The sequence below is a fragment of the Rattus norvegicus genome, chromosome 2 (assembly GCF_021556685.1).
Source record: "Rattus norvegicus strain SHRSP/BbbUtx chromosome 2, alternate assembly SHRSP_T2T, whole genome shotgun sequence".
Lineage (NCBI taxonomy): Eukaryota > Metazoa > Chordata > Mammalia > Rodentia > Muridae > Rattus > Rattus norvegicus.
This window is the reverse complement of record NC_141535.1, coordinates 196,478,115-196,622,293: the sequence shown is the minus strand read 5'-3', so window position 1 is coordinate 196,622,293 and position 144,179 is coordinate 196,478,115. Positions and strand designations below refer to the sequence as shown.

At 39.3% G+C, this 144,179-nt stretch overlaps 2 protein-coding genes across 3 annotated transcripts; both read left to right on the top strand.

The window, feature by feature from the left end:
* Window positions 1–49,109: 49,109 nt before the first annotated feature.
* Or11i1 (olfactory receptor family 11 subfamily I member 1) lies at window positions 49,110–50,060 on the top strand. Its single transcript, NM_001000914.1, has one exon. It carries the CDS (start codon window positions 49,110–49,112, stop codon window positions 50,058–50,060), a length of 951 nt encoding a protein of 316 aa, NP_001000914.1.
* Window positions 50,061–94,257: 44,197 nt separating this feature from the next.
* Window positions 94,258–141,710, top strand: Cd53 (Cd53 molecule). 2 transcript variants are annotated; one of them, NM_012523.2, is given in 8 exon segments: window positions 94,258–94,388; window positions 123,048–123,126; window positions 124,783–124,971; window positions 128,627–128,701; window positions 129,203–129,298; window positions 138,697–138,777; window positions 139,766–139,849; window positions 140,740–141,710. In NM_012523.2, coding segments are annotated over 7 exon segments (660 nt in total). In that variant the 5' UTR covers window positions 94,258–94,388; window positions 123,048–123,063; the 3' UTR covers window positions 140,812–141,710.
* The last annotated feature ends 2,469 nt before the right edge of the window (window positions 141,711–144,179 follow it).

Genomic DNA, 144,179 nt, shown 5'->3' with positions numbered 1-144,179 from the left:
GGACCCTGCATTCTGCTGCCTACAGGAAACACACCTCAGAGACAAAGACAGACACTACCTCAGAGTGAAAGGCTGGAAAACAACTTTCCAGGCAAATGGTCAGAAGAAGCAAGCTGGAGTAGCCATTCTAATATCAAATAAAATCAATTTTCAACTAAAAGTCATCAAAAAAGATAAGGAAGGACACTTCATATTCATCAAAGCAAAAATCCACCAAGATGAACTCTGAATCCTAAATATCTATGCCCCAAATACAAGGGCACCGACATACGTAAAAGAAACCTTACTAAAGCTCAAAACACACATTGCACCTCACACAATAATAGTAGGAGATTTCAACACCCCACTCTCATCCCTGGACAGGTCATGGAAACAGAAATTAAACAGAGACGTAGACAGACTAAGAGACTAAGAACCAAATGGACTTAACAGATATTTATAGAACATTCTATCCTAAAGCAAAAGGATATACCTTCTTCTCAGCTCCTCATGGTACTTTCTCCAAAATTGCTATATAATTGGTCAAGAAAAAGGCCTCAAGAGATACAGAAATATAGAAATAATCCCATGAATCCTATCAGACCACCATGGGCTAAAGCTGGTCTTCAATAACAATAAGGGAAGAACACCCACATATACATGGAAGTTGAACAATGCTCTACTCAATGATAACCTGGTCAAGGAAGAAATAAAGAGAGAAATTAAAAACTTTTTAGAATTTAATGAAAATGAAGGTACAACATACCCAAACTTATGGGACACAATGAAAGCTGTGCTAAGAGGAAAACTCATAGCTCTGAGTGCCTGCAGAAAGAAACAGGAAAGAGCATATGTCAGCAGCTTGACAGCACACCTAAAAGCTCTTGAACAAAAAGAAGCAAATACACCCAGGAGGAGTAGAAGGCAGGAAATAATCAAACTCAGAGCTGAAATCAACCAAGTAGAAACAAAAAGGACCATAGAAAGTCTCAACAGAACCAAAAGTTGGTTCTTTGAGAAAATCAACAAGATAGATAAACCTTAGCCAGACTAACGAGAGGACACTGAGGGTGTGTCCAAATTAACAAAATCAGAAATGAAAAGGGAGAGATAACTACAGATTCAGAAGAAATTCAAAAAATCATCAGATCTTACTATAAAAGCCTATATTCAACAAAACTTGACAATCTGCAGGAAATGGACAATTTCCTAGACAGATACCAGGTATCCAAGTTAAATCAGGAACAGATAAACCAGTTAAACAACCCCATAACTCCTAAGGAAATAGAAGCAGTCATTAAAGTTCTCCCAACCAAAAAGAGCCCAGGTCCAGACGGGTTTAGTGCAGAATTATATCAGACCTTCATAGAAGACCTCATACCAATATTATCCAAACTATTCCACAAAATTGAAACAGATGGATCACTACTGAATTCCTTCTATGAAGCCACAATTACTCTTATACCTAAACCACACAAAGACCCAACAAAGAAAGAGAACTTCAGACCAATTTCCCTTATGAATATCGACGCAAAAATACTCAATAAAATTCTGGCAAACCGAATCCAAGAGCACATCAAAACAATCATCCACCATGATCAAGTAGGCTTCATCCCAGGCATGCAGGGATGGTTTAATATACGGAAAACCATCAACGTGATCCATTATATAAACAAACTGAAAGCACAAAACCACATGATCATTTCCTTAGATGCTGAGAAAGCATTTGACAAAATTCAACACCTCTTCATGATAAAAGTCCTGGAAAGAATAGGAATTCAAGGCCCATACCTAAACATAGTAAAAGCCATATACAGCAAACCAGTTGCTAACATTAAACTAAATGGAGAGAAAATTGAAGCAATCCCACTAAAATCAGGGACTAGACAAGGCTGCCCACTCTCTCCCTACTTATTCAATATAGTTCTCAAAGTCCTAGCCAGAGCAATCAGACAACAAAAGGAGGTCAAGGGGATACAGATCGGAAAAGAAGAAGTCAAAATATCACTATTTGCAGATGATATGATAGTATATATAAGTGATCCCAAAAGTTCCACCAGAGAAGTAATAAAGCTGATAAACAACTTCAGCAAAGTGGCCGGGTATAAAATTAACTCAAATAAATCAGTAGCCTTCCTCTACACAAAAGAGAAACAAGCCGAGAAAGAAATTAGGGAAAAGACACCCTTCATAATAGACCCAAATAATATAAAGTACCTCGGTGTGACTTTAACCAAGCAAGTAAAAGATTTGTACAATAAGAACTTCAAGACTCTGAAGAAAGAAATTGAAGAAGTCCTCAGAAGATGGAAAGATCTCCCATGCTCATGGATTGGCAGGATTAATATAGTAAAAATGGCCATTTTACCAAAAGCGATCTACAGATTCAATGCAATCCCCATCAAAATACCAATCCCATTCCTCAAAGAGTTAGACAGAACAATTTGCAAATTCATCTGGAATAACAAAAAACCCAGGATAGCTAAAACTATCCCCAACAATAAAAGGACTTCAGCGGGAATCACTATCCCTGAACTCAAGCAGTATTACAGAGCAATAGTGATAAAAACTGCATGGTATTGGTACAGAGACAGACAGATAGACCAATGGAACAGAAATTGAAGACACAGAAATGAACCCACACACCTATGGTCACTTGATTTTTGACGAAGGAGCCAAAACCATCCAATGGAAAAAAGATAGCATTTTCAGCAAATGGTGCTGGTTCAACTGGAGGGCAACATGTAGAAGAATGCAGATCCATCCATGCTTATCACCCTGTACAAAGCTTAAGTCCAAGTGGATCAAGACCTCCACATCAAACCAGACACACTCAAACTAATAGAAGAAAAACTAGGGAAGCATCTGGAACACATGGGCACTGGAAAAAATTTCCTGAACAAAACACCAATGGCTTATGCTCTAAGACCAAGAATCGACAAATGGGATCTCATAAAACTGCAAAGCTTCTGTAAGGCAAAGGACACTGTGGCTAGGACAAAACGGCAACCAACAGATTGGGAAAAGATCTTTACCAATCCTACAACAGATAGAGGCCTTATATCCAAAATATACAAAGAACTCAAGAAGTTAGACCACAGGGAGACAAATAACCGTATTAAAAAATGGGGTTCAGAGCTAAACAAACAATTCACAGCTGATGAATGCCGAGTGGCTGAGAAACACCTAAAGAAATGTTCAACATCTTTAGTCATAAGGGAAATGCAAATCAAAACAACCCTGAGATTTCACCTCACACCAGTGAGAATGGCTAAGATCAAAAACTCAGGTGGAGCTCTCTGCTCCCAGACCCGGTGAGAGAGAGACCCAACCGCCTGGTCAGGTGGGCACTCCTGAGGCTGCAGAGCGGAAGAGACCACCAACACTGCTCACCCCTGCCCACATCCCTGGCCCAAGAGGAAACTGTATAAGGCCTCTGGGCTCCCGTGGGGGAGGGCCCAGGAGCGGCAGGACCCCTGCCGGAGACACCGCCGGACCCTGAAGGAAACAGACCGGATAAACAGTTCTCTGCACCCAAATCCCGTGGGAGGGAGAGCTAAACCTTCAGAGAGGCAGACAGGCCTGGGAAACCAGAAGAGACTGCTCCCTGCACACACATCTCGGACGCCAGAGGAAAAAGCCAAAGACCATCTGGAACCCTGGTGCACTGAAGCTCCCGGAAGGGGCGGCACAGGTCTTCCTGGTTGCTGCCGCTGCAGAGAGCCCCTGGACAGCACCCCACGAGCAAACCTGAGCCTCGGGACCACAGGTAAGACCAAATTTTCTGCTGCAAGAAAGCTGCCTGGTGAACTCAAGACACAGGCCCACAGGAACAGCTGAAGACCTGTAGAGAGGAAAAACTACACGCCCGAAAGCAGAACACTCTGTCCCCATAACTGACTGAAAGAGAGGAAAACAGGTCTACAGCACTCCTGACACACAGGCTTATAGGACAGTCTAGCCACTGTCAGAAATAGCAGAACAAAGTAACACTAGAGATAATCTGATGGCGAGAGGCAAGCGCAGGAACCCAAGCAACAGAAACCAAGACTACATGCCATCATCGGAGCCCAATTCTCCCACCAAAACAAACATGAAATATCCAAACACACCAGAAAAGCAAGATCTAGTTTCAAAATCATATTTGATCATGATGCTGGAGGACTTCAGGAAAGACCTGAACACACTTAGGGAAGCACAGGAAAACATTAATAAACAAGTAAAAGCCTACAGAGAGGAATCGCAAAAATCCCTGAAAGAATTCCAGGAAAACACAATCAAACAGTTGAAGGAATTAAAAATGGAAATAGAAGCAATCAAGAAAGAACACATGGAAACAACCCTGGATATAGAAAACCAAAAGAAGAGACAAGGAGCTGTAGATACAAGCTTCACCAACAGAATACAAGAGATGGAAGAGAGAATCTCAGGAGCAGAAGATTCCATAGAAATCATTGACTCAACTGTCAAAGATAATGTAAAGCGGAAAAAGCTACTGGTCCAAAACATACAGGAAATCCAGGACTCAATGAGAAGATCAAACCTAAGGATAATAGGTATAGAAGAGAGTGAAGACTCCCAGCTCAAAGGACCAGTAAATATCTTCAACAAAATCATAGAAGAAAACTTCCCTAACCTAAAAAAAGAGATACCCATAGACATACAGGAAGCCTACAGAACTCCAAATAGATTGGACCAGAAAAGAAACACGTCCCGTCACATAATAGTCAAAACACCAAACGCACAAAATAAAGAAAGAATATTAAAAGCAGTAAGGGAAAAAGGTCAAGTAACATATAAAGGGAGACCTATCAGAATCACACCAGACTTCTCGCCAGAAACTATGAAGGCCAGAAGATCCTGGACTGATGTTATACAGACCCTAAGAGAACACAAATGCCAGCCCAGATTACTGTATCCAGCAAAACTCTCAATTAACATTGATGGAGAAACCAAGATATTCCATGACAAAACCAAATTTACACAATATCTTTCTACAAATCCAGCACTACAAAGGATAATAAATGGTAAAGCCCAACATAAGGAGGCAAGCTATACCCTAGAAAAGCAAGAAACTAATCGTCTTGGCAACAAAACAAAGAGAATGAAAGCACACAAACATAACCTCACATCAAATATGAATATAACGGGAAGCAATAATCACTATTTTTTAATATCTCTCAATATCAATGGCCTCAACTCCCAATAAAAAGACATAGATTAACAAACTGGATACGCAACGAGGACCCTGCATTCTGCTGCCTACAGGAAACACACCTCAGAGACAAAGACAGACACTACCTCAGAGTGAAAGGCTGGAAAACAACTTTCCAAGCAAATGGTCAGAAGAAGCAAGCTGGAGTAGCCATTCTAATATCAAATAAAATCAATTTCCAACTAAAAGTCATCAAAAAAGATAAGGAAGGACACTTCATATTCATCAAAGGAAAAATCAACCAAGATGAACTCTCAATCCTAAATATCTATGCCCCAAATACAAGGGCACCTACTTATGTAAAAGAAACCTTACTAAAGCTCAAAACACACATTGCACCTCACACAATAATAGTGGGAGATTTCAACACCCCACTCTCATCAATGGACAGATCATGGAAACAGAAATTAAACAGTGATGTAGACAGACTAAGAGAAGTCATGAGCCAAATGGACTTAACGGATATTTATAGAACATTCTATCCTAAAGCAAAAGGATATACCTTCTTCTCAGCTCCTCATGGTACTTTCTCCAAAATTGACCATATAATTGGTCAAAAAACGGGCCTCAACAGGTACAGAAAGATAGAAATAATCCCATGCCTGCTATCGGACCACCACGGCCTAAAACTGGTCTTCAATAACAATAAGGGAAGAATGCCCACATATACGTGGAAATTGAACAATGCTCTACTCAATGATAACCTGGTCAAGGAAGAAATAAAGAAAGAAATTAAAAACTTTTTAGAATTTAATGAAAATGAAGATACAACATACTCAAACTTATGGGACACGATGAAAGCTGTGCTAAGAGGAAAACTCATAGCGCTGAGTGCCTGCAGAAAGAAACAGGAAAGAGCATATGTCAGCAGCTTGACAGCACACCTAAAAGGTCTAGAACAAAAAGAAGCAAATACACCCAGGAGGAGTAGAAGGCAGGAAATAATCAAACTCAGAGCTGAAATCAACCAAGTAGAAACAAAAAGGACCATAGAAAGAATCAACAGAACCAAAAGTTGGTTCTTTGAGAAAATCAACAAGATAGATAAACCCTTAGCCAGACTAACGAGAGGACACAGAGTGTGTCCAAATTAACAAAATCAGAAATGAAAAGGGAGACATAACTACAGATTCGGAGGAAATTCAAAAAATCATCAGATCTTACTATAAAAACCTATATTCAACAAAATTTGAAAATCTTCAGGAAATGGACAATTTCCTAGACAGATACCAGGTATCGAAGTTAAATCAGGAACAGATAAACCAGTTAAACAACCCCATAACTCCTAAGGAAATAGAAGCAGTCATTAAAGGTCTCCCAACCAAAAAGAGCCCAGGTCCAGACGGGTTTAGTGCAGAATTCTATCAAACCTTCATAGAAGACCTCATACCAATATTATCCAAACTATTCCACAAAATTGAAACAGATGGAGCCCTACCGAATTCCTTCTATGAAGCCACAATTACTCTTATACCTAAACCACACAAAGACACAACAAAGAAAGAGAACTTCAGACCAATTTCCCTTATGAATATCGACGCAAAAATACTCAATAAAATTCTGGCAAACCGAATTCAAGAGCACATCAAAACAATCATCCACCATGATCAAGTAGGCTTCATCCCAGGCATGCAGGGATGGTTTAATATACGGAAAACCATCAACGTGATCCATTATATAAACAAACTGAAAGAACAGAACCACATTATCATTTCATTAGATGCTGAGAAAGCATTTGACAAAATTCAACACCCCTTCATGATAAAAGTCCTGGAAAGAATAGGAATTCAAGGCCCATACCTAAACATAGTAAAAGCCATATACAGCAAACCAGTTGCTAACATTAAACTAAATGGAGAGAAACTTGAAGCAATCCCACTAAAATCAGGGACTAGACAAGGCTGCCCACTCTCTCCCTACTTATTCAATATAGTTCTTGAAGTTCTAGCCAGAGCAATCAGACAACAAAAGGAGATCAAAGGGATACAGATCGGAAAAGAAGAGGTCAAAATATCACTATTTGCAGATGACATGATAGTATATTTAAGTGATCCCAAAAGTTCCACCAGAGAACTACTAAAGCTGATAAACAACTTCAGCAAAGTGGCTGGGTATAAAATTAACTCAAATAAATCAGTTGCCTTCCTCTATACAAAAGAGAAACAAGCCGAGAAAGAAATTAGGGAAACGACACCCTTCATAATAGACCCAAATAATATAAAGTACCTCGGTGTGACTTTAACCAAGCAAGTAAAAGATCTGTACAATAAGAACTTCAAGACACTGAGGAAAGAAATTGAAGAAGACCTCAGAAGATGGAAAGATCTCCCATGCTCATGGATTGGCAGGATTAATATAGTAAAAATGGCCATTTTACCAAAAGCAATCTACAGATTCAATGCAATCCCCATCAAAATACCAATCCAATTCTTCAAAGAGTTAGACAGAACAATTTGCAAATTCATCTGGAATAACAAAAAACCCAGGATAGCTAAAGCTATCCTCAACAATAAAAGGACTTCAGGGGGAATCACTATCCCTGAACTCAAGCAGTATTACAGAGCAATAGTGATAAAAACTGCATGGTATTGGTACAGAGACAGACAGATAGACCAATGGAATAGAATTGAAGACCCAGAAATGAACCCACACACCTATGGTCACTTGATTTTTGACAAAGGAGCCAAAACCATCCATTGGAAAAAAGATAGCATTTTCAGCAAATGGTGCTGGTTCAACTGGAGGGCAACATGTAGAAGAATGCAGATCGATCCATCCTTATCACCCTGTACAAAGCTTAAGTCCAAGTGGATCAAGGACCTCCACATCAAACCAGACACACTCAAACTAATAGAAGAAAAACTAGGGAAGCATCTGGAACACATGGGCACTGGAAAAAATTTCCTGAACAAAACACCAATGGCTTATGCTCTAAGATCAAGAATCGACAAATGGGATCTCATAAAACTGCAAAGCTTCTGTAAGGCAAAGGACACTGTGGCTAGGACAAAACGGCAACCAACAGATTGGGAAAAGATCTTTACCAATCCTACAACAGATAGAGGCCTTATATCCAAAATATACAAAGAACTCAAGAAGTTAGACCGCAGGGAAACAAATAACCCTATTAAAAAATGGGGTTCAGAGCTAAACAAAGAATTCACAGCTGAGGAATGCCGAATGGCTGAGAAACACCTAAAGAAATGTTCAACATCTTTAGTCATAAGGGAAATGCAAATCAAAACAACCCTGAGATTTCACCTCACACCAGTGCGATTGGCTAAGATCAAAAACTCAGGTGACAGCAGATGCTGGCGAGGATGTGGAGAAAGAGGAACACTCCTCCATTGTTGGTGGGATTGCAGACTGGTAAAACCATTCTGGAAATCAGTCTGGAGGTTCCTCAGAAAATTGGACATTGAACTGCCTGATGATCCAGCTATACCTCTCTTGGGCATATACCCAAAAGATGCCTCAACATATAAAAGAGACACGTGCTCCACTATGTTCATCGCAGCCTTATTTATAATAGCCAGAAGCTGGAAAGAACCCAGATGCCCTTCAACAGAGGAATGGATACAGAAAATGTGGTACATCTACACAATGGAATATTACTCAGCTATCAAAAACAACGAGTTTATGAAATTCGTAGGCAAATGGTTGGAACTGGAAAATATCATCCTGAGTGAGCTAACCCAATCACAGAAAGACATACATGGTATGCACTCATTGATAAGTGGCTATTAGCCCAAATGCTTGAATTACCCTAGATCCCTAGAACAAACGAAACTCAAGACGGATGATCAAAATGTGAATGCTTCACTCCTTCTTTAAATGAGGAAAAAGAATACCCTTGGCAGGGAAGGGAGAGGCAAAGATTAAAACAGAGACTGAAGGAACACCCATTCAGAGCCTGCCCCACATGTGGCCCATACATATACAGCCACCCAATTAGACAAGATGGATGAAGCAAAGAAGTGCAGACCGACAGGAGCCGGATGTAGATCGCTCCTGAGAGACACAGCCAGAATACAGCAAATATAGAGGCGAATGCCAGCAGCAAACCACTGAACTGAGAATAGGTCCCCTATTGAAGGAATCAGAGAAAGAACTGGAAGAGCTTGAAGGGGCTCGAGACCCCAAAAGTACAACAATGCCAAGCAACCAGAGCTTCCAGGGACTAAGCCACTACCTAAAGACTATACATGGACTCACCCTGGACTCTGACCCCATAGGTAGCAATGAATATCCTAGTAAGAGCACCAGTGGAAGGGGAAGCCCTGGGTCCTGCTAAGACTGAACCCACAGTGAACTAGTCTATGGGGGGAGGGCGGCAATGGGGGGAGGGTTGGGAGGGGAACACCCATAAGGAAGGGGAGAGGGGAGGGGGATGTTTTCCCGGAAACCGGGAAAGGGAATAACACTCGAAATGTATATAAGAAATACTCAAGTTAATAAAAAACAAACAAACAAACAAAAAAAAAACAAAAAACAAACAAACAAAAAAAAAACAAAAACTCAGGTGACAGCAGATGCTGGCGAGGATGCAGAGAAAGAGGAACACTCCTCCATTGTTGGTGGGATTGCAGACTGGTACAACCATTCTGGAAATCAGTCTGGAGGTTCCTCAGAAAATTGGACATTGAACTGCCATGAGGATCCAGCTATACCTCTCTTGGGCATATACCCAAAAGATGACCCAACATATAAAAAAGACACGTGCTCCACTATGTTCATCGCAGCCTTATTTATAATAGTCAGAAGCTGGAAAGAACCCAGATGCCCTTCAACAGAGGAATGGATACAGAAAATGTGGTACATCTACATAATGGAATATTACTCAGCTATCAAAAACAATGACTTTATGAAATTCGTAGGCAAATGATCGGAACCGGAAAATATCATCCTGAGTGAGCTAACCCAATCACAGAAAAACACACATGGTATGCACTCATTGATAAGTGGCTATTAGCCCAAATGCTTGAATTACCCTAGATACCTAGAACAAATGAAACTCAAGACTGATGATCAAAATGTGAATGCTTCACTCTTTCTTTAAAAGGGGAACAAGAATACCCTTGGCAGGGAATAGAGAGGCAAAGATGATTAAAACAGACACAGAAGGAACACCCATTCAGAGCCTGCCCCACGTGGCCCATGCATATACAGCCATCCAATTAGACAAGATGGATGAAGCAAAGAAGTGCAGGCCGACAGGAGCCGGAGGTAGATCTCTCCTGAGAGAGACAGCCAGAGTACAGCAAACACAGAGGAGTATGCCAGCAGCAAACCACTGAACTGAGAATAGGACCCCCGTTGAAGGAATCAGAGAAAGAACTGGAAGAGCTTGAAGGGGCTCGAGACCCCATATGTACAACAATGCCAAGCAACCAGAGCTTCCAGGGACTAAGCCACTACCTAAAGACTATACATGGACTGACCCTGGACTCTGACCTCATAGGTAGCAATGTATATCCTAGTAAGAGCACCAGTGGAAGGGGAAGCCCTGGGTCCTGCTATGACTGAACCCCCAGTGAACTAGATTGTTGGGGGGAGGGCGGCAAGGGGGGGAGGATGGGGAGGGGAACACCCTTAAAAAAGGGGAGGGGAGAGGGGGTTGTTTGCCCAGAAACCGGGACAGGGAATAACACTCGAAATGTATATAAGAAATAGTCAAGATAATCATAAAAAAAAGAAAAGAAAATAACTGGAAAAAAATAAATAAAAATGGGATACAGAGCTAAGCAAATCATTCTCAGCTGAGGATTATTGAATGGCCAAAACCCTAAAGAAATATTCAACATTAGTCATCAGGGAAATGCAAATCAAAACAACCCTGAGATTCCACCTCATACCTGTCAGAATGGTTAAGATAAAAAACTCAGGTGACAGCAGATGCTGGCAAGGATGTGGAGAAAGAGGAACACTCCTCCATTGTTGGTGGGACTGCAAACTGGTACAACCACTCTGGAAATCAGTCTGGAAGTTCCTCAGAAAATTGGACATTCCACTACCTGAGGACCCAGCTATACCTCTCTTGGGCATATACCCAAAAGATGCTCCAATGTACAACAAAGACACGTGCTTCACTGTGTTCATAGCAGCCTTATTTATAATAGCCAGAAGCTGGAAGGAACCCAGATGTCCTTCAACAGAGGAATGGATACAGAAATTGTGGTACATCTACACAATGGAGTACTACTCAGGTATCAAAAACAATGACTTTATGAAATTCATAGGCAAACGGAATGAACTAGAAAATATCATCCTGAATGAGGTAACCAAATCACAGAAAAACACACTTAATATCCACTCATTGATAAGTGGATATTAGCCCTAAAGCTCAAATTACCCAAGATGCAATCCACAGACCACAGGAAGCTGAAGAAGAAGGATGACCAAAATGAGGATGCTTCCACTCCTTAAAAGGGGAAAAAGTATCCATAGGAGGGGATATGGAAGCAAAATTTAGAGCAGTGACTCAAGGAACAGCCATTCAGAATCTGCCCTACAAGTGACCCATGTGATATATATATATATATCCAGCCACCAAAACTAGATAAGATTGATGAAGCTAAAAAGTGCATGCTGAAAGGGACCGGGTATAGATCTCTCCTGAGAGACATATCCACAGCGTGTCCAATACAGAGAGGTCAATGCTAGCAGCAAACCACTGAACTGAGAACAGGACCCCCTTTGGGGGAATTATAGGAAGGATTGAAAGAGATGAAGGAGCTTGCAACCCCGTAAGAACAACAATATCAACCAACCAGAGCTTCCAGAGACTAAAACCACTACCGAAAGACTATACATGGACTGACCCAGGGCTCCAACTGCATATGTAGCAGAGAATAGCCTTGTTGGGGCACCAGTGGAAGGGGAAGCCAAGGTTGGACCCCCAGTGCAGGAGAATGTCAGGGGTTGGGGGTAAACGGGGTGAATGGGGGGAACAACCGTATGGGGTAGGAGTAGGGAGTGGAGGTTTATGGACAGGCAACCTGGAGGAATAACATTTGAAATGTAAGTAAAGAAATATGCCTAATTAAAAAAAAAGAAAGAAAAGAAAGGAAAAAGAAAAAGAGAAAAAACGAAAAAAAAAAAAAGAATTTGTTTCTAAAATTTTCTATTAAGCCACCAGATGGAGATAGAGAGTCAACGTTGTATTATTTGTAATATTTTTTTTAGTAGGTGAGGCTAATCATTTCAAAGAAAATGAACTATTTCTTATGTATCTTACCTAGATAACAGCTTATTTAGCTATATTATCAATTTATATTACTAAATCAATGAAGAAAAATATTATCACCATATTACGAAGACACCAAAACTAAGAAATCTTACACCTGAAATCTTTAAAGATTTCATAGGAATCTACTTGAAAAATTTCAGACATATTTTTCCTAAAATATTTTTTAACGTTTTTTACTATGTGATACATATATTGATTTATTAATATAACCCAGGAACCCCATTAGTAATTTGCTCATTAAAAAGGAAAATGTAAATCCACACCAAAATACAAATATTTGTAGAAACTTTATTCATAATATTCCAGACAACTCAAATGCCTATTAACTCAGAAATGTCTGGACCAGGCGATTATTTGAGTACCCAAGACATGGAGTGCTTGGCAGCAAATAGAAACACTGTTTTCACATATACAAAAGGAGTGTGACTTAAAAAGTTATGAGGAAAAGGCTGCTAATGAGAAAAAATAAGGTGGAATATTAAACAATAAACCCATTTAAGAAAATAAATGTTAAGATAAAGTTAGAGATCAAAAAACCTTAAAGTCATATTGAACCAGCTAGCTTGTCTAGTGCATGGACTTTTGTTAAACTACTAAATTGTAACTCTTCTGCTCTTATTTCTGCTGGAATGCTGCCTACCTAAGGACGTTAGCTTTCAACTACATCTACAACCAAGGAGGTCTTCGTGATGGAGGATTTAAGCAAGAATGCTCTTATCTGAGACATATACCTTAAAGTCCATTTAATGTAGTTCAGTAATTCGCAGCCCTTAGATAATAATTTTCAAATAGATATTTTTGGTTTCTCAAAATAAAACTTAGTTCCCAGTGTTTTCAACTAAAAATTTTAAACACAAAATTGAAATAATTTTACCTATATTCTATCAATAATGTTTTAAATTATCTTTATCAACTATCTGTCACCCTATCTATCTTTCCATTTTCTAAAAGACATTTTGATGTGTATTTGCTTGCTGTGTTGTGAATTGCACAGGGCTTCGCTCACATTCATCATTTGTTCTCCTATTAAGCTAAACCCCCAGGAACTCTTTCCTTTCTGTTTTTCCCCCAGTTGGTTATTTTATTTATTTACATTTCAAAAATTTCCCCCTTCCTAGTTTCCCCTCTACAAACCCCCTATCTCCTTCCCCCTCCTCTATGAGGGTGCTCCTCTACTACCCACCCACTCCTGCCTCAGCACCCTAGCATTCCCTTACCTTGGGTCATCAAGCCTCCACAGGACCAAGGGGCCCCCCTTCCCAGTGATGACCACTAAGGCAATTCTCTGCTACATATCCAACCTGAGCCATGTGTCCCCCCCATGTATACTCTTTGGTTGGTAATTTAGTCCCTGGGAACTTTGGAGTGTCTGGTTGGCTGATATTGTTGTTCTTCCTATAGTGTCACAAACCTCTACAGCTCCTGCAGTCCTTGGACTAATTTCTTCATTGGGGTCCCTGTGCTCAGTCTGATGTTTAGCTGAGTGCATTCATATCTGTATTGTTCAGGCTCTGGCAGAGCCTCTCAGGAGACAGTTATACCAGGCTCTTGTCAGCAAGAGCTTCTTGTCATCAGCTATAGTGTCTGGGTTTGGTGTCTGTAGATGGGATGGATCCCTAGGTGGGACAGTCTCTGGATGGCCTTTTCTTCAGTTTCTGCTCCACTCTTTGTTCCTGCATTTCCTTTTGGCAGGAGGAATTCTGGATTAATATTTTTGAGGTGGGTGGGTGACCCCATCCCTTAACCAGGGGACATGCCTATCCACTGGATATGGTGTCTATAGGTTCTCTCTCCCCTTTGTTGGGTATTTTAACCTAATATTCTCCCTGTTGGATCCTGGGAACCTCTTTTCTTTTTTATTAAAAAACTTTAATGCCTCCGAAGTCCCTTGATTGAAAGAAAGGAATTCCTGTAGATTATGTTATTAAGATGTGGGAATGATTATTGTCACTTTAATTTACAAAATATTTTGTGTGAAGTAGAAGAAAGCACTTCTTCCAGGAGGTAGGAGATGGCAGTAATGTCTAAAGACCAAGGAAAGAAGAAAAGTATCTGAGCAGCCAGTGATAACGTGAGAGAAGGCTGCCTCGTGATGCATAAGAACACTGACAAATGATACTATGTTGGGTTGACCTAGTTTTGAAATGGTACCAATGTAGAGTGCATGGTTGTGTTAGGTTCTACCCAAAGAAGAGTAGAAGAGCTAGGAGGTTGAGTCAATGCATATTAGTCTGATATTACAGGTGGGCTATGTGAACAAGAGTTGAGAATTCTGAAGACACAGACTTAATAATGACATACCTTTTCAGCTGGAAAATGATGAAATTAAAAAAATTAGTGGGAAACATTATGTTTTCAGAATAAGGGGGGCATTAATCAGAAAACTGCTGAATGTAATTATCAGACCCTAGGTACAAGGCAGTAAGATGTGAAAAAAAAAACCTTGAAGGACAGAGAGCTTTATTTGTCATCATTTTAAAGCTGGAAAATCATAAACTATAGAAACATAAGGTCAGGGTGAGAATTTTAGATCAAGAATATAGTACCTGTCAGAACAAAACAAAATTTGGAAGTGATTACAAAGTCCCACCCTCAGTTGAAGAGCTCTTTGCAAGTGATCATTTGTGAGAGATCTTGGTGCATCTTCAGGGATGCAGCCACTGAGCGCCTACCTATGCTCCAGTATATGGTTCTATACTGATGGGCATAGACATTAAGTAGACTCAGTGGGAGAATTTGTAGGGAATATCTGAGGGAGGTATGAGGAGTGAATTTCATCAAAATCTATGCTTAATGCATTAACACATCATGTATTAAATTCTCAACAACAACAGAAATATGATGGCTGAAAGAAAGAGAACATCAACAGCATGTTATGATGTTTTGTCATTGAAGGTTTTATAAAATGGCAATTGGAACCACATTAGTGAGTCAAATGCCAAAACCTTATAGATGAGATATGTGGGCCCAATCTTTCATTGTTTTCTAGAGGCATTCCAGCAGATTTTACTCCTTAATGCAGAATGTGAGGGAGCCCTCTCTCATCATTTATGTATTTGTGTTTATTTGCACCAGGGTTCTTATTAGAGATGCTTCAGCAATCTTAGAGTCATTGAAGAAATAAGAAACATCATGGAGAAGGACTCTCAAAACTGACATGCTGAACTGATAATGGACTCTTCCATGGATGAATCCTTTCAGCTCCTTACAGATTTGGATCAGGTATCTTCTGGAACCTTTTTCACTCATGATTGTAAATTAGAGGGTGAAGGTTGGTGGAGGATGCATGAATAGAGGTGTTGGTCTTTGTCAAATATCTCCATCCTCCAACATGGGACAGCCTGATGTGACAAAAGAATTAAGCTAAAAGCTCTTAACAATGAATATTCTTGGACAATGCTAGTGGTAGGGGTGACTATATAATTAAACATGATATCCGTCAACCACTATGTAAAAGTTTCGTAATCTCTTTGTTTAAATTGGCCTGAAATCCTAAGAGACATCATTAAAAGTGAAAAGTAGTAGATATCAGGGGAATATAGATTTGCTCAGACTTATCGGGTTTTAATGAGAAATGGCCCAACGACTAAGGATTCACTTCCTCCTATGCTTACCAGTAGAGAGAGAGAGAAAAAAACCCACCTAACTCTCTGTGGACAACTTCTTTAAGTTACAAGAATATGGGCCCCCAGGGAGTATGAGCGGTGAAATGGTTTTAGCTAAGAATGTTCCCCTCTCAGGGGTGAAAGTTGTTATTTGTATTTCAAATGAGCATCCCCAGGAGCATAAAACTTGCACACATAGTTGAAGGTCCTGTGATTCCTGATACTTATGCCTAAGAGTAATGAGGATGCCAGATTATGAATCTTAGAGCTGGCCTCAGAGGAGGTGAAAAAATGGGATATTCAGATCCCCAGAAATGTGTCAGTTGCTGTAGTAATAACTTCTAGGTGACTAGAATGTGGCCAAAAAGGATTTTTGTTTAGATATTCAATATTGACAGCCATTTCAGACAAAGATAACTTCAAACTGGCCTGTCCTGAGGTTGGTGATGTCATAGTACAGATCTTCTGTGCTGTCTTCTGACTCATTCCATCTGCTTGCCATCCTCTAGCACAGTGTCTGACTCACCTCCTTTTCCTCATGCATTTAGCCAGTATGTCTTTGAGTTTCTATTTTGATAATACCTCAGTTTTAAGCACGTAGTTCCTATCAGGGACTCTGTGAGGTGTTTTATGTATACCAAGTCAGTGTACATAAGGCTCTACAAGGTTGGTACAACTGTTCTCATTTTTCATATAAAGAATCTGAGGTTTAGTAGATCAAGTCATTGATTGAGTCTTGTGATTAACATGTGATAGACTCTGCATCCTTTTCACAGATCATAGGGTCCATGTTTCTAATCATGGTTTTATCAATTCTCTGTTATTATACCATCGATAAGAGCCAGCACCTGCCCTTTACGTAATACTCCCAAGCCTGAATTACTCTGCAATCTATAGAGGCAGAGCTAAGAGTTAGGGATGCCTTTTCTATCAGAGCCTCTTAAAAAAACAAAAAGATAGGTGTTAGAAATCTTGGAAGTCTTCATATCCACAAGGTTCCTTGTGCAGTAGCTAGAAAAAACACCCAACAAAATATTCAGTCCAGTTCATAGAATGTTTAGGAGAGAGTAGTGTTTCACAACAGTGACCACTCCCAAATTCTTAGGAATTTGTTTACTGATGACTTAGAGAAATTTCTAAATGTGCTAAAAATTCTGTGCTTATTTTTCTAGCATAATGTGGAGTTCAGAAGTAAATTCCGAAGCTACACCCTAGAGTAAATATTAAAGTCCTTTGCATTGTTCTAATCTTCCAAGCTTATTTAGCATAAACTTCTTGTTAAAAGATGGGTAGAAAGATGCAGAGCCCATTACAGAGTAGGTCTTTGATTTTATATTTCTTGACTATTTTATCCCTGTGAACTATGACTACCCAACCTACCTTAGGAGATGGACTTTCAGGTAGACCTTTTGTTTTCACAATATTTTAAATTATAGTACAAATTATATGTATTTTGCATTATGCTATGGCTAGCTATGGCCCTCATAGATCCTTTAGCAATTGTTTACTGTTTTTATAACTTTGAGAAGGGACCTTGCAAATCTTGTAAGTTTTGGAGGCATCCTGAGCCTTGTTTAATTCACTTTCAGAGTCTTGGGCTTTTCTTTTTCCTCAAAGAGGAAATGTTTTGATTTGGATCAAATGTTTATAAATTTCATAATGTTTTCCAGCCCTTGTATTATTTCTCCTCATTCTTTCATGATTTTCCTGAGCCTTGGAGAGGCTAATATAGATATCTGATTATGCCATTCCACATTATATGGTTGAGATTTGGGCCACTATGCTACAGCATAAGTCATTTGTTCTCAGGAGCTGGTCTGGTCCTTGTGTTTCCACCTGGCTGCAGAAAGGGGACAGAGTTAGCTTGGTGGTTTGAATATGCTTTACCCATGGGGAAGTGGTGTAGAGGTGTGGTCTTTTTGGAGGAAGTGTATCACTGTATGTGGGCTTTCAGGACTCCTACTGCTCTACCCTACCCAGTACAAAAGAGACAGTGTTTTGGCTGCTTTCAGACCAAAATGCAGAACTCTCAGCTCCTTCTTCAGCCTCCTGGCTTCTGTCCTGTTTGAGTTACTATCCTGAGTTCATTCAATGATGAACAGCAAACCGGAGTGTAAGCTGAATAAACTCTTTCCTGCCCAACTTACATTTTTGTCATCATATTTCATCACAAAAGTGGTAACCTAACAAAGGCAAAAGGGATATTGCTGTAACAGACCTGATCATGTTTTGGGGATGATCGGTAAAGGACTTTGGCACTTTGGATTAGAAAAGCCATCGAGTGTTAAGAGCTCTGTGGGGTTGTTGGCCTATTCCCACAGAATAGGAAAAGATCTTTATCAACCCTACATCCAACAGAGGGCTACTATCCAAAATATATAGAGAACTCAAGATACTACTCATCAACAAACCATATAACTCAACTAAAAATGAAATCTAAACGGAGAATTCTTGACAGAAGGATCTCTGATGGCTGAGAAATGTTTAAAGAAGTGTTCAGTGTTCTTGGTCATCAGGGAGATGTGAATTAAACTGACTGAGATTCTATGTTACAGTGGCTAAGACGTGGAGCCAGGGGAACCCCTCCATTGCTGGCAGAAGCACAACCTTATGCAACTACTTTGGAAATATTTGGTCATTTCTCAGAAAACTGAGAATAGATCTAACCTATGAGACAGCTATATTATTCCTGGGCATATATCCAAAAGATGTTTCATCATATTGAAAAGACACTAGCTATACTATGTTCATAGGAGCTTTATTCATAACAGCCAGAAACTGGAAACAACAAAGATGTCTCTCAACCTAAGAATTGATAAAGAAAATGTGGTACATTTACATAATGGAGTATTACTCAGTTAATTCAAAACAATGACGGGTTGCGGATTTAGCTCAGTGGTAGAGCGATTGCCTAGCAAGCGCAAGGCCCTGGATTCGGTCCTCAGCTTTGGGAAAAAAAATAGATCTTTAAAAACAATGGCAACATGAAATTCTTAGGCAAATGGATGGAACTAGAAAATATCATCCCGAGTGAGGTAACCCAATCACAAAAGAACACAAAATGTATGCACTCAATGATAAGTGGGTACTAGCCCAAAAGCTCGGAATACCAAAGATAAAATTTATAGACCACATGAAGCTCAATAAAAAGGAAGACCAAAGTGTGGATGCTTCAGTCCTTCTTAGAAGAGGAAGCAAAATACTCACAGGAGGAAATATGGGGACAAAGTGTGGAGCAGAGACTGAAGGAAAGCCCATCCAGAGACTGCAATACCTGGAGATCCATCCCACATATAGTCACCAAATCCAGACACTATCGTGCATGCTGACTGGAGCCTGATATAGCTCCTGATAGGCTCTACCACACCCTGACAAATAGAGGTGGATGCTCACAGTCAACCATTGGACTAAGAACGGGGTCCCCAGTGGAGGAATTAAAGAATGGACTAAAGTAGCTGAAGGGGTTTGCAACCCCAAAGGAAGAACAAGAATATCAACACCCTAGATCTCTCAGGGACTAAACCACCAACCAAAGAGTAACCATGGAGCAACTCATGACTCCAGCTGCATATGTAGTAGAGGATGGGCCTCTATTTCCATTTTTTCCCGTTTTTAAATTATTAACTTGAGTATTTTTTATTTACATTTCGAAAGTTATTCCCTTTCCCGGTTTCCGAGCCAACATCCCCTTAACTCCTTCCCCTCCCCTTCTATGTGGGTGTTCCCCTCCCCATCCTCCCCCCATTACCGCCCTCCCCCCAACAATCACATTCACTGGGGGTTCAGTCTTTGCAGGACGAAGGGCTTCCCTTTCCACTGGTGCTCTTACTAGGATAGTCATTGTTACCTATGAGGTTAGAGTCCAGGGTCAGTCCATGTATAGTCTTTGGGTAGTGGCTTAGTCCCTGGAAACTCTGGTTGGTTGGCATTGTTGTTCATATGGGGTCTCAAGCCCCTTCAAGCTCTTCCAATCCTTTCTCTGATTCCTTCAACACGGGTCCTGTTCTCAGTTCAGTGGTTTGCTTCTGGCATTCGCCTCTGTATGTGCTGTATTCTGGCTGTGTCTCTCAGGAGCGATCTACATCCGGCTCCTGTCGGTCTGCACTTCTTTGCTTCATCCATCTTGTCTAATTGTGTGGCTGTATATGTATGGGCCACACGTGGGGCAGGCTCTGAATGGGTGTTCCTTCTGTGTCTGTTTTAATCTTTGCATCTCTATTCCCTCCCAAGGGTATTCATGTTCCCCTTTTAAAGAAGGAGTGAAGCATCCGCATTTTGGTCATCCTTCTTGAGTTTCATGTGTTCTGTGCATCTTGGGTAATTCAAGCATTTGGGCTAATAGCCACTTATCAATGAGTGCATACCATGTGTGTTTTTTTGTGATTGGGTTACCTCACTCAGGATGATATTTTCCAGTTCCCTTCATTTGCCTACGAATTCCTGCTAAGACTGAACCCCCAGTGAACTAGACTGTTGGGGGGAGGGTGGCAATGGGGGGAGGGCTGGGAGGGGAATACCCTTAAGGAAGGGGAGGGGGGAGGGGGATGTTTGCCCGGAAACCAGGAAAGGGAATAACACTCGAAATGTATATAAGAAATACTCAAGTTAATAAAAAAAAAAGAAAGAAATCAGGAAGAGATCATGTAGCTCAGACTTAGCACTGTGAGAGACCAGGAAAAGCCAACGGTGAAAGATCAGCCTCAGTGTTAGTTGACTCAGGCATGAAGGGGTCATGAAAGAAGTTGAGGCTATGAGGGTTATTGTTGAAAGTACATCCCAGTTGCAATAGAAGACCCTAGGATTTTGGAGTTGTCAGACCATGGGATGACCACCAAGAACAGCAGTAGCAGGGAGTGATACGAGCCTGGAAGATAAACTGTGTGTGTTGAAGAGGGTGGAGCTGGAGAAGTTACCCACATCCTTTGTAGTAGTCCCAAAGCATGAGTGGGTCCCAGACATTGGACAATTGGAATTTTGTTTTGATTTGATTTGATTTTGACTATGCCCTGATTTTTTTCCTCTTGAAGTATGAAAGTATTTTACTGGGACCCACAGTTGAAAGACTTTGATCAGAGCAAGAGAAATCCTAATTAAAACACATGTCTCGTTGTCCATTGCAAGGAGCATACAATTACCACTATATCAAGAATGGACACTGTCCTATATCTGTTGGGAAAATGTAGCCATGCTGGAATTGCATATTGATATTGCTCCACATATGTGGCAGTCTCAGAAGGACTTGTCTCATTTGTACATTTCATTATCCATAACAGGGACCATGCAACTGTTTCTCTCCACCACTTCTTTGGTCTGCCAAACACCAATTGCATTTCCTGGTAGTACTTTGTCACAATTTGAATGAAATGAGGATGGCACCTGTAGGCTCATAGCCTTGAACACTTGTTCACTATGGAAGGGCACTGTTTGAAAGATTAGGAAGTGTGGTCTTGATGAAGGAAGTAAGACATTAGGGATGGCTTTGAGGTTTACAAAAGCCTATTATAAGCCCAGCATCTTTCTGCTAGTAGATTAGATGAAGCTCTCCAGCTACATTCTCTAGCACCATTTCTGCCTGGAGACTGCCATGCTTCCTGCCATCTGAAACTTTAGGGAAACCCTCAATTAAGTACTTTTTTTTTCTTTTTTTTTTTATTAACTTGAGTATTTCTTATATAAATTTCAAGTGTTATTCCCTTTCCCGGTTTCCGGGCAAACATCCCCCTCCCCCCTCCCCTTCCTTATGGGGGTTCCCCTCCCAACCCTCCCCCCCTTGCCGCCCTCCCCCCATAGTCTAGTTCACTGGGGGTTCAGACTTAGCAGGACCCAGGGCTTCCCCTTCCACTGGTGCTCTTACTAGGATATTCATTGCTACCTATGGGGTCCGAGTCCAGGGTCAGTCCATGTATAGTATTTAGGTAGTGGCTTAGTCCCTGGAAGCTCTGGTTGCTTGACATTGTTGTACTTTTGGGGTCTTGAGCCCCTTCAAGCTCTTCCAGTTCTTTCTCTGATTCCTTCAACAGGGGACCTATTCTCAGTTCAGTGGTTTGCTGCTGGCATTCGCCTCTGTATTTGCTGTATTCTGGCTGTGTCTCTCAGGAGAGATCTACATCCGGCTCCTGTCGGTCTGCACTTCTTTGCTTCATCCATCTTGTCTAATTGGGTGGCTGTATATGTATGGGCCACATGTGGGGCAGGCTCTGAATGGGTGTTCCTTCAGTCTCTGTTTTAATCTTTGCCTCTCCCTTCCCTGCCAAGGGTATTCTTTTTCCTCATTTAAAGAAGGAGTGAAGCATTCACATTTTGATCATCCGTCTTGAGTTTCGTTTGTTCTAGGGATCTAGGGTAATTCAAGCATTTGGGCTAAAAGCCACTTATCAATGAGTGCATACCATGTATGTCTTTCTGTGATTGGGTTAGCTCACTCAGGATGATATTTTCCAGTTCCAACCATTTGCCTACGAATTTCATAAACTCGTTGTTTTTGATAGCTGAGTAATATTCCATTGTGTAGATGTACCACATTTTCTGTATCCATTCCTCTGTTCAAGGGTATCTGGGTTCTTTCCAGTTTCTGGCTATTATAAATAAGGCTGCGATGAACATAGTGGAGCACGTGTCTCTTTTATATGTTGAGGCATCTTTTGGGTATATGCCCAAGAGAGGTATAGCTGGATCCTCAGGCAGTTCAATGTCCAATTTTCTGAGGAACCTCCAGACTGATTTCCAGAATGGTTTTACCAGTCTGCAATCCCACCAACAATGGAGGAGTGTTCCTCTTTCTCCACATCCTCGCCAGCATCTGCTGTCACCTGAGTCTTTGATCTTAGCCATTCTCACTGGTGTGAGGTGAAATCTCAGGGTTGTTTTGATTTGCATTTCCCTTATGACTAAAGATGTTGAACATTTCTTTAGGTGTTTCTCAGCCATTCGGCATTCCTCAGCTGTGAATTCTTTGTTTAGCTCTGAACCCCATTTTTTAATAGGGTTATTTGTTTCCCTGCGGTCTAACTTCTTGAGTTCTTTGTATATTTTGGATATAAGGCCTCTATCTGTTGTAGGATTGGTAAAGATCTTTTCCCAATCTGTTGGTTGCCGTTTTGTCCTAACCACAGTGTCCTTTGCCTTACAGAAGCTTTGCAGTTTTATGAGATCCCATTTGTCGATTCTTGATCTTAGAGCATAAGCCATTGGTGTTTTGTTCAGGAAATTTTTTCCAGTGCCCATGTGTTCCAGATGCTTCCCTAGTTTTTCTTCTATTAGTTTGAGTGTGTCTGGTTTGATGTGGAGGTCCTTGATCCACTTGGACTTAAGCTTTGTACAGGGTGATAAGGATGGATCGATCTGCATTTTTGTACATATTGACCTCCAGTTGAACCAGCACCATTTGCTGAAAATGCTATCTTTTTTCCATTGGATGGTTTTGGCTCCTTTGTCAAAAATCAAGTGCCCATAGGTGTGTGGGTTCATTTCTGGGTCTTCAAATCTATTCCATTGGTCTATCTGTCTGTCTCTGTACCAATACCATGCAGTTTTTATCACTATTGCTCTGTAATACTGCTTGAGTTCAGGGATAGTGATTCCCCCTGAAGTCCTTTTATTGTTGAGGATAGCTTTAGCTATCCTGGGTTTTTTGTTATTCCAGATGAATTTGCAAATTGTTCTGTCTAACTCTTTGAAGAATTGGATTGGTATTTTGATGGGGATTGCATTGAATCTGTAGATTGCTTTTGGTAAAATGGCCATTTTTACTATATTAATCCTGCCAATCCATGAGCATGGGAGATCTTTCCATCTTCTGAGGTCTTCTTCAATTTCTTTCTTCAGTGTCTTGAAGTTCTTATTGTACAGATCTTTTACTTGCTTGGTTAAAGTCACACCGAGGTACTTTATATTATTTGGGTCTATTATGAAGGGTGTCTTTTCCCTAATTTCTTTCTCGGCTTGATTCTCTTTTGTATAGAGGAAGGCTACTGATTTATTTGAGTTAATTTTATACCCAGCCACTTTGCTGAAGTTGTTTATCAGCTTTAGTAGTTCTCTGGTGGAACTTTTGGGATCACTTAAATATACTATCATATCATCTGCAAATAGTGATATTTTGACTTCTTCTTTTCCGATCTGTATCCCCTTGACCTCCTTTTGTTGTCTGATTGCTCTGGCTAGAACTTCAAGAACTATATTGAATAGGTAGGGAGAGAGTGGGCAGCCTTGTCTAGTCCCTGATTTTAGTGGGATTGCTTCAAGTTTCTCTCCATTTAGTTTAATGTTAGCAACTGGTTTGCTGTATATGGCTTTTACTATGTTTAGGTATGGGCCTTGAATTCCTATTCTTTCCAGGACTTTTATCATGAAGGGGTGTTGAATTTTGTCAAATGCTTTCTCAGCCTCTAATGAAATGATCATGTGGTTCTGTTCTTTCAGTTTGTTTATATGATGGATCACGTTGATGGTTTTCCGTATATTAAACCATCCCTGCATGCTTGGGATGAAGCCTACTTGATCATGGTGGATGATTGTTTTGATGTGCTCTTGAATTCGGTTTGCCAGAATTTTATTGAGTATTTTTCCATCGATATTCATAAGGGAAATTGGTCTGAAGTTCTCTTTCTTTGTTGTGTTTTTGTGTGGTTTAGGTATAAGAGTAATTGTGGCTTCGTAGAAGGAATTCGGTAGTGCTCCATCTGTTTCAATTTTGTGGAATAGTTTGGATCATATTGGTATGAGGTCTTCTATGAAGGTTTGATAGAATTCTGCACTAAACCCGTCTGGACCTGGGCTCTTTTTGGTTGGGAGACCTTTAATGACTGCTTCTATTTCCTTAGGAGTTATGGGGTTGTTTAACTGGTTTATCTGTTCCTGATTTAACTTCAGTACCTGGTATCTGTCTAGGAAATTGTCCATTTCCTGAAGATTTTCAAGTTTTGTTGAATATAGACTTTTGTAGTAGAATCTGATGATTTTTTGAATTTCCTCTGAATCTGTAGTTATGTCTCCCTTTTCATTTCTGATTTTGTTAATTTGGACACACTCTCTGTGTCCTCTCGTTAGTCTGGCTAAGGGTTTATCTATCTTGTTGATTTTCTCAAAGAACCAACTTTTGGTTCCGTTGATTCTTTCTATGGTCCTTTTTGTTTCTACTTGGTTGATTTCAGCTCTGAGTTTGACTATTTCCTACCTTCTACTCCTCCTGGGTGTATTTGCTTCCTTTTGTTCTAGAGCTTTTAGGTGTGCTGTCAAGCTGGTGACATATGCTCTTTCCTGTTTCTTTCTCCAGGCACTCAGCACTATGAGTTTTCCTCTTAGCACAGCTTTCATTGTGTCCCATAAGTTTGGGTATGTTGTATCTTCATTTTCATTAAATTCTAATAAGTTTTTAATTTCTTTCTTTATTTCTTCCTTGACCAGGTTATCATTGAGTAGAGCATTGTTCAATTTCCACGTATATGTGGGCATTCTTCCCTTATTGTTATTGAAGACCAGTTTTAGGCCGTGGTGGTCCGATAGCACGCATGGGATTATTTCTATCTTTCTGTACCTGTTGAGGCCTGTTTTTTGACCAATTATATTGTCAATTTTGGAGAAAGTACCATGAGATGCTGAGAAGAGTGTATATCCTTTTGCTTTAGGATAGAATGTTCTATAAATATCCGTTAAGTCCATTTGGTTCTTAGTCTCTTAGTCTGTCGACATCACTGTTTAATTTCTGTTTCCATGATCTGTCCATTGATGAGAGTGGTGTGTTGCAATCTCCCACTATTATTGTGTGAGGTGCAATGTGTGTTTTGAGCTTTAGTAAGGTTTCTTTTACGTATGTAGGTGCCCTTGTATTTGGGGCATAGATATTTAGGATTGAGAGTTCATCTTGGTGGATTTTTCCTTTGATGAATATGAAGTGTCCTTCCTTATCTTTTTTGATGACTTTTAGTTGGAAATTGATTTTATTTGATATTAGAATGGCTACTCCAGCTTGCTTCTTCTGACCATTTGCTTGGAAAGTTGTTTTCCAGCCTTTCACTCTGAGGTAGTGTCTGTCTTTGTCTCTGAGGTGTGTTTCCTGTAGGCAGCAGAATGCAGGGTCCTCGTTGCATATCCAGTTTGTTAACCTATGTCTTTTTATTGGGGAGTTGAGGCCATTGATATTGAGAGATATTAAGGAATAGTGATTATTGCTTCCCGTTATATTCATATTTGGATGTGAGGTTATGTTTGTGTGCTTTCATTCTCTTTGTTTAGTTGCCAAGACGATTAGTTTCTTGCTTCTTCTAGGGTATAGCTTGCCTCCTTATGTTGGGCTTTACCATTTATTATCCTTTGTAGTGCTGGATTTGTAGAAAGATATTGTGTAAATTTGGTTTTGTCATGGAATATCTTGGTTTCTCCATCAATGTTAATTGAGAGTTTTGCTGGATACAGTAACCTGGGCTGGCATTTGTGTTCTCTTAGGGTCTGCATGACATCAGTCCAGGATCTTCTGGCCTTCATAGTTTCTGGCGAGAAGTCTGGTGTGATTCTGATAGGTCTGCCTTTATATGTTACTTGACCTTTTTCCCTTACTGCTTTTAATATTCTTTATTTTGTGCGTTTGGTGTTTTGACAATTATGTGACGGGAGGTGTTTCTTTTCTGGTCCAATCTATTTGGAGTTCTGTAGGCTTCTTGTATGTCTATGGGTATCTCTTTTTTTAGGTTAGGGAAGTTTTCTTCTATGATTTTGTTGAAGATATTTACTGGTCCTTTGAGCTGGGAGTCTTCACTCTCTTCTATACCTATTATCCTTAGGTTTGATCTTCTCATTGAGTCCTGGATTTCCTGTATGTTTTGGACCAGTAGTTTTTTCCGCTTTACATTATCTTTGACAGTTGAGTCAATGATTTCTATGGAATCTTCTGCTCCTGAGATTCTCTCTTCCATCTCTTGTATTCTGTTGGTGAAGCTTGTATCTACAGCTCCTTGTCTCTTCTTTTGGTTTTCTATCCAGGGTTGTTTCCATGTGTTCTTTCTTGATTGCTTCTATTTCCATTTTTAATTCCTTCAACTGTTTGATTGTGTTTTCCTGGAATTCTTTCAGGGATTTTTGTGTCTCCTCTCTATGGGCTTCTACTTGTTTATTTATGTTTTCCTGGAATTCTTTCAGGGATTTTTGCGATTCTTTCAGGCATTTTTGCGATTCCTCTCTGTAGGCTTCTACTTGTTCTCTAAGGGAGTTCTTCACGTCTTTCTTGAAGTCCTCCAGCATCATGATCAAATATGATTTTGAAACTAGATCTTGCTTTTCTGGTGTGTTTGGATATTCCATGTTTGTGTTGATGGGAGAATTGGGCTCCGATGGTGCCATGTAGTCTTGGTTTCTGTTGCTTGGGTTCCTGCGCTTGCCTCTCGCCATCAGATTATCTCTAGTGTTACTTTGTTCTGCTATTTCTGACAGTGGCTAGACTGTCCTATAAGCCTGTGTGTCAGGAGTGCTGTAGACCTGTTTTCCTCTCTTTCAGTCAGTTATGGGGACAGAGTGTTCTGCTTTCTGGCATGTAGTTTTTCCTCTCTACAGGTCTTCAGCTGTTCCTGTGGGCCTGTGTCTTGAGTTCACCAGGCAGCATTCTTGCAGCAGAAAAGTTGGTCTTACCTGTGGTCCCGGGGCTCAAGTTCGCTCGTGGGGTGCTGCCCACGGGCTCTCTGCAGCGGCAGCAACCAGGAAGACCTGTGCTGCCCCTTCCGGGAGCTTCAGTGCACCAGGGTTCCAGATGGTCTTTGGCTTTTTCCTCTGGCGTCCGAGATGTGTGTGCAGAGAGCAGTCTCTTCTGGTTTCCCAGGCTTGTCTGCCTCTCTGAAGGTTCAGCTCTCCCTCCCACGGGATTTGGGTGCAGAGAACTGTTTATCCGTTTTGTTTCCTTCAGATTCTGGTGGTGTCTCAGGCAGGGGTCCTGCCGCTCCTGGGCCCTCCCCCACGGGAGCCCAGGGTCCTTATAGAGTTTCCTCTTGGGCCAGGGATGTGGGCAGGGGTGAGCAGTGTTGGTGGTCTCTTCCGCTCTGCAGCCTCAGGAGTGCCCACCTGACCAGGCGGTTGTGTCTCTCTCTCACAGGGTCTGGGGGCAGAGACTTAAGTACTTTTCTATTGGATTTTTATTTATTTACATTTCAAATGTTATCACTTTAATTGAATACTTTCTATATCACTATAGAACACGACTAAGACAAAAGTTGAGAGCAGCAGTGTAGTATTGCTGTAACAGGCCTGACTATGCTGCTTATTGGTAGAATGTGAACTTTGGATTAGAAAAGCAGTTGAATGTTTTAAGCAGAGTTTAATGAACTGTACTAGTCTGAATGTGAAAGACAGTTAATCTGAAAGCAATGTAGGTTATGAGGAGAAGAGTATTAGTAAGTGGCCTAGAGATCATTCTTGTGATTTTTTTTGGTGAAGAATGTGGCTTCTTTCTACCCTTGTCCTAAAACTCTGCCTGAGGCTAAATTTAAGAGTTCTGGATTACTGATAGTGGCAGAGGATATTTCAAGATAACCTGGTCATTGATTCTATGATGTGCTTATTAGTGGTTACTCTTATGCAGATCTATTACACAAAGGAGCAAACTGAGTAAGGATAAATGCAAAATATACAGTTTGGAGGAGAAATGGTTCAGCAGGAAGTGTGATAGAATCCAGTTCTCAAAAAGATAAAAAGTTTTGAGAAAAGCATCATACAAAATGTAATAAAGGGACTAGTAACCTCAGGGCAATACCCCACCCAGCTAAGCTTGCAAATTGTAAAAAGAAATTAAAGAACTAGAGAAAAGCTTAAGCAATGAAGGAAACCAATAACAAAAAGCTATGCAAATGTAATTCAACAGGAGGTCAAGTTCTAGCCCCATCAAGCAACAGAACTTGGCAGCTTCTGCCATTTGGTTCTGGATGCAGAATCAAAGATACAAGAAAGGGGTTGTGTAATTTCCACCTTGGCTAAGAAAAAATCACCAAGGTCATGCATGAGTCAGGGTGTCCCTGCATGGAGGTCCAGAGAGACCATTGTGTAACACTATAAAAGTGAAACCTGGTTTTTGTTAGAGACTCCAAGATGATGAAATTGCCAGATTCAGGCATCAGAGATCTGAAGAGTTCTGAAGAGAAGTTTGAAATTAGATGCAGAGATGCAGGGCTTGGGGTTTTTCTTGCTGGTTATTGGTTTTGCTTTGGTCCAACATTTCCTTACTTTCCTTGCATTTCTCCCTTTGGAATGATAATGTATTTTCCATGCTAATGTGTGTTGGAAATATGTGATCTGATTTTTCATTTCGATTTTACAGTTAAGAGATTGCCTGAGTCTCAGAAGGATTGGCATTGAAGCTATAATAGATTGTGGCGATTTTGATTATGGTGATTTTTGAAATTGGACTAAATTCATTTTGCTTTATATATGCTCTAAACCTATGGATGATAGGGAGTGGAATGTGGTGGTTAGAATGAGGAAGGTACCATAGGCACATAGATTTGAATATTTAGTAACTAGGGAGTGGCGTTATTTGGAAGGACTAGGAGGTACCATCTGGATGTTATTGGCGATGTGTCACAGGGATGAGCTTTGAGATGTCAAAAATTCCTTTTCAATTTCAGAGCCTCTCCTGGACAGCAGGTCAGGGTATAGTTCTCAGCTACTTCTCCAGCACCACATGCTTGCATGATGGCATGCTTCCCACCATAATAATGGACTAAACCCCTGGAACTGTAAACAAGCCCTTAAATGCTGTCTTTTATAAGAGTTACCATGGTCACAATGCCTGTTCACAGCAATAGCATACTGACTAATGCATGCATGAGAATACATGTCTATTCATTCAAGATAGGACACTTTCAACATAATAAATAATTCAATTAAAGACTAGCATAGCAAAATCATTGAGTTCCTTGGAGTTACTACAAAGAGCTTACTTTTGCTAGTAGTTCCTTATAGGCTCAGGAGTGACTCAAAGGTATCTGCATAATCACAAATCCTGCCATATTAATTCCATCCCAAGTTGCATACAGTTCAACCAACCAGAAGCTCTCTTCTCTACAGCAATTTTATTGCATATACAATACTGGGGAAGAGCTTTGTGACTTTTATTTGGGAACTTGTAAGCTATTACTTTGAGTTTCTCCTTCCTCTCCAAGATGAAATGTTTGAATTTATGGTAACAGGTACACCACAGTTTTATTTGAAACCCACAAAATTTTCAGCTAGATTTGCTTCATTATATGTTTCTGTCTTTTCATTAATTAATTAATTATTCCACATCCAAATATTAATCCCCTCTCCTCTCAGTCCCTTCCCCAACAGCTACTCCCCCTTTTACCCTGAGCACCACCCCACAATAGCACATCAAGTCACTGCAGAACCAGATGTGTCCTCCTCCACCAAGACAATGTGGCCCAGTCAGAGCATCCACAGGCAGGCAACCGGTACAGGAATGGTCTCTGCTTCAGTTGTTGGAGTACTTACATGAAGACCAAGCTGCACATCTACTACAGATGTGCAGGGAGCCCATGTTCAGCCCATGCTAGCTCTTTGGTTGGTGGTTCATTTTTTATAAGCTCCCAAGGGTCCAAGTTAGTCAACTCTGTTGGTCTTCTTAGGGAAACCCCATCATCTTTACATTTCTTCCCCCAACTCTTCCATAAGGCTCCCCAATCTCCACGTGCTTGGCTATGGATCTCTGCATCTGTTTCCACTGGCTGCTGGGTGGAGCCTCTCAGAGGATAGTCATGGCAGATTTCTTTCTGGAAGCATAACATAGTATCATTAATAGTGTCAGAGATTTGTTTCTTCCAATGGCATGGGTCCCAATCTGGGCCAGTCATTGGTCAGCCACTCCCTCTATCTCTGCTCCATTTTAATTCCTGAACGTCTTGTAGCCAGTATACATTTAGGGTTGAAGGTTTTGAGGGTAAGTTGCTGTTCTTATCCCTCCACTGGGAGTCCTGTCCTGCTACTCTGGCCTCCATGTCCCCCACTGCTAAAAGTTACTCCCATAGATGTCCTGGGGCCTGCACCCACCCCAGGTTTCTGTCACATCCTAGAGATGTGCCCTCCACCTACCAACAATTTCCATTCTATCTCCCCTGCTCTCCCTATACCTGTTCCACCACCTCATTCCCCTCTCCATCCCTTCTCCCACCCAGTTATCTCCCTCCAGCCACCTGTAATAGGGAACCTTTTTTTAGGTCCCCCTTGTTATTTGGTCTCTTTAGGTCTTTTTGGTCTGTTTGGGTCTGTGGATTATAGCATGGTTATCATGTGCTTTTTGGACAATAGCCACTTATAAGTAAGTACATACCATGTATGTCCTTTTGGGTCTGGGTTGACACATTCAGAATGGTATTTTCTAGTTCCATCCACTTGCCTGTAAAATTCATGATGTCTTTGTTTGTAATAGCTGAGTAGTAGTCCATTGTGCAAATGAACCACCTTTTCTTTATCCATTCTTCAATTGAGAACCATCAGGGCTGTTTCCAGTTTCTTACATTACAAATAAAGTGCACATGAACATAGATGAGCAAGTGTCTTTGTGGGATGGTGGAGCATCTTTGGATCATATGACCATGGTTCTTGGGGTAGAACTATTTCTAATTTTCTTCAAAATTGATTTCCAGAGTGGTTGTACAAAACCACTCATAGAGTAACTATGAATGAAAGGACAAAAGGAAAAAGGATTAGAGCTGAGATAGAATGTTCTTTGTTTCAGAGAAATGTACAAAAGCAGTTCTACAAGTAATTCTGGTAAAACAACATAAACCCTTTTCTATTACTATTATTCTCAGGTTTGGTCTTTTAACATTGTCTCAAATTCTCTGCATGTTTTGAGTTAGAAAATTTTTACTTTTTGGCATTTTCATTGACCAATGTATCATTTTTTATGGTATCATTTACACTTCATTGTTCTCTCTTCCATCTCTTGTATTCCATTGGTGATGCTTGCATCTGTAGTGTCTCTTCTCTTTTCTAGGTTTTCCATCTTCAGAGTTGCCTTCATTTGTGTTTCCTTTATTGTTTTTTATTTCCATTTTTAGGTCTCAGACTGTTGTATTCATTTCCTTCACCAGTTAGATTATATTTTCCTGTTTTTCTTTAAGAGCTTTTACATGTTTGATCGCATTTTTCCTGCATTTCTTTATGGGATTTATTTATATTCCCTTTAAAGGCTTCTATCATCTTCATGAAATGAGATTTAAGGTCACTGTCTTGCTCTTCAGGTATATTAGGATACTCAGGGCTTGCAGTAGTTGGAGAGCTGGGTTTTGATGGTGCCATATTGCACTAGTTTCAGTTGATTATATTCTTGTGCTTGTCTTTCACTATCTGTTTGCTTCTGGTGTTGGCTGACTTGGTAGTTCCTGGTTATCCCAGATTGAAGTATACTTCTTGGAGATGACACTTTAGGGTGAGGATCAGTGAGTTGGTTTGCAACTGTTGTGGAGATGTGGGCTGTAAGGAAGATGAAGCTCTCTGATAGGGCCATGGCTGTTGGGCTTGCTGGGGTACTCTTGGAGGGAGTTGAAGCATGGGTATCTCACCTGTGTGTCCCCAGTTAGAGCATGACTTCCAGGTGCTAGGCAGTCCAGTGGGGTGGGAAATATTATGCCAGTCCAAGATTACATATGAAGGTGTAGGCCTGAAGGAAGATGAAGATTTCATCTTATACTTATCAAAATGACTAAGATCAAAAACTCAAGTGACAGCACATGCTGGCAAGAATGTGGAGCAAGAAGGAACACTACTCCATTCTTGGTGGAAGTGCAAATCACTTTGGAAATAATTTTGTCTGTTTACTAGAAAATTGAGAATAGTTCTACCCCAAAATCCAGCTATCACACTCCTGGGGATATATCCAAGAGACCTCCAAATATCACAAAGGCAGTTACTCAACTATGTTCATAACTATGTTTATTTATAATAACCAGAAACTGGAAACAACTAGATGTTCCTCAACTGGATAATGGATAAACAAAATGTACATCTATACCATGGAATAAGTTATTGAAAACAAGAACATTATAAAATCTGTAGGTAAATGGATAGAACTAGAAAATGTCATACTGAGTGAGGAGATCTAGACCCAGAAACACAGGTATGGTATATACTTGCTTAAAAATGTACATTATCCATAATGTACAGACCAAGCGCACTACCATCCATAGACCAAGAAACTAAGTAATAAGGAGGACCCAATTAAAGATGCATGGATCTCACTCAGAAGGGGAAACAAAATAGTAATCAGAAGTAGATAGAGAAAAAAATTTGGTGGGAGAGGGGGTGAAGAAGGGAACAGGGATGGAGTTCTGGTGTGGGGAGATGGGGTAAGAGAGGTCTGGGAGTGAAAATGGATATTAGTGGGGGCACCTCTTGGACTAGCTGGAGGTTTAGAATGGGAGAGGTTCTGGGGAGTCAGTAGGAGTGACCCTAGCTGAGATTCATACCATCAGTGGGTATGGAGATTGAAGTAGCCACCTCCTGTAGCCAGGCAGGACTTCCACTGGAAGAATGGTAACATCAACCCACCCACAAAACCTTCAAGCCCAAATTTTTCCTGCCTACAAGATGTGCAGGAATAAAGATGGAACAGAGCCTGAGGAAACAGCCAACCAATGGCTGGCGCAAACTGATACCCATTCCATGTGAGAGACATATCTATTCCCTGACACTCTTAATAATAGTCTGATGCTTGCACAAAGGGATCTTGCATAACTCTCTCCTGAGAGGCTTGAGATCACAGCAGAAGGAAACAGAGGCAGAGAACTACAGCCAAACATCAGGCAGAGCTTCAGGAATCTTGTGGAGTTGGGGGATAGAATTAAGTAAGCTGGAGGGATTTAAGAACACCACAAGAAGGTCTACAGAATCAACTTACCTGGGCCCATGGAGGCCCACAGAAACTGATCCACCAATCAAAGAGCGTAAGGGCTGGATGTAGGCTCCATACATATTTGTATCAGATGTGTTGCTTGGCCTTCATGTGGGTCCCAAACAATTGGAGTGGGGCTGTCTTCTACTCTGTTGCCTGCCATTGGGCCTCTTCCCTTAACTGGACTGCCTGGTAGGCCTCAGTGAGACAGGTTGTGCTTAGTCCTGCTGGGACTAGATGTCTCAGGGTGGGGTGGTGTCCAAGGGAAGCTTTGCCTTCTCTGAGGGAAAGGGAAAGAGAAAGGGGTACTGGGAGTAAGTATTTTTAAGGGTGGGATTGAAAGACGAGGGGGCTGTGATAGGGTTGTAAAATGAATAAGTAAATAATAATAATAATAATAATAATAATAATAATAATAATAATAATAATAATAAACCATCTTACCTGCCCTTTAAAAAAAAGAAAGTAGCACAGCTATTTTAGTTTTTACTATAACTTTTATTTTTAAGTTTGCAGTTTTAAATTTTGGACATGATATATGTGAAAACAACTGTATAAGTTTGTCTGAGCTTATTTTTAGTGTTTCTTCTCTTTCTTTCTAGACCATAATTAAAAAAAAACTATATAGAAGGTCCATATTAAATTAAAAAACAAAATATATAAAAAGTAAAATTTACATAGAATTAACTATTTCTGTGTACTAATGAAAATAGAATAAATACAAACAAATTTGAAATTTTTATTAAAATACATCATATATGATTCAACTAAACTATGCTTTATATTTAGAATTTCAACTTGGGATTGATAATTTATTTTATGCTGAAATAAAACTAATAAAATTTTTGTCTATATAAAAAATTCAATGGTATTATAAGAGTCCATGATTCACTGAAGAATGGTACCCCAGATTCAAATAGTATGCAAAAGCAAAGAGCCTTTATTTTGTAGAAATCCAGCATGGGTGGATCCATGGAGTCGCAGTGGTGAGCTTGCAGGTCCAATTTAAAGCTAATTAATGGAATTCTAGGGAGAGTTAGATGACCTTTATCTTGAATATCTAGGAATATGGGTGTCTTAGGAATTGGTTAGTGCTCTGGGGACTTTCTAGGAGGAGCCTAGAAATTGTTGCTGACTCATCCGAACTGACTATTTTTTCCCCTCAGGCCAGAAGATGAGGCAGCTTCTGATCGGCTGCCCTTGGGCTGTGGTCTTTCCAGGAACTGACTTTTCCAGACTTTCTCAGTTCTGGGAAACAGAAACCGAGGCTTAGTTTCTTAAAATGTCTTTTTGGAGCTTGTCATGGAGTCAGCCTGCCTCTATCCTCTCACTTCCCCCTTGAGAAATGGGCCTTCAGGAATGGTTAAGATGAATTTTCTGTCCTGCAGCCTCTTTCTAGTTAAGGCCATGGACTTTTTGACCACCCATGAATGGTCAACATGGAAACAGCATCCTCACCTAAGGCTACACAGAGTCTTCCCTGCTGGAGGAACAACACATCTAGGGCCCTTCTGTTTTGTAAGACTACCTCTGCCAGGGATAATCCAGGATAAAAATTACAAGGCCCTACAGAGGCTTTGTGATTTTTATCCTGGAATGTCAGGGATGAGGCCCCTATGCCAGCAGCTCTGGCTAGCCCCAGGCCAAGGAGGGATCCCAGCAATACAGAAGAAATGGCTACTCTCTTTACCTAATTGGATGTGAGGCCAGTTGTTTGAAGACATCCTCCCCTAGGTAGTAATGAACTCTAGGAACAAGTTGTATCAGCACATGAAAATCCCTGGTCATGTTTATAACTAGACCATAAATCCATAGTGTAAACCCCAAGACACAAGCCTATCAAGAATTCTCTGGGGAGCAGCATATACCCTATAAGGGCCAGGGCTATGGTGCAGTTGCAGGGGTGAGAATAATCTGCAGAAACCCATTTTCCAACACAGAATCCCTGTTGTGTTATTGACTGTAGGGTTCACTTTCTTTAGTCTGATTGTAGCCATCTACATTGGGTGCTATTGGTGGTCTATCAATAATCCCCAAGGGCTGCCACTCCTTCATATTAAGATGGTTAAGCATTCAAGTATAACTAAGATATATTCAAGTATAACTTAGATCATGACTACTACCACTACCCCCGCATACCTGGTTACATTTTGGCTGAAGTTGCTCTCATCCACAAAGTAGATGTGTTCCACAACTGGCCAGGATATGTCAACCAAGTCTGGTCTGATGTTCTGAATGTGCTTCCAAACTGTAGAGTAATCATGCTGTATGTGTAAGGATAGGTAAGGTTGAAAGGTAGTAAGGTTTAGGGCAGATGATGGATTATATCTTATGTGAGGGGGATTCAAAAGCAGAGCCTGAAAGTGCACCAGTCTGGCATTAGATAGTCAGTCACTGGCTAGGTGGGTTCTTGAGGGTCCCATCAATATCATGGGTGGTAGTAATAAGCTCTTGCCCCAAGGTTATTTTGTCAGTGTTCTTAACCACCAGGGCTGTGGCAGCTATAATCTGGACACAGGCTGGCCAACCTTGGGCCACCAGGATCAGCTTCTTAGATAAATAGGCCACAGGTTTTTTCCATGGGCCCAAAGTTTGGGTGAGCACTTTGCTATCCCCCTTTTCTCATCCATATAGAAGTGAAAAGTTTTGTAAATATTTGAGAGGTCCAGGGCCAGTGCCTCCTATTAAGGCTTTTCTCAAAGTCTTAAAAGCCATGTCCATCTCAGGGGTCCACTTTATTTTATCTTCTGGGCCCTGACACCCTCATATAATGGTTTTGGTATCTCTCTGAACCCTGATGCCCAGAGTCTACAAAACCTGGCAGATACCAGAAATCTCTAAACTTGCCTTCAGATTGATGGAACTGGGATGTTGAGGATGATTTGCATCTTTTGGGTCTTGAGTATATACCCCAGATAGATGACCTCAAGTTGACAAAAGTGGGCCTTTTTGGCAGATGAAGCTCAGTTGATTCAGCTCCTACAGCAGGTCTTGAGTCGCCTCCTGGCACATCTCCAAGTTTGGGGGCCACAATTAGGAGATCATCTACATATTGGAGTAAGGATGTCTGCAGCTAGGCCTTGGTACACCCCCCAAGTCTTCATGCAGCACCTCATCAAAGATAGTGGGTGAATTCTTGAATCCTTGAGGCACATCCAAGTTAGTCGTCTGTTGAAGCCTCTCTTCAGATCTTGCCATTCAAAGATGAACAGAAGCTAGCTTTTGTATACCAGAGGCAAACTAAAGAAGGCATCCCTCAGGTCAGAAAGGGAGGCTTCTTAGTAGGGTGTATGGATTTGGAACAATGGGATAAATATCTTGTTTGCCTCCCTCAAGTACTGCACAGGATGATAGTTGTTGGCATGAAGCTTCTTGACATGAAGGAGAGGAGTGTTCCATATTGATTGGCAAGGAATCATAATCCCTGACTCCCAGAGCCTGTTGATGTGTAGGTGATCCTGATTTTGGCCTCTCTGAGCCTGATTTTGCCTGATTCAGGCTAGGGTGACTGAAACTTCCAATTGTATTAGAATTGGGGCCCAATGATGGACAAATTCTATTGAATTCTTTTCTGACCAGATTGTAGCAACCTCTGCCAGAAACTCCAGAAGTAATGGGCTCAGAGATTGAGCTGGTTGAGGGACCAACTTGTATTCTTCTAGGAATAAGGTCAGAACATGGGTGGGGACATTCTTATCCAGCACTTCTGGGCCAAAATGGATTTGGGGTCTCATTTTGGTGAGGTGGTCTCTTCCCAGCAAGGGCATGGACATCCAGGGATAACCATAAATGAATGGGTTATTAGTCCCACTCCCAAGTCTACCTTTCTTCAGGTAGTCCATGGATAGGGCTTGGTGCCTGGTGTCCCTCTACCCATGTTTTTCAACTGGACAATGGCCCCAGTAGATGTTTTAAAACAGAGTATTGTCCCCCCCCCATGCCAACCAAAATGTTTATGGGCTTCTTCTTCATCCTTCGGGTTACCCATGGCTCATTTGAGCTGCAAACCCCTCAGTCATCTAGGTCTTCCAATTCCAGAAGCTTTGGGCCCTCTCTTTAATTTTTCTTAGGTACTCATGCTTCCAATGGTCTTTCTCTTTGCAATAGGCACATTGGTCCCTCGCTAATTGAGGGACATGCTTTTCCTTCAGTGGGGGCTAGTTTCCTTTGCTCCTTTTATGAGAAAAGCTTTTTAGGCACCTCTCATTGGGACAGCTACTTCTGGTAACAGTGGACAGCACCTTCTCCAGTCCTCTGGTCTGCCTGCCCTTTGGGATCTTCCAGTTGTTGCAAATCTCCTCAGCTATAGCAACTAATTCAGTCAGTTGATTTCCCATAAAACCATCTAAGAACTGAAGCTTGCAATGAATGTCTGGGGCAGCTTGGTTAACAAAATCCATGTTTACAGCTGATTGGTTTTCTCTGGCTTCTGAGTCAAAGGCACTGTAGGCCCTATAGGCTTCAAAGAGTCTCTCTAGATAGTTTCTGGGTCTTTCATTTTTCTCTGAATCACCTGGCTAATATTGAATAAATTTGTGGGCTGCTTAGTGGCCTCATGGAATCCACCCTATCAGAACCTGGCAAAAGATCTGGAGCCTCTCTTTACCTTCAGCAGAGTTATAATTCCAGTTGGGTTGAGCCAAGGTGAAGGCTGCATCAATATCAGCCTGCATCTGGGTGGTTAGCTCATTTGTCCCCAGAACCAATTTTTGGGCAGCTCCTGTAATTCTCTCTTTTCTCTGCCATGAAGAGGACCCAGAGTAGTTGCTGACAGTCATCCTAGATGGACTGATGAGTCAACATAATTGAGTCTAAAAGGCATGTGAGAGCTGATGGTCTTTATGAAAATGGGGGGGGGGGTTCCTGCAATTTCTAATTGTAAAGGTTATTTCTGGCAAATGGTACATACGTCATGAACTATCTCCCCATGACATCTGGGGGTACTGTGGTAGTTTGAAAGTACTTGTCCCTGGGAGTGGCATTATTTGGAGGTTTGAGCTTGTTGGAGTAGATGTGGACCTGTTGGAGTAGGTGTGTCACTATGGGCACGTGCTATCATTGCTGCCTGGAAGGCAGAAATCTGCTATCAACCTTCAAATGAACATGTTGAACTCTCAGATCCTCCTGCATCATGCTTTCTTGGATGCCATCATATTCCTGCCTTGGAGATAACGGGCTGAACCTTTGAATCTGTAAGCCAGTCCTAAGTAAATGTTGTCGTTATATGAGTTGCCTTGGTCATGGTGTCTGTTCACAGTAGTAAAACCCTAAGACAGAAATTGGTACTGGGAGTGGAGTACTGCCGTGATAGGCCTGAGCATGCTTTTGTTTGTAAGAATGTGGATTTTGGGACTTTGGATTTGGAAAGCACTGGAATGCTTTAAATGGGACTTAATGGGCTATCCTACTAGTAATAAGGAAGATTTTGTTACTGATAGTGATTTGAATTGTAAGGACTTGGCCCAAGAGGTGTCAGTGGAGAACTTCAATATGTGTCCTAATGAATGTTTTGTGGTATTTTGGTGAAGAATGTGGCCACTTTTTGCCCTTGTCTGAAGAGTCTGTCTGAGGCTAAGGTGCAGAGACTCAAATTAATTGCATTGACAAAGGAAGTCTCAGAAATGTTCATCATAGACTTTGCTCTCTAGTCAACTCTCATGAAGATCATTTTAAACAAGTGTAGCAAGATGCAAAAGGAAAAATATAAAATATATGGTTCAATTAAAGAGGTACCAGGAAGTTAAATGGAGCTGAATCCTGTTTTCAAGGATATTAAATTGAATTAAAAGAGTAGTGATCGTGGGGCAAGATTCCACTTAGCTAAATTTATATCCAGGCATGGTAGTATAAGCTTTTAACTCCAGGTGGCAAAGACAAGCAGATATCTGAGTTCAATGCCAGCCGAGAACAGAGCAATTTCTAGTTGAAGAAAAACTTAAATTCAGGTTTGGTGGACTACACCTTTAATCACAGTGCTTAGGAGACAAGCATGCAGATTTCTGAGTTCAGTCAATCTACAGAGCAAGTTCCAGAACAGCCAAACTTTGGCAATGAAGGAGTTAGAAAACAGAAAGCTAGTGATAATGATGTAGTAGAAAAAAGGGGGCCATATTCCAGCCCCAGCAAGCAGTAGAACTCAGCAGCTTTGGCCATGTGGCTCTGACTTTAGTGTCTAGAATAGAAAGGACTATTGGGACAACTGATGCTGGTTAGCTGGAGCTAAGAAATTAGAGGTGATTAAAAAGAGACCATGATCACCTTGGTGAAGTCTTCTGGGAAGTGTTCTCTGAGAGCACAAAGAAGCTGTGTTCCAGAGATAGCCAAGATTTTAACTTGTGCTGTAGCCGTCCTTGGTAATATGTAAGAATCACCCGGATAGTACTGGTTTTGAAGGCATAAAGTGGTCATGAAGAACAGCTGAGGTTTGGCCCTGTGAGAGGCCATTGAAAGTCATGGTGAAGGTGCAGTTTCAGTTGCAGTTGATGGCCCAGGACTGAGGGGGTCATGCAAAGGACTTGAGGCTTGGCACCATGAAGAGAGCCTATGAAAAGGCTGTTTGTGAAGCCTAGTGGCAGTGGAAGACCCCAGTGTATTAGAGATGCCAATACCATGGAATGATCACCAAGAACATCAGTAGCATTGCAGTGGATCAACCTGAGCTTAGAGTGCTATAGACGGCAGAGCTGAAGAAGTGATGACAGCCCTTGAGAGGAGCTCAGAAGATCATGTGTGGGTCCTAGACATTGAAACAAGAAGCTGTAACATTGAAGTTGCCTTAGAGACCCCAAGATGTTCAAGACGCCAGAGTTGTAGTCTATCTGCCGAGGAAGGCTGATAATGGAGTGGAACCAGCCCAGGAGAAAGAAGTTTGTTGCAGTCAACAAAGATGAAAAAGGAGTTGGAGATCTGAGGACACCTTGTACATCAGACGTGGAGATGCAGAGTTTGGAGTTTGCCCAGCTGGTTTTCTGACTTGCTTTGGGGATTACAGTTAAGTGATTGGATGAATCTCAGAAGAGACTTTGAACTTTGGACTTTTAACTTTATTAAACTGCTATAGACTATAAGGACTTTTGAAGTTGTACCAAAGATATTTTGCATTATGTATGTTTAGGTCTGACTGGAATACAAATATACCCTTAGCACACATTTTAATCCCTCTAACTGAAATCCTTTAGTACCCACCTTAATTCCAAACAGTGATGTCTAATTGAGGGACAGCCAATGCAATAAATCAGAGAAAGATTTGACAGAATGAGTCAGAGATAGGATATATCCAACTCTCAGAAGAAAAGTTATTTAAGAGCAGTGCAAATAGAGTAAAGTCAGTTCAGAAAGTTCAATTCTGCTTAGTCTTTTAGGTGTCAGTGCGGAGAGTACAGTGCAGTAGAGTTGAGTTTGTTTAAGTATTCACGAAGTTCCATGCAGGCTAGCAGAGACAGTTGAAGCCAGAGAATAAGAAGGAGCAGAAGATTAGAACAAATTTCAATTTTTAGCTTGAGGTCAAGCAGAGCAATTCAGTGAGAAACTGAGAGAAGCCAGATTGAATCAGTCAGCTTGGAGAAGAGTTCGAGCTAGAACAGCTGAATTAAATCAGCCAGCCTGAGTTCAGAAAGTACTACAAAGGGTGAATTTACTCAGCAGTAAGCCTGCAAGATGACAATTACACCTACTGAATAAAAGTGCCTTTTACACCAAATAAAAGGTACAAATCCTTTGTCTACAAGGGTATAACACCTGTGAGATATGCTAGGGCAATGGTGGTACAAAGCTTGTGGGGGGTCATCAACCAATAATTGATTTAACTTAAGGTCCATACTTGACATTGCTTGTTTGACCAAAAAGATAAGGCTAGATAACCAAGAGATCCAATACCAAATAATATTGCTCTGAAAGAAGAAAGTGCAGTGAAAAAGTAACTCCTAATTATATTTTGCTATACTCATATGTCAGTAGTAACTTGTTCAGCTATCATCAGAGAAACTTCCTCCTGTGACAGATGGAAAAAATATAGAGACACACAGCCAGATATTATACAGAAAGTGAAAGACCTTGGAAGACTCAGTCTTAGATGGAATGTCTCTATCAAATCTCTCCCCTTAGGGGTCAGGGAATCCCATGGAAGAGGAAGAAGGAAGAATATAAGAGACAAGGAGATGGAGGACTCTGTAAAAACAAGGACCTCTAAGTCAACATGAGCAAAGCTCATATGAATTCAGAGACTGAAGCAGCATGGACAGATCCTGCTCAGGTCTACACCAGATCCTCTACATTTGTTTATATTGTGGCTTTCAGTTTAGTGTTTTATGGAATTTCTGAATATTCAAACAAGTGAATCTCTGACATTTGTGCCTTTTATTGGGCTATTTTCTTTTTGTTGGTTTGTCTTGTCTAGTATCAATGTGATAGTTTTGGTTTTATCTTATTTTATTTTGTTATATTTTTAAAATAATGAATGAATCTAAACCTAACCACTAAGGTGAAGGTTAAAAACGGAACTGTCATTTATACCTTATGGGAGAAGGAAAATCAGTTTTCTACAGTGGAGCAACACTGGGTCTATCAATCATGCTAGGATAAGTCTCATGTTCAGTATTAGCTGACTATCAAATAATGGACTTCACAAAAAAGAGGAAATTTGATTTTTTTCTCAAATAATATATCCTGATTATGGCTTCCCTTCTCTCTCATCCCAGTTCCTCCCCATTGCTCTTCCCATCCAGATCCATCTCCTTTCTGTTTCTCATTAGAAAACAAACAAATTTCTATGGGAATATAATATAATAAATGTAATATAATATACCAATAAATACACACCAGAATTATACAAAATATAGAAATACAAGGTAAAGGGCCCAAGTGAAGGCACAAGATTTGAGACCTACTTATATCCACACAGAGGAATCTCATAACCACAGTTAGCTAGAAGTCATATGTGTAATGGACCTGTTGAGTAAAGCTAGAGAAGAAAAATAAAATAAAAGTAAAAATAAAAATAAAAACCAGTTAGATAAAAACAAAGGAAGAGCCTTGACATGACATTATGAGACAAGGGAGCTCCAAAAGAGCTCTCATGCTAATTTTCTGTTTGCCGTATATTGCAGGGTATGCAGCCTAACCTTAAGAGTACTTTGTTTCTCCAGTGAGACTCTTTTGAAGGGAACTAAATTTTCATTTCCAGTGCTCATCCATTGGAGGTAGCTTTTAGGTTAGGTATGGGAGTATGAGTTTACTAGAATCTCAACTGGTATAGACCTTTCAGGCCATGTCCATGCTGCCCCAGAATCTGTGAGTTTACAGATGTATATATCTTGTTGATTTAACACTTTGTATTCTTAATGTCCATAGGTGTGTAGATTTATGTATGGGTTTTCAATTTGAATTATCTGATCAATAGATCTCTTTTTGTGCCAATACCATGCTGTTTTTATTACCACAGTTCTTTAGTACAACTAGAAATCAATACAGCTGACTTTTGTAAGTTGGTTTTATATCGAGTTACTTTGCTAAGTTTTCTAATACAGTATTTAGAGTTACTTATGTATGCTATCCTATTATCTGCAAATAAAATACCTTGACTTCTTCCTTTCCAATTTGTATCCCTTTGATTTTCTCTAATTTTCTTATTGCTCTACCTAAGATTTCAAATACTATAAATATTTATGAGAGAGAGTGATCAACCTTTGCTTGTTTCTAATTTTAGTGGAGTTGTTTTGAGATTCTCCCCATCTATACTGATGTTGGCTATGGGCTTGCTGTAAGCTGCCTTTATTATTTTGAGGCACATCTTATGTATCCCTAATCTCTCCAGTGCTTTTATTATAAATGGACGTTAAAAATTTCAAAGACATTTTCTGCAACTAATAAGAATATCATATTTTTTTGTCTTTGTCTGTTTGCATGTTGGATTAGATTTATGGATTTATGAATGTTGACCAATCTATATATCTCTGGATAAAGCCTACTTGATCATGGTAGATGATCTTTTTGGTGTGTTCTTGGTTTATGTTTTTAAGTATTTTATTGAGAAGTTTCTACATCTATATTCATAAGAGAAAGTGGTATGTCATTCTCTTTCCTTGTTGATTCTTTATATGGTTTGGATATCAGGGTAACTGTGGGCTTATAAAACAAATTAGACAAATTTCTTTCTGTTTCAACTTTGTGGAATAATTTGAGGAGCAATGCCATTAATTCTTCTTTGAAGTTCTGGTAGAATTCAGTGCTAAAACCATCTAGTCTTGGGTTTGTTTTTGTTGGAAGAATTTTAATTACTGCTCAGAATATGAGAAATATTCCTCAATATGAAGCATGTATTCATATTCTCTTTGAATTCTTAGATTATGTTTATTATTGCTACTTTGAAATCATTGTCTTATATGTCATCTAAATTGCTTTTCTTGGATGACATTACTATGGGAGTACTAATACTTGGTTGAGATTTGTTTTCATTATTCATATTTGTGTATTTGTACCTAATTATCTGGAGTTAGATTGTTTTGTTTCTCGGTTTAAAAATCTTGCTTCTCTGATTACTGTTACTCTGTGTTGTTGAGTGGTTACCAGATGTATTAGGCTTTGTCCTAGCAGGACAAGATTGATGACTACTTTTCTCCTCTGGTAGCATGTAGAGAATCTACCAGTACCATGGACACTAGTAAATAATGGTTAAACCAGATCAACAGTGTTTAATGATTTAAGTGGTATTTTTAGTAATAGGACATTACTGTCAAATTGTGGAGTGTATCCATTAGTATAGTCAATAGTTTGTAATATTTTGGGATCATTTTGGCCAATGACAGAATAGTATGTAAGCCATTCTTGGCATTAGGGTTTTACTTGGTAGCATGTCTAGTTGGTGCATTGTCTCCCCACTGTATGTTGATTTCATTTAAATTCATCTCATATATGTATAATCTGAGAAGACCCTAAGTTCTCTACAGTTTCAACTAGTAGTTTTTATAATACATGCTTACTAGTTTAGACACTTCAGTTCCTTGACAAGCCTACCACAGTAAGGAGATCCAAGGCCATCTTTCATTTGAAGGATACAAATAAATCAAATATTTCTTTCAGTGGCAACTTAACCCATTCTGATAAAGCATAATGTAAGCACACATTTTCAAACAGAGCTCTTTACCAAGGTCTTGTAGTCTTTCTCTAAGTACAAGCTTAACATATAGCAAAGAATGAAGAGATTTCCTGTGTGGTGAAGGTACCTTGGTTTCAGATACTTTGCAAAATAAACAGACATTTCCCATGTGAGTCATTTAGGAAATTTCCGTGTTTGACATCATTGGGGAGGTTACAGCTTTACTCACAAAGGGACTAAACTTTACACAATGGAATAGATTGAGAAACAGGGTCAATATTCGACTGGCCTCCTGAATTTATAGGAAAATAGCCCCTAGTTTTGTTGAATGCACTGGGAAGTGTATTTCTGGATAAAAGCAATATTCCATACATCTAATATCATTAAATCCAGGGTAAGTGGACATGTTTTAATCTATGTAGCTTGGTTCTGCAAAGTAGAAATGGACTTTTCCAAGGCACTGGTAGGCAAAGCTGTTCTGTTCTGATAATATACTTCCTTTCCCAGGTCTTGGTCTATGTTTTACTACATTGAACTGGGATAAAATCCACTAGTGTCCTAATCAACTATTATCTTAGTGGCAAAATCAAATTCTTATCTGTTTGACAAATTGCTCACGTGAGTTGACCAACATCCACTGTCTTAATTTTAATTGTCAGGTCCATTTTTAAATGAATTCATTGAGTGGCCATTGATGATCTGTATCCCTTGCTTTTAGTTCAGAGAAATGGTTCCCTAAACTAACCTCACATGTAGATGGTCCCTAAACTAACCTCACATCCTCCTTTGTTTTGTTTTCAATCTTGCAAATGAAAGTAACAAACCCTGCAATCACAAAATATTTGTGTTTTAATTTCAGTTGTAACAAGCCCTTTCTTTTTTTTCACAAATTTGTATATGAATTCTTACTGGAGAAATGGAATGTTTTATGTTAGAACTATAACAAATTCAATTTTCAAAGTCAATATTCAAAGGAAACCTTCAATCTAAGCCAGACATGATTGTGCATACCTATAATCCCAGCATATAGGAACTTCAGAAGGGGTGCAGAGTTCCAGGTCAGTCAAAGTTATGTAGTGAGCACTTGTTACATAAAAAGGCAAGAACATAACAATCTAAATCATTCCTGACTGAATTGGTTTCTAACTGTCTTTAAAAGATGTTCTAGTTGACCATCTCTAGTTAATGGAAGCACACGTGTTCCACAAGGTGTCCATCATCTACCTAATGACAACACTGCCTTTTCTGGACAGAACTGAGAGGAAAGGAGGTAGTCCAGGAGAAATCCTTTTAGGAGAGATAAGAAAGTGGGGAGAAAATATATATGGAAAGAAAGGAGGGGGAGAGAAAATATATGGAAGGGAAGGAGAGGGATGAACACATTTTCTGGGCTCAGTTCTGTACCACTGTCTTGCACACACCCATCAGATAATTTGTTAGACTCTTGTGGTTTTAGAGTCAAAAGTATATGTACATTTAATGTAGAAGCCTTTAGCAGAGCCTTTAATTCTGGCTTCTTCAACAATGCCCTTTTAAAATTTCCTCAGTTTAGCTGGGGAGATAGTGGTTGCAAGTTAGGGAAGGGAGGTCAGGTCATCTACCTTTGTTGCCCTTGAAAACCTCATCCTCACAGGTTTTGAGTTGCCTTTTCCTTAAAGTGTTCATGCTTGATCTCAAACAAATACATTTATGGTTGAGCAAAGTATTTGAACCTAGCCTATTTAGGTTTACAGCCTGTGTTCTTAATTTGGCTTCATTGTGTTTGAACTCAAGTCTAACACTCAACTCTCTCAACTTTCTGTTCATTTCAGGACTCTCTGCACTGTATCCAGGGTATGAAGCAGCCTTGAGTAAGTGGGGCAATCACTTGATAGAGAGGAAAAAGTAAGTTTCTGAGCATCTTCTTCATAATAGTTCTTAAAATTTTTGAGATGATAGATTAATCTGATTTTTAAAAAGATGATAAAGAAAGAATATAAAAGTAACCCAAAAGCAGGTCCAGGGGATGCTGTAGAAGATTTAAAGAGAATGATACTTTTTATGGAATTATACTCAAAATAGGCTTTTCCCCTCCTAAATTTAAAACTGGGTGGAAGTCTGCTCTGTGGAACTATATTTCTTTTTATCTTTGTCTGATGATGTAGACAAACGTTTGTAGTTACACTCCCAGACAGTCAGTGTTGTTAGCAGCTGGAGGTCCACAATGGGTATAAATATCATCATTGCATCATTTGGCTGATAAGCATGGATAGTTATGCAAGGTCTCAATGTTCCTCACAAAGTGTGATTCTAGTTGTAAAGTACTTGCAGTTGTGGTGATGAGGTCATGGTGATGATTTTACGAGTCCTAGATTTTCAGCACTTGGAAGATTAGCTGGAGCAGACATATCATTATTAGCAGCAGCACTATTCAGGAGTTTCATTGTACGGTGTCACAATTGAACCTTTTTCTAAGATCTGAAATCATAAGTGTGCTTTGCAATAGGTGGAGAGTAGTCACTTCTTTCCAGCTTCCTCGTGCTACACTCAATTAGCTGAGTCTGAATCATTAAATTTTAGGCATCCTGTGAGTGTCAGTACTCACAGAGATCACAGGTTAGTTCTGTATAACCCTAGTAAGTTGTAAATCATATCCCATAAGAGAAGCTTGTAGTTTTCTACAGCAGTATGAAAGTAGAATCAACATATTAACAAAAGGTGTGACACAAGGTAAGAGGGATCAAATGTTAATACAAAATTTCATGACCACACATGGTTCTGGGTAACGCAAATGAGATTGCTGTCAGTGGTTCTTCCAAGGGAGAATATTCCTTAGTAAACTCAAATATTACCCGAAGCTCTGCTTAGTCAATAATTTTATAATCTTTTAATTTGCATGATTTTTATATTTTTACATTCTTCTTCAAACCTTTATTGCATTTACAATGAAAAAAGTAAATCTTGGAGAAGCTAGACCACAAATTTACAGTCAGACTCATGAAGTAGAATGCCTGGCTTTATTTAAGGCTTTTTGACTACTCATTATAACAACCCCTTTGTTATACCCACATGGTACATTATGTGCCTCTATATAGATTTTTCTCATCTTACCTTGCCTACTGCAAGAATATAGCCTCTCCATAATTGCCATAAAGAGTTTCATAGAGGATTCAGATCTTGAAATTAGTACAATAGGTTCAGCCATAGGCAGGGGTTGGAAGTGCTTCTCCATTTATATTGTGCTCTGTTGTTGGTTAGTGGCTTTCATCAAAGTGCAACCAACTGAAGAGGAGAGCTAGGATTCCTTAACTTATCCAACAGTCCCCAAAATATACATATCACTCATGTTGTTGGTTTCACTCTTCAGTACTGGATAGGACATGACAGAAAAGTACTCTATCTACTCCCTGTGCTGATGTACCCAAATAGGTATGATTTGTTGAAGCCTTAGATAAAATTCTTTTAATTTACTTTTATATTATCGGTTTAAGCTTGTGAGATAATGCACCTGTCCCTTGCTATGCTTTCACAGCCTGTGACCTCTGAATTAGAGAATCTCAAACCTCCTATTTATATGACCTCTTTAAAATGCCATGAAAACAATCCAGAAATAACCCACACCCCACAACTCATGGAGATGAAACTAAAATTGATATGAAAAGAGATTTCTTTAAATGTCTTAAGTGACAATCCCTGTCACCGTTGGAAGTGGGAGGAACTCTGTATTGCATCCTTGGTTCTCCTTGTTCTCTCTGCCATTTCCTCCTAGTTTTCTCTATTGCATTTTCTTTTAGATCTTCCTCCTGTCTATATTATCAGAATACACACAGGAAAAGTATGAAATATGCAGTTCTCCTGCCATCTTTATATTCTTCTAGATCATATGTTTCTGCTCCTGATGAAGTGATGATACCAAGTAGGGGAAAATGAAAGACTAAAGCTACATGTTCTTATTTTAAATTATTTTCATTCATGCGAGTTAAAGAAGACCTATTCTCTTCTTTGCCCACAGAACAGAGGATAGAGTAAAGAATAAAAAATTCATTCTGTTCATATTCTTGCATAAACTAGATAAGCTATATTATGTATTTTTTTATGATTGTGTCCTTCACAGAAACCAAAGTATGATGACCTTATCCTGGGAAAATCAAACAGTGATAGTGGAGTTTGTTCTTCGAGGATTCTCTTCTATCCTACAGCTAAATATTTCCCTCTTTATAATGTTTTGCATCTTCTATATCCTAACCATTTCTGGAAACATCCTTATTGTTCTCCTAGTTCTGTGCAACCATGCTCTCCACACTCCCATGTACTTCTTCCTAGTGAACCTGTCCTTTCTGGAGGTCTGCTACACCTCTAACATTGTCCCCAAGATGTTGCTGATTATTATAGCTGATCTGAAGACTATCTCAGTGGTTGGTTGCTTGGCACAATTCTACTTTTTTGGATCCCTTGCTGCAACAGAGTGCCTCTTGCTTGCTGTGATGTCCTATGACCGGTACCTTGCTATCTGCCAGCCTCTCCGATACCCCATCTTGATGACTGGTTCTCTCTGCTTTAGGTTGGCTACTGGATCTTGGTTCTGCTGCTTCTTCCTCACAGCCATCACTATGGTCCTGCTGTGTAGACAAAACTTCTGTGGCCCTAATGAAATTGATCACTTCTTTTGTGACTTTGCTCCTTTGATCCATCTCTCCTGCATGGATACTTCGCTGACTGAGACCATTGCTTTTGCCACCTCTTCTGCAGTCACACTGGTCCCATTTTTCCTCATCACAGTTTCTTACTCTTGCATCCTCACTGCCATCCTAAGAATTCCATCTGGCACAGGCAGGAGAAAGGCTTTCTCTACCTGTTCTTCACATCTCACTGTCGTCACAGTATTTTATGGAACACTGATTGCCACATATCTTGTGCCCTCATCCAACTCTTCCCAATATTTACACAAAGGATTCTCTCTGCTCTATACTATCCTGACACCTATGTTCAACCCCATTATATATAGCCTGAGAAACAGAGACATTCATGGAGCTTTGAAGAAATGCTTGAGTAAGAAGTCAGGCTTTATCATATGACATGGAAAAGAAAAGTACTATATGACAACTGCCTCTGATTGTTGTAGATGAGATGCTTCTGAGTTCTGACAGTTTTGGCATTAGCATTCCATGTTATGGTCTAAATAGGTCAAATCCTGTCATATTATTACAAAAAGTCTTATAAAAATAAAAGCCCATAATCAAGATGGAGTGATAGGATTTTGACTAATTTCTTTGAGTATTCATTCAAGGTCTATTATGCTCAAGGTACTTTGCTAGACATAAAGGATTAAAACAGATGAAAAATCAAAGAGATATTCTTTGCTATCATCAAACTCACTGTTTAGTAAGAAGAAAATCATTAGCTAAGTGTTCAGTATAAAATTGTAAATATAAATACAAAATTGTATCAACAGAATGGTCAATGCATATCTATTAGAAGGGCCAAATACTGGTGAGAATGTGGAGAAACTTCTAATTTCTGGTAGACATGCAACATTATCAGCCACTTTAAAAGACAGTCTTGCAATTTCTTCCAAAACTGAACATACTTTTTCAATATTATTGAGTGAGTACAACCTTTGTTCTTTTCTCAAATTCAGCAAGAGCTTATTTCCATGAATGAAAACTACACAGATTCCTTTAGCTGTATTATTTATAGTTCTGCAGAATTGGAAGCATCCAAGATGTCCTAGCTCTAGAAAATGGAAAGCTATTTAGTCCTATAAAAAGGAAATAAATCAGCAACGGATGAAAAGATACAGAGAAATATCAACTAATGCTGCTGAAAAAGCCACATTCTCTATGTTCCCAAGTATACAACATTCTTGAAAAGACAAAACAATGGAGACTGTAACTGGAGAAGAAGTTGCCAAGCATTAGGGGGAAGAAGCATGGATAAGTAGACTATAAAACAATTACAGGAGAGCGAACCTGCTATATGCTTATATAATAGTGAATATGTGTCATTACACATTTGTTGAATGTCAAAAAATGTACAATATCTACAGTGAATCACAATTGGTTATTGGGTGATTGTGATGTCTCACTGGTTTAACTATTTGAATCCTTGGGTGTGGGAGTTGGGCATTGAGAAGACTGAGTGTATAGGAACAGAGGATATATGGGAATTTGTATTTTCTGTTTTGTGGTGAACCTAAAATCTCCATAAAATAAATCTATTTAAGAAGCTATTTGCATATAAGGAGTGCAGAGATTTTGTGTCTTTTTCTGGAATATATTTGGTCTATGAAAAATATCTTATAATCAGCATAAAGAAAATATGGTACATTTACACAATGGAGTATTACTCAGATGTTAAAAAACATGAAATGTCCCCAGACACGGTGAGAGAGAGACCCAACCGCCTGGTCAGGTGGGCACTCCTGAGGCTGCAGAGCGGAAGAGACCACCAACTCTGCTCACCCCTGCCCACATCCCTGGCCCAAGAGGAAACTGTATAAGGCCTCTGGGCTCCCGTGGGGGAGAGCCCAGGAGCGGCAGGACCCCTGCCTGAGACACCCCCGGAACCTGAAAGAAACAGACCGGATAAACAGTTCTCTGCACCCAAATCCCGTGGGAGGGAGAGCTAAACCTTCAGAGAGGCAGACAAGCCTGGGAAACCAGAAGAGACTGCTCCCTGCACACACATCTCGGACGCCAGAGGAAAAAGCCAAAGACCATCTGGAACCCTGGTGCACTGAAGCTCCCGGAAGGGGCGGCACAGGTCTTCCTGGTTGCTGCCGCTGCAGAGAGCCCGTGGGCAGCACCCCACGAGCGAACTTGAGCCTCAGGACCACAGGTAAGACCAAATTTTCTGCTGCAAGAAAGCTGCCTGGTGAACTCAAGACACAGGCCCACAGGAACAGCTGAAGACCTGTAGAGAGGAAAAACTACACGCCCGAAAGCAGAACACTCTGTCCCCATAACTGACTAAAAGAGAGGAAAACAGGTCTACAGCACTCCTGACACACAGGCTTATAGGACAGTCTAGCCACTGTCAGAAATAGCAGAACAAAGTAACACTAGAGATAATCTGATGGCGAGAGGCAAGTGCAGGAACCCAAGCAACAGAAACCAAGACTACATGGCACCATCGGAGCCCAATTCTCCCATCAAAACAAACATGGAATATCCAAACACACCAGAAAAGCAAGATCTATTTTCAAAATCATATTTGATCATGATGCTGGAGGACTTCAAGAAAGACATGCAGAACTCCCTTAGAGAACAAGTAGAAGCCTACAAAGAGGAATCGCAAAAATGCCTGAAAGAATCGCAAAAATCCCTGAAAGAATTCCAGGAAAACATAAATAAACAAGTAGAAGCCCATAGAGAGGAGACACAAAAATCCCTGAAAGAATTCCAGGAAAACATAAATAAACAAGTAGAAGCCCATAGAGAGGAGACACAAAAATCCCTGAAAGAATTCCAGGAAAACATAAATAAACAAGTAGAAGCCCATAGAGAGGAGACACAAAAATCCCTGAAAGAATTCCAGGAAAACATAAATAAACAAGTAGAAGCCCATAGAGAGGAGACACAAAAATCCCTGAAAGAATTCCAGGAAAACACAATCAAACAGTTGAAGGAATTAAAAATGGAAATAGAAGCAATCAAGAAAGAACACATGGAAACAACCCTGGATATAGAAAACCAAAAGAAGAGACAAGGAGCTGTAGATACAAGCTTCACCAACAGAATACAAGAGATGGAAGAGAGAATCTCAGGAGCAGAAGATTCCATAGAAATCATTGACTCAACTGTCAAAGATAATGTAAAGCGGAAAAAGCTACTGGTCCAAAACATACAGGAAATCCAGGAATCAATGAGAAGATCAAACCTAAGGATAATAGGTATAGAAGAGAGTGAAGACTCCCAGCTCAAAGGACCAGTAAATATCTTCAACAAAATCATAGAAGAAAACTTCCCTAACCTAAAAAAAGAGATACCCATAGACATACAAGAAGCCTACAGAACTCCAAATAGATTGGACCAGAAAAGAAACACCTCCCGTCACATAATTGTCAAAACACCAAACGCACAAAATAAAGAAAGAATATTAAAAGCAGTAAGGGAAAAAGGTCAAGTAACATTTATATGTTAGGGAGACCTATCAGAATCACACCAGACTTCTCGCCAGAAACTATGAAGGCCAGAAGATCCTGGACTGATGTCATACAGACCCTAAGAGAACACAAATGCCAGCCCAGGTTACTGTATCCAGCAAAACTCTCAATTAACATTGATGGAGAAACCAAGATATTCCATGACAAAACCAAATTTACACAATATCTTTCTACAAATCCAGCACTACAAAGGATAATAAATGGTAAAGCCCAACATAAGGAGGCAAGCTATACCCTAGAAGAAGCAAGAAACTAATCGTCTTGGCAACAAAACAAAGAGAATGAAAGCACACAAACATAACCTCACATCCAAATATGAATATAAAGGGAAGCAATAATCACTATTCCTTAATATCTGTCAATATCAATGGCCTCAACTCCCCAATAAAAAGACATAGATTAACAAACTGGATACGCAACGAGGACCCTGCATTCTGCTGCCTACAGGAAACACACCTCAGAGACAAAGACAGACACTACCTCAGAGTGAAAGGCTGGAAAACAACTTTCCAAGCAAATGGTCAGAGGAAGCAAGCTGGAGTAGCCATTCTAATATCAAATAAAATCAATTTCCAACTAAAAGTCATCAAAAAAGATAAGGAAGGACACTTCATATTCATCAAAGGAAAAATCCACCAAGATGAACTCTCAATCCTAAATATCTATGCCCCAAATACAAGGGCACCTACATACGTAAAAGAAACCTTACTAAAGCTCAAAACACAGATTGCACATCTCACACAATAATAGTGGGAGATTTCAACACACCACTCTCATCAATGGACAGATCATGGAAACAGAAATTAAACAGTGATGTCGACAGACTAAGAGAAGTCATGAGCCAAATGGACTTAACGGATATTTATAGAACATTCTATTCTAAAGCAAAAGGATATACCTTCTTCTCAGCTCCTCATGGTACTTTCTCCAAAATTGACCATATAATTGGTAAAAAAACGGGCCTCAACAGGTACAGAAAGATAGAAATAATCCCATGCGTGCTATCGGACCACCACGGCCTAAAACTGGTCTTCAATAACAATAAGGGAAGAATGCCCACATATACGTGGAAATTGAACAATGCTCTACTCAATGATAACCTGGTCAAGGAAGAAATAAAGAAAGAAATTAAAGACTTTTTAGAATTTAATGAAAATGAAGATACAACATACCCAAACTTATGGGACACAATGAAAGCTGTGCTAAGAGGAAAACTCATAGCGCTGAGTGCCTGCAGAAAGAAACAGGAAAGAGCATATGTCAGCAGCTTGACAGCACACCTAAAAGCTCTAGAACAAAAAGAATCAAATACACCCAGGAGGAGTAGAAGGCAGGAAATAATCAAACTCAGAGCTGAAATCAACCAAGTAGAAACAAAAAGGACCATAGAAAGAATCAACAGAACCAAAAGTTGGTTCTTTGAGAAAATCAACAAGATAGATAAACCCTTAGCCAGACTAACGAGACGACACAGAGAGTGTGTCCAAATTAACAAAATCAGAAATGAAAAGGGAGACATAACTACAGATTCAGAGGAAATTCAAAAAATCATCAGATCTTACTATAAAAATCTATATTCAACAAAATTTGAAAATCTTCAGGAAATGGACAATTTCCTAGACAGATACCAGGTATCGAAGTTAAATCAGGAACAGATAAACCAGTTAAACAACCCCATAACTCCTAAGGAAATAGTAGCAGTCATTAAAGGTCTCCCAACCAAAAAGAGCCCAGGTCCAGACGGGTTTAGTGCAGAATTCTATCAAACCTTCATAGAAGACCTCATACCAATATTATCCAAACTATTCCACAAAATTGAAACAGATGGATCACTACCGAATTCCTTCTACGAAGCCACAATTACTCTTATACCTAAACCACACAAAGACACAACAAAGAGAGAGAACTTCAGACCAATTTCCCTTATGAATATCGACGCAAAAATACTCAATAAAATTCTGGCAAACCGAATTCAAGAGCACATCAAAACAATCACCCATCGTGATCAAGTAGGCTTCATCCCAGGCATGCAGGGATGGTTTAATATATGGAAAACCATCAACGTGATCCATTATATCAACAAACTGAAAGAACAAAACCACATGATCATTTCATTAGATGCTGAGAAAGCATTTGACAAAATTCAACACCCCTTCATGATAAAAGTCCTGGAAAGAATAGGAATTCAAGGCCCTTACCTAAACATAGTAAAAGCCATATACAGCAAACCAGTTGCTAACATTAAACTAAATGGAGAGAAACTTGAAGCAATCCCACTAAAATCAGGGACTAGACAAGGCTGCCCACTCTCTCCCTACTTATTCAATATAGTTCTTGAAGTTCTAGCCAGAGCAATCAGACAACAAAAGGAGATCAAGGGGATACAGATCGGAAAAGAAGAGGTCAAAATATCACTATTTGCAGATGACATGATAGTATATTTAAGTGATCCCAAAGTTCCACCAGAGAACTTCTAAAGCTGATAAACAACTTCAGCAAAGTGGCTGGATATAAAATTAACTCAAATAAATCAGTTGCCTTCCTCTATACAAAAGAAAAACAAGCCGAGAAAGAAATTAGGGAAACGACACCCTTCATAATAGACCCAAATAATATAAAGTACCTCGGTGTGACTTTAACCAAGCAAGTAAAAGATCTGTACAATAAGAACTTCAAGACACTGAGGAAAGAAATTGAAGAAGACCTCAGAAGATGGAAAGATCTCCCATGCTCATGGATTGGCAGGATTAATATGGTAAAAATGGCCATTTTACCAAAAGCAATCTACAGATTCAATGCAATCCCCATCCAAATACCAATCCAATTCTTCAAAGAGTTAGACAGAACAATTTGCAAATTCATCTGGAATAACAAAAAACCCAGGATAGCTAAAGCTATCCTCAACAATAAAAGGACTTCAGGGGGAATCACTATCCCTGAACTCAAGCAGTATTACAGAGCAATAGTGATAAAAACTGCATGGTATTGGTACAGAGACAGACAGATAGACCAATGGAATAGAATTGAAGACCCAGAAATGAACCCACACACCTATGGTCACTTGATTTTTGACAAAGGAGCCAAAACCATCCATTGGAAAAAAGATAGCATTTTCAGCAAATGGTGCTGGTTCAACTGGAGGTCAACATGTAGAAGAATGCAGATCGATCCATGCTTATCACCCTGTACAAAGCTTAAGTCCAAGTGGATCAAGGACCTCCACATCAAACCAGACACACTCAAACTAATAGAAGAAAAACTAGGGAAGCATCTGGAACACATAGGCACTGGAAAAAATTTCCTGAACAAAACACCAATGGCTTATGCTCTAAGATCAAGAATCGACAAATGGGATCTCATAAAACTGCAAAGCTTCTGTAAGGCAAAGGACACTGTGGTTAGGACAAAACGGCAACCAACAGATTGGGAAAAGATCTTTACCAATCCTACAACAGATAGAGGCCTTATATCCAAAATATACAAAGAACTCAAGAAGTTAGACCGCAGGGAAACAAATAACCCTATTAAAAAATGGGGTTCAGAGCTAAACAAACAATTCACAGCTGATGAATGCCGAATGGCTGAGAAACACCTAAAGAAATGTTCAACATCTTTAGTCATAAGGGAAATGCAAATCAAAACAACCCTGAGATTTCACCTCACACCAGTGAGAATGGCTAAGATCAAAAAGTCAGGTGACAGCAGATGCTGGCGAGGATGTGGAGAAAGAGGAACACTCCTCCATTGTTGGTGGGATTGCAGACTGGTAAAACCATTCTGGAAATCAGTCTGGGGGTTCCTCAGAAAATTGGACATTGAACTGCCTGAGGATCCAGCTATACCTCTCTTGGGCATATACCCAAAAGATGCCTCAACATATAAAAGAGACACGTGCTCCACTATGTTCATCGCAGCCTTATTTATAATAGCCAGAAGCTGGAAAGAACCCAGATGCCCTTCAACAGAGGAATGGATACAGAAAATGTGGTACATCTACACAATGGAATATTACTCAGCTATCAAAAACAACGAGTTTATGAAATTCGTAGGCAAATGGTTGGAACTGGAAAATATCATCCTGAGTGAGCTAACCGAATCACAGAAAGACATACATGGTATGCACTCATTGATAAGTGGCTATTAGCCCAAATGCTTGAATTACCCTAGATCCCTAGAACAAACGAAACTCAAGACGGATGATCAAAATGTGAATGCTTCACTCCTTCTTTAAATGAGGAAAAAGAATACCCTTGGCAGGGAAGGGAGAGGCAAAGATTAAAACAGAGACTGAAGGAACACCCATTCAGAGCCTGCCCCACATGTGGCCCATACATATACAGCCACCCAATTAGACAAGATGGATGAAGCAAAGAAGTGCAGACCGACAGGAGCCGGATGTAGATCGCTCCTGAGAGACACAGCCAGAATACAGCAAATACAGAGGCGAATGCCAGCAGCAAACCACTGAACTGAGCATAGGTCCCCTGTTGAAGGAATCAGAGAAAGAACTGGAAGAGCTTGAAGGGGCTCCAGACCCCAAAAGTACAACAATGCCAAGCAACCAGAGTTTCCAGGGACTAAGCCACTACCTAAAGACTATACATGGACTGACCCTGGACTCTGACCTCATAGGTAGCAATGAATATCCTAGTATGAGCACCAGTGGAAGGGGAAGCCCTTGGTCCTGCTAAGACTGAACCCCCAGTGAACTAGTCTATGGGGGGAGGGCAGCAATGGGGGGAGGGTTGGGAGGGGAACACCCATAAGGAAGGGGAGGGGGGAGGGGGATGTTTGCCCGGAAACCGGGAAAGGGAATAACACTCGAAATGTATATAAGAAATACTCAAGTTAATAAAAAAAAAATGAAATGTGCAGGCAAATAGGAACTATAAAAGAAATCATCCTGAGTCAGGTAAACTAGACCCAGAAAAATAAATGTGGTATGTATTTACTTATATGTGGACATTAGCTGTTAAGTAAATGATAGACAAGCTATAATTTGTAAATCCAGAGAAGTTAGCTAAAGAGGAAGGTTCTTGGGGGCACACATGGATCTCCCTGGGTGGAGAAAATAGAACAGATTTTACTTGTAGACTGGGAGTGGGTGGGAACAGGAGAGTGGGGATCAGGTAGAAGGGAAGATGAGGTGAGGGAGAAAGTGTGTGACGAGAAGGCAGGAATTCGGGGCATTTGGGTGATGGTGTAGAAATCTAGTACAGTGGAACCTTTATGGAATGTATGAAAGTGATACTAATGAGGACTCCTAGTAAAGAGGGATATAAAGTCTCAACTGGCCATCTCTTGTCTCCAGGTAATGTTTTCAGTGGCAGGACTTGATTGAGTTGTTTGCTAAAGGGGATCCCATGGAAATCCCCAAACAACCCAGGCTATGGCTAAAACAAAGGATTGCTCTCCACAAACTGATAGTGGGGCCCTGTTGCCAAGGACAACACCCACACAACTCATTAATATGGTGAAGTTGAGCTAGTGCCTACATGGAATTCTCATCTCTATGCTCTAGTCGCTTCAGTGTGGGAAAGTACTCTGCAGGCTACCAAAAGAGAAATGTAGACACCAAACCCGCCACCAAACTTGACTTACAATCTGTCCTGCTTGCAAAATATGCTAGAGCAATGGTGGCATAGAACTTGTGAAAGTAGTCAACCAATGTCTGATTTGACTTAAGGCTACTCCGCATGATGAAACCCTTATCTGTTGTTGCTTGGGTAGCCAATAACCAGAGACTAGATTGCCCAGAGACCTAGGGTAAAACCAAATACTACTAGTCTAAAAATATTATCAATAAAATGACTCCTATTATATTATATTCATATATATTTGTGCCTTACTCATTCATCATTAAAGTGGCTTTTGTCCCTGCAGAAGATGGGAAGAAATGGAGAGACCCACAGACAGACATTATGCAGAAAGTCTAATCATGAGGTTTCTATCAAATCCCTTTCCTCAGAGCTTGGAAAATTCCATGGAAGAGGAGGTGAAAAGACTGAGAGGGTCAGAGGAGATGGAGAACACCAGAAGAATAAGACTTTTAAAATCAACTAAGCAAGACACATATGAGTTCACAAGGAGACTGAAGCAGCAAGCACAGGGCATACTTGGATATATCTCAGGTGCTTTCTTTATACATTACAGGGATTAGCTTAGTTTTCTTATGGAAATACTGATTGTGAAAACTTGTGGGTCTCTGACTCTTGTGCCTTTCCTTAGGACACTTTTCCTTCCTTTGGTTGCCCAAACTTCAATATGGTAGTTTTTCTTTCACCTTATATTTTATCATATTTAATTATTATCTCCTAGAATCATGTTCCTTTCTAATAAAAAGCAAGTGGATCCAAAGGGGAGGAGAGGTTAAGATGAACTCAGAGGGCTAGAAAATAATAGCCACAATATATTATATGAGAGAAGAAGCTATTTTCTTTTTTCTGCTATTCCCTTATTCTTTATTCAGAATAAATGTGCTATTATTGATAATTTATTGTTGCATAGCAAATTGTTCCAAAATGTGGTAGCTTGTAATGACAGATATTTATTATCTTAGCTGCTGTATTAGATAGCTGAATCTAGCTCAGTTGGGTGCTTCTAACTCAAAGTCTTTAGGAAGAATGGCAATGGATAGGAGAATATTCTCTTCTGAAGACTGAGGTGTAGGGATGGGGTCCAGAAACTATTTTCTTTTTTTTTTCACCATCTTTATTAAATTGGGTATTTCTTATTTATGTTTCAAATGTTATTCCCTTTCCTGGTTTCCAGGACAACATCCCCTAACCCTTCCCCCTCCCCTTCTTTCGGGTGTTCCCCTCCCCATCCTCCCCCAATTACCACCCTCCCCACAACAATCCCGTTCACTGGGGGTTCAGCCTTGGCAGGGTCAAGGGCTTCCCTTTCCACTGGCGCCCCTACTAGGCTATTCATTGCTACCTATGCAGTTGGAGCCCAGGGTCAGTCCATGTATAGTCTTTGGGTAGTGGCTTAGTCCCTGGAAGCTCTGGTTGTTTGGCATGGTTGTTCATATGGGGTCTCACACCCCTTCAGCTCTTTTAGTCCTTTCTCTGATTCCTTCAATGGGGGTCCTGTTCTCAGTTCAGTGGTTTGTTACTGGCATTCGCCTATGTATTTGCCATATTCTGGCTGTGTCTCTCAGGAGAGATCTACATCTGGTTCCTATCAGCCTGCACTTCTTTGCTTCATCCATCTTATCTAGTTTGGTGGCTGTATATGTATAGGCCACATGGGGGTGGGCTCTGAATGGGCGTTCCTTCAGCCTCTGTTCTAAACTTTGCCTCCCTATTTCTTCCCAAGGGTATTCTTGTTCCCCTTTTAAAGAAGGAGTGAAGCATCTGCATTTTCACCATCCTTCTTGAGTTTCATGTGTTCTGTGCATCTTGAGTAATTTGAGCACTTGGGCTAATATCACTTATCAATGAGTACATACCATGTGTGTTTTTCTGCGATTGGGTTACCTCACTCAGGATGATATTTCCCAATTCCATCCATTCGCCTATGAATTTCATAAAGTCATTATTTTTGATAGCTGAGTAATATTCCATTGTGTAGATGTACCACATTTTCTGTATCCATTCCTCTCTTGAAGGGCATCTGGGTTCTTTCCAGCTTCTGGCTATTATAAATAAGGCTGCTATGAACACAGTGGAGCATGTGTCTTTGTTGTATGTTGGTGCATCTTTTGGGTATATGCCCAAGAGAGGTATAGCTGGGTCCTCAGGTAGTGCAATGTCCAATTTTCTGAGGACCTCTAGACTGATTTCCAGAATGGTTGTACCAGTCTGCAATCCCACCAACAATGGAGGAGTGTTCCTCTTTCTTCACATCCTTGCCCGTATCTGCTGTCACCTGCGTTTTTGATCTTAGCCATTCTGTCTGGTGTGAGGTGGAATCTCAGAATTGTTTTGATTTGCATTTACTTTGTGACTAAAGATGTTGAACATTTCTTTAGGTGCTTCTCAGCCATTTGATATTCCTCAGCTGTGAATTCTTTGTTTAGCTCTGAACCCCATTTTTAATAGGGTTATTTGTCTCCCTGCAGTCTAACTTCTTGAGTTCTTTGCATATTTTGGATATGAGCCCTCTATCAGTTGTAGGATTGATAAAGATCTTTTTCCAATCTGTTGGTTGTTGTTTTGTCCTAATGACAGTGTCCTTTGCCTTACACAAGGTTTGTAGCTTTATGAGGTCTCATTTGTTGATTCTTCATCTTAGAGCATAAGCCATTGGTCTTTTGTTCAGGAAATTTTATCCAGAGCCCATGTGTTCAAGATTCTCCCCCACTTTTCCTTCTATTAGTTTGAATGGATCTGGTTTGATGTGGAGGTCCTCAATCCAACTGGACTTAAGCTTTTTACAGGGTGATAAGCATGGATCGATCTGCAATCTTCTACATGCTTACCTTGATGTGGCTTTAACCAAGCAAGTGAAAGATCTGTATGATAAGAACTTCAAGTCTCTCAAGAAAGAAATTAAAGATCTCAGAAGATGAACGATCTCCCTTGCTCATGGATTTGCAGGATTAATATAGTAAAAACGGCCATTTTACCAAAAGTGATCTATAGATTCAATGCAATCCCTACCAAAATTCCCATCCAATTCTTCATAGAATTAGACAGAACAATTTGCAGATTCATCTGGAATAACAAAAACCCAGGAAAACTAAAACTATCCTCAACAGTAAAAGGATTTCGGGGGAATCACTATCCCTGAACTCAAGCAGTATCACAGAGAATAGTGACAAAAACTGTATGGTATTGGTATAGAGACAGGCAGTGAAATAGAATTGAAGACCCAGAAATGAACCCACACACCTATGGTCACTTGATTTTTGACAAAGGAGCCAACCATCAAGTGGTAAAAATATAGCCTTTTCAGCAAATGGTGCTGGTTCAACTGGAAACTATTTTCAATAAACTGGAAAAATAAAAAAAGTGAATGTGGGACAAATTTTGTGACATGAGGGATAAAGACTTTTGGATGAAAAGGCAGGCAAAAACCACATTTACATCTGAAAAATCCTTCTAGGCAGGTCTCAAGATTAGGACTGAAAACCCAGAATTTTTAGGGCAACATTTCATTAAAGTATACGGTATGAAATATAAATACATCAATTTTAGAAACCAAAATCATTTGGAACATACATAACTTTTACTCTCCAATATTTTTTCTGTAGTTGATCAATAATGTCTGATCTGAATATCCCATTGTAGGGTTTCTTGAAAACATTTACAGGTACCATTGTAAGAAAATGAAAAATTTACAATTAATTATACAGTTATAATTTTATACTATTTACTCTTGAATAATTTCACATAAAACCAATATGAGAGATTTTAAAAGATCTTATAATCACTTGTATTTTAGGATTTAGAAGTAGGAAGATGAAGATTTACAGAAATGAAGGCAATTAAAGAATTATAGCAATATCTCCAGTGGTGTTTTCTCTGTCACTACAGCAGTAAGCTCAATTAATCATGAAGACATTGTATTTACTTAATGCCACTCCCTGTTGCCAGGTCTTCTGTGAGACCCTTCCTGCTGGACATGCTTTCAGGAGTTACAATAGAGAGCATGCTGGATATGTGTTTGTTCTTAATTAAAAATCAACTTAGTTCAAAGTTCTTTTTTTATCTTTATTAACGAGTATTTCTTATTTACATTTCGATTGTTATTCCCTTTCCTGGTTTCTGGGCCAACATCCCCCTAACCTCTCCCCCTCCCCTTCTCTATGGGTGTTCCCCTCCCCATCCTCCCCCCATTACCGCCCTCCCCACAACAATCCCATTCACTGGGGGTTCAGTCTTGGCAGGATCAAGGGCTTCCCCTTCCACTGGTGCTCTTACTAGGCTATTCATTTCTACCTATGAGGTTGGAGCCCAGGGTCAGTCCATGTACAGTCTTTGGGTAGTGTCTTAGTCCCTAGTTCAAAGTTCTTATTTCTGAGCCTGCTTTAGAATAGGAAAGCTGATGGCAGCACTGCATACTCAGATATTGTCTATTTCTTGAAAAGTATACACTCCTAGTTCTGAGAATAGGATTATGTGGTCATGTGGTCTTTTCTTAACCAGTTGAGCTAAGAGATTTTTTTTTTTTGTCATTCGTGGAGGTTAGTCAAGAACTGAGCTGTGTGTCTAATAACACATTTATACTTCATGAACACACATGGACATTTTGCTTTTCTTCAGACAAAATTACCTTTTACTTGAGTCTCACCCAAATTTAGAAGAATATTATTGATATTATAATGTGTTCCAAGTAGAAGTAAAATTTGTCAGCTTTCAGTTCCCTGCAGTTTGCTCAACTATAACAAATTATCAATAGTCTATTTGGGGGAATGGAGTGATAGATGGAATCAATTTTCTGCATCATAGGCAAGCTTTAAATTTGAGCTTTACCCCCTCCCCCTTTTAACACTGTGGTCTTGGATAAATTACCAAACTCATGAATCTTAGCATTTCTTCTTTGTGAAGAAAGAAGACACTGTATTTATCCTTCACTTGTCCAAGTGAAATTATGTGCTAAATATAGGTTGGCTCACAAGTTATGGCTGTTTGAATGCGAATGGCCCCATAAGTTCATATATTTGAACGTTTGGGCCCTGAGTTAGTGGAATGGTTTAGGAAGGATTAGGAGATATATACTTGTTGAAGGCAGTGTGGCACTAGGGCTGGGCTTTGAGGTCCACATCATTCCGAGTTAGCGCTCTCTGTCTCACGTTCACATATCAAGTATAAACCTCAACTAATGCTCCAGCACCATGCCTGCCTGACTGCTGTCATTCTTCCTGTCATGGTTTTCATGAACTCTAACCCTCTGAAACCATTAAGTCTTCAAGTGAAACACTTTCTTTCATAAGTTGCCTTGGTCATGGTATTTTTATTACAGCAATAGAAAAGAAACTAGGATACAAATAGGGTCTAGAGGATCAAGAGCTCAGTAATTCTTCCAAGTTCCACCTTCCACACAAACCCTAGAAAGAAACTATTATTCTGTAGGTATTGACTTTGGATATTGTGATGGCTATTCCTGGTTGTCAACTTGACTACATCTGGAATGAACTACAGTCCAGAAATGGAGGGCACACATGTGCTTCAGATCTTGAAGCTGGGAGACACAGGTTTCTGACACAGGATCTTTAATCCTTAAAGATCTTTGAGTTCAAGATCAGCCTGGGACAAAGCAAATTCCAGACCCAGGTATGGTGCTACACTTTGATCTGGGCCACACCTTCTGCTATATAAAGACGTTAGAAGAAGGAAGATTCACTCTTCTTTGACTGCTTGCCCTTATTTGACAGCATATCTGTTGGAACTTGCTTCTGCAGAAGACCAGCTTAAACAACTATCCTCATGAGACTGAGCAAATACTAGGTTCTTGGACTTCCCATTCACAGCTGCCCATTGTTGGGTTAGTTGGACTATAGACTAAAATCATTACAATAAATTCCCTTAACATATAGAGACATTCCATAAGTTCTTTGACTCTAGAGAACCCCAAATAAAATGTATGATTAATCTATTCTGTATTTTTCATAGATAAGAAGAAACCTCTTGGAAGATCTGATAGACTTTATCACATAATTATAGAGCCACAGCTGGAATCCAGCACTTTTGAGTACAAGCATTTATTCCATAAATCATCCTTCTGATTCAGTGGCTTCTTTTTTTTTTTTTTTTTTTTTTTTTTGCCCAAGAGCACATAAAGAACTTCTATTTGTACTGCAACTGCCTATGGAACCAAATTTTGTGTAGTTAGTGGGGAGGTAGTATAGTCAGACATTCCTCAGCAGCCCCCAGTGCTCCTCCAAGGGCGCATCCTGGGATCAGTTCACAGATCCTCAAGGTTTTTGTGGTCAGTAAACCACTGTCAGCAGGGGAAATACTTCCTTAGGATTCCTTCTGTAGAAAACCACAACTCTTGACTTCTCATATATGGAAGGGAAGATATTTGTTTCTAATTGGCTTCCTAGTTCTATAAGACAGTAAAATAAAACATGAATTGTGGAACTCCTTCTTTTTGTGGGGTCTATCAAATCTGAAATGCCATGTTCCTTGCACCACAACTGGAAGTACATCTTGTTGCAAAGAGCTAAAAAGTATGACTACTTAGATCATTGGTTTTCAACCTATCTCAAAAAATTATATTATCATTTATACTAGTAGAAAATTGTAGTTATGAAGTAGCAACAAAAATAATTTTATGGTTGGGGTCACTACAACATGAGGAACCGTACTAAAGGGTTGCAGCATTAAAAAGGCTGAGAACTGCTGACACCTAGACCACTGAATTTCTAGCCTTAGAGTTGGGGAAACATTTCAAAGCCAAAAAAATGCAGGAAGGAGGATGCATAGTCTGTTGAGTCCTACTTCCTTTGTGCTCTGAGATGTTCTGCTTTTCCTTTATCTTATTTATTATCATTCCATTCAAAATTTCATTTGAATAAACACTAGGTCCCACAAAGGCATACCCATATATGTTTACTTTTGCTAGAACTATCCTTTCTTTTTAGCCTCTCTTCTTTCTTACTTTATTTTTTGGAAGGGCCTTTTTTCTAAGATTCATTCATTCATTCATTCATTTTATATGGGTACACTGCAGCTGTCTTCCGACATGCCAGAAGAGGTCATTGGATTCTATTACAGCTGGTTGTGAGCCACCAGGTGGCTGGGTCGTCTCATTTCTCCTGCCCATATCATACACACACACACACACACACACACACACACACACACACACACACACATCTCTATCTATTTATCTATCTATCTATCTATCTATCTATCTATCTATCTATCTATCTATCTATCTATCCCAGGGAATATATTTGGCTTAATTTAAACCCAGTAAGTTTGAGGACAAAAAGTTCGATCTGGATAAGAAGAGAAAAACAACTATTTAGAGAGAGAGTTACTATTTGGATTGCAAGCTTTTATAGATCAAGTAATTCACAGCCACTTCTACTGTAATTTAAAAGTAATTGCTCTCAATTAATGCATAGTAATTGCACATATTTATAGGCACAATGTCATAATTTGAGTAGTATAAAATAGATATGATCAAATCAGGAAATTAGTATGCCCATCTCCTATCTCTTTAAATATTATCATGCCTTTTTATTGGAAGCCAATAATCTGTTTTTTATATAGTAAATATGGTGTTGCAAATTAACATCATCCCATCTTGGTAGAGAATTCTATAACTTTTTCCTTGCTTAAAGGTGTATTTTAGTACTCTTTATATAATCTTATAATCTCTCTGTGGTGCTTTGAATAAGAACTGTCCCCTATAATCTTGGGCACTTGAACACTTGGTTCTTGTTGATAGCCATGTTCAGGGAGGTTTAAGCACTGCAGCCTTGTTGGGAGAAGTATGTCAGTAGGGGCAGGATTTGATAGTAAAAGTCTCCAATTACTTCTAGTTTGCTTTCACTCCTCTCTGCTTTGTGCTCGTGTTTAAAAATATAAGCTCTCAGTTTCCTACTTCTGCTGCCATGCCTGCTACTTGTCGCCTCCGTCTCCATCCCGCAGAAAGGAGCGACACCACGATGTTCTTCTCAAAGCAGTTTATTCAGGGACCTTTTAGCATGTAAGCAGCAACAAATCTCTTTTCTTCCCTTCCCGAGCACACTCCCTTATACCCTCCCTCAACTCCACCTCCTCAGTCCAGACTTAGTAGTCTCAGTTCATAGGTCCACGTCACATGGCTTGATCTTGTGTCATGGTGCGCCTGTGCAGCTCTCACAATGGACGTGGCTAGTTTCAGGTGTGTGAGGAAGTCAGGTGCTAGTCATGAGACTTAGCTGCAGTCCCGGGCGCCATCTTGGGACTGCCGCCACACCCGCTCCCCACAGCCTTTGTGACTGTATAGCTCAGAATGGCTCCCTCCAGCTACATGCGCCCGTGCTTCCCAGACATGATGGACATTATCCCTCTAGAACAATAAGTCAAGATAAGCTTTCTTCCATAAGTCTTTTATGCTCATGGTACTTAATCACAGTAACAGAAAAGGAACTATTATATCCTTTCATTCTTTGTAAACTGTAATTATCACTACCCTACATCTACGATGTCACAATTTTAGCTTTGTCATGTGAGGAATAATATGCAGTACTTAACTTTCTGTGTCTGTTTTATTTTTTTAGTATATAGGCCTCTAATTCCATCCACGTTGCTTTAAATAACAGGATTGCATTACTCTTATGACTGACTGCTATTTTATTTGAAAAACACCATGTTTGTTTGCTTTTTAAATAAACTCATCTGATCATAAGCATTTCACTGGATTGGAGAAAAGACAACTTATTCAATAAGTAATATTGGGAAAATTGGATATTCAGAAACAAAGAAGAAAAACCAGACATTTCTCACTCTAGTAAGAGACAGCTCAGTTAGACCAAAGACACAGATGCAAGAAAACTGTGAAACTACTAGAAGAAAATACTGGAGAAAGACCTCAAGACATTAGTATAGGCAGTGATTATTTTGGATAAGAGCCTAGAAACACAGTCTGCAAAAGCAAAAACAGAAAAGAAGAATTATATCAAACTAAAACTTCTGAAGAGCAAATTAAGAGAATAGCTTTGTATACATCCCAGTATTATTATCTCAAATACAAAATAAAAATAAAAGAAAACAGTAAAAAGAAAGGTAGGTATAGTGGCACATCAGTGTATCTCCAGAGTTCTGAAGGTACAGGTAATGTGATTGCCACAAGTCTGAAGCCAATCCAGGGTAAATAGAAAACTCCATACTAACCAGGACCACACAGCCAGAGCTTGTCTCAAAACCAAACCAAACCAAACCAAACCAAACCAAACCAAACCAACCAACCAACCAACCAAAAAAACAAAAAACAACACAAAAGTTAAAAATTAAGCAAAACTAAGCAAAAACTTAAGATATCTGAAAAGTGGACAATCTGAAAAGCTATTTGGAAATGGAAGACATATAAATGGAGAAGTATATGAAACGATGTTCAGCATCACAAGTCAAGGAAACAGAAGTCAATACCATGGTTTGGTATCATTTTTTTATAGTCAGAATGATTAAATTTAGAAAAAGTCATTTTTTTAAAAAGAGGATGCAGACAAAGGGGAACTCATGAGCTGTTGTTGAAGAATGTAAATGAGCACAGCTACCATGTAAAATACATAGTGTGGAAGTTCCATAAAGAACTGAAAACAGAAGTAACATGTATTTGAGTAAGTCTTCCCATTTCTGGGTATACATCTAAAGGGGATAAAATCTTTATATCAAAAAGACACTTGTGGGGGTTGGGGATTTAGCTCAGTGGTAGGGTGCTTGCCTAGCAAGCACAAGGCCCTTGGTTCGGTGCCCAGCTCCGAAAAAAAAAAAAGAAAAGAAAAAAGAAAGACACTTGTTCAAAAGTGTTTATTGTAGCAATATTCACAATAGTCAAGGCATGTGCAGTTAAGATTGTAGTCTTTTAAGCTTCTAGAAGTCTATATAAAGTTCATTCTCAAAATGAGAGTAAAAATTAGCTAAAGTCAGTCATAAAGTGACAACAAATGATGCCTATGCTATTTATAGACACATTCTTCTCATGGCAAAAGACAGGATGCTGCCTGATGCTCTGTATGTTCTTGACTGTATTTCCAGAGCTGTTTAGTCTGTTGGTGATGCATGAACTGAGGTTTCAATGTGGTCGAGGTTGCAGTAGGGTCAGGGCAGGAAGGAGGTATCATAGCTATGGCTACCATCACGGCAATTAGTTGTCTGTTTGACAGTCCTATCACTCTTCTTTTTCTGAGTTTAGGCAACACAGCATGGAAGTCTGGGTTATAATGCTATCAGGTTTGGTAGCTCTTAAGTATTCTCATGTTCAAAGAAGACAGAAGCTTACCAAGAGAGTGTCACATTATCCTGTTGAAATAAAAAGAGTCTATAGGACAAAGAGACCATTCTTGTACATTCTGGGCTCTGCCTGTCTTCCTAAGGAATAAGAATGCAAGATTATGATAGCTGCTGGTTTTCCAAATAGCAGAGATCAAGGACCAGTCTCTTACCTGTTTTATATCTTACGTTCTGAATGTGAAATAAATCAGGAAGATTGAGTAGTTGTTATCTAAGAACTATATTGAGAATGATAATTAATATTTTATCATACTTATAATTTTATAAAACTTTTCTATACTCCTAAGAAACAGAAGTTATTCCTATGATACATAAAAATTCACCAAGACTCAAAGATGTTAAGTGACAGGCTGGATAGTTCTATGGCATCCTGGCATAGCTAAATTCATCTGAGTGGAGGGAACCTAAACGAAGAAATGACTCCATAAGATTTGTCTATATGCAAGCCTAGAGGGCATTTTCTTTTCTTTTCTTTTTTTTAATCTTTACTAACTTGAGTATTTCTTATTTACATTTCGATTGTTATTCCCTTTCCCGGTTTCCAGGCCAACATCCCCCTAGCCCCTCCCCCTCCCCTTCTATATTGGTGTTCCCCTCCCTATCCTCCCCCCATTACCGCCCTCCCCCCATAGACTAGTTCACTGGGGGTTCAGTCTTGGCAGGACCCAGGGCTTCCCCTTCCACTGGTGCTCTTACTAGGATATTCATTGCTACCTATGAGGTCAGAGTCCAGGGTCAGTCCATGTATAGTCTTTAGGTAGTGGCTTAGTCCCTGGAAGCTCTGGTTGCTTGGCATTGTTGTACATATGGGGTCTCGAGCCCCTTCAAGCTCTTCCAGTTCTTTCTCTGATTCCTTCAACGGGGTCCAGTTCTCAGTTCAGTGGTTTGCTGCTGGCATTCGCCTCTGTATTTGCTGTATTCTGGCTGTGTCTCTCAGGAGCGATCTACATCCGGCTCCTGTCGGTCTGCACTTCTTTGCTTCATCCATCTTGTCTAATTGGGTGGCTGTATATGTATGGGCCACATGTGGGGCAGGCTCTGAATGGGTGTTCCTTCAGTCTCTGTTTTAATCTTTGCCTCTCTCTTCCCTGCCAAGGGTATTCTTGTTCCCCTTTTAAAGAAGGAGTGAAGCATTCACATTTTGATCATCCGTCTTGAGTTTCATTTGTTCTAGGCATCTAGGGTAATTCAAGCATTTGGGCTAATAGCCACTTATCAATGAGTGCATACCATGTATGTCTTTCTGTGATTGGGTTAGCTCACTCAGGATGATATTTTCCAGTTCCAACCATTTGCCTACGAATTTCATAAAGTCGTTTTTGATAGCTGAGTAATATTCCATTGTGTAGATGTACCACATTTTCTGTATCCATTCTAGAGGGAATTTTCTTAATTAGTGAGGGCCCAACTCATTTTAGGTGGTGCCATCCTTGGAACTGTGGTCCTGGGTTCTATAAAAGAGCAGACTGAGCAAGTCGTGCAGAGCAAACTGGGAAGCAGGAGTGGCCTCTGCACCAGCTTCTGCCTCCAACATCCTGCCCTGTGTGAATTCCTACCCTCGCTGATTTTGATGACGAACTGTTATATGGAACTGTAAATAAAATAAGTTCTTTCCTCTGCATCAGCTTCTGCCTCCAGCATTCTGCCCTGTGTGAATTCCTACCCTCACTGATTTTGATGATAAACTGTAAATAAATAAATTCTTTCCTACCCAAGTTTCTTTTAGTCATGGTGTTTTATCACCACAAAAGTATCCTTAATAAGACAGTGACTTTCTAAACTATTTTTGTGGATATTTTGTTTTCCAGCACTATGCTATTTCTACTGCAGCATATTCCTAGGTCTAAGATTTCATAACTCATTTTTCTTTTCCTAAATTTGATTAGGATGATTTATATGTTACAGAATGTAAGTGTTTAGAATTCTAAAATTTGGTTCATACAATATGAATATCAGGATAAACACCATTTATCCTGAGAAGTGAATTACCATAAATTTGATATATGTTGCTGAGAACTCATATCATTTATAGGGTCTAAAGTGAATGCCTGTAATGTATCACAGGCATTATATATGCCTCCCAAATGTACTTTGGCACATAATTTGGTAGTTTTTTTTACCCATGAGTTGATTAATATATCATGTATCATCAACACAATTCACTCATGAGCTTGAATATCTGTAAGACCTCTTTTCTATTTTAAGGTTGTTTTCTGTTTTAGTATTATTTTGGATTGTTCAGCAATATAGAGTAGGTTGACATTGTGTTGTTCCTTTTATGGTTTTGTTCTTTTTCCCTAAATGGGTGGTAGACGATGAATGAACAGAATTAAAATAAAACCTAGTAAGTTTGTATATAATGTGCCACACTGTCATTCAAAAACATTTGAAGTTAATATACAAAGTTTTCTTATGGCAGTTTTATAATACTTAGTTTATGTTGACCCTTTATCTTAGGTTGAGACCCCATTGGGGATCAAGTTTACAGGTTTGCCTAAGACTATCAGAAAGCATAGATATTTACATTGCAATTCACAACAGTAGAACATTACAGTTATGAAGTAGCAGTGAAAATCAATTTATGGTTGGGATCACTACAACATAAAGAACTATATTAAAGGGTTGCAGCATTAGGAAGCTTGAGAATTATTGCTCTTTTAACTTGTTCCTCTATTCCGACTTCCTACCACCTTTCCTCCTGTACCATTCCACCCTTAATATTCCTCTTTCTGTTTTCAGGTCACATAGGTTCTGTTGTCTTATCTATCTCACTTCCTTAAAGTTTTTTCCCCTCCTCTCATGGACCCCTTTCTAGTTTAAGACCTTTGCCCATATTACCATTAGAATATTCTCATTTTAATGTATTTTCCAATTCCATCTGTCTTACTTAATTTTCAAGTTTTCTTCATGACTGACAAAATTCTATTATCTCCGTGTACTATATTTTCACTATCCATTCTTCAACTGATGAGAATTTAGGCAAATTTAGGCTAATCCACTTATTTACTATTGTGAGGAGGAAATAATTACAGATATACAAGCATTTCTGGGGTAGGCTTTCTCTATCTCTCCATCTCTATCTATCTATCTATCTATCTATCTATCTATCTATCTATCTGTCTGTCTGTCTGTCTGTCTATCTATCTATCTATCATCTACCTATGATTAGAAACCTGAAGGTGCTATAGTTGGGATATGTACCCAACTATAGGAAACGACTAGAAAACAGGCTGAGCAATCAATGAGGAGAAAGCCAGTAAGCAATACTCTGCCATGGCCTCTATCAGTTTTTGTTGAGAAATATTCACATTGATTTCATAATTGCTGCACTATTTTGTACTTCTACCAACAGTGAAAGACCATCAGAGATTCTTTTTTACCATATACTCTTCTGCATTTGTTATCATTATTAAATTTTGTTTTGCATTTTGCAATATTTAAAATTTAAAATATAATCACATCGTTACATTGTTTTCCTTTTCCTCTCCTTCCTCTAACTTTTCTCATGCCTCTCTTCTTTACCCTCTCTCAAATTCATGGCTTCTTTTAAAAGATTACTACTGATATATATATATATATATACATACATATATATATATGCATATATATATGAAAATATAAGACACAACCTATTGAATCCACTTAGTGACACACACACACACACACACACACACACACACACACACACACACACACACGATTTCATGGCTGACCACTTGGCACTGATAAACATTTGGAGAACTATTTTGGGAGAGACTAATTTTACTTAAATAGCCATTAGTTTGCCTGTACTAATTCTTTGTCTAGGGGTGGGACCCCATGAGATTTTCTCCTTCCATGTTAGCATGTCTGTTGGTGTTGTCATTTTTATACCTTGTTTACACAGCCATATTGCTGAGGAATCATGCATAGAGTTTCCCTGACACTTTCAAGAACACTAGAGGAATAGCAGAATACAAGTGATATCAGGGATGAAATGAGAAAAATGGGGGAAGCGTAGGTGGAGAGTGGAAAGGGAGATCAACCTAGAAAGAAAAGAGGGATAAATATAATATTGGAAAAACCATAGGAATCATATTAGTTTTTATTTACCTGAAATTACATATAGTATATAAATGTATGTATATAGTTTAAATGAAATTTTATCACTTGGAGTGATAATATTCCCAAGATCCATACTCTAGCTAACAAAACTCCCAATAACAAGTGTGGCAAACTTCCTTTTGAGTTATTAGTCAGGGGAGACCAAGAGATGCCCTAAACAACATAGACTATTTGATTTCTGTTTCAAGGTTTCTACTGCTGTGCTAAATAAAAAATCAACTTTGGAGAAACAAGTTTATTTCAAGTTACAACTCTCAGGTTATTCTTGATTGCTAAGGGAAGTCAGGGCAGGGACGCAAGTGGGACTGTAACCTGGAACCAGAAACTGATACAGAGGCCATGGCAGAGTACTGCTTACTGGCTTTCTCCTCATTGATTGCTCAGCCTGTTTTCTAGTAGCACCTGGGAACATCATCCCAGGAGGTGAACCTCCACAGTGTGCTGGACCCATGTCAATCATCAGTCCATTAAATGGACCACAGGCCAATCTGTTGGATGTATTTTCCCCCGTTGAGGTTCATTTTTCTCAAATTAGCCTAGCTTGTGTCAAGTTAACATAAAATTAGCTAACACAATTGACTACTTGTTAACTTGATATGCAAAAAATCACAACTGAACCATACCTTTCCTTTCCTGTTACAACTAGGATTCATGTTAAAGTTACTATGACATCATTAAACATTCCATTTTTTTTATTAACTTGAGTATTTCTTATATACATTTCGAGTGTTATTCCCTTTCCCGGTTTCCGGGCAAACATCCCCCTCCCCCCTCCCCTTCCTTATGGGTGTTCCCCTCCCAACCCTCCCCCCATTGCCGCCCTCCCCCCACCAGTCTAGTTCACTGGGGGTTCAGTCTTAGCAGGACCCAGGGCTTCCCCTTCCACTGGTGCTCTTACTAGGATATTCATTGCTACCTATGAGGTCAGAGTCCAGGGTCAGTCCATGTATAGTCTTTAGGTAGTGGCTTAGTCCCTGGAAGCTCTGGTTGCTTGGCATTGTTGTACATATGGGGTCTCGAGCCTCTTCAAGCTCTTCCAGTTCTTTCTCTGATTCCTTCAACGGGGGTCCTATTCTCAGTTCAGTGGTTTGCTGCTGGCATTCGCCTCTGTATTTGCTGTATTCTGGCTGTGTCTCTCAGGAGCGATCTACATCCGGCTCCTGTTGGTCTGCACTTCTTTGCTTCATCCATCTTGTCTAATTGGGTGGCTGTATATGTATGGGCCACATGTGGGGCAGGCTCTGAATGGGTGTTCCTTCAGTCTCTGTTTTAATCTTTGCCTCTCTCTTCCCTGCCAAGGGTATTCTTGTTCCCCTTTTAAAGAAGGAGTGAAGCATTCACATTTTGATCATCCGTCTTGAGTTTCATTTGTTCTAGGCATCTAGGGTAATTCAAGCATTTGGGCTAATAGCCACTTATCAATGAGTGCATACCATGTATGTCTTTCTGTGATTGGGTTAGCTCACTCAGGATGATATTTTCCAGTTCCAACCATTTGCCTACGAATTTCATAAAGTCGTTTTTGATAGCTGAGTAATATTCCATTGTGTAGATGTACCACATTTTCTGTATCCATTCCTCTGTTGAAGGGCATCTGGGTTCTTTCCAGCTTCTGACTATTATAAATAAGGCTGCAATGAACATAGTGGAGCACGTATCTTTTTTATATGTTGGGGCATCTTTTGGGTATATGCCCAAGAGAGGTATAGCTGGATCCTCAGGTAGTTCAATGTCCAATTTTCTGAGGAACCTCCAGACTGATTTCCAGAATGGTTGTACCAGTCTGCAATCCCACCAACAATGGAGGAGTGTTCCTCTTTCTCCACATCCTCGACAGCATCTGCTGTCACCTGAGTTTTTGATCTTAGCCATTCTCACTGGTGTGAGGTGAAATCTCAGGGTTGTTTTGATTTGCATTTCCCTTATGACTAAAGATGTTGAACATTTCTTCAGGTGTTTCTCAGCCATTCGGCATTCCTCAGCTGTGAATTCTTTGTTTAGCTCTGAACCCCATTTTTTAATAGGGTTATTTGTTTCCCTGCGGTCTAACTTCTTGAGTTCTTTGTATATTTTGGATATAAGGCCTCTATTTGTTGTGGATTGGTAAAGATCTTTTCCCAATCTGTTGGTTGCCGTTTTGTCCTAACCACAGTGTCCTTTGCCTAACAGAAGCTTTGCAGTTTTATGAGATCCCATTTGTCGATTCTTGATTTTAGAGCGTAAGCCATTGGTGTTTTGTTTAGGAAATTTTTTCCAGTGCCCATGTGTTCCAGATGCTTCCCTAGTTTTTCTTCTATTAGTTTGAGTGTGTCTGGTTTGATGTGGAGGTCCTTGATCCACTTGGACTTAAGCTTTGTACAGGGTGATAAGCATGGATCGATCTGCATTCTTCTACATGATGACCTCCAGTTGAACCAGCACCATTTGCTGAAAATGCTATCTTTTTTCCATTTGATGGTTTTGGCTCCTTTGTCAAAAATCAAGTGCCCATAGGTATGTGGGTTCATTTCTGGGTCTTCAATTCTATTCCATTGGTCTATCTGTCTGTCTCTGTACCAATACCATGCAGTTTTTATCACTATTGCTCTGTAATACTGCTTGAGTTCAGGGATAGTGATTCCCCCTGAAGTCCTTTTATTGTTGAGGATAGCTTTAGCTATCCTGGGTTTTTTGTTATTCCAGATGAATTTGCAAATTGTTCTGTCTAACTCTTTGAAGAATTGGATTGGTATTTTGATGGGGATTGCATTGAATCTGTAGATTGCTTTTGGTAAAATGGCCATTTTTACTATATTAATCCTGCCAATCCATGAGCATGGGAGATCTCTCCATCTTCTGAGGTCTTCTTCAATTTCCTTCTTCAGTGTCTTGAAGTTCTTATTGTACAGATCTTTTACTTGCTTTGTTAAAGTCACACCGAGGTACTTTATATTATTTGGGTCTATTATGAAGGGTGTCGTTTCCCTAATTTCTTTCTCGGCTTGTTTCTCTTTTGTATAGAGGAAGGCAACTGATTTATTTGAGTTAATTTTATACCCAGCCACTTTGCTGAAGTTGTTTATCAGCTTTAGTAGTTCTCTGGTGGAACTTTTGGCATCACTTAAATATACTATCATATCATCTGCAAATAGTGATATTTTGACTTCTTCTTTTCCGATCTGTATCCCCTTGACCTTCTTTTGTTGTCTGATTGATCTGGCTAGAACTTCAAGAACTATATTGAATAAGTAGGGAGAGAGTGGGCAGCCTTGTCTAGTCCCTGATTTTAGTGGGATTGCTTCAAGTTTCTCTCCATTTAGTTTAATGTTAGCAACTGGTTTGCTGTATATGGCTTTTACTATGTTCAGGTATGGGCCTTGAATTCCTATTCTTTCCAGGACTTTTATCATGAAGGGGTGTTGAATATTGTCAAATGCTTTCTCAGCATCTAATGAAATGATCATGTGGTTTTGTTCTTTCAGTTTGTTTATATAATGGATCATGTTGATGGTTTTCCGCATATTAAACCATCCCTGCATGCCTGGGATGAAGCCTACTTGATCATGGTGGATGATTGTTTTGATGTGCTCTTGGATTCGGTTTGCCAGAATTTTGTTGAGTATTTTTGCGTCGATATTCATAAGGGAAATTGGTCTGAAGTTCTCTTTCTTTGTTGTGTCTTTGTGTGGTTTAGGTATAAGAGTAATTGTGGCTTCGTAGAAAGTATTCGGTAGTGATCCATCTGTTTCAATTTTGTGGAATAGTTTGGATAATATTGGTATGAGGTCTTCTCTGAAGGTTTGGTAGAATTCTGCACTAAACCCGTCTGGACCTGGGCTCCTTTTGGTTGGGAGACCTTTAATGACTGCTTCTATTTCCTTAGGAGTTATGGGGTTGTTTAACTGGTTTATCTGTTCCTGATTTAACTTCGATACCTGGTATCTGTCTAGGAAATTGTCCATTTCCTGAAGATTTTCAAGTTTTGTTGAATATAGGTTTTTATAGTAAGATCTGATGATTTTTTGAATTTCCTCTGAATCTGTTGTTATGTCTCCCTTTTCATTTCTGATTTTGTTAATTTGGACGCACTCTGTGTCCACTTGTTAGTCTGGCTAAGGGTTTATCTATCTTGTTGATTTTCTCAAAGAACCAACTTTTGGTTCTGTCGGTTCTTTCTATGGTCCTTTTTGTTTCTACTTGGTTGATTTCCGCTCTGAGTTTGATTATTTCCTGCCTTCTACTCCTCCTGGGTGTATTTGCTTCTTTTTGTTCTAGAGCTTTTAGGTGTGCTGTCAAGCTGCTGACATATGCTCTTTCCTGTTTCTTTCTGCAGGCACTCAGCGCTATGAGTTTTCCTCTTAGCACAGCTTTCATTGTGTCCCACAAGTTTGGGTATGTTGTACCTTCATTTTCATTAAATTCTAAAAAGTTTTTAATTTCTTTCTTTATTTCTTCCTTGACCAGGTTATCATTTAGTAGAGCATTGTTCAATTTCCAAGTATATGTGGGCATTCTTCCTTGATTGTTATTGAAGACCAGTTTTAGACCGTGGTGGTCCGATAGCACGCATGGGATTATTTCTATCTTTCTGTACCTGTTGAGGCCCGTTTTTTGACCAATTATATGGTCAATTTTGGAGAAAGTACCATGAGGAGCTGAGAAGAAGGTATATATCCTTTTGCTTTAGGATAGAATGTTCTATAAATATCCGTTAAGTCCATTTGGCTCATGACTTCTCTTAGTCTGTCTACGTCTCTGTTTAATTTCTGTTTCCATGATCTGTCCATTGATGAGAGTGGGGTGTTGAAATCTCCCACTATTATTGTGTGAGGTGCAATGTGTGTTTTGAGCTTTAGTAAGGTTTCTTTTACATATGTAGGTGCCCTTGTATTTGGGGCATAGATATTTAGGATTGAGAGTTCATCTTGGTGGATTTTTCCTTTGATGAATATGAAGTGTCCTTCCTTATCTTTTTTGATGACTTTTAGTTGGAAATTGATTTTATTTGATATTAGGATGGCTACTCCAGCTTGCTTCTTCTGACCATTTGCTTGGAAAATTGTTTTCCAGCCTTTCACTCTGAGGTAATGTCTGTCTTTGTCTCTGAGGTGTGTTTCCTGTAGGCAGCAGAATGTAGGGTCCTCGTTGCGTATCCAGTTTGTTAATCTATGTCTTTTTATTGGGGAGTTGAGGCCATTGATGTTGAGAGGTATTAAGTAATAGTGATTATTGCTTCCCGTTATATTCATATTTGGATGTGAGGTTATGTTTGTGTGCTTTCATTCTCTTTGTTTTGTTGCCAAGACGATTAGTTTCTTGCTTCTTCTAGGGTATAGCTTGCCTCCTTATGTTGGGCTTTACCATTTATTATCCTTTGTAGTGCTGGATTTGTAGAAAGATATTGTGTAAATTTGGTTTTGTCATGGAATATCTTGGTTTCTCCATCTATGTTAATTGAGAGTTTTGCAGGATACAGTAACCTGGGCTGGCATTCGTGTTCTCTTAGGGTCTGTATAACATCTGTCCAGGATCTTCTGGCCTTCATAGTTTCTGGCGAAAAGTCTGGTGTGATTCTGATAGGCCTGCCTTTATATGTTACTCGACCTTTTTCCCTTACTGCTTTTAATATTCTTTCTTTATTTTGTGCGTTTGGTGTTTTGACTATTATGTGACAGGAGGTGTTTCATTTCTGGTCCAATATCTTTGGAGTTCTGTAGGCTTCTTGTATGCCTATGGGTATCTCTTTTTTTAGGTTAGGTAAGTTTTCTTCTATGATTTTGTTGAAGATATTTACTGGTCCTTTGAGCTGGGAGTCTTCACTTTCTTCTATACCTATTATCCTTAGGTTTGATCTTCTCATTGAGTCCTGGATTTCCTGTATGTTTTGGACCAGTAGCTTTTTCCGCTTTACATTATCTTTGACAGTTGAGTCAATGATTTCTATGGAATCTTCTGCTCCTGAGATTCTCTCTTCCATCTCTTGTATTCTGTTGGTGAAGCTTGTATCTACAGCTCCTTGTCTCTTCTTTTGGTTTTCTATATCCAGGGTTGTTTCCATGTGTTCTTTCTTGATTGCTTCTATTTCCATTTTTAATTCCTTCAACTGTTTGATTGTGTTGTCCTGGAATTCTTTCAGGGATTTTTGTGACTCCTCTCTATGGGCTTCTACTTGTTTATTTATGATTTCCTGATATTCTTTCAGGAATTTTTGTGTCTCCTCTCTATGGGCTTCTACTTGTTTATTTATGTTTTCCTGGAATTCTTTCAGGCATTTTTGCGATTTCTCTCTGTAGGTTTCTACTTGTTTATTAATGTTTTCCTGTGTTTCTCTAAGGGAGTTCTTCACGTCTTTCTTGAAGTCCTCCAGCATCATGATCAAATCTGATTTTGAAACTAGATCTTGCTTTTCTGGTGTGTTTGGACATTCCATGTTTGTTTTGGTGGGAGAATTGGGCTCCGATGATGCCATGTAGTCTTGGTTTCTGTTGCTTGGGTTCCTGCGCTTGCCTCTTGCCATCAGATTATCTCTAGTGTTACTTTGTTCTGCTATTTCTGACAGTGGCTAGACTGTCCTATAAGCCTGTGTGTCAGGAGTGCTGTAGACCTGTTTTACTGTTTTCTTTCAGCCAGTTATGGGGACAGAGTGTTCTGCTTTCGTGCGTGTAGTTTTTCCTCTGTACAGATCTTCAGCTGTTCCTGTGGGCCTGTGTCTTGAGTTCACCAGGCAGGTCACTTGCAGCAGACAAGTTGGTCTTACCTGTGGTCCCAAGGCTCAAGTTTGCTCGCAGGGTGCTGCCCACGGGCTCTCTGCAGCGGCAGCAACCAGGAAGATCTGCGCCACCCCCTCCGGAAGCCTCAGTGCATCAGGGTTCCAGATGGCCTTTGGTGTTTTCCTCTGGCGTCTGAGATGTGTGTTCAGGGAGCAGTCTCTTGTGGTTTCCCAGGCTTGTCTGCCTCTCTGAAGGTTAAGCTCTCTCTCCCACGGGATTTGGGTGCAGAGAACTGTTTATCTGGTCTGTTTCCTTCAGGTTCCGGAGGTGTCTCAGCAGGGGTCCTGCCGCTCCTGGGCCCTCCCCCATGGGAACCCAGAGGCCTTATACAGTTTCCTCTTGGGCCATGGATGTGGGCAGGGGTGGGCAGTGTTGGTGGTCTCTTCCGCTCTGTAGCCTCAGGAGTGCCCACCTGACCAGGCGGTGAGGTCTCTTTTCCACGGGGTCTGGGAGCAGAGAGCTGCTGCGGGCCGGGATCCACGGGTGTCCATTCCAATTTTTTAAAACTACCACAGTCATTAAAACTTCATGCACTTTAAAATAGCAAAGTTTCTTTAAAATATCCAAAGTTCTAATATATACAGTCTCCTAAAATTCTAGTGTCTCTACTGGGTTCCTGTAAAATTAAAAACAAACAAATAAACAAAAAAACCCCCAAAAGTTAACTGTCTCAATTTGAGACCCATTCTATGGGCAAGCACCAATCCATGGCACTATTAATGATACTCTGTTATGCTAGAAGACATAAACCTAGCATAACTGTCAGATGCTCCATCTAGCAGTTGACTGAAACATATGCAGATACCCATAGCCAAACATTGGATGGAGGTTAGGAACTCTTATGGATGAGTTGGGGAAGAATTGTAGGCCTTGAAGGAGTTAGGAACCCTACAGGAAGACCAACAGAGTCAAGTAATCTGAAGACTTGGGAGCTCTTAGAGACTGAGTCACCAACCAAAGAGCATACACAGGCTGGACTGAGGCCATCAGTCCATATGTAACAGATATGCAGCTAATTCTTCATGTGGCCCCCCAACAATTGGAATGGAGGCTGTCCCTAAAGTTGTTGCCTGTCTGTGGAATCCATTTCCTAATAGGGCTGCCTTGTCTGGCCTCAGTGGGAGAGGATGATCCTAACCTTTCGGAGACTTGATGTGCCAGGGTGGGGAAATACACAGAGGGGACACAGTGTCTTAGAGGAGAAGAGGAGAGTGGATGGGAGGAAAGACTCTGTGAGGGGAAGACTTGGAAGGGGGTCAGTAATTGGGCTGTAAAACAACAACAACAACAACAACAACAACAACAACAACAACAACAACCCAAAAAAACCTGACTCTTACTTCAAGAAGGAAGATGCAGGACACTGTCACAAATCAAAGCAAAAACTAAATTAAATACAGTAAAGAGTTCAGTACTTGATATTGGTGTCCCATTCATGATCCTCTGGATTCCCAAGGGCCTGGTACACCTTTATCCTCTATAGCATAGGCAGCTTGTCTCCTAGGCTCAGGGTGGTTCCACTCCATGTTTGGTCAGTGGGAGACGATGTTCCTAACCCTTCAGAGACTTGATGTGCCAGGGTGGGGGATTACACAGAGGGGACCCAGCCTCTTAGAGGCTGTCCTTAATGAGTAGCCTATTGTGCTGGGCTCTTCTGGTTTAACTGAGTTATGCTTTCACCAGCAGCCTTTCAAGGTTTCTCTTCAGGTACATGGCGTCAACTTTCACTTTCATCCATGACTCCTTCAATTCTGGGTCTTCTATTGTAACAAGGCTGAACCTTCACTAATGACCTTTCTTGTCACTTCAGGACTCTCCTGCTACACTGTGTCAAGCTTCAGATGTTCTCCATGACCTCATGCCTTAAAAAACAGTAAGCCAGAAGCTAGAAAGAAGCCAGATACCCTTCAACAGAGGAATGGATACTGAAAATGTGGTACATCTACACAATGAATAATACTCTGCTGTGAAAAACAATAACTTTATGAAATTCATAGGCAAATGGATGGAAGTGGAAAATATCATCCTGAGTGAGGCAACCCAATCACAGAAAAACACACATGACATGCACTCATTGAAAAGTGGATATTAGCCCAAATGCTCAAATTACCCTAGATGCACAGAACACATGAAACTCAAGAACGATGACCAAAATGCCAATGCTTCCTTCACTCCTTTAAAAGAGGAACAAGAATACCCTTGGGAGGGAGTAAGGAGGCAAAGTTTAGAACAGAGGCTGAAGGAATGCCCATTCAGAGCCTGCCCCACATGTGGCCCATACATATATAGCCACCAAATTAGATAAGATGGATGAAGCAAAGAAGTGCAGGCTGACAGGAACCGGATGTAGATCTCTCCTGAGAGACACAGCCAGAATATGGCAAATACATAGGCAGCAAACCACTGAACTGAGAATGGGACTCCCATTGAAGGATTCAGAGAAAGGACTGAAAGAGCTTGAAGCGGCTTGAGGCCCTATATGAACAACAATCACAATCAACCTGAGCTTCCAGGGACTAAGCCACTACCCAAAGACTATACATGGTCTAACCCTGGGCTCCAACTGCATAGGTAGCAATGAATAGCCTAGTAAGGGCACCAGTGGAAGGGGAAGCCCTTAGTCCTGCCAAGACTGAACCCCCAGTGAACGGGATTGTTGTGGGGAGGGCGGTAATGGAGGAAGGATGGGGAGGGGAACACCCATATGGAAGGGGAGGGTGAGGGGTTAGGGGAATGTTGGTCTGGAAACCGGGAAAGGTAATAACAATTGAAATGTAAATAAAAAATACCCAATTTAATAAAGATGGAGAAAAAAAAAACAGTAAGGCCTGAGCGCCTCCTACCTACATCATGAAGTTCAGAATGCCAGAATAAGATTCAGTTGACACCCTGTCTTGACCACAGTTTTTGTATGCTGGCCCTGAGGATGTAGTTCTATATTTACAATTCTCAATGATGCTTCTCTCTCTCTCTCTCTCTCTCTCTCTCTCTCTCTCTCTCTCTCTCTCTTAAACTATTTTATTTATTTACATTTCAGTCATTGCCCCCTCTTATTCCCCTTCCCCCACAGTTCCTCATCCCATTCCTCCTTCCTCTTGCCTCCATGAGAGTGCTCCCCCACCAGGCATCCTTCTTCCATGGGGCCTCAAGTCTCTCCAGGATTAGGAGCATCTGAGCCACTGAGACCAAGCCAGTCTGTCCTCTGCTATATATGCTCCAGGGGCCTCAGACCAGCGTATGTATACTACCTTCTTGCTGGCTCAGTCTCTGGTAGCTCCTAGATGTCTGGGTTAGTTGAGACTGCTAGTCTTCCTATGGGATCGCTCTCACCTTAGGCTTCTTCAGTCCTTCTTCTAATTCAACCATAGGGGTTTCCAACTTAAGTTCAGTGGTTGAGTATAAGCATCTGTGTCTGTCTCAGTCAGTCTCTGGTAAGGCCTCTCAGAGGACAGACTTGCTAGGCTCCTGCCTGTAAACACATCATAATATCAGTAATAGCATCAGGCCTTGGTACTCCCCCATGAGATAGATCACAAGTTGGGCCGGTCCTTGGACCAACTTCCTTCGGTCTCTTCTCTATTTGTGTTCCCAAAGTTCTTTTAGACAGGAACAATTCTGGGTCCCGAATTTTGACTGAGGTTTGGCAACCCTGTCCCTCCACTTAATGCCCTGTCTACCTGCTGGAGGTGGATTCTTCGAGCTGCCTTTCTCCACTGTTGAGCATTTTGGCTAAGGTCACCCTCATTGAGACCTGGGAGTCTCTTACCTCCCAAGTCTCTGGTACTTTCTAGAGGGTCCCCCACCAGATGCTGCATATTTCCATTTATTATCCTGGTCCTCTGGGTTTCTTTCCTGTCCCACCCCATCACACCTGATTTTGTTCCCCATTTTTCCCTACCTCTCCCCTCTCCCACTCAGGTTGCTATCTCCCTCTACCTCTCATGAATATTTTGTTCCCCTTTCTAAGTGAGATTGAAGCATCCTCCTTGAGCCTTCTGGCTTGTTAAACCTCTTAAGGTCTGTGGGTTGTATCCTAGTTATTCTGTACTTTTTGGCTAATATCCACTTACCAATGAGTACACAGCATTTATGTCCTTTTGGGTCTCAGAATGATACTCTCTAGTTGCATCTGTTTGCCTGCAAAATTCATGATGTTCTTATTTTTAATAGATGAATAATATTCTTTAAGTACTTTGCAGCCATTTGAGATTCTTTTGTTGTGAATTCTCTGATTTGCTCTGTACCCTGTTTTAAAATTGTGCTATTTTTTTTTTGCTACTTGGTTTTTTGGAGGTTAACTTGTCTCTCTCTCTTTTTTTTCTTTTTTCTTTTTTTCAGAACTGGGGACCAAACCCAGGGCCTTGCACTCGCTAAACAAGCGCTCTACCGCTGAGCTAAATCCCCAACCCTCTCTTTTTTTATTGGAATTTTTAAATTTAAATTTCAAGTGTTATTACCATGTCTGGTTTCCTGGACATAAGCCCCCCAATCCAATCCCTCTCTCCTTCTTCTATAAGGGTGTTCCCCTCCCCATACACCCCATCTTCTAGCCCCCCAACATTCTCCTCACTGAGTATCCAACCTTGGCAGGACCAAGGGCTTCTCCTTCCATTGGTGCCCAACAAGGCCTTCCTTTATTACATATTCAGTTGGAGCCATGGTTCAGTCCATGTATAGTCTTTGGGTAGTGGTTTAGTCACTGGAAGCTCTCTTTGGCATTGTTGTTCTTATGGGGTTGAAAGCCCTTTCAGCTCTTTCAATCCTTTCTCTAATACCTTCAACAGGGGTCTCTTTCTCAGTTCAATGGTTTGCTGCTAGCATTTACCTCTGTATTTGACGTGCTCTGGCTGGGTCTCTCGGGAGACATCTATATCCAGTTCCTGTTAACATGTTCTTCCTAGCTTCATCAATCTTATGTAGTCTTAATGGCAGTGTAAATATTGGGCACATGTGGGGCAGGCTCTTAATGGCCATTCCTTCAGTCTATACTCCAAACACTGCCTCCACATCCCCTCCTATGAAAATTTTTGTTCCAACTTTTAAGAAGGAGTAAAGCATCCACACTTTGGTAGTCCTTCTTCTTAAGCTTCATGTGGTCTGTGGATTGTATCATGGGTAATACAAGCTTTTGGGCTAATATTCACTTATTAGTGAGTGCATATCATGCATGTTTTTCTGTGGTTGGATTACCTAATTCAGGATGATATTTTCTAGTTCAACCCATTTGCCTATGAATTTCCTGATGTCATTGTTTTTGATAGCTGAGTGTTACTCCATTGTGTAGATATACCACATTTTCTGTATCCATTCCTCTGTTGAAGGGCATCTGGGTTCTTTCCAGCTTCTGGCTATTATAAATAAGGATGCTATGAACATAGTGAAGTATGTGTCTTAGTTGTATGTTAGAGAATCTTTTGGGTATATGCCAAAGAGAGGAAAAGCTGGATCCTCAGGTAGTGGAATGTCCAATTTTCTGAGGAACCTCCAGACTGATTTCCAGAGTGGTTGTACCAGTTTGCAATCCCACCAACAATGGAGGAGTGTTCCTCTTTCTCCACATCCTCACCACATTTGTTGTCATCTGAGCTTTTTTTATCTTAGCCATTCTGACTAGTTTGAGGTGGAATCTCAGGGTTGTTTGATTTACAGTTCCATGATGACTAAGGACGTTGGGAATTTCTTTATGTATTTCTCAGTCATTTGATATTCCTCAGCTGAGAATTCTTTCTTTAGTTCTGTACCCCATTTTAATAGGGTAATTTGGCATTCTGGAGTTTAACTTCTTGAGTTTTTTGTATATTTTGATATTAACAATCTATCAGACATAGGATTGGTAAAGATATTTTCCTAATGTTGGTTGCCATTTTGTCCTAATGACAGTGTCCTTTGTTTTAGAGGAGTAGCCATTTTAATATCAAATAAAATCAGCTTTCAACCAAAAGTTATCAAAAAATATAAAGAAGGACACTTCATATTCATCAAAGGAAAAATCCACCTAGATGAACTCTCAATCCTAAATATCTATGATCCAAATGGAAGGGCACCTACATTCATAAAAGCTCAAATAACACAGTGCACCTCACACAGTAAGAGTAGGAGATTTCAACAGTCCACTCTCATCAATGTACAGATCATGGAAACAGAAATTGAACAGAGACATAGAGAAACTAACAGAAGTTATGAACCAAATTGAATTAAGAGATATTTATAGAACATTTCATCCTAAAACAAAAGGATATACCTTCTTCTGGGCACCTCATGGTACCTTCTCCAAAATTGAACATAAAATCAGTCACCAAACAGGCCTCGACAGATACAGGAAGATAGAAATAATCCCATGCATCCTATCAGATCACCACAGAGTAAGGCTGGTCTTCAATAACAACAAAAATGACAGAAAGCCCACATACACATGGAAGTTGAACAATGCGCTACTCAATGATAATTTGGTTGAGGAAGAAATAAAGAAAGAAATTAAATACTTCTTAGAATTTAATGAAAATGAAGGCACAACATACCCAAACTTATGGGACACAATGAAAACAATGCTAAGAGAAAAGCTCATAGCTCTGAGTGCCTCCGAAAAGAAACAGGAGAGAGCATACTTAAGTAGTTTCATAGCACACATAAAAGCTCTAGAAGAAGAAGAAGCGAGTATACCCAACAGGAGTAGAAGGCAGGAAATAATCAAACTCAGGGCTGAAATCAACCAAGTAGAAACAAATGGGACTGTACAAAGAATCAACAAAACCAGGAGCTGGTTTTTTGAAAAAAATCAACAAGATGATAAACCCTCAGCCAAACTAATCAGAGGACACAGAGAGTGTATCCAAATTAAAAAAATCAGAAATGAAAAGGGAGACATAAAAACAGAATCTAAGGAAATTAAAAGAATCATCAGATCCTACTCCAAAAGTCTATATTCAACAAAACTGGAAAATCTGGAGAAAATGGACAATTTTCTAGACAAATAATAGGTACCAAAGTTAAATCAGGTTCAGATAAACCATCTAAATGATCCCATAACTACTACTGAATTAGAAGCAGTTATTAAAAGTCTCCCAACCAAAAAGAGCCAAGGACCAGATGGATTTAGTCCAGAATTCTATCAGACCCTCATAAAAGACCTCATACCAATACTGTGCAAACAATTCCACAAAATAGAAACAGATGGAGCACTACCAAATTCCTTCTATGAAGCCATAATTATGCTTACACCTGAACCACACAAAGACCCAACAAAGAAAGAGAACTTCAAACCAATTACTCTTACGAATATTGACACAAAAATACTAAATAAAATTTTTGCCAACAGAATTCAAGAACACATTAAAATGATCACTAGCATGATCAAGTAGGCTTCATCCCAGAGATGCAGGGTTGATTCAGTATATGGAAATCCATCAACGTAATCTACTATATAAACAAACTCAAAGAAAAAAACCCCACATGATCATTTCACTTGATGCTGAGAAAGCATTTGATAAAATTCAATACCCCTTCATGATAAAAGTCCTGGAAAAATCAGGAATTCAAGGCCCATATGTAAGCATAATAAAAGCAATATACAGCAAACCAGTAGCTAACAACAAACTAAATGGAGAGAAATGAAGCAATTCCACTAAAATCAGGGACTAGACAAGGCTGCCCACTCTCGCCCTACTTATTCAATATAGTTCTTGAAATTCTAGCCAGAGAAATCATACAATAAAAGGAAATCAAAGGGATGCAAATTGGAAAGTAAGAAGTCAAAATATCACTATTTGCAGAGGATATGATAGTATGCTTAAGTGGCTCCAAAACTTCTACCAGAAAACTACTAAGCCTGATAAACAATTTTAGCAAAGTGGTTAGGTATAAAATTAACTCAAACAAATTAGTAGCCTTCCTCTACTCAAAGCATAAATAGGCTGAGAAAGAAATTGGGGAAATGGCACCCTCCACAATAGTCCTAAATAATATAAAATACCTTGGTATGACTTTAACCAAGTGAGTGAAAGATCTGTATGACAAGAACTTCAAGTCTCTGAGGAAAGAAATTGAAGAAGATATCAGAAGATGAAAAGAACCTCCATGCTCATGAATTAGCAGGATTAATATAGCAAAAATGGCCTTTTGCTAAAAGCAGTCTACAGATTCAGTACAACCCCAATCAAAATTCTTCATAGAGTTAGAAAGAGCAATTTGAAATCCGTTTGGAATAACAAAAAACCCAGGAGAGCAAAAACTATACTCAACAATAAAAGAACTTCTGGGGGAATCACTATTCCTGAACTCAAGCAGTATTACAGAGCAATAGTGATAAAAACTGTATGGTATTGGCACAGAGACAGGCAGGTAGCCCAGTGGAATAGAATTGAAGACCCAGAAATGAACCCACACACCTATAGTCACTTGATATTTGACAAAGAAACTAAAACCATCCAATGGAAAAAAGAGAGAATTTTCAACAAATGGTGCTGGTTCAACTGGAAGTCAGCATGTAGAAGAATGCAAATAGAGCTATTCTTTTTTTTTCTTTATTAACTTGAGTATTTCTTATTTACATTTCGATTGTTATTCCCTTTCCCAGTTTTCAGGCCAACATCCCCCTAACCCTTCCCTCTCTTCTTCTATATGGGTGTTCCCCTCCCCATCCTCTCCCCATTACCACCCTCCCCCCACAATCATGTTCACTGGGGGTTCAGTCTTAGCAAGACCAAGGGCTTCCCCTTCCACTGGTGCTCTTACTAGGCTATTCATTGCTACCTATGAGGTTGGAGCCCAGGGTCAGTCCATGTATAGTCTTTGGGTAGTGGCTTAGTCCCTGGAAGCTCTGGTTGGTTGGCATTGTTGTTCATATAAGATCAAGAGTCCCTTCAAGCTCTTCCAGGCCTTTCTTTGATTCCTTCAATGGGGGTCCCGTTCTCAGTTCAGTGGATTGCTGATGGAATTAGCCTATGTATTTGCTGTATTCTGGGTGTGTCTCTCAGGAGAGATCTACATCCGGTTCCTCTCGGCTTACACTTCTTTGCTTCATCCATCTTGTCTAATTGGGTGGCTGTATATGTATGGGCCACATGTGGGGCAGGCTCTGAATGGGTGTTCCTTCTGCCTCTGTTTTAATCTTTGCCTCCCTATTCCCTGCCAAGGGTATTCTTGTTCCCCTTTTAAAGAAGGAGTGAAGCATTCGCATTTTGATCTTGAGTTTCATGTGTTCTGTGCATTTAGGGTAATTCAAGCATTTGGGCTAATATCCACTTATCAATGAGTGCATACCATGTGTGTTTTTCTGTGATTGGGTTACCTCACTCAGGATGATATTTTCCAGTTCCCTCTATTTGCCTATGAATTTCATAAAGTCATTGTTTTTGATAGCTGAGTAATATTCTATTGTGTAGATGTACCACATTTTCTGTATCCATTCCTCTGTTGAAGGGCATCTGGGTTCTTTCCAGCTTCTGGCTATTATAAATAAGTCTGCTATGAACATAGTGGAGCACGTGTCTTTGTTATATGTTGGGGCATCTTTTGGGTATATGCCCAAGAGAGGTATAGCTGGATCCTCAGGTAGTTCAATGTCCAATTTTCTGAGGAACCGCCAGACTGATTTCCAGAATGGTTGTACCAGTCTGCAATCCCACCAACAACGGAGGAGTGTTCCTCTTTCTCCACATCCTCGCCAGCATTTGTTGTCACCTGAGTTTTTGATCTTAGCCATTCTCACTGGTGTGAGGTGAAATCTCAGGGTTGTTTTGATTTGCATTTCCTTGTGACTAAAGATGTTGAACATTTCTTTAGGTGTTTCTCAGCCATTCGGCATTCCTCAGCTGTGAATTCTTTGTTTAGCTCTGAACCCCAATTTTTAATAGGGTTATTTGTCTCCCTGCAGTCTAATTTCATGAGTTATTTTTATATTTTGGATATAAACCCTCTATCTGTTGTAGGATTGATAGCATAGATTTTTAAGTCAAGATATTAAACTGCTCTAATAAACTCTTAAGGGACTTTCAGCATTCCCTCTAAGTCTCCAAAATCTAGGACTCCTCTTTTGTGTCATTTTCAACAGTTTCATCTTCTAAGCTCTTACAGAATAATCTACTAAGCACTCACCACTCAATGGCTTTTCCACCTGCAAGTTCAAATGCTATACAATCTCCCCTGAAATAATCAGTTCTGTTACAGGAATACCCCATGTCCTGGTACCAATTTCTGTCTCAGTTAGGGTTTACTGCTGTGAAAAACACCATTACCAAAACAAGATCAGGGAGGAAATTAATTATTTACATCTCTCAGGTCACACTGTACTGCTGAGGGAAATCAGGGCTGGAACTCAAGCAGGGCAAGAACTTGGTGGCAGTAACTGATACAGAGTCCATGGTGGAGTACTGCTTATGGTTTGTTCATATAGCTTGCTTTCTTAGACACCAGGCGCACCTTCCCAGGAGTGAAGATCAGTCGCAGTGATCTAGGCCTGTATCAATCACCAATGAAGAAAATGTTGCATATACTTGCCCACAGACCAATTTTGTATGATTTTTTTTCAGTTAGGATTTTTTCCCCAAATCACTCTACCTTGTGGTGAGTTGACATAGAATTCGCCAGCACAATGGTCTCCCAGAAGTTTAAGTTAAGATCCTATTGTTGAAACCATGATGCCCTTCAGACACAGGAGTTCTTGGATTTGAGCTAGGTTTGCCTTGAGTGCCTCCCTTTTGAAGACTAGCTTTCATAATATCAGAAGATGCTATGCAGTCTGCCAAGGGAGGAATGCGACCAATAGTTCTACACAGCTATGCTGCATATGAGGCAAAACAATGACTATCATGACATGATATCCCTAAAGATTCAATAGTGATGCTTATATCTTAGCAGCTATTTAATTGGACTTAAGGCCTGTTCAATTGGAGGGAAACCATACTTCGTCCTGGAAAGCTAGTCTATTACCAGGGCCTAGTGAAATCATGAATGTTAGAAGAGAATCTACTACTTCCACTTAACAAAACCAATGTGACTCCTATAATACTCTAAATACTTATCCTTATATTTATAGGTGAGTGTAGGTCTCAATCCTCATCAAAAAAACTTCTCTGCATAACAAACAGAGACTATTTCAGAAAGCTACAACTGGTCAAATGGAAGAATATCTAACCACAGGGTGACTCATCTTCAATGGATAAATCAAACACAACTAATGTCTTAGTGTTTTATACTGCTGTGAACAGATACCATGACCAAGGACACTCTTAGAAGGACAACATTTAATTGGGGCTTGCTTATAGGTTCAGAGGTTCAGTCCTTTATCATCAAGGTGGGAGCATAGTAGCACCAAAGCAGGCATGATGCAGGAGGAGCTTAAAGTTCTATATCTTCATTTGGAGGCTGTTAAGAAAATATTGACTTCTAGGCAGGTAGGATAAGGGTCTTGAGCCCACCCTTACAGTGGCAGACCTACTACAACAAGGCCACACCTCTGAATAGTGCCACTTCCTGGACCAAGTATATACAAACCATCACACCTAAGTTTTAGAAAACATCAGCAAAGTGGGGGGATATGGACCTTTTAACCAGGTAGTACTCCCAGTGGAGGGATAATAACAGTAACCCAACCTCAAAAACTTTGACCTAAAATGTGCCCTGCCTACAAGATATGCAGGGATAAAGATAGAGAAGAGGTAGAGGGAATGGCCAACGAATGACTGGGCCATCACATGGGCAAGAACCAATCCCTTACATTATTAATGATATTCTGTTATGCTTGCAGACAGGATCCTAGCATAACTGTCCTCTGAGAGGCACCACCCAGACTGGAACAGATGTAGAGACCCATACCCAAACATTTGATGGAGCACTGTATGTCTTATGGAAGAGTTGAAGGAAGTATTGAGGGACCCAAAGAGGATAGGGACTCCACAGGAGGATCAACGGCGTCAGCTAACCTGAACACTTGGGGCCTCCCAGAGACTCAATTGCCAACCAAAGGGTGAGCATAAACCGCACTTATGCCCCTGGCACATGTATAGCAGATGTGCAACTTGGTCTTCATACAGGTCCTCCAACACCTGGAGCAGGGGCTGCCCATGAATATTGCCTGCCTATGGATACAGTTCCTCTAGCTGGGCTGCCTTTTTTGCCTCAGTGAAAGAGGATGTGCCTAGTCCTGCACACTGATGTTGTGTGTGTGTGTGTGTGTGTGTGTGTGAGAGAGAGAGAGAGAGAGAGAGAGAGAGAGAGAGAGAAATACAGAGACAGAGACAGAGACAGAGAAATACAGAGACAGAGAGAGGGACAGAGACAGAGACAGACAGAGAGAGATAGAGACAGAGACAGAAAGAGACAGAGAGAGATAGAAAGAGAAAGATGATCAGTATGGATGATTCCTCATTCTCAGGTGAAAAAGAGAGGGGAGAATGAGGTAGGAGTTGTGAGGGGAGACTGGGAGAAGAGGGAGGGGTGATCTTGGGATGTAAAGTGAATAAATAAATTGAGAAGCCAGGAGAACAAATGGAAATATGCAGCTGCTGGGGGTGGGAGGTGGGGTGAATCTCTAGAAATTCCCAGACACGTGGGATGTGAGAGGTTCCCAGGACGCAATGGGGATGATCTTAGTCAAAAATGCCCAACAGTGAAGAGATCACCTTAAGTAGATAGATAGTGCTCTCAGTTGAGGGATAGAGTCACCAAACTACGTTAAAATTTTTTTGACCCAGGATTGTTCCTGTCTGAAGGAAAGGCAGGGACAAAAATATAGCAGAGATTGAAGGAAAGGCCATCCAGTGACTAGCCCAACTTGGGATTCATCCCATGGGTGATTACCAAACCTTGACACTATTACTGATGACATTGTTGTGCTTGCACAGGAGCCTAGCATAGCTGTCCTCTGAGAGGTTGTAGTAGCAGCTGACTGAGACAGATGAAAATACTTACAGCCAACCATTGGACTGAGGTCAGGGAGCCCCTATGGAAGAGTTAGGGGAAAGACTGAAGGAGCTGAAAGGGATGGCAACCCCATATGAAGACCAATAGTATCAACTAACCAGGACTCTTGGGAGCTCCCAGAGACTAATCCACCAACCAAAGAGTACATGGGCTGGTCCACGTCTCCCTGTCCCATATGTGGCAGAGGACTGCCTTATTTGGCCTCAGTGGGAGAGGATGTGCCTAATCCTGTAGAGACTGTAGCCCCAGGTAAGAGAGATATGGGGGATGAGATGGTGGTGAGGAGGTGAGGGGGGAGTGGGTGGATGTTTGGGTGAGCTGGGGAGCACCCTTTCAGAGGCAAAGGGGAGGGAGTATGGGATGAAGAACTCTTGGAGAGGGGGTCAGGAAGTGTGGCAACATTTGGAATGCAAGTAAATAAAATAATAAAAAGTATGCACAAGGGGATTGAAAAATTGTAAAAGCCAGAGAACCAGGATTCAAAGTAGTTTTAATTTGTGTTTTTCTGCTGGCTGGGATGCACAACATTTAAAAAAATATTTGTTGTTCATCTGTTTTTCTTCTTTGGAAAACAGTTAAGTTCATTGACCTGTTCATCGATAAGCAGTTTTGAATGGTTTTTTCCTTTTTGGTGCTTAATTTGTGCAACACTTTATATTTCTAAATATCAAACCCCTGTTTGACACACGACTGTCAAAGGTATTTTCTTTTGTATTCACTTTCTGAGAGTCTATGTTGATCACTTTTCTTTAATCCCATTTTAAAGTGCGTTTTCTGTTGGAATTCTATTCCAAGAGGTTTGGTTATAGCAATATTTTGAAGTGTTTTTCATAGTAGTTTTAGTATTTTGGGTTTTAAATTAAGGTCTTTGGTCCATTTTGAATTTAATTTTTGCAAAGGGTAAAAAATATAGATTTAATTTAATCTTTTGCTAGTAGCTATCTAATTTTGACAGCTTTTATTCAATACAATTTAGTTTTTCTAGCCCATGATTTGATACACCTTTGTCCAAAAGTAGGTAGGAATAAACCTATGCAAGTTTATTTCTGTGTCCTCTACCATGCTCTATTGTTCTGCAAGTATGTTTTGGTTCCCGTACCATGCTGTCTTTCTCAACATGGCTTAGTAGTATAGTTTGTGGTCAGGTGTTGGGAACATGTACACAGGAACAGATCCACATGTGATTTGTAGTTGCTGCTTCAATTGAGTACTGTTCTAAGGTCAGGAACTATCACCCAAAGTTACTGTAGAGTTCACTAGGACTCTAAGATTGGTATGTCAGACCTCCTTTAGCTTCCAGAAACCAGCTTAGAATAGGCTTGGGGTGGAAGACTCTAAAACCCTACTGAGAAACAGTTGAATATATTAACTGAAGAGAGAATACTCAGTCTCACTTCCTCACTCTTCTCACTTGGGTTTCCGTCGTCACAGCATGATCGTATTTTTTCTCTCTTCACTTCTCCTTTTACACAAATAGACATAGACTTCTGGGTTACCAGACTGTGCTCGCCACTTTAAAGATAATAAGCAAATTCTACCTGAAGTACTGAGGGACACTGCCTTCTAAAGGTAAGCCTTGATGACTTTTAACAGCCCTGAACCAGCTAATGCAGCACACAGCATTTTAAGATCTTCACATATCCCTTTAGTAACTTTAAAATATGTGGTGTTTACAAATATTTAGATCAGCTCTTTCCTCAGGCAATTGGTCCAGAAATACTTTGATTTAATTGGTGTTTTATTTTCTGATATCTCTTTGGGCCTGAGTATCCTTGAGCATACATTATTATGACACTTGAATTCTACTTACACTAGAATTGGTTTCTAGTGCTTGAAGTTTTCTAGGTGAGATGAGATGAAATTGGGAAAATCTTCTGTGTTGTTTATTCTTTAGAAAACTTGGAGTTTCATTTTAAAGAAGGGGAGAAAATCATAGCCTGAGTGATTTAGAGCAGTTGCCAGGAGATGTATTGCCTTCATTTGAAAAAAAATTTAAAAGGAAAGTTAGTGCTGTGACTGTCATGTTTTGGTATAAGACCGGTACAAAAAACTGCTACATAGTTAGGTGTTCTGCAATGCACTTCATGATTTTATTTCTATGTACCCTCTAGGGGTGTTTAGTTTTGGGGGCTTTCAAAGAGGAAGAGAAACATTATGATCTGAAAGGCTTCTTTCCTCACGTTAAATGATCTGTGACATACGAAGCTTGTACATTGACAAATCTCATATAAAATATGTAGTCCAGAGGAAACCCGCATAACTTGATACAGTAGTAGTTTCCAACTTACAAATTATTCTAGGGTGTAAGTATTCAGCAAAAGGATAGTCAAGCTTTGGTCAAAACAAAATGTCTGTATCGGGTCTTTTTTGGTCCAAGAACTGTGAGAAGATCGTTTGATTATAATCTAAAGGGGAGAAAGTAAAGTACCCATGTCCACATTTACTTACCTGAAACTCAAGGGAGATCATGTGGAGATACTTCAGAGGCTCCTAAACCTTATGTTTAGAAATAGTGACCTAAGTGAGCCAAGTTAAAACCATGGGTTGGGCACCCATTGCTGTCTGTCAGTATACTGTTGATAAGGAGGAGATATGAAGGAATAGAATTTGCCCAGTAAAAGGTTTGCACGTGAGGAACTCTTCTGGGCAATCATATATATTAGAAGATTGAGCCAGAGACGAATTTTATCTGTGGTGTGAGCAACATTTTGCTTTCTCAATCTCGATCCAAATCTTCACTGCTTTGAAACTGGTTGATTAGGAGCAGATGCTGAACTGAAATGTGGTTTCCTGTGTGGGCCAGTTAAGGTTATTTTGCCTTTAGATATTATGTTTGCTTATCTCTATGTTCACAGGAAGTGATTCACAGCCCAGGCCAACATAGCTACCTCACTACCACTCAAAGGATTTCAGTTGTGTTTGTTAGCAAGAGGAAAAGATATAAAGAAAAACCTCCGTTGTTTTGATACCTTCTATGGCATCTGACTTCCTAGAAGCCTCAGACTAGTGCGTTGCTTCCTCATTCCTTTCTACCCTGCAATGTCCCAAAGGCCAGGCACTGTACTCAGGTGCTGGGACCTCAAAGTTAACAGATGTGGTTGTCAGTCCCAAAGAGATTAACATGGAGGGCAGATATAAGGACACACAGAACACAATAGACTGCTCTTTTCTATAAAGTAGGGAGGATGTACACAAAATACAGGAGTTCAGGAGTTTTCCAAAGACTCCCAAAGAGAGGAGACTGCTTTGAATTTATCATAGAGATTGGAAATATTAAAGTTTCCAGTGAACAGACACTATATATGTACTCAAAGAGGTATTACTCCCCCACTTCCTGCCACAGGCATGGCAGAAATGAAATTAAGCAAGACAGACCAGTCACATGATAACAGGAAGCACCAGGCCCTTTCTTCTACTAGTCAACTGAAAATATATGGCAAGTTTACTCAACAGACAAGTATGGGGTGTATCAAAAGGGCAGAGCCTGAGACTTAGATACAACAATTTTGATTGAATGCAGCTGAGTTAAGGCACAGATCCCCTCTAACCTAGGTGTTTCACGTGATCAGAAGGCAAGATAGAGCTTTTCGTGAAGTTATAGCCAATCTGCTACCTTAAGGTTTCATCTGATGACTAGTATGTTGATTTAGTAATAGTGGTTTGGCTTGTGTTCACAATCAGCCTACAGCACTTTATACACCAACAAGCAGTCACTGTGTGTAGGTTGCTCTGTAGACTAGACATCTGTCTTTAGAGTGTTGGGGTTTGTACTAGGAACTTGCCCTCGGCATAGTTTCATGACTAGCTACCACTTCAGGTGTATGTGTTGAGTCAAAACAATTCATGGAAACCAGATACCTGTCTAGATCTGGCCTCCAGAGTTGCTGCTCCTGGACAAGAGGGAGGTTGGACACTTGGTTTGGGAAGAAAGGTTTTTGATAAAGAGGAAAATATGTACTTCCAAAGCCAATAGGTAAGAACTCACAACATAAGCCATTCATCTCTATGTTGGGGTACAGATGTAAAACTCTACTGACTGTCTATTCTCACCAAGTAGAATAGTACCATTTACTGCAAAGTTCTTTATCATTTTAGGGTAATAAAAAAGGTATGATGTCTACTGGATGGATTGTGTGAGAGCTACAGATAACTGCTCCTCTCTAACCTGGGTGTTTCACACGATCAGAAGGATGAATAGAGCTTTTTGTGAAATTACCAACAATTCCCTCCCTTCAGGTTCTATCCAATGATTAGTATGTTGATTTAGTTATAGTGGTTTGGTTTAAGTAATGGCTTTATTATAAAGATCTTTACCACATGTAAGCTACTAGTAATACCTAGCTGAGCTCCCAGATGAGAAGAAATAAGCCCCTACTATCATTTGGGTTTATCTTTTTCACTTTAAAAGTTTTAAAGAAGTATTTCCAAGAAACATAATGAGGGAAAAGGTGATTAAAGTCTTTCCAGCATGGTACATTTCACTCTTGAGGAACTCTCAGGAACTCAGGGCCACTATCAGAAATGTTTGGGTCTTTGAGCTGGCTCTCACTGAACCTCTGGCACTGAGGCATTCAGGAATTTCTACCACATTTACTCCTTAGAGCAATTCGAGGGCAATACTATTAGCCCAGTTTAAAGATGAGGAAACAGGAAGTTTGACAGCTTGAGGAAGTTGTCCAAGGCTGTATTTTTTTTAATGGTTTTGTTATTTGTTTTTGTTTCTCTTTTTTTTGCATTTTTGTTGGATATTTTCTTTATTTACATTTCAAATGTTATCCACTTTCCTTGTTTGCTCTCCTGAAACCCCTATCCCATCTTTCCTCCTCCTGCTCCTATGAGGGTACTAACTCCCCCACCCACCCACTCCTAACTCCCCACCCTGGCATTCCTCTACACTGGGGCATTGAGCCTTCACAGGACCAAGGGCCTATCCCCCCACTGACTTTTAAGGAGCAGAGCTGGAACTTAAATTAAACCTGATTCTAAAGCTTTTATTTATCAAAACATGACCTGTACTCATTGAGCTCAATGAGTCATCTTCATTAAGTTACATTGCTCACATATAATTTTTCCACACCTGGAAACAACTGCAAGTCAGTGATTACTTACAATCCGACTTTACTTGATCCATCTTGCAAAGCAGCAAGTCCACCAAAGTTCTATGCTTTGCTGAAGCTGGAATTAGGCTGATGTTAGTCTTAATGTATCTATGTAGCATATCAAGAGATGTGGTCTCCTACAAAGGTCCATTGGTCAAGTTGATATGTGCTGGGCTGCCAATAATCCCAGAATAAATAGACTTCAATGTAATGACACAGTATTATGAATAAGAAAATTTTAGTATAAAATTACATAGTTTTGCAAGTATACTTTTCTCTTATTTAGACCCACAATGAACATTAGTTTATAACACATTATTTAAAGGTGCACAGAAAATACCTTTTCTCTAGTCCACATTTAGAGTGTCTATTGTTCTTGTTCAGCTCATGGTTAAGTAGTTGTGTTGGTGAGACTTGGTGTACGTAGTTCCCAACATTCCTGGAATACACAATGAACTCCTTAATCTTCTGGCTCTTACAAACTTTCTCCCCCCTTTAACACACTGATTCTTAAATCTTAAGTATGGAAGTTGTTTCATAGATGTATCCATTGGGGTTGGATTCCAGAACTCTCACTTTTGATGCAGTGTGATTTTCTGTAATGGTTCTGTCTATTGAAAACCAGTTTCCTTGATGTGGGGTAAGGGCTACACTGATATGTAGGCATAAGGATAAATAGTTAGAATGTAGTTAGGATTATTTTTGTTTAGTAAAGTGGCACTTGTTGGTTCTCCTCTATGATCTACACATTCACTAGTCTTGGGTCACTGGCTAGGTTTCTTGTCTCTTCCTCTTATTGAGTGGGTCATAAGTACAATGAAAGACCTGATGGCTACCCATAAGTTATGCATGCTGTTACTGCATGCTTAGGGTTATCATGCCATCCTGGTCGTTGTTGGGGTTTTTAGGCATCATATCTGTGTAGGGTGGTTGGTTACTTCCCTCCTTTGAATATTTTCAAAATGTTCTGACCATGGATTTCTTGCATTTTTTGTCTTGTTTTTTTTGTGTGTTTTTTGTTTTTTTCAAGAAGAGTTTGTTAATATCTCATAAGTCATCTATGTGAAAGCAAAGCTCCTTGTTGTTACACATTGACCTCTGAGATTGTATTAGATAAAGACAAAGCTTGAGAACTGGTAGGGTGTTTTGAAGTTTCTGTCTAACCAGAGTCATCTCGAACTCGTGATCCTCCTGTCTCTGCCTCCTTCAGCAAATCCTACCAGCATGTGCCACCACAACCGGCACCAGAGTCATTTTAAACTTGATCTCACTGGTGCTGTAATTGCAGATCAAAAGAGAGATCAAATTAGAAACCTATAATATAGTTCATTAGCCCAAGCTCTTTACTTGGAATAATTAAATAATGTTTGGCTCTGGCTCCCACAGTGGGTCCTGGGATGTGGACCCAGTTCACTGTGGTTTAGTTGTGGAGGTTTTCTGGAAATTGACGTCAGGAGATTTCTTCATAAAAAAATAACCCCATGAGAATGCTGTGAGTCACGGGGGAGGAAGTGGCGGATTTTAACTGTTAGGTAGATATCAGTTTCTCTGAATGTTAGACAGAAGAGTGGGAGGTTCTGAAACTGTCTGGTAAAGGTGAAGAAATGGTAGTTGAAATTTTGTGTCAGCTTTTATGAAAATAGGGTCATTGTAGCATTTTGCAAAACTAGTGGCAATATTCACTACTGAGTAGATTGTATATGTCAATTTGACATGAGTCTGAGCAAATAGAAAATCAGAGAGGAGAGAAGCAAAAAGTGATTTTTTTTTTGTGAAGGACAGAGTAAATGGTGACTCACCCAGGTCACCTTGGTCATTGAGGCTCTGTGGAGAACTGGTTTCTATGAGTCTGAAAAGACTGTGACAAGACTCAAGGATGCTGGGACTTGTGTAACTCTAAAAGGCAGCTCACTTGTTTACCTTCTGTTAGTTAATGAGAAGCTTATTCTTCTATGCTTAAACCATAATTTATTAGCAACAACAAAATTCCCAAGGTTCCTGACTCTGCAGTATCTTGTTCATTCCACAATATTAGAATATTTGGAGCTAACAAATAAACTCAACCTAATTTTTTAACAATCTCATTAATTTTTAGTGTAATTAGGTACTGTGTTAGGCATTAGTAATTCAAAGATGAATGAGGTTTACCTACTCTCAAGAACTTACATCCTAGTGAAGGAAGAGATGCTTGTAATAGGGAGAGACTTATACAACGGAAGAGATTCACATAGTGCAAGCACTCCTTATAGGAGTGAGAGCTAGATTTGAAAAATTGAGAAGTCATTAGAGAAAGCTTTGAGGAAAAATGATATAAGCGGAGTGCAAAACGATTATCAACTAATAAGAAGAAATGTTAAGGACAGAAAGGGATAGATTTCAGCAAAGAACCACATGAGCAAAGGAAAGGAAGGAGTTTTATGAAGAAGCATTAAAGCCTGATTGCTAAACTTTTATGCAATTAGGTAGATATATTATGAGTCTTGAGTAATGGATAGTAGCAGATCAAGAAGGGCCCTTTTCACATATAGTTACCTGCATAAATACATTACTTCAGTCAAGACAATATCATATCCCACACTCTTAAAAATTCCTCACTGTCTTTTGTAATCTCTTTCACACATCTTTCACTGTACTCATTTCTTTTTTGTTTTTTTCAAAAAGGTTTTTTGTTATTTTTTTAATCCTTTTAGTCCAGAGTTTTAAAAACCTTAAAAATCTAAACTTATTTTCCATAGCCACTAAATGACTCATTTATAAAGACACATTTTAATTTTAAGCATTACATAGTTTATAAAATAAAACTAAGAAACAAGTATGTGCTGGAGACTTTGTAAGCACATTCAATTTAAGGTGCCTTTCTCCCATGTAAGAAGTAACCCTACTGCCTTTATTGTGCTGAAAAATATCATAATAGAAAGGAAACCATTGGTTATTCTAGTTGATAGATTTGAACCATTAGAAGCAAAATCCTGGGGCATTAATGGATAGGATATGGTACAGAAGGTTATGAAACTAGGGATACATACATATACAGCCACCAAAACTAGGTAAGATGGATGAAGCTAAGTAGTGCATGCTGACAGGAACCGGATATAGAATAGCCAGGACATATCAAATACAGAGGCAAATGCCAGCAGCAAAGCACTAAACTGAGAAGGGAACCCCTGTTGGAGGAATCAGAGAAAGGACTGAAAAAGCTGAAGGGGCTTGAGACCCCGTATGAACAACAATGCCAACCAACCAGAGCTTCCAGGGACTAAACCACTACCCAAACACTATACATGGACTGACCCTGGGCTCCAACCTCATAGGTAGCAGTGAATAGCCTTGTTGGGGCCCCAGTGGAAGGGGAAGCCCTTGACCCTGCCAAGGCTGGACCCCCAGTGTAGGGTATTGTTCGGATGGGGCATTAATGGGAGTGGAAGGGGAGGGGAACACTCACTTAGAAGAGGAGGAGTAGGGGTCAGGGGGCTGATGGACAGGAATCTGGGAAAAGGAATAACATTTGAAATGTAAATAAGAAATGCCCAATTTAATAAAAATGGAAGGAAAAATTAAAGAAAAGAAAAGAAAAGAAAGAAAGAAAGGAAGGAAGGAAGGAAGGAAGGAAGGAAGAGAGAGAGAAAAAAAGAAACCAGGGGTAGCTTCGTGCAGTTTCCCAACTCCCTAGCTTGGCTTGGTCCTCTTCTTGACCTCTTCTGCCTATTTGTCTGAGAGCATCCTTGGAGCTAAAGAAACAATTAGAGCAACATGTAAGCCTTGAAACCTAGTCCTGTATATGCTCTGCTATAAGTGGGCACAAGCTGAAAAGCACAGAAAGAGTAAAGAGTTATACAGTTCAATTCTGGAGACTTGGAGAAAAGGAGAAAGTGTTACGAAAGGTTGCAAGCCACACATGGGTGCTGGGAACTAAGTTCTGGTCCAATGTAAGGGCAGTACCACTGAGCAATCCTTCCAATTCCTTATTTTATTCATTTTGTGTGTTTGTGTTTGTGTGTGAGTGTGTGTGTGTGTGTGTGTGTGTGTGTGTGTGTGTGTGTGTGTGTGTAGGTTAGGGGATAACTTTTTGCCGTTGATCCTCATCTTCCTCCTTGTAGAGGCATAGTAGGTATTTCTTGATCTAGCTGCATACTCCCTGTTGGCTTGCTTAAGGTCTCTAACTGATTCTGTGTCTCTGCCTACCATCTGCAGATGTGTGCCACTGCATCTGGTTTTTTACATACCTTTCCTGGGAATTGAACTTAGGTCATCAGATTTGCACAGTGTGCACTTTTACTCAATGAGCCTTAATTGAGTGATCCTACACATAGTCCTTACCTTTGAGGAAGACTTTTTCTTTCCCTAACCTAAGTGAACTGTGGAGCTCTTGGTTGCTTCCTGGTGAGTCTTCCTCCAAACATGCTTGTTTGATTTGGAGTCTGCTATTCCTATTTTCATAAAGGTGTGGTGAATTTGGTTCTTTAGCTCACATATTTTTTAAATATATATTTTATTGGATATTTTTAATTTACATTTAAAATGTTATCCCCTTTCCTGGTTTCTAGTCCATAAACCCCCTATACCATCACCCTCCCTCTTCTTCTATGAGGGTGTTTCCCTAGCCAATCACCCAACCCTTTCCATCTCCCCGCCCTGACACTCCCTTACACTGGGGGGGTCCAGTCTTAGCAGGGCCAAGGGTTTCTCCTCCCATTGGTGCCCAACAAGGCCATCCTCTGCTATATATTCAGCTGAAGCCATGGGTCTGTCAATGTGTAGTCTTTGGGTAGTGGTTTAGTCTCTGGGAGCTCTGGTTGGTTGATAATGCTGTTCTTATGGGGTTGTAAGTCCCTTCAGCTCCTTCAATCCTTTCTCTAACTCCTCAAATGGGAACCTCATTCTTAGTTCAATGGTTGGCTGCTAATGTTCACCTCTGTATTTGTCATGCTCGGGCTGAGCCCATCAAGAGACAGCTATATCAGGCTCCTGTCAGCAAGCCCTTCTTGGCATCAGCCATATCCTCTGGGTTTTGTAGCTGTATGTGTATGGGCTGGCTGCCCAGGTGGGGAAGTCTCTGGATGGCCTTTCTTTCAGTCTCAGCTCCAAACTTTGCCTCTGTATTTCCTCCTATGAATATTTTTGTTTCTCCTTCTAAGAAGAAATAAAGAATCCACACTTTGGTTGTCTTTCTTCTCGTGTTTTATGTGGTCCGTGAATTGTATCTTGGGTAATCTGAGCTTTGGGCTAATACCAATTTATCAGTGAATACATACCATGGTGTTTTTTTTTTTTGTGTGTGTGTGTGTTGGGTTACCTCACTCAGGATATTTTCTAGTTCTATCAATTTTCCTACAAATTTCATAGTCATTGTTTTTGATAGATGAGTAATATTCCATTGTGTCGATGTACCACATTTTCTGTATCCATTCCTCTGTTGAAGGGCATCTGCGTTCTTTCCAGCTTCTGGCTATTATAAATAAGGCTGCTATGAACATAGTGGAGCATATGTCCTTGTTTTATGTGGGAGCATCTTTCAGGCAACACTATGTCCAATTTCCTGAGGAACCTCCAGACTGATTTCCAGAGTAGTTGTTGCAGCTTGCAGTCCCAACAACAGTGGAGGAGTGTTCCTCTTTTTCCACATCCTTACCAGCATCTATTGTCACCTAAGTTTTTGATCTTAGCCATTCTGATTGGTGTAAGCTGGAATCTCAGGGTTGTTTTGATTTGCATTTCCTGGATGACTAAGAATGTTGAACATTTCTTTAGTACTTCTCATCCATTTGATACTCCTCAGCTGAGAATTCTTTGTTTAGCTCTGTATCCCATTTTTTAATAGGGTTATTTGGCTCACTGGAGTCTAACTTCATGAGTTCTTTGTATATATTGGATGTTAGCCCTCAATCGATGTTGGATTGGTAAAGATCTTTTCTCAATCTGTTGGTTGCCGTTTTGTCCTGATGACAGTGTCTTTAGCCTTACAGAAGCTTTGCAATTTTATGAAATCCCATTTGTTGATTCTTGATCTTAGAACATAAGCCATTGGTGTTCGGTTCAGGAAATTTTCCCCTGTGCCCATGTGTTTAAGGATCTTCCCCACTTTTTCTCCTATTAGTTTGAGTGTATCTGGTTTTATGTGGAGATTCTTGATCCACTTGGACTTGTGCTTTGTACAGGGCAATAAGAATGGGTTGATTTGCATTTTTCTACATGCTTACCTCCAGTTAAACCAGCACCATTTGTCAAAAGTGCTATCTGTTTTCCATTGGATAGTTTTAGCTCCTTTGTCAAAGATCAAGTGAACATAGGTGTGTGGGTTCATTTCTGGGTCTTCAATTCTATTCCATTGAGCTACCTGCATGAGCTAACAATATCATACATTTTAATCACAATTGCTCTGTAAAGAGCTTGAGGTGAGGGATGATGATTACCCAGAAGTTCTTTTATTGTTGAGGATAGTTTTAATTTTCTGACTTTTTTTATTCCAAATGAATTTGCAAATTGCTCTTTCTAACTCTATGAAGAATTGAGTTGGAATTTTGATGGGGATTGCATTGAATCTGTAGATTGCTTTTGGCAAGGCAGCCATTTTTAGAATGTTAATCCTGCCAATTCATGAGCATGGAAGAACTTTCCATTTTCTGAAATCTTTTTCTTCAGACAATTGAAGTTTTTGTCATACAGATCTTTCATTTGCTTGCTTAGAGTCATACCGAGGTATTTTATACTATTTTTGACTATTCTGAATGGTATGCTTTCCCCAATCTGTTTCCCCAGTCTGTTTATCCTTTGAGTAGAGGAAGGCTACTGATTTGTTTAAGCTAATTTTATATCCAGCCATTTTGTTGAAGTTGTTTATCAGCTATAGGAGTTCTCTGGTGGTATTTTTGGGGTCACTTAAGTATACTATTATATCATCTGCAAATAGTGATGTTTTAATGTCTTCCTTTTCAATTTGTATCCCTTTGACCTTTTTTTGTTGTCTGATTGCTGTGGCTAGGACTTCAAGTACTATATTGAATAAGTAGGGAGAGAGTGGGCAGCCTTGTCTCATTCCTGATTTTACTGGGATTGATTCAAATTTCTCTCCATTTATTTTGATGTTGGCTACTGATTTGCTATATATTGCTTTTACTATGTTTAGGTATGGGCCTTGAATTCCTGAATTTTCCAAGACTTTTAACACGAAGTGGTGTTGAATTTTGTCAAATTCTTTTTCAGCATCTAATGAGATGATCATATGGTTCTTATCTTTGAGTTTGTTTATATAGTGGATTATGTTGATGGATTTCCATATATTGAATAATCCCTGTAACACTGGGATGAAGCCTACTTGATCGTGATGGATAGCCATTTTGATGTGTTCTGAGATTCTGCTTGAGAGAATTTTATTGAATAATTTTGGGTCGATATTCAGAAGGGATATTCAGAAATTGGTCTGAAAGTCTCTTTCTTTGTTAGGTATTTGTGTGATTTAGTATAAGCATAATTGGAGCTTCATAGAAGGAATTAGGTAGTGATCCTTCTGCTTCTATTATGTGAAATAGTTTGGACATTCTTGGCACTATTGGTATTAGGTCTTATGAAGGCTTGATAGAATTCTGTACTAAATCCATTTGGTCCAGGGATTTTGTTGGCTTTTTATGACTGATTCTATTTCCTTAGGAGTTATGAAACTGTTTAATTGTTTTATCTGATCCTGACTTACCTTTGGTACTTGGTATCTGTCTAGAAAATTATCCCTTTCATTCAGATTTTCCTGTATTGTTGAGTATAGGCTTTTGTAGTAGGATCTGATGGTTTTTGTTTGAATTTTCTTAAATTCTGTTGTTATGTCTCCCTTTTTATTTCTGTGTTTGTTAATTTGGATTCTGTCTCTGTGCCCTCTAGTTTGGCTAAGGGTTTATCTAACTTGTTGATTTTCTCAAAGAACCATCTCCTAGTTTGGTTGATTCTTTGTATAGTTCTTTTTTGTTTCTACTTGGTTGATTTCATCCCTCACTTTGATTATTTCCTTATATTCACTCCTCTTGGTTGTATTTGCTTCTTTTTGTTCTAGAGTCTTTATGTGTGCTGTCAAGCTGTTAGTATATGCCCTCTCCAATTTCTTTTTAGAGTCACTCAGAGCTATGAGTTTTCCTCTTAGCACTGCTATCATTGTGTCCCATAAGTTTAGGTATGTTGTGCCTTCATTTTCATTAAATTCTAAGAAGTATTTAATTTCTTTCTTTATTTCTTCCTTGACCAAGTTATCATTGAGTAGAACATTGTTCAACTTCCAAGTATATGTAGGCTTTCTGTCACTTTTTGTTGTTGTTGTTGTTGTTGTTGTTGTTGTTGTTGTTGTTGTTAACGACCAGCTTTACTCTGTGGTGATCTGATAGGATGTATGGGATTATTTCAATCTTCTTGTATCTGTTGAAACCTGTTCTGTGACCAATTATATCGTTTTGGAGAAGGTACCATGAGGTGCTGAGAAAGTGTATTCTTTTGTTTGAGGTTGAAATGTTCTATAAATATCTATTAAATCCGTTTGGTTCATAACTTTTGTTAATTTCTCTGTTTAGTTTTTGCTTTCATGATCTGTCCATTGATGTTGAAGTGTTCAACACCCATTGAGTGGGGTGTTGGATTTTCCCACTATTATTGTGTGAGATGCAATGTGTGCTTTGAATTTTAGTAAGTTTTTCTTATGAATGTAGGTGCCCTTGCATTTGGAGTATAGATATTAAGGATGGAGAGTTCATCTTGGTTGATTTTTCCTTTGGTGTTTATTAAGTGTCCTTTCTTATCTTTTTTGATAACTTTGGTGTTAAAGTTGATTTTATTCGATATTAGAATGGCTACTCCAGCTTGTTCCTTGGGACGATTTGTTTGGAAAATTGTTTTCCAAGATTTTACTCTTAGGTAGTGTTTTCATTTGTTACTGAGGTATGTTTCCTGCATGCAGTACAAAGCTGGGTCCTTTTTATGTATCCAGTCTGTAAGTCTATGTATTTTTATTGGGGAATTTATTGTATTGATATTGAGAGATATTAGGAACCAATGATTGTTGTTTCCTGTTATTTTTGTTTTTAGAGGTAGAATTATGTTTGTGGGGCTATCTTCTTTTGTGTTAGTTCAAATTAGATTACTTTCTTGCTTTCTAGGATTTAGATTCACTCCTTTTGTTGAAGTTTTCTATTTATTATCTTTTGTAGGGCTGGATTTGTAGAAAGAAATTGTATAAATTTGGTTTTGTTATGAAATACCTTGCTTTCTCCACCTATGTTAATTCAGAGTTTTTCTGAATATAGTAGCCTGTACTGGCATTTGTTTTCTCCTAGGATCTGCATGACATCTGCCCAGGATCTTCTGGCTTTTGTAGTCTCTGGTGAGAAGTCTGGTGTAGTTCTGATAGGTCTGCCTTAAATATTACTTGACATTTTCCCATTACTTCTTTTAATATTCTTTTTTTTTTGTTTTGTGCATTTGGTGTTTTGACTATTATGTGACAGGAGGAATTTCTTCTCTGATCCAATCTATTTGGAGTTTTGTAGGCTTTTTGTATGTTTATGGGCATCTCTTTCTTTATGTTAGGGAAGGTTTTTTCCCTATAGTTTTGTCAAAGATATTTACTGACCCTTTATGTTGGGAATCTTTGCTCTCTTTTATACCTATTATCCTTAGTTTTGATCTTCTCATTGTTTCCTGGATTTCCTGGATGTTTTGGGTTAGGAGATTTTTGTGTTTTACATTTTCTTTCACAGTTGTGCCAATGTTTTCTATGGTATATTCTGCCTCTGAGATTCTCTCTTTTATCTTTTGTATTCTGTTGGTGATGCTTTGTCTATGACTCCTCATCTCTTTCCTAGGTTTTCTATCTCTGGGGTTCTCTCAATTGTGATTTCTTTATTATTTCTATTTCCATTTTTGGATTGTGGATGGTTTTATTCAATTCCTTTACCTGTTTGGCTGTTTTTTTCCTGTAATTATTTAAGGGAGTTTTGTGTTTTCTTTAAGGGCTTCTACCTGTTTACCTGTGTTGTCCTGTATTTTTTAAAGGAGTTATTCATGTGCTTCTTAAAGACCTCTAACATCATCATGAGTTGTGATTTTAAATCAAAATCTTGGTTTTCTAGTGTATTGGGGTATCCAGGGCTTGCTCTGGACTGGAAACTGGGTTCTGATGATGCCATGTGGCCTTGATTCTATTGCTTAGGTTCTTGTCATTGCCTCTTGCCATATGCTTATATCTGATGATAGCTGGTCTTGCTGTCTTTGACAGTGCCTTGACCCTCCTGTAAGCCTGTGTGTCAGCACTCCTGGAAACTAGCTTCCTCCCAGTGGGATCTGGGTACAGAGAGTTGTGTCACAGGGTCAGATCTGTGCACAGGTGGAAACTGGAATGATCTTGTCAGATTGCTCCTCAGTTCCTGTGTCCTTAAGGCTCCAGGAGGGTCTGGGACCAAGGTCCTCTCCTCTGTTTGATATCTGATAAGGCCATCCTCTGCTACATATGCAGTTGGAGCCATGGGTTCCTCCATAGATACTCTTTGGTTGGTGGTTTAGTACCTGGGAGCCCTGGGAGGTCTGGTTAGTTGATATCATTGTTCTTCCTATGGGGTTGTAAACCCCTTCAGTTTCTTCAGTCCTTTCTCTTAACTCCTCCATAGGGGACCCAGTGCTCAGTATGATGGTTAACTGCAAGCATCTTAATCTGTATCAGTAAAGCTCAAGAGGCATTCATATCAGGCTCTTGTCAGCAAGCACTTCTTAGCATTAGCAAACGTGACTCCATTTGGCAACTACATATGGAACGAATACCCAGGTGGGGCAGTTTCTAGATGACCTTTTCTTCAGTCTCTACTCTACTCTTTGCCCCTGTATTTCTTCCTGTGACTATTTTGTTCTCCCTTCTAAGAAGGAATGAAGCATCCACATTTTGATCTTTCTTCTTTTTGAGCTTCATATGGTCTATAAATTGCATCTTCGAGGCCTTGGCTAACCTCTGAATATAGTCTTTACAGTTTCTTCCTCCCCTTTCCTGGGTATTTTGGCTAATCTCATCTATGTTAGGTCTTGGGAGTCTCACGCTTTCCTGGGACCTGGGACTTGCTGGTGGCTAACCCCCATTTTCTACCCCCCATCGATACAAACCTCTGTTCAATTTCCTGACTCTTTGTATATCATCCCTGTCTCCTCCCAAAGCTGATACTGTCTTCCCTTTTCCCCCACCCCGTCCTCCTTTCCTCCCAAGTTCTTCTCATCCTTTATTTCCTGTGAGAATTTTGTTACCCCTTCTAAGAAGAACTGAAGCATCTGCACTTTGGTTGTCCTCCTTCTTGAACTTCATGTGGTCTGTGGATTGTATCTTGGGTAATCTGAGCTTTTGAAATAGTATCCACTTAGTGAGTACATATCATGTGTCTTCTTTTGTGACTGGGTTATGTCACTCAGGATGATATGTTCTAGTTCCATATATTTAACCTAAGAATTTCATGAAGTCATTGTTTTTAATAGCTGAGTAGTACTCCATTCTGTAAATGTACCACATTTCCTATATCCATTCCAATGTTGAGGGACATCTGGGTTCTTTCCAGCTTCTGGCTATTATAAATAAAGCTGCTATGACCATAGTGGAACATGTTCCTTGTTATATATTGGAGCATCTTTTGGGTAAATGCCCAGGAGTGGTGCAGCTGGGTCTCAGGTAGTATTTTATCCAATTTTCTGAGGAACCTGAAGAATGCTTTTGGGAATGATTGTACCAGTTTGAAATCCCATCAACAATGGAGGAGGGTTCCTCTTTCTCCACATCTTTGTCAGCATCTGCCATCACCTGAGTTTTTGATCTTAGCCATTTTGACTGGTGTGAGGTATAATCTTAGAATTGTTTGATTTGCATTTCCTTGATGACTAAGGTTGTTGAAAATTTCTTTAGGGGCATCATGGCTATTCAACATTCCTCTCTTGAGAATTCTTTGTTTAGTTTTTATGTATGTATGTATGTATGTATGTATGTATGTATGTATGTATGTATGTACGTATGTGTGTAATTTTATACTCCAGATTTTATTCCCCTCCTGGTCCAGCCCCCATCTCCACAAGGATGTCCCTACTCTACCAACCCCACCCACCCTACCAGATCTCTAAATTTCCTTGGACCTCCAGTCTCTTTAGGATAAGGTACATCCTCTCTGACTGAACCCAGGCCACAGAGTCCTCTGCTATATATGTGTTGGAGGGCTCATTTCAGCTGGTGTGTGCTGCCTGGTTGGTGATCCAGTGTCTAAGAAATCTCAGGGGTCCAGGTTAATTGAGACTGCTGGTCATCCTACTGGGTTGCCCTCCTCCTTACCTTCTTCCATCTTTCCCCTAATTCAACCATAGGGCTCAGCAGCTTTTGTTCATTGGTTTGGTGCACATATCTACATCTGACTCTTTCAAGTGCTTGTTGGGTCTTTTGGAGAGCCGTCATGATAGGTCCCTTTTTGTGAATGACCCATAGCTCCAGTAATGGTGTCACATCTTGGGGCTTCCCCTTGAGCTCGAACCCACTTTGGGCCTGTCACTGGACCTTCTTTTCCTCAGGCACTTCTCCATTTCCACTCCTGCATTTCTTTCAGACAGGAAGAATTATGGGTCAGAGCATTGGCTATAGGATAGCAACCTCATCCCTCATTTGATGCTCTGTCTTTCTGCTGGAGGTGGATTAAATAAGTTTCCTTTTCCCACTGTAGGAACTTTCATCTAGGGTCCCCACTTTGAGTCCTGAGAGTCTCTCATTTCCCAGGTCTCTGGCACATTCTAGAGTGTCCTCCCAACCTCCTTTCTCTTGATGTTTCTTTTTCCATTCTTTCTGCTGGCCTTCAGGGCTTCAGTCCTTTCCTCTGACCCAATACCAGATCATGTTCCCCTCTCCCCTACTCCCATGCCTGTTCTCTTCCTTGTCCCTCTCTCCCTCCCTCCCTTGTGGTTGCTTTCTTTTCCCTCCCAAGTGGAACTGAGGCATCCTGACTTGGGCCCTTCTGCTTGTTGAACTTTTTGGGTTCTGTGGTATCTTGGGTATTCTGTACCTTTTTTATTTTTTTTTCTGATATTCACTTATTCATGAGAACATACCATCCATGTTCTTTGTGTCTGAGTTACCTCACTAAGGATGACATTTTCTAGTTCCATCTATTTGCCTTCAAAACTCAGAATGTCCTCAGTCTTAATAGCTGAGTAGTATTCCATTGTGTAAATGAACCACATTTTCTGTATCCACTCTTCTGTTATGGGACATGTGGGTTGTTTACAGCTTCTGGCTAACACAAATAAGGCCAATATGAACATAGTCGACCATGTGCTCCTGTGGCATGGAAGGGCATCTTTCTGGTATACTCCTAAGAATGGTATTTCTGGGTCTTTAGGTAGGTCTATTTCTAATTTTCTGAGGAACCTCCAAATTGATTTCCAGAGTGGTCGTACCAGTTTGCAATCCATCAACAATGGAGTAGTATATCTCTTTCTAAACATCCTTGACAACAAGTGTTGTCACCTGAGTTTTAGATCTTAGCCATTCTGACTGATATAAGATGGAATCTCAGGGTCATTTTGATTTGCATTTCTCTGATCACTAAGGATTTTGAGCATTCCTTTGGTGGCTCTTAGCCACTTGAGATTCCTCTATTGTGAATTCTTGGTTTAGTTCTATACCTTCATTTTTTGATTGGGTTGTGTGGTTTTTTGATTCTTTATATATTTTTAATATAGTCTCTCTATCAGATGTATGGTTAGTGAAGATTTTTTCTCAATCTGTAGAATGCTGGTTTGTCTTATTGACTATGTCCTTGGCCTTACAGAAGCTTCCCAGTTTCATGAGGTCCTTTTTCTTGATCTTAGATCATGAGCCATTGGAGTTTTATTTAGAAAATTTCTGCCTGTGCCAATGAGTTCAAGGCTCTTTCCCACTTTCTCTTCTATTAGATTCAGTGTATCTGGTTTTATATTGAGGTCTTTGATTCACTTGGACTTGAGCTTTGTGCATGGTGATAAATACAGGTCTATTTTCTTCTTTCTGTATACTGATATCCAGTTAGACCAGCACCATTTATTGAAGATGGTTTCTTTTTTATATTTTATACTTTTGGATTTTTTTGTCAAAGATCAACTGTGTGTAACTTTGTGGTTTTATTTCTGGGTCTTCAATTTTACCCCCTTGATCAACCTGTCTGTCTCTGTACCAATACAATGCAGTATTTATCACTATTGCTCTGTAGTAGAGCTTGAGGTCAGGGATGGGATTCCCCCAGCCATTCGTGTATTGTTAAGAAATTTTTTAACTATTCTGGGTTTTATGCCTTTCCAGATGAATTTCAGAATTGCTCGTTCCATGTCTTTGAAGAATTGTGTTTTGATTTTGATGGAGATTGCATTCAATCTGTAGATTGTCTTTGGCAGGATGGCCATTTTACTATGTTAATTTTGTCAATCTATGAGCATGGAGGATCTCTCCATTTTCTGAGAACTTCTTTGTCTTCTTTCTTGAGAGACTTTAAGTTGTTATCATACAGATCTTTCACTTGATTGGTTGTAGTTACCCCAAGATATTTTATATTATCTGTGGCTATTGTGAAGGCAATTGTTTCCCGAATTTCTTTCTCAGCCTGTTTATCATTTGTATCAAGGAAGGCTACTGATTTATTTGAGTTAATTTTATATCTGGCCACTTTGCTGAAATTGTTTAGAGACTGGAGAAATTCTCTGGTAAATTTTTTTTGGGTCACTTTTGTATACTATCATATTATTGGCAAATAGTGATACCTTTAATTCTTCTTTGCCAATTTTTGTCCCCTTGATCTCTTTTTTGTTGTCTTATTGTTCTAGATAGCACTTCAAGGACTATATTGAAGAGATAGGGGGGAGTGGGCATCTTTATCTTGTCTCAGATTTTAGTGGGGTAGCTTCAAAAATCTCTCCATTTAAATTGATATTGGCTGTTGGTTTGTAGTAAATTTCATTTATTATGTTCAGGTATGGGCATTCAGTTCCTGATCTCTCCCATACTTTTAACATGAGAGGGTATTGTATTTTGTCAAATGCTTTTCTCCATCTAAGGATATGATCATTTGATTTTTTTCTGTGAGTTTGTTTATATGGTGGATTACGTTAATGGACTTTCATATATTGAACCAACCTTACATCCCTGGGTTGAAGCCTACTTAATCATGGCAAATGATGTTTATGATGTGTTCTTGCATTTGGTTCACAAGAAGTTTATTGAGTATTTTTGCATTGGTATTCATAAGCAAGATTGGTCTGAAGTTCTCTTTTTTGGTAGGGTCTTTGTGTGATTTAGGTATCAAAGTAATTGTGGCTTCATCGAATGAATTAGGTAGTATTCCTTCTGTTTCTATTTTATGGTATAGTTTGAGGAATATTGGTATCAGGTCCTCTTTGAAGGTCTGGTAGAAATCTAAACTAAATCCATCTGGCCCTGGGCTTTTTTTCTGTTGGAAGGTTTATAATGACTTTTTCTATTTCCTTATGAGATATTGACCTGTTTAGAAAGTTTACCTCCTCTTAATTTAACTTTGGTATATGGTCTAGAAAACCATCCATTTAATTCAGATTTTCCCGCTTTATTGAGTGTAGGCTTTTGTAGTCGGATCTGATTTTTGAATTTCCTCCATTTTTGTTGTTATGTCTCCCTTCTCATTTCTGATTTTGTTAATTTGCATACTGCCTCTGGAACCTTTAGTAAGTTTGTCTAGGGGTTTAAATATCTTATTGATTCAACCTACCAGTTTTTTTGGTTTTCCTGATTCTTTTTATTGTTTTGTTTCTATTTAGTTGATTTCAACCCTGAGTTTGACTATTTCCTGCCTCTACTCCTCTTGGCTGAGTTTGCTTCTTCTGTTCTATATCTCTCAGGTATGCTGTTAAGTTGTTAGTATAAAATCTCTCCAATTTCTTTACCAGTGCACTTTATTGCTGTGAATTTTCCTCTTAGCATTGCTTCCATTGTGTCCTGAAAGTTTGGGTATGATGTGTGAACATTATGATTAAATTCTAGGAAGTCTTTAATTTCTTTCTCTCTTTCATCCTTGACCTAATTATCATTGAGTAGAGAGTTGTTCAGTTTTCACATATTCTGTTGCTTTTGTTGTTATTGAAGACTAGCTATAGGCCATGGTGGTCTGATAGGGTGCATGGGATTATTTCAATCTTCTTGTATCAGTTGATGGTTGGTTTTGTTTGTTTGTTTGTTTATTATTTTTTGCAGTAGAGTTTTTCCTCCATCTTTATTAAATTGGGTATTTCTTATTTACATTTCAATTGTTATTCTCTTTCCTGATTTCCAGGTCAACATCCACTTAGCCCCTCTCCCTCCACTTCTATATGGGTGTTCCCTCCCCATCCTTCCCCCATTACCGCCCTCCCCACAACAATCCCGTTCATTGGGGGTTCAGTCTTGGCAGGACTAAGGGCTTCCCCTTCCACTGGTGCCCTTACTAGGCTATTCATTGCTACCTATGCAGTTGGAGCCCAGGATCAGTCCATGTATAGTCTTTGAGTAGTGGCTGGAAGCTCAGGTTGGTTGGCATTGTTGTTCATATGGGGTCTCAAACCCCTTCAAGCTCTTTCAGTCCTTTCTCTGAGTCCTTCAACGGGAGCCCTGTTCTCAGTTCCGTGTTTTGCTGCTGGCATTCACCTATGTGTTTGCTGTATTCTGGCTGTGTCTCTCAGGAGAGATCTACATCCTGTTCCTGTCAGCCTGCACTTCTTTGCTTCATCCATTTTATCTAGTTTGGTGACTGTATATATATGGGCCACATGTGGGGCAGGCTCTGAATGGGCGTTCCTTCAGTCTCTGTTCTAAACTTTGCTTTCCTATCCCCTCCCAATGGTATTCTTGTTCCCCTTTTAAAGACGGAGTAAATCATCCACATTTTGGTTATCCTTCTTGAGTTTCACGTGTTCTGTGCATTTAGGGTAATTCGAGCATTTTAGCTAATATCCACTTATCAATGAGTGCATGTCATGTGTGTTTTTCTGTGATTGCATTACCTCACTCAGGATGGTATTTTCCACTTCCATCCTTTTGTCTATGAATTTCATAAAGTCATTGTTTTTGATACCTGAGTAGTATTCCAACACAATTGGTAGTTGTTTTGTGACCAGTTATATTGTCAATTTTGGAAAAGGTACCATGAGGTGTGGAAAAGAAAGTGTATTCTTTTGTTTTAGGGTGAAATGTTCTGTAGATATCTGTTAAATCCATTTAGTTCATGACATCTTTTAGTTTCACTGTGTCTCTGTGCAGTTTCTGTTTCAATGATCTGTCCATTGGTGAGAGTGGGGTGTTGAAGTTTCCATGATTATTGTGTTGGGTTCAATGTGTGTTTTGAGCTTTAATAAAATTTCTTTTACAAATGTGGCTGCCCTTGCATTTGGGGCATAGACGTTAAGAACTGAGATTTTCTCTTCGTGGATTTTCTCTTTGGTGGATATGAAGTATTCTTCCTCATCACTCTTGAAAACTTTTGGTTGAAAGTCTATTTTATGGAATATTAGGATGGCAACTCCAACTTGTTTCTTTTGACCATTTGCTTGGAAAACCTTTTTCTATCCTCTTACTCTGAGGTAGTCTCTGTCTTTGTTATTGAAGTGTGTTTCTTGTATGCAGAAAAAGGCTAGATCTAGTCTGCTAGCTCATGTCTTTTTATAGGTGATTTGAATCCATCGAGAGATATTAAAGGCAAATGACTGTTAATTCTTGTTATATTTGCTTTCGTAGGCAGCGTTATGTGCTTGTGGTTTTCTCCTTTTGGCTGTGTCTTGAGATGCCTAATGTCTTCTCTTTTCTTTGGTATAGGTATGTTCTTTGTATTCGAGTTTTCCTTCTGAGATACTCGTGAAATATTTTGATTTCACCATCTATGTTGAAACTTTTGCTGGTTATAGTATCCTGGGCTGGAACTTTCGTTCTTTTAGAGTCTGCATGACCTCTGACCAAGCTCTTCTTGCTTTCGTAGTCTCTGTTGAGAAGACTGGTATAATTCTGATAGGTCTGCTTGTATGTTACTTGTTCCTTTTCCCTTTAAGCTTTGAGTAGTCTTTCTTTGTTCTGTGTGTTCAGTGTTTTGACTATTATGTAATGAGAGGATTTTCTTTTCTGGTCCCATTTATTTGGTATTTTGTAAGCTTCTTGTACAATTATTGCCATCTCTTTCTTTAGGTTGCAGAAGTTTTCTTCTATGATTTTGTTAAAAATGTTTTTCAGGTCGTTTGAGTTGGGAATCTTCATTCTCCTCTATTTCAATTATTCTTAGATTTGGTCTTTTCACGGTGTCCTGAATTTTCTGGATGTTTTGGGTTAGGAGTATTTTTATGTTTTGAATTTTCTTTGACTGTTGTGTCATGCATGTAGTCAACTTTCTCAGGCTTGAGTTTTTGTTCTCTCATCTTTTGTAGGGTTGTGTGTGTGTGTGTGTGTGTGTGTGTGTGTGTGTGTGTGTGTTTGTGTATGTTTATGGTTTAAATTTGTATAACAGAGATAACTTATTTTCTCCATCTATGATGCTTGAAAGTTTTGCTGGTCTAGGTTGGCATCTGTGGTTTCTTAGAGGCTTAGTCTTTTCCCCTTAAATCTTTTAATATACTTTCTTTGATCTTTGCGTTTATTGTTTTGATTTTTATGTTGTAATGTACTTCATTTTCTGGTCTAATCTATTTGGTGTTCTGTATGTTACTTGTACCTTTATAGGTATCTCATTTCTTAGTTTAGGAAAATTTTCTATGATTTTGTTGAAAAAATTTTCTTGACCTTTGGGTTGACTGCTTCTCTTTCCTTTATATATATTATTCTTGGGTTTGGTCTTTGCATAGTCTCCCAGATGTTCTGGATGCTTTGTTTTAGGGTATTTTTTGATTTAACTTCTCTGACAGATGTTTCAGTTTCTTCTATTGTATTGTCGATGCTTAAAATACTCTCATCTACTTCATATATTCTGTTGGTAATGCTTGCTTCTGTAGTTTCTCTTTGAATTGTTTAATCTTTCACTTCCAGAATTCCCTAAGTTTGTGTTTTCTCTTTTGTTTTTATTTCTAATTTTGGGTCTTCAACAGTTTTATTTATTTACTTCTACTTTTTTCTTCTCCTTGGATTTCTTTAAGGGATTTATTAATTTTTTCCTTAAGGATCTCTGTCATGTTCACAAAGGCTGTCTTAAAATCTTTTTCTTGTGCTTCAGGTGTTGGGATATTGAATTCTTGCTACACTAGAATAGCTGGGCTTTAGGGGAGACATACTTTATAGACATCTGGGTTTAGGATAATTATATGTCTAATTGATATTTTTTCAACTCTTTTTGGGTCAGTGTTTTGTTTCTTGGCTTCTATGTACTCTGAATTTTATTAGAGTGTTATGGTGATATGTTGCCTCTTTTCCTGACCTGCATAGCTGGTATGTTCATAGGGAATGCCTCTTTGTATTGGAGGCTCAGATACTGGGATGAGTTGAGAGAAGGAAGGTTGGAGGATAAATTCTTGTGATTTGTTGCAGATGGGAGTCAGAGAGAAAAGGGATTCCAGGTATAGAGTTGGGGGTGAGACTTGGCTGTTGGATCTCAGGAACAGTAGGAGAGGTATGAGTCTGCCTTCAGCTTACTTGTTGCCCTGGGAGGAACAAACCTTTTGCTTAGCAGGGGATGATTGCTCAGGTTGGGGGTCTGTAAGAAAGAGACAAGTAGGAGGAAGAAGATTAAAAGGTGAAAATGATCTGGCTATTGTGAGTCAGGCAGCAATAAATATATAGCTCCCTGGAAAATGCCCCAAAACTTATTCTACTCCACAGATACATGTAATTACTTTTTTGTAACAGGGTCTTACTATATACCATAGGTTGGCCCAGAATATATGACAATCCTGCCTTTTGAGTGTTTACAAGCCAGTGTTAGGATTACATTATGTGCCATCTTTTTCCCCATCCCACATTTTCCTTCTGTATTGATCTCCCTTCTTCTGTGTTGAACCCCCAAGCTACAATTATTATATTATTATATTTAAAATATTATTTCTATTTATTTTTGTGAATTGTTTGGATGTGTGTTAATGTATTTTGACCATATCCATTCTCATTCTCCCTCTCCAATCACTCCCAAGCCTCCCAAAACATTTTCTTCCCAACTTCATGAACCCACCTAAGTTCAGTTTGTGTTGACCATGGGGCATCTACTAGATTATTGCAAGAAAGCAATGGCCACATTTTCAAAAATCTTCAATTTTTCAAAGACAGGGAAAGAGCAATTCTCAAGTTCATATGGAAAGGCAAAAAACCCAGAATAGCAAAAACAATTCTTAACAAGAAAAGAATGGACAAAGCTCTGGCCCATAATTTTTCCTGTCTGAAAGAAATGCAGGAATGTAAATGGAGAAGAGCCTGAGGAAAAGAAGGTCCAGTGACAGGCCCAAAGTGGGTTTGAGCTCAAGAGGAAGCCCCAAGACCTGACACCATTACTGAAGCTATGGGGTATTCACAATAAGGGACCTACCATGATGGCTCTCCAAAAGACCCAACAAGCAATTAAAAGAGTCAGATGCAGATATGTGCAACCAACAAATGAACATAAGCTGCTGACCCCTCTGGTTGAATTATGGAAAAGCTGAAGGAAGCTAAGGAGGAAGGCAACCCCATAGGATGACCAGTAGCCTTGATTAACCTGGACCCCTGAGATTTCTTAGACACTGGATCACCAACCAGGCAGCATACACCAGCTGAGATAAGGCCTCCAACACATACAGCAGAGGACTCCCTGGTCTGTGTTCAGTCAGAGAAGATGCACCTAACCCTCAAAAGACTGGAGGCTCCAGAATGTTTAGAGATCTGGTGGGGTGGGACATCCTTGTGGAGACTGGGTGGGGGCAGTGTGGGGGCTGGGGAGGAGGTATGGGATGTGGAACTCTCAGGGACGGGGGAAGACTGGGAGGGGAATAAAATCTGGAGGGTAAATATAAGGAAATAAATAAAAAAGAGATTAAACACACACACACACACACACACACACACACACACAAACCTCTTTGGCTCCTATTGTTTATTTCACAGCACTTGTCAAGTGCAAGTGCAAGTAGCTCCTGGGCCTCATGATATTTGCTAAATTTATGCTTGAATGTTATGGAGTGCACTACTGCAGGTAAGCACAGTTGCTTTTCCAAACATGAATTTTCATCTCTTCTTTCCCAGACTCCATGTTATTATTATTACAAACTTACATTTATTCATAACTTCATATAATACTGTTCTTCACCGTCAAGTATTGATTAAAGATATTTCAAAATGTGGTAGTTAACTTTTCATACTATGACAAAAACTTACCCAATCAAACAGGCAATCAAAGAAACAACCAAACAACTAAACAAATACACAAACAAAAAAATCAAGCAAGGAAATCAACTGAAAAGAGGAAAATTTCACTTTGAGTCATAGTTTCAAAGGTGTGGTTACTGGTTCTTGTTATTTTGGGTGTGCTCTCAGGCTTAAACATTGTGGTGAAAGCACAGAAGGCAAAAGTGTTTACTCATAGCGTTTGAGCAAGAGAGAGGAAAAGGGAGAAAGAGAAGAGAGGGAGGAGAGGAGACAAATAAAAAGATATACCCTGCAATGGCATGTGCCCGATGGCCTAAATATATCAAACAGGTTCCATCTCCTAAAGAATCAATCACATTTTGATAGCACTGTTAGCCAGAGACCAAGTTTTCATCTAACATATCAATCCTTTGTTGCCATTTATGATCCAAACAACAGTTAACAAGAAAACATGGCCCGTTTTTTCTTGAAGTCATGTTGTCTTGCCTCTGCTCTTACAGTCTGCCTAGAAATTTTCTCAGAATATTTTTCATAGCATGGATCTGCTAGATGGAAATTCCCGCAGCTTTTATACAGGGTATAGTTACATCTTGAATGTCATGCATAAATCTCATATATATTTTATATTCTTCCATTCTTTTTTTTTGTCAATACTTATCGAATATAAAATCCTGAGATTTTTTTTGGGTGTGTTTTAGCATTTTAAGCAAGTTTCTGCATCTTTCCTGGATTAAATGTTTTTTGATAAATCTGTTCTTATTCTTCTATTAGTTCTTTTGTGTTTAATGTCTTGTTTCTTTTGACTATTTTAAGATTTTATTTTTATCATTGATTGGGTAATATATCATAATTTTACTATGGAGTATAATTTTCTTATACTTGGATTTCATTGGGCTTCTTTGTCATAGAAGTAAATTATTTTTAATCTAGTCAGAATTAATTATGGATGTTAATTCTTCAAATATTTTCTCTCTTTTTCTCTCTGTTCCTTTGGGGATTCCCATTACTAGAAATTATGATACTTAATATTGTTTCTTAATCTGGAAGGGTTTTATTATTTAAATTTCTGTTATCTGTTCTTTTTTGATAATTTTTTACTAACTTAAAGTTCACTAATTTTTCTTATGTAATATCTACTCTTCCATTAATATATTCTAGGAAATTTTTATTTTAGGCATTGCAGTTTTATCTTTAGAAGCCCAGTTTCCATATATGTGCATGCGCGCACACACACACACACACACACACACACACACACACATGCACACACACACACACACACACACACACACACACACACACCACACAGGAACTCATTATGTGACCTAGGATGACCTTAATTTTTTTAACCCTATGGTTTAAGGATCCCCAGCATTGGGATTACAAGAATGCATATGCATATCTTGAAATGAGAGATTACCGTGGTATATCTAGATGGGCATTGTCTAGATATAATTCTTATTCCTTCTCTTTTTCTCTCACTCTCTGTCTCTCTTCTTTTTTCCCTTCCTTTTGTCTACTCCTCCACATTCTCTCTCTTTCCCTTCCTCTCTCTCTCCTTCACTGAATTTGCTTCCCTTGTTACCTCCTATGTGTGTAGTGTCCTGTCCAATGGCAGAAATCAAAGAATAATAGAGTTGAACACATGATATACTCCTCTGGTGCTCACATATATGTATATACACATACCATTTATATACATCATGCACATTCATAGAATGGTGTCTTTGCTAAAATGATAGTGTCACTTAAAAGACTGTACTCCTATTGTGGTCTCTTTTAACTTCCTAAATATGTATTTGTGTGTTTAATTTCTGCTACAAGACTGACATCTAGTGGAAAATGTCTAATCCTTAGTCATGGTCATATTTAGAACAGATATATAGATGGTTGTAAATAAAAGAATAAATCAAGCATAGGTATATCTCCTTGGGCTTTCATATGGAGAGGCCTTACAGACCATTCAATAACAAATGATGAAAACAAGAGGCCATGAATTGGAAGGATGGGGAGGATAAGTATATGAGAGGGTTTGCAGAGAGGAAGGGAAAGAGAGAAATGTTGTAATTAAAATACAGTCACAAAAATAAAACAATAATATACTTAGTATGTAATGAATCTTAAGTTAGTTAAGGAACTGTCTGATCAGGTCACTGGCCTTCTGCCCTGATTTATCAGCCAATCGATCTCAAAGGCTGTTTTCTTGAGTAGCCAGACATTACTTACTGATGTCACACAAGACCAAAAGCATTGGTTTAATTTGTGTCCCTGTGACTCATATTATTGTTAGACTGGCTCTATTGTTGGGTCATGGGGCTATAACACCAAACATGACGTGCTATATTGGAATAATATTTAGCCTTCAAGATGATGGCTTTTCTTTTTTTTTTTTTTTCCCACGGGCTTATAATTTTTTATTAACTTGAGTATTTCTTATATACATTTCGAGTGTTATTCCCTTTCCCGGTTTCCGGGCAAACATCCCCCTCCCCCCTCCCCTTCCTTATGGGTGTTCCCCTCCCAACCCTCCCCCCATTGCCGCCCTCCCCCCATAGACTAGTTCACTGGGGGTTCAGTCTTAGCAGGACCCAGGGCTTCCCCTTCCACTGGTGCTCTTACTAGGATATTCATTGCTACCTATGGGGTCAGAGTCCAGGGTCAGTCCATGTATAGTCTTTAGGTAGTGGCTTAGTCCCTGGAAGCTCTGGTTGCTTGGCATTGTTGTACTTTTGGGGTCTCGAGCCCCTTCAAGCTCTTCCGGTTCTTTCTCTGATTCCTTCAATAGGGGACCTATTCTCAGTTCAGTGGTTTGCTGCTGGCATTCGCCTCTATATTTGCTGTATTCTGGCTGTGTCTCTCAGGAGCGATCTACATCCGGCTCCTGTCGGTCTGCACTTCTTTGCTTCATCCATCTTGTCTAATTGGGTGGCTGTATATGTATGGGCCACATGTGGGGCAGGCTCTGAATGGGTGTTCCTTCAGTCTCTGTTTTAATCTTTGCCTCTCCCTTCCCTGCCAAGAGTATTCTTTTTCCTCATTTAAAGAAGGAGTGAGGCATTCACATTTTGATCATCCATCTTGAGTTTCGTTTGTTCTAGGGATCTAGGGTAATTCAAGCATTTGGGCTAATAGCCACTTATCAATGAGTGCATACCATGTATGTCTTTCTGTGATTGGGTTAGCTCACTCAGGATGATATTTTCCAGTTCCAACCATTTGCCTACGAATTTCATAAACTCGTTGTTTTTGATAGCTGAGTAATATTCCATTGTGTAGATGTACCACATTTTCTGTATCCATTCCTCTGTTGAAGGGCATCTGGGTTCTTTCCATTTTCTGGCTATTATAAATAAGGCTGCGATGAACATAGTGGAGCACGTGTCTCTTTTATATGTTGAGGCATCTTTTGGGTATATGCCCAAGAGAGGTATAGCTGGATCCTCAGGCAGTTCAATGTCCAATTTTCTGAGGAACCTCCAGACTGATTTCCAGAATGGTTTTACCAGTCTGCAATCCCACCAACAATGGAGGAGTGTTCCTCTTTCTCCACATCCTCGCCAGCATCTGCTGTCACCTGAGTTTTTGATCTTAGCCAATCGCACTGGTGTGAGGTGAAAGATGATGGCTTTTCAAACTGGGCTTCAGTTTTCAACATGTGAAATCAGGGGTTTTAGGAAAAAATTTCCAGATGATAGATATAGCTTAAACACAAGATGGTGGTGGTAATTCCTGAAATCTGAACACTCTCATTTTGGAGTCTGTGATGCTATCTTACAATACCAAATTCATCTAAAAATTCTTTTCTTCATTTTTTAGGGCATACTATCCCAGCATGGGCATGAGCAGCCTGAAATTGCTGAAATATGTTCTGTTTTTCTTTAACTTTCTTTTTTGGGTAAGTACTTCTTTTGAACATGTCTGAAACAATAGTCCTTCATTCCTGCTAAGTTGTCCTTTCTTCTCAAGGAAGAGTATAGATTATGCCTGGGTAATATCTAGAACACTTCACTTAGGCATAAATCAGTAATAATTTTCTCCCTTCCTGCCATTGTGGGACACCATAAGCCTACAAAATTGAAAAATATCAGTGCAATTAATAATGAAGGTGTTCAGTCTCTCTGAGGCTTTAAAGATGCATTGCAAATAGTTGGCATCTGTAAGTGACAAATAGACTACAATTTGGGTGTTAAATTCTACTATTTCCTCATCCCCAGTTGCATGGAAAAATATTGACAGAGAATTCATACAGAAGTTCCATTTCTAAATTAAAAGAAATACATCTATGATGACTTCAGCAATATCTTGGCAATTTATATATTCAACAACAGTGTGAAATGGTTTCTTCTATCATACTGGTCAGCATTTGTTATTGATAGTTTTCTTTGACAGTCATTCTGATGGGATGGAATAGAATCTCCATGTAGTTTTGATGTAGCTAGAGATGTTGAACTTTTTTTTCCATATAATTATTGACAATTTGCACTTCATTATGTTAAAACTGTTCATTTCCATCATTCACTTTTGATTAGATTTTTTATTCATTTAGTCTTCTTTTTGTAAACTTCCATATAATATAGCCATTTTACTTCTCGTTTTTGCCTCCAAAAGAATCATAATCGCCTTACGGCAAAGACAGTTGCGAATCCATGTTTGTTACTGCACCATTACCAATAGCTAAACTGTTGACACAGACTAGATATCCATTAACAGGTGACTGTATAAATGCACATGTATAAATGTGGTATATGTGCATACTATATACTTTATTAGCCACAACAAAGAATGAAATCATGCAGAAAATAGGTGAAACTTGAGGTTACTTTAAATGAAATAATTCATTCCTTCTTAGAAAAGTATTTCATCTTCCTTCATTTGTGGGAGCTAAGATAAACAAAAAACATTTAACTAAAAGGGGGACTATTAGAAGAGGGAAGGAGGAAATGTAAAATAGAAAGCAGAAAAGAAAGATTAGTAGAGCAGTGAATATGTTTAAAGTACATTATATGCTTGATTATAGAACTATAACAATGAGAGCTTTTTGTATAATTAGTATGGATTAATAAAAATGTAAAGTTTACAGACACACATATCCTCATGCTTGATAACTTAATATGAAAAAAGGGAGGTAATATCATCAAAAGTTTGGTTTCTTTTCTAGTCTTCTTATCATGATGACCTTCCTCAAAGAGAGTGACTCTTCTACATAGCAATACTCTCCAAAGGAAAGGGCATGTGTGGAAAACTGAGTAGATAAGAGATAGAATATCTGAAGTATTAAGTTAGGCTTCTGTATTGTGAAGGTAGTAGTTCTCTCATAAAGGTTATCTTTTCTTTGTATCTGGAAATGTATAGTAAAAGATATGTATGATTTCATATGAAGAAACCAGTATCTCCTTTCTATTATAATAGTGGGGAATGGAGTAAAGAAGATGAACCCATAAGTCTTGTGTTAGCAAAACCAGGTAACTCTGATCTCAAGAAGGTGAGAATATAAATAATGTGATACTAAGAATAATATTAACCTTAGAATGCCATGATTTCTTCCTTTTAGGTCTGTGGCTGTTGCATTTTGGGCTTTGGGATCCACCTCCTGGTCCAGAATACCTATGGAATACTCTTCCGTAATCTCCCCTTCCTGACACTTGGCAATGTTCTGGTCATTGTGGGCTCCATTATCATGGTAGTTGCCTTCTTGGGCTGCATGGGATCAATCAAGGAGAATAAGTGCCTGCTTATGTCGGTGAGCCATTGCAGCAGTTGTTATATTCTGAGTTTTGGTATATGATGTCTCAAATCTGGGGTAATGAGTTTTATAATATATTACTTTTGGGAAACATCACAATTAAGTTCAGAGAGGCAGGCAGTGATGGCACGTGCCTTTAGTTCCAGCATTCATGAGTCAGAAGCAAATGGATCTCTGAGTTTGAGGCCAACCTGGTTTACAGAGCAAGGTCTACAGGACAGCCAGGGTTACACAAAGAAACCATGTTTTTGGAAAAAAAGAGCAGAGGCAATAAATACACAGGTTACATACTGCTTCTTCTCATTCTTTTGTAAATCAGATGACAACCTATGAAAAAATGCACCCATAGTGGCTTGGGTCCTCCTATACCAGCCAACATAAAGACAAGCCCTGACAAGCATACCCACAGGCTAATCTCATTCAGACAATTTCTCAAGTAAAGATTTTCTTTTCAGTTGATTCTTAATTGTGTCAAGTTTGTAATAAAAACTAACCAATACAGTCTGTGCCTTGTCAATTTAAGACACATGAACACATCACTTTGAGCCATAACTTTTTATCCTTTGTCCCATGTTAATATCAGAATATAAAATATAACCCAATTCCAGAAATTCTCCCAAAGCCTTACAAAATTTTCAAGACTTCAAACTCCAAGATCTTTTAATCTGAGCTCCTATAAAATAAAAAGAAATTATATATTGTAAGCATTGTTATTCTGAAAGAGAAGAAACAGGAAGTAAAAGCAACCATGCCCAAACAAGAAGCCAGCAGTAGGTAGTTTGTAGTTTTGAATATATCAACAATTAATTTTTACATGGCTATGGACTAGAAAAAGAGCAAGGAAAGGTTTATAGGAGAGTTTGGAGGGAGGGAATGAAATGGAAAAAGAATATTATTATATTAAAAATCTAAAAGAAGCCAAAAGAAAAATCAGCAATGTATAGACCAAATCTTGAAGCTCCTATGTCTAGAAGCTGTGCCTTGTATTCTGGGCTCCAAACAACCTGAGTATCCCACCCCTCTAGTTATGTTTCCCGGAGTACACACAGATTCGCTCTTGGGAGCAGGCCAGCTCCACTTTACAATGATAGCTCTCCTTGGTAGATGTTGATAATTCCAGTGCTGTGGGGTCTTCATTGGAACTAAGGCATCACCTCCACTAGTGACCTCTCAGGGCCTCTCTACAAAAGATCCAAATCTGCTGCAAAGTTCCAATACTTAGTTGCTCCCCAGAACCACTTCATGCCTTCAAAATTAGTATCACAGGAATGACTGTTACATTTCCAAATTCTGTTGCAAGCTCAAGATATATTGTTTCCAATTGGGCCAAAGCTATATCAGCCTCTGTATGATGACTCTGAGGAAACAGTTTCTATTGTTCTAATGCAACATAAAGTTGTTTACTTCAGTGTTACTGATCTCTTTGACAACCATAGCTGCTTTTTGCATCCCCACATGAACAGTATAGATAGATTACTAGGTAAAATACTGCACTAAAAAGTCCTCTATCCTGATTGGATCATGCCAGTGAAGTACTGGATGGTTTCCTTCAAGGTGCCAATCGCTGATAAGTCATAGCTTTTTACTGCTCTAGCATGAACACCACACATAAGTTCTGAGCCAAAATGTTACATGAATATCCTTTAGGCCAGTTAACGACTAAGACCAGGATCTGGACCTCCACTCTTAGTAATTCCTTTTTGTTTTTAACATCCCACGTGGCTATTTCATTAATCTCTACCCTCATCACTTAGTGGGATTCTTTTAGATCAAAGTTCCAATATCTTCCTTATTCCTCAAAAAAGTAACATCATCAATTTTATCATAGTAACAGTCCCACTTCCATGGTACCAATTTCTTATTTTATTTTCTTTATTTTGCTGTTATAACATACATTGAAAAAGATAAAAGTTAAAATAGAAAGATATTGGATCTTATTAATACAAGGAGTATAGTCCATTATTTTATGAAAGGAATTTAAAGCATTACATCTTTACAACCAAGAGCAAATAAAGAACAAATACATGAATACTTGGTTACTTGCTGTGTAGTCTCAGATAGCTTTCTTTATTCTTGAACAGTTCAGGTCCAGCCAATGAAATGGTGCTACCAAGTGTCAGGATTGATCTTCCCACTTTAATTAACAATTAAAACAGTCCTCCACAGACATGCCCACATACCAAATTAATCAAGACAAATCCTCAATTTACTGAGGGATTACCACTTAGTTTTAGGTTGTCAAGTTGATAATTAAAGCTGACCATCATAGAACCTCTTACCATCCAAGATATTTATAAACCAGCACTAGTTTGTCTCTTACGGGGCTCCAAAGGATATGGAGAAGACATTACTTTTGTCTGTTGTATCCATTTTACACTATTAATAATGGCTCTTGTGACCGTCATGTCCTTCCTCTGCATCTTACTTTTCCTGGATGTCTGATTAAAATTAGGTATCATCTTTCTGCATAAATTCTCATGTAAGAACATACTTCAGGGTCTGACAGTAATTAACTAATGAAAAAGAATCAGTGGGTTATTTTTACCATGGTGACTCCCCTCCCACAATGGCATAGAACTCTTCCTGAATTCATGCACAAAGTAGCCTTTATAGTAGCAGTGACCCAATTAAGGCAAGGATCTTGTCTGAAGTCCTTGACTTCTGAAAATGGAAAAAGTTTGCAGCAGTTATCTGTCAAATAACCAGCCTGAGGAGTATTATAAGGCTTAGATTTTTTCCTACTATCATAGGAGTAGAAGAGACTCACATTTCCTAGTGTACTAAAGACAGAGGTTGGGAAACAATGCCTCCATTCTTATGTGTTTCCAGTTTGCTTATCTCTTAAGTCATATGATCAATTTTCTCTTGTAGATCAACACTTAAACAAGAGTCAAGATCAACAATAGTAATAACAATAATTTTTAAAAGAAGTCTATTATCAAATAGTTTTCAGACAGATAGCAAATGATAGGTGATATCAGGGACAGAAGAAATGACTTAAGCAGTCAAAATGGTGTTTAAGTTTTTTAAAAAGATGAACAGTGAGATTGTAAAAATTTTTGCATGTGAAAATATCATACAGGGGTTAAAATTCTAAATTTGAAAGCAAAATGACTTAGAACTATAATTAGAGTCCTTCTTTCCTTCCTCTGTACAAATATTTTTCTAAGCTACATCACTGCCCACACTCTATCTTGAGCTAGACTTGATCTAAGTTATGGGACCAGGACCCAAATACATATTTTAGTTTCCTCATTTTTTTGCTCTACTGTTTCACTGGGCTGATACTAAAACACTGATTCAACAATGTTAGAATAAAGTCAGAGGGTACCTTATCTTCCCTATGGAGTTCAGCTGTACTAAATGAACACATATTCCTCATCAAACAAGAGAGGACTTAAGCCCCGAGGAGGCAGAAGTTCAGTTCCTATACATAATTGTGTGTGTGTGTGTGTGTGTGTGTGTGTGTGTGTGTGTGTGTCTGTGTGTGTGTGTCTCTGTGTGTGTGTATGTGTGTGTCTGTGTGTGTGTGTCTCTGTGTGTGTATGCATGTGTACATGCACACACATTTGTAGATCTGTTTGCTCCGAAAGCAGAGAGGGGTAGTTCAGAGCAGAATCCATGTTCTGATAATTTCTCTCCTTTATCACAGTTCTTTGTTCTGCTGCTGCTTATTCTCCTTGCTGAGGTGACCTTAGCCATCCTGCTCTTTGTGTATGAAAAAAAGGTAAGTTATGAAAACATGGTCTACTCTCTTATTGCTGAGAAGGGGAATGCACAGTGTCAGTAAAACAAAATTAGTACTAAGTCATCCAAATGAAGTAAGAGAATGAGAGATCAACTGCAATTTAGAGAAAAAAAGTCATGAAGATTATATTTGAGTGATGCCTTGAAAGATAACTAGAGAAGATGAAGCAAGCTTGTCTTCTTTTTGCCTACTTTTCTGTGTTCCTGCGAGTCTTCTTAGTAAGGTTTGGCCTTGACTTTGGTTGTAACGTTTTTCTTTTTAAAACTATAGTTCTGGAAGGATAAAAGTCCATTAGGTATATCTTCCTTAGATAATCATATAGCCTTCAACTTTTTTCCTATATAGTCTCTCACACCTCACTTTCATAGCTCTAACTCCTTGATGGAGGTGGGGCATCAACTGGTCTACTAGAAATTTCTTATTTCTTGAATCCATCTTGTTTTTACTATGTCTTCTCCGGTGCAACACGATTTGTCACAGATCAACACGTTAGTGGCAGAGGGCCTGAATGACAGCATCCAACATTATCACTCTGACAACAGCACCAGGATGGCATGGGACTTCATCCAGTCACAAGTAAGTACATAAAGAATCTTGCTCAGATGAGTCAGACTGAACTCAGACTAGACCCTGGAAACAAATGTCTCTTTCCTAAAGGATTCAAACTCTATGATCTTTAGTTCTAAAGTCCAAAGAAATGTCTTTGCTCTCAGAGGCAGTAGGGTATAGGAGTTAATCCAATTGTTATAAAAATTTCTGCATTCTATTTCATTCTTTACCAAGTCACATAAAATCATTTCTTTAGCCCTAATAGGATGAAAAGAAGATCCAAATAAATCATATTGGAATGGTTACCTACTCTCCAAAATTTTATCAAAATAGCGGCAAAATAAAAGAAACTTCTTTTAAATCTCCAACTCACCAAAATTATTTTTTTTACCTAGTCCTCTAGTGTCACATTCCCCAAGCTTCTCCCATACCCATGAACATATACAAACTCTGCATTCTTCTTTTATTTGATATTTTTATTTACATTTCAAATGTTATTCCCTTTCTCCGTTTCCTGTCCATAAACCCTCTATCCCATCTCCCTCCCTTTATTCTATAAGGGTGCTCTCCTCCCCAACAACCTCCCTTCCTGCCTCCCCACCCTGACATTCCCTTACACTGGGAGGTCCCAGCCTTGGCAGGACCAAGGGCTTCTCCTCCCATTGGTGCCCAACAAGGCCATCCTCTGCTACATATGCAGCTGGAGCCATGGATCTGTCCATGTGTAGTATTTAGGAAGTGGTTTAGTCCCTGGGAGCTCTGGTTGATTGGTATAGTTGTTCTTATGGGATTGCAAGTTCCTTCAGCTCCTTCAATTCTTTGTTCAATTCCTCCAATGGGGAACCTGCTCTCAGTTCAATGGTTTGCTGCTAGCATTTGCCTCTGTATTTGTCACACTCTGTCTGAGCCTGTCAGGAGACAGCTATATCAGGCTTCTGTCAGGATACGCTTCTTGGCTTCATTAATATTGTCTGGGTTTGGTGTCTGTATGTATATGGGCTGCATCCCCCAGTGGAGCAGGCTCTGAATGGTCATTCTTTCAGGTTCTGCTCCAAACTTTGTCTCCATATCCCCTCCTATGAGTGTTTTTGTTCCCCTTTTAAGGAGGACTGAACAATCTGCACTTTGGTTGTCCTTCTTTAGCTTCACGTGGTCTGTGGATTGTATCTTGGGTAATTTGAGCTTTTGGGCTAATATCCACTTATCAGTGAGTGCATGCCGTGTGTGTGTGTGTGTGTGTGTGTGTGTGTGTGTGTGTGTGTGTGTGTGTGTGTGTTTTGTGATTGGGTTACCTCACTCAGGATATTTTCTAATTCAATCCATTTGCTTATGAATTTCATGATATTGTTTTTGCTAGCTGAGTAGTACTCCACTGTGTAGATGTACCACATTTTCTGTATCCATTCCTCTGTTGAAGGACATCTGGGTTCTTTTCAGCTTCTGGCTATTATAAATAAGCCTGCTATGAACATAGTGGAGCATGTGTCTTTATTGTATGTTGGAGCATCATTTGGGTATATGCCCAGGAGTGGTATAGCTGGGTCCTCCTAACTCTGCATTTATGCCTAAGAATGTTAAGTAATGAGCAAGAGCTAGAGAGCAAAGCACAGGCATGTTCTATGCCTCAAAAGGTATCAACATTTCCCATGATAGATTAATATGCAGTAGATAATAAAAGCATAAGAAATTACAACATATAAACAAAAACAGGGGAACTTAGGAAAGTAACAACCTTTATAGAGTTCAAACTCCTCATTTGTTTCAATTCAGATTCCAAGTCCCTTTTAAAGTTCAAACACAACAAAATGAAAAATAAAACAAAATACATCTCTTGATACATGTCACCAGCTTCACATTGACTTAGTCACTCTCACCCCATTTAATCCCCTAAACATTTTTTCTAAAATATCCTGAAGCAAATATAATATTGAACCTTTTATTATCTCACCCACTAAGAGTCTGGTCCAGTGGTTAAGAGCACTTATTGCTTTGCCAGAAGATCTGGATTTTGTTAGAGCACATACATGGTTGTTCACAACTTCCTGGAACTCCAATTCCAAATGATCTGAAGCCCCTTTCTGGCTTCCACATGCTCCTAAGTACATATAGTGAACATACAGTCACACATACACACATGTACACACACATACACACTCATGTACACACACACTTACACACACATACACATACATACGCCTACATATAAATCCTCAAATATCAATAACACTGTATATTCCAATTATTCTAATTTTCTCAAAAATTCAACTGATTTGAACAAATTAAGATCTAAAAGTGGTCCAAATATCACATTTGAACAATGTGTCTCAAAATTTCCTTTATTCTTTAACACTGTCCCAGTCTATGATATGCGTAAGCAAAGAAAAATTAAGTCATATGTGCTACATATTCTACCACTTTCTGTATCTGGGTGGTTTATACACATAGGTAATTTGATGTCAGCAAATCTGTTTCCCAAAAGTACTGTGAATATGGAGGCTTGATGCAGTCTCACTCTTTCCTCCTACCTCTTCTTTTAAAATTGTACTTTTTATTGAGAATTTTATATAATTTTAAAAAATTTTATTTTTATACTCCAGATTTTATTCCCCTCCTGCTCCATACTCCAACTGTTCAATATCCCATACCTCTTCCCCCACCCCCTGTCTCCAGAGAATGTTCCTACATCCCACCCCACCAGACCTCTAAACTTCCTGGGGCTCCATTCTCTTGAGGGTTAGGTGCATCTTCTCTGACTGAGCCCAGACCTGAGAGACCTCTGCTCTGTATGGTTTGGGGGCCTCATCTTAGCTGGTGTATGTTGTCTGGTTGGTGATTCAGTGTCTGAGAGAACTTGGGAGTCTAGGTTAATTGAGACTGCAGGTCCTCTTACATGGTGGGCCTCCTCCTCAGCTTCCTCTAGATTTCCCCTAATTCAACAGAAGAGATGACAGCTTCTGTTCACTGTTTGGGTGAACATATCTGCATTTGACTCATTCAGCTGCTTGTTAGGTCTTTTGGAAAGCAGTCATGATAGGTCCCTTTTTGTGAAATCCCCATAGCCTTAGTAATGGTGTTTGGTCCTGTGGCCTCCCCTTGAGCTGGAACCCACTTTGGGCCTGTTGCTGGACCTTCTTTTCCTCAGGCTCTTCTCCATTTCCATCCCTGCATTTCTTCCAGAAAGGAAGAATTATGGGTCAGAGCATTGGCTGTGGGAGAGCAACCCCATCCCTCACTTGATGCCCCATTTTTCTGATGGAGGTGGGCTTAACATGTTTATTATTCACACTGTAGGGAATTTTATCTAAGGTCCACCCTTTGAGTCCTGAGAGTCTTCCAGGTCCCTGGTATATTCTGGGGAGGTTCTCCCAACATCCTCCCTTCAGAGGTCGTCTGTTTCCATTCTTTCTGCTGGCCCTTAGGGCTTCAGTCTTTTGCTCCATCCAATACCAGATCATGTCCCCCTCTTCTTTCAACTCCATCTGCTTTCCCTTCCCTGTGCCTCCCTCCCTCCCTCCCCATTGTGTTTGATTTCTTCTCCCTCCCAAGAGGGGATGAGGAATCCTCACTTGGTCTATTTAGCTTGGTGATCTTTTTGAGTTATATAGACTCTATCTTGGGTATTCTGTACTTTTTGGGGGCTAATACCCACTTATTAGTGAGAACACACCATGCATGTTCTTTGGGGTCTAAGTTACCTCACTCAAGATGACATTTGCTAGTTCCATCCATTTGCCTGCAAAACTCAGGATGTCCTAAATCTTAAGAGCTGAGTTGTAGTATTTCATTGTGTAGTGAACCACATTTTTCTGTATCCATTCTTCTGTCATGGGTCATCTGACCCATGTTTACAGCTTCTGGCTGTCACAAATAAGGCTGCTATGAACATAGTGGAACACGTGTCCCTGTGGCATGGTGGGGCATTTTTTTCGTACATTCCCAAGAGCAGCATTTTTGGATCTTTAGGTAGTTCTATTTCTAATTTTCTGAGGAACCTCCAAATTGATTTCCAGAGTGATTGTACCAGTTTTCAGTCCCACCAGCAGTGGAGGAGTGTTCTTCTTTCTCCACATCCTTACCAACGTGTATTATCACCTGAGGTTTTAATATTAGCCATTCTGACTGATATAAAGTGGAATCTCAGGGTCGTTTTGATTTACTTAGGACTTAGAACATTTCTTTAGGTGCTTCTCAGCCATTTGAGATTTTTGTTTTGAATTCTTAGCTTAGTTCTATATCCCAGTTTTTGATTAGTTTGTTTGTTTCTTCTTGAGTTCTTTATATATTTTAGATATTAGCCCTTTATCAGATGTGGTGTTAGTGAAGATTTTTTCCCAACCTGTAAGTTGCTGATTTGTCTTACTGACTATATGCTTTGCCTTACCAAGCATTCCAGTTTCATGAGGTCCCATTTATTAATTCTTGATCTTAGAGTGTGGGCCATTGGAATTCTGTATAGGAAATTTCCCCCGTGTCAATGACTTCAGGGCTCTTCCTCACTTTCTCTTCTATTAGATTCAGTTTATCTGGTTTTATGTTGAGGTCCTCGATCCACTTGCACTTGAGCTTTGTGCATTGTGACAAATATGGGTCTATTTTCATTTTTCTACAGACAGACATCCAGTCAGACCAGCACCATTTATTGAAGATGCTTTCTTTTTTCCATTGTATATTTTTGGCTTCTTTGTCAAAAATCAAGCATGCACAAGTGTGTGGTTTTATTTCTGTATCTTCAATTCTATTCCATTGATCAACCTGTCTGTCTCTGTACCAGTACCATGCAGTTTTATCACTATTGCTCTGTAGCAGAGCTTGAGGTTAGGGATGGTGATTCCCCCAACTGCTCTTTTATTGTTTTCTCTATTCTGGTTTTTTCCCCCTTTCCAGATGAACTTGAGAATTGCTCTTTCCTTGTCTTTGAAGAATTTAATGTGATATTGGCTGTTGGTTTGCAGTAAATTGCTTTCATTATGTATAGCTATGGGCCTTGAATTCCTGATCTTTCCAAAACTTTCAACATGAAAGGGTGTTGTATTTTGTCAAATACTTTTTCTGCATCTAAGGAGATGAAAAGGTGATTTTTTTCTTTGAGTTTGTTTATATGGTAGATTACATTAATAGATTTTTGTATATTGAACCAACCATGCATCCCTGAGGTGAAGCCTACTTGATTGTGGTGAATGATGATTTTGATGTGTTCTTTGATTCAGTTTGCAAGAATTTTTTCATTAAATTTTATTTTTCTTGGATATTTTATATACTTTATATTCTTGGATGGTACTACTCCCACCCACCTACTCTAACCTCAGCACCCTGCCATTACTCTACACTAGGGAAATGAGACTTCACAGGTACAAGGGCTTTTACTCCTATTGGTGCTGGATAATGGCAAGAATTTTATTGAATATTTCTTCATTGATATTCATAAGCGAGTTTGGTCTGAAGTTCTCTGTTTTGGTAGTGTCCTTGTGTGATTTAGGTGTCTGAGTAATTGTGGCTTCATTGAATGAATTAGGTAGTGTTCCTTCTGTTTCTATTTTATGGAATATTTTGAGAAATATTGGTATCAGGTCTTCTTTGAAGGTCTAGTAGAATTCTGAACTAAATCCATATGGCCCTGGACTTTTTTTTTTGTTTGAGAGGTTTTTAAATGACTTCTTCTATTCCTTATGTAATATGCACCTGTTCAGAATGTTTACCTACTCTTGATTTAACTTTGGTATGTGGTATCTGTCTAGAAAACCATCCATTTCATCTAGATTTTCCAGTTTTGTTGAGTATAGGCCTTTGTAGTAGGATCTGATGATTTTTTGAATTTCCTCCATTTCTGTTGTTATATCTTCCTTTTCATTTCTGTTTTTGTTAATTTGGATACTGCCTCTGGGCCCTTTAGTCAGTTGGCTAGAGGTTAATTTATCTTGTTGATTCTCTCAAAGAACCAGCTTTTTATTTTGCTGATTCTTTGTACTGTTCTGTTTGTTTCTCTTTGGTTGATTTCAGGCCTGAGTTTGACTATTTCCTGCTGTTTACTCCTCTTGGGTGAGTTTGCTTCTTTTTCTAGAGCTCTCAGGTATGCTGTTAGGTTGTTAGTATAAGATCTCTCCTGTTTCTTGACCAGTGCACTTCTTGCTATGAATTTTCCTCTTAGCACTGCTTTCATTCTGTCCTATAAGTTTGGGTATGGTGTGTCAACATTTTCATTAAATTCTAGGAAATCTTTTATTTCTTTCTTTATCCACCCCTGACCCAATTATCATTGAGTAGAGAGTTATTCAGTTTTCATATGTATGTGAGGTTTCGGTTTCATTTGTTGTTATTGAAGACCAGCTTTTGGCCCTGGTGGTCTGATAGGATGCATGGGATTATTTTAATCTTCATGTATTGGTTGAAGGTTGTTTTGTGACCAATTTTATGGTTGCTTTTGGAAAAAGTACCATGAAGTTCTGAAAAGAAGGTGTATTCTTTTGTTTTATGGTGAAATGTTTTGTAGATATCTATTAAGTCCATTTGGTTCATAACCTCTCTTAGTTTCACTGTTTCTGTTTCAATGACCAGTCCATTGGTTAGAGCGAGGTGTTGAAGTCTCCCACTATTATTTTGTGGGGTTCAATGTGTGTTTTGAGCTTTAGTAAAGTTTCTTTTATGAATGTGGGTCCACTTGCATTTGGGGCATAGATGTTCAGAATTGATACTTTCTCTTGGTGAACTTGATGAATATGGTGTTCTTTCTTATCATGCTTGATAACTTTTTGTTGACAGTCTATTTTATTGGATATTGAGATTGCAACTCCAGCTTGTATCTTGGGACCATTTGCTTGGAAGATCCTTTTCCATCCTTTTACTCTGAGATAGTCTCTGTCTTTGTTATTGAGGTGTGTTTCTTGTATGCAGCAAAATTCTGGATCTTGTTTTCATATTCAATCTGTTAGCATATTTATTTTTATAGGTGAGTTGAGTCTGTTAATATTGAGAAATATTAAAACAGATGACTGTTGGTTCCTGTTATATCTGTTTTTGTAGGTAGCTTTATGTACTTGTGGTTCTCTCCTTTTGGGTTTGTTGTGAGATGTTTAATACCTGTCTTTTTGTTGGTGGAAATATCTTCCTTTTATTGGGTGTTTCCTTCTAGGATCCTCTGTAGGTCTGGATTGGTAGATAAATACTGTTTGAATTTGGTTTTGTTCCAGAATATTTCGGTTTCTTCATCTATGTTGTTTGAGAATTTTGCGGATATAGTAGCCTAGACTGGCATTTGTGTTCTCTTAGAGTCTGAATGACATCTGACCAGTCTCTTCTGACTTTCATAGTCTTTGTTGAAAATTCTTGTGTGATTCTGATAGGTCTGTCTTGTATGTTAGTTTGCACTCTTCCCTTGAGAATTTCATACAATGTATTCTGATTATATTCACCCTTCATCTCCTACCAGATCCACACCAATTTTATATTCATTCAAATTTGTATCCTCATTTTATTCATAAACACACTGAGACCAGTTAATCCTATCTACTTTTTAATAAGGTCATCTCCAGGAGTATAGTTCACATGCCTGTGGTTGTATCCTTAAAGAAAGCAGAATCTCTTTCTTCCAGCAGCATTCAATTGCCAATAACTCCAGCTAGGGATGGAACTTCCTGCCCATTCTACTTTTCATGCATGTTCTGGTTTTGTTAATGCTGACACAGTTGCTGTGAGTTCCTATGTGAAACTGCACTGTTGTTCCCACAAAATACTGTTTCCTTATAGCCATGCACCACTTCTGGCTTTTAAACCTTTCTGCTCACTCTTCCACATGAATCCTCAACCTTAGGAGGAGATGGTGTAATATAGATGTCCAGTTTGGTGATGAGTACCCCATTACCTCTTATTCTCTGTACCTTGACCAGTTGTGGGTCTCTGTGTTAATTGCCATCACTAAAAAAAAGCTTCCTTGTTGATGGTTCAATGATATTCATTCTGAATACAGTAATAAGTCATTAAAAACTGATTTGATAATATGCCCATTTAGCAAAATAATACTAGTAGGTTCTCCCCAAGGGGTTATATAATCTACTTAGTCATAGATTCATGGCTCCTAAAGTGATTCCAGGTATGTATCATAACTTATGTAAGGTGCCTTAAATCCAAGCAGAAAGTTATTAGTTCATACAAACAACATGATAGCTTTAGTGATAATATATTCCCAGTGTGATTATTATTATAGCTGTCAGGGCCCACAACTCAATAAGATACTGGATTAGTTTTCTCCTCTGGTAGCTTACACAGAACCTTTCAGCACTATGAAATCTAGCCACTAGGAATTAAACTACCAAATCAATCCAGCTTGATTTCTCTATGTTCTATGATTCACATATGTGTTGGATTCAGCTAAAGACCTCAATGGCCAACAATTCTAACAAAGGCTTTCTTGGTCAGTCTGTGTGGTAGTAGTAGCATTATTGCCCAGTTATAGGGTGACCCCATTACATTTCTTAATATCTATATGGAAACTTTTACAGTAGTATGTTTCCACATGTTTTTTCATAAGCTCTTTATTGTTATTTGCCCCTTCCAATATTTTATCTCTTATTCTTCCCTCCAATCCCACTTAACTATTCCCATTCCACTTTTCTCTATATGACAGAACTCTATTCTCTCTTTCCAGAGATTACCCCCATTCTCCTCTACTAGTTTCCTGATCCCTATCTATATTCCAATTTCAACAAATAACCTAAATATTCAAGGCTAGCATCCACATATATGTCTAAGTCTAGTTTACATTCCTCAGGATGATTGTTTCCACCTCCATCCATTTACCTGAAATGTTCTTAATTTAATTTTTCTTAAGAAAGGAATCATATTTCATTATGTAAGTATATTACATTTTTAATTTCCATTTTATCAGTTGTGGAACATTTGGTAGTTTATGTTTTTTGGCTACTGTGAAGGGAGTAGCAATAAAAGTGGATGAGCTAGCATCTCTTTAGTGGATATAGCATCTTTTGAGTGTATGTCCAATAGTGGTATACCTGAATCATATGTTTCTCCAATATGTAATACCACCACAGCTAGTACTTCCTATTTTCTTACGTAAGCAGGTATCTAATTATCCTGTTATTCAAAAATCTCAAGAATCAAAGTAATAAGGTTTAGTTCTGTGCTTTATTATAGTTTAGTTAGGTTAGTTCTCTGTGTAGAAAGTACTTGTAGGTAAAATATATAAATGGAGAATGTCCTCTGAACTTTCTAGAGGTCTTTTGTGAATAAAATGGTATAGCAGATTTATGAACATTTAGTTCCAAAGAGTCTACAGCAGGAGACCAATTCTGAATTTTCTTCCCTGGAGTCAGTGCTGAATGATAAGCATACTCTTTTGTATAGTGTCTAGTTTTTTTTATTTTTTTTTCTTTGTCGATTTCCTAATCATTATGTTTGGGGGACTTGGCTTCCAGCTGCAGTGTTGTGGTGTAAATGGCTCAAGTGATTGGATCAGTGGTCCACCATCTTCCTGCCCATCAGGTGCAGATGTTCAGGTAATTTTGTTGACAATTTTCTTGTTATTAGCTTCTTTGTTCAAATTATTAATTTATAGTTTAAGAGTTACTCAGATTCAGGAAGAATTTCTGAAATAAAATGATCTCTTTTGAGGAAAATGATTCAAATCCTCTTGTTGGTTAATCTAAGAACAACTATAATTCAAGATGATGCAAGGCTCTGGTCATTTCCCAAAATGGTGGAGGGAAAAATCAGCCTAGAAACCTAATAAAAGAGCCCTCAGCATAGGGCAGAAAATTATTAATTACATCAGAAAGTGTTCCAGAAAGCACTTAAACCTTCCACCAAGAAACAGGGAAATTTGAACACCACCACCACCACTACCAACAACAACAAGAAAGGGCAGAAAACCAGCTCCCCTCCCAATAACTCTAGAAGCTTCCAAAAACTTAGGAACATGTCAATCCAATTTTGGGTTTCTCTTCATGGAGGAGAAAACAGTCATTTTCCAGTAAACCAAGTAAACTAAGTAAATGTTGTCTTGATTCCATGTTTCCTTTCCCTGTTTGGAAATCTATAGAGGTGTTTGGGCCTATGGGTTTGGGCTGGTGGTGGTAGGGGCTGGAGGAACATGACAAGCCACAGTCAACAATTCCAGAATTTTGTAGAGTTATGATTCTGGCTATTGAAGCTATATTGAGATGTATCTTGATCCAAACAAAGATCACAGAACCTATAATCCTGTATATTAATCTAATATCAGCACTGAGTGTTCAAAGGATGTAAGTACATGTGTTTCTGACTTATCTCTGAGGGCTAGTTTAACTTGAATAGGATGGAGGAGTACTGTGTTAAGTACGAGTATACTGATAATATCAGGAGAAATGTCATTAACTTAATGTTCTCTACTTTATGTCTGTTTCTTTAAACAAGTAGGCAAATAAAAACATAAAAACATAATATCAGCATCTTGATTAGGTTGACATATTGAATAGTGTCATTAATGCATGTGATTCCCTCCCCCAGGGTTGTTATAAAAAAGGGCAGGCGTGGTTTCACTCCAATTTCTTGTATATTGGAATCGTTACCATCTGCGTATGTGTGATACAGGTAAGAGCTTAATCCCAGGATCCCTGTAAGGATTAACTTAGTTAAAGTCTTAGAAAAGCACTAGGGAAGAAGAATGAGGCAATAAATATCATATTGTTTATGAGTTTCTCTAGCCAAGGTACAAATGATTATATTATTAATTCAACTAAATGCATCCAGAAAAATATATATTCCTGTAACAAATTGTGTGTGTGTGTGTGTGTGTGTGTGTGTGTGTGTATATATATATACATATATTCAAATCAATGTATCTCTTAGAGATATGAATGATTCACAGATAAATTAAGAGTGCCAAGCAGTATCCACTTTATTCAGTAACTTAGCTGGTCTGGAAATTATTAAGATAAAACAGCTCACTTAAAAATTTTACCTTCTATGTTAAGAAGAAAGTGATGATGGAAATTAGACTTATTTTCCCTTTGTGCTTGCACCTGGTTTGACTAATGAGAGGCAAATTTTGTCTTGTTTTGAGTATGACATTCATAACATTATTTTCTACCCGAACATTGGGCATATTCAATATTAGTTAAGACTTAATTAAGAAATAAAAGGAAGATGAAAGCAAGGGAAACTTTGGTTTTGGCAGAGTTGACTTATTTTTCTTGTACTGTTCTCTGAGGGTAGCTTGATTATGTAGCTAAGTTTCTGACTTCTTAAAAGATAAAAAAAATGTTTTCAAGAGCTACTTTTCTATCATATTACAATTGTCCCCATTTTCTTTCTAATGTTATCCTTTAACTTGAAGAGAGAAAATATGTAGTGGGGAGTAGTACTTAGAGAATGCTCACAGTGTGATGGAAATATTGCTTTTCTATGTTAGCAAAATCCAGAACTGTGGGAGAGGTGCTTTCTCTTATGAAGACCTCACATTTTCTCAATTCTTTTCTCAGGTGCTGGGGATGTCCTTTGCTCTGACACTGAACTGCCAGATTGACAAAACCAGCCAGGCTTTAGGGCTGTGATTTACACCTACCTTCTGCTTAAGTGATTTATTTCTCTCTAGAAAGTCAAAGCACCCATTCCATAAGGAGTTAAACAATTACGTGCCTCACTGGCATTTTGACTTTCTCTTATTCCTTCTTTGACTGGACCTCTGTCTTATACACATCCAGGGAAGAGAACATTTGTCATGGACTTCCCACATCAAGCAGAAGACAAACATTAACCAACTGATAGCAGTAACCATATCCCTTAAAGATGATGAAACATACCTGGGTAATTTTTTAAAAGAGACACTGTAGCACTGTAATTTGATATCCACTGCTAGCTGCAGGTGTGGATATATCTCAGAATACTGGCCTACCACATGTAATCCATTGAGTTTAGCCCCAAATCCAATAAAAAGAGGTCCAAGTTTAAATGTTAGACTCTTAACAATTGTAAAATCAATCTCTACCTTCTAAATCTTGCTGCTGTCACTCTACAAAGTCACATAGGAGACAAGCTGAAGGAAAATTTGGAGTCCCATTCATTAGATAATTGACATGTCCAGTTCCCTTTTGAACACAGTCCTTGGGAATAGGAATCATACAGAGATCTTTTATCACTGGAAAAACATTCTGATTTCTTTGTTAAAATGTATTATTGATTTTGTTACATCATCCACACATCCATCCATCCATCCATCCATCCATCCATCCATCCATCCATAAAAGACTAATTATTCTCATCCTACCATCAGCCAGTTTGCAGCTTTGAATTACATTGCCAAAGAACAACTCAGAAGAATTAATATCTCCAGTGTGTTAGCTGATAATCATATCCATGTTGATGTTGTTGTTATTTCTCTATTAAATAAGGTTCTGTTAATGTACCATTTTAACCTGTCAATAAACAAAAGTTTATATCACTATTCATCAAATATTTGACTCATTCTGATACTTCTACTAGCAAGTCAAATGTATTAGTCAGCTATTTCTGTGTATCAAAGTAGTTCAAAATGTAGTGGCTAAGAATCTACAAATTTGTTTTATTGATTGATTGATTGATTGATTGATTTAAAGACAGGGTTTTGCTATGCAGCCCAGGATGTCTTGGAACTTGCTATATAAGCAAAATTGACACCAAACTCATGATCATCTTGCTTTAGCTTCTGAATGTTAGAATTATGGATAAGTGCTACTATTCTTAGTTAGGACAAATATTTAACTGGTGGTTTTAGGTAATCAGGAGTGTGGAAGCAGCTTAGAAAAATGATTATAGATAGATGTTTCTTGCATTCAGTGATTAAGTGGTCAGCCATGTCTTTAGTCATTTCATGTCTCATTGGGAAATTAATCCACTATCATGTTATCATATACTTGTAATGATCTTCATATAATGGCCCCATATAACTTTATATGGGTAGTTTCCTGCAAAATGAGACAGGTAAGACATACAATGATATATCCCATCCAAAATAGAAGCCACAGCACTTTTATAACTTAAGCTAGAAATGATGCCATCAGTTATTGTGGGTCAAAAGTTCAATTTCCACCCAAGAAAAATTACACAAAGGAGTTATAACTACTAGTAAGTTGAGATAATTGCTGGCCATATGAGAGATTGCTAGCATCTCATGCTTATTGTGTCAAGAAAATAAGATGATATAGTTGTCTATATTATAAATTTATTATATAAAGTAAAAAATTAGAACATATATAATATAATGCCTAATTTACAGAACTCACAATAGAAAAGAATTGGTTTCTGTTTTATAAATGTTCTGTATGGTTCTCCCACTTGCTTTAAGAAAAACTGATTATTTTAGTGGTGCTCTCTAGGGAAAATATATATTGCATTTTCTGAGGCAAATAAAGAAGAAACATGTATTCCTCTTCTTTGTTCAAACTAACACTTAGTTGTGACACTACCAGTAAGTTTTCCTACCTAGGACTTGAGCTTAGTTCTTGGCTCTATTTTGTTCTTTACTACCAATAACCTGTTATGGAGTTCTGAGGATTTACCTACCAAGTATTACCAAATTCACCTATCTCATCATCTTAGTCCTTGCCACAGTCTTTTAATAACACATTGTATTGTTTAGTGTTCTCTAGAGTCACAGAAATTAAGGAATGTCTCTCTATATTAAGGGAATTTATTGTGATGACTTACAATCTGTAGTCCAACTAACACAACAATTGTCAGCTGTGAATGGGAAATCCAAGAATCTAGTAGTTGCTTAGTCCCATGTTAGTTTCAGCTGATCTTCTGTAGAAGTAGGTCCCAATAGATGTGCTAGCAAGTAAATTTAAGCAGACAAAGAGAATGAATCTTCCTTCTTCCGATGTCCTTATGTAGGCCTCCAGCAGAAGGTGTGGCCCAAATTAAAGGTGTGTATCTAGATCTGGGACTTGCTTTGTCCCAGTCTGACCTTGGACTCAAAGATCTTCTTGCTTCAGTCTCCTGGGATTAAAGGCCTAAACTTTTCCTGGCCACTATGCCTCAAGATCTGAATCACAGGAGAACCCAACCAGTTCTGGATTGTAGTTCATTCCAGATAGTCAAGTTATCAACGAGAAATAGCCATCACACCCATTATCTACAGTCTTAATAACCAGAAAGTGTCCTATCTGAACTATTTCTTGCACAGAAGCTCAAATTATAGGTCTAAAGCATAAATTTAATCCTACACTTTTAAATAAATAAAACTCTTCTTTGACTTATGTATTAAAAATAAAATTCAGATACTTTATCTGTTACATCTTACAGAAACTATCCCATTCTTAACCCCAGAGCCTACCTACTGACATTTTGATTGTGATTTTGTGACACTGATGTTTGTTTGTATTAGATTTATTAGACCTTGTCTATACATGTTTCATTTTCTAACAGATCCCTTTGTTTGAATAATTCCTAAAGTTTCCTTCCTAGAAATATTTCCCTAATATCTCAAGGTTGAAAATTACTAAGTGTTTCCAAGTATGAGCTGCCACCCTTATCTCTTTTATTTGAGCGATAGATGAACTTTGCTTGCTCTTAGTTCAGGAGCTCCTACATGCTAACTCAATGTTATGCCACTGTGATAGTGTTCAAAATTAGGAGCTAAACTTTTGAATCACTTTTAAGGAGGACAAAGCATAATACACAGATTTCCATTTAGGTTTTGACACAATGTCTCTTAAATGTACTTATTCAACATGTTTTTAAAAGTTCACAGTTATTAAATATCTTATGTTGGTAGGCCTTTTTTCTTTTATTGCATATTTTCTTCTCCATTTCAAATATTATGCTCTTTCCTGGTTCCCCACCACCCCCAGGAACCCTCTATCCCATCCCCTCTCATCCTGCTTCTATGAGGCTATTCTCCCACCTACCCACTCCTTCCCTCCTCCCAGTCCTGGCACACTGC

Excerpts from the sequence above, each read along its gene's own strand:
- Or11i1 (NM_001000914.1), top strand. The coding sequence starts at position 49,110 with ATGATGACCTTATCCTGGGAAAATCAAACAGTGATAGTGGAGTTTGTT.
- Cd53 (XM_087615944.1), top strand. The coding sequence starts at position 129,170 with ATGTCTTCTCCGGTGCAACACGATTTGTCACAGATCAACACGTTAGTG. Across the intron at positions 129,299-138,696 it reads GGGACTTCATCCAGTCACAA|CTGCAGTGTTGTGGTGTAAA; the intron begins GTAAGTACATAA and ends CTTGGCTTCCAG. Across the intron at positions 138,778-139,765 it reads CATCAGGTGCAGATGTTCAG|GGTTGTTATAAAAAAGGGCA; the intron begins GTAATTTTGTTG and ends TCCCTCCCCCAG.